The 128,101-nt window shown below is 32.7% G+C and overlaps 10 protein-coding genes, 1 long non-coding RNA gene and 1 pseudogene across 46 annotated transcripts; 11 read left to right on the top strand and 1 right to left on the bottom strand.

Moving 5' to 3' along the window:
- Positions 1-10,218: 10,218 nt before the first annotated feature.
- On the top strand, positions 10,219-24,933 carry LOC146943962 (uncharacterized). Of its 2 annotated transcripts, none has more exons than XR_015025790.1 (22): positions 10,219-11,073; positions 12,782-12,896; positions 13,925-14,025; positions 14,149-14,240; positions 14,766-14,901; positions 14,993-15,061; positions 15,874-15,975; positions 16,480-16,578; positions 17,289-17,399; positions 17,726-17,932; positions 18,361-18,468; positions 19,974-20,069; positions 20,160-20,216; positions 20,512-20,658; positions 20,756-20,815; positions 20,904-21,008; positions 22,092-22,253; positions 22,409-22,482; positions 23,258-23,373; positions 23,764-23,855; positions 23,978-24,098; positions 24,203-24,933. XR_015025790.1 is itself a non-coding variant. In XM_085742303.1 (22 exons), exons 1-22 carry the CDS (start codon positions 10,417-10,419, stop codon positions 24,353-24,355), a joined length of 2,988 nt encoding a protein of 995 aa, XP_085598429.1. In that variant the 5' UTR covers positions 10,219-10,416; the 3' UTR covers positions 24,356-24,933. The 2 variants fall into 2 exon arrangements, 1 of the variants encoding a protein (XP_085598429.1); XM_085742303.1 differs by having other exon boundaries at positions 23,250-23,373.
- A 2,150-nt stretch (positions 24,934-27,083) lies between these two features.
- On the top strand, positions 27,084-31,187 carry LOC146943961 (myosin heavy chain-like protein). Its single transcript, XM_085742302.1, has 9 exons — positions 27,084-27,281; positions 27,359-27,486; positions 27,861-27,908; positions 28,013-28,126; positions 28,984-29,052; positions 29,153-29,209; positions 29,299-29,439; positions 30,617-30,697; positions 30,812-31,187. Exons 1-9 carry the CDS (start codon positions 27,134-27,136, stop codon positions 30,866-30,868), a joined length of 843 nt encoding a protein of 280 aa, XP_085598428.1. The 5' UTR covers positions 27,084-27,133; the 3' UTR covers positions 30,869-31,187.
- Positions 31,188-32,127: 940 nt separating this feature from the next.
- Positions 32,128-32,755, top strand: LOC146943960 (uncharacterized). Its single transcript, XM_085748780.1, has one exon. The coding sequence runs from the start codon at positions 32,276-32,278 to the stop codon at positions 32,726-32,728; it is 453 nt and encodes a 150-aa protein (XP_085604906.1). The 5' UTR covers positions 32,128-32,275; the 3' UTR covers positions 32,729-32,755.
- Positions 32,756-33,603: 848 nt separating this feature from the next.
- On the top strand, positions 33,604-37,002 carry LOC146943959 (uncharacterized). 4 transcript variants are annotated; one of them, XM_085742299.1, is made up of 6 exons: positions 33,604-33,830; positions 34,916-34,933; positions 35,217-35,294; positions 35,387-35,466; positions 35,551-35,689; positions 35,897-37,002. In XM_085742299.1, the coding sequence occupies exons 3-6, from the start codon at positions 35,226-35,228 to the stop codon at positions 36,656-36,658; spliced, it is 1,050 nt and encodes a 349-aa protein (XP_085598425.1). In that variant the 5' UTR covers positions 33,604-33,830; positions 34,916-34,933; positions 35,217-35,225; the 3' UTR covers positions 36,659-37,002. The 4 variants fall into 4 exon arrangements, with proteins under 4 accessions (XP_085598425.1, XP_085598424.1, XP_085598427.1 ...); XM_085742298.1 differs by having other exon boundaries at positions 33,609-33,702; positions 34,883-34,933; XM_085742300.1 differs by having other exon boundaries at positions 33,736-33,830; positions 34,883-34,933.
- Positions 37,003-43,193: 6,191 nt separating this feature from the next.
- Positions 43,194-44,382, top strand: LOC146943958 (uncharacterized). Its single transcript, XM_085742287.1, has one exon. It carries the CDS (start codon positions 43,236-43,238, stop codon positions 44,028-44,030), a length of 795 nt encoding a protein of 264 aa, XP_085598413.1. The 5' UTR covers positions 43,194-43,235; the 3' UTR covers positions 44,031-44,382.
- A 3,444-nt stretch (positions 44,383-47,826) lies between these two features.
- Positions 47,827-50,025, top strand: LOC146943957 (nuclear transport factor 2-like; annotated as a pseudogene). Its single transcript, XR_015028121.1, has 5 exons — positions 47,827-47,900; positions 48,356-48,493; positions 48,922-49,198; positions 49,290-49,521; positions 49,743-50,025. The product of XR_015028121.1 is annotated as a nuclear transport factor 2-like (transcript).
- A 10,778-nt stretch (positions 50,026-60,803) lies between these two features.
- Positions 60,804-63,451, top strand: LOC146943956 (uncharacterized). Its single transcript, XM_085742297.1, has 3 exons — positions 60,804-60,951; positions 62,245-62,394; positions 63,015-63,451. The coding sequence occupies exons 1-3, from the start codon at positions 60,940-60,942 to the stop codon at positions 63,303-63,305; spliced, it is 453 nt and encodes a 150-aa protein (XP_085598423.1). The 5' UTR covers positions 60,804-60,939; the 3' UTR covers positions 63,306-63,451.
- Positions 63,452-64,558: 1,107 nt separating this feature from the next.
- Positions 64,559-67,708, top strand: LOC146943955 (protein NUCLEAR FUSION DEFECTIVE 6, mitochondrial-like). 11 transcript variants are annotated; one of them, XR_015025789.1, is made up of 5 exons: positions 64,559-64,748; positions 64,832-64,953; positions 66,545-66,600; positions 67,252-67,288; positions 67,478-67,708. XR_015025789.1 is itself a non-coding variant. In XM_085742295.1 (4 exons), the coding sequence occupies exons 1-3, from the start codon at positions 64,618-64,620 to the stop codon at positions 67,257-67,259; spliced, it is 261 nt and encodes an 86-aa protein (XP_085598421.1). In that variant the 5' UTR covers positions 64,559-64,617; the 3' UTR covers positions 67,260-67,288; positions 67,478-67,708. The 11 variants fall into 11 exon arrangements, 7 of the variants coding, with proteins under 7 accessions (XP_085598421.1, XP_085598419.1, XP_085598418.1 ...); XR_015025787.1 differs by having other exon boundaries at positions 66,545-66,616; XR_015025788.1 differs by lacking the exon at positions 67,252-67,288 and having other exon boundaries at positions 66,545-66,616.
- A 2,007-nt stretch (positions 67,709-69,715) lies between these two features.
- On the bottom strand, positions 69,716-71,629 carry LOC146943954 (Nucleic acid-binding, OB-fold-like protein). The gene is made up of 2 exons (XM_085742288.1): positions 71,243-71,629; positions 69,716-70,148 (listed from the first exon to the last, which is right to left on the bottom strand). The coding sequence occupies exons 1-2, from the start codon at positions 71,508-71,510 to the stop codon at positions 69,958-69,960; spliced, it is 459 nt and encodes a 152-aa protein (XP_085598414.1). The 5' UTR covers positions 71,511-71,629; the 3' UTR covers positions 69,716-69,957.
- Positions 71,630-85,125: 13,496 nt separating this feature from the next.
- On the top strand, positions 85,126-86,567 carry LOC146943953 (ethylene-responsive transcription factor 4-like). The gene has a single exon (XM_085742285.1). It carries the CDS (start codon positions 85,574-85,576, stop codon positions 86,189-86,191), a length of 618 nt encoding a protein of 205 aa, XP_085598411.1. The 5' UTR covers positions 85,126-85,573; the 3' UTR covers positions 86,192-86,567.
- Positions 86,568-100,450: 13,883 nt separating this feature from the next.
- Positions 100,451-106,049, top strand: LOC146943952 (uncharacterized). 19 transcript variants are annotated; one of them, XR_015025769.1, is made up of 16 exons: positions 100,456-100,608; positions 100,693-100,797; positions 101,099-101,139; positions 101,249-101,317; positions 101,431-101,518; positions 101,683-101,792; positions 102,074-102,177; positions 102,295-102,360; positions 102,462-102,535; positions 102,621-102,661; positions 102,748-102,802; positions 103,069-103,124; positions 103,268-103,369; positions 104,993-105,297; positions 105,391-105,450; positions 105,782-106,049. It is a non-coding gene; the product is annotated as an uncharacterized LOC146943952 (long non-coding RNA). The 19 variants fall into 19 exon arrangements; XR_015025779.1 differs by having other exon boundaries at positions 103,022-103,124; XR_015025775.1 differs by having other exon boundaries at positions 102,007-102,177; positions 103,026-103,124.
- Positions 106,050-113,132: 7,083 nt separating this feature from the next.
- LOC146943951 (dolichol-phosphate mannose synthase subunit 2-like) lies at positions 113,133-116,203 on the top strand. Of its 3 annotated transcripts, XM_085742283.1 has the most exons (4): positions 113,133-113,273; positions 115,469-115,568; positions 115,656-115,769; positions 115,855-116,203. In XM_085742283.1, the coding sequence occupies exons 3-4, from the start codon at positions 115,680-115,682 to the stop codon at positions 116,005-116,007; spliced, it is 243 nt and encodes an 80-aa protein (XP_085598409.1). In that variant the 5' UTR covers positions 113,133-113,273; positions 115,469-115,568; positions 115,656-115,679; the 3' UTR covers positions 116,008-116,203. The 3 variants fall into 3 exon arrangements, with proteins under 3 accessions (XP_085598409.1, XP_085598408.1, XP_085598410.1); XM_085742282.1 differs by lacking the exon at positions 115,469-115,568 and having other exon boundaries at positions 113,135-113,273; XM_085742284.1 differs by lacking the exon at positions 115,469-115,568 and having other exon boundaries at positions 113,145-113,277; positions 115,660-115,769.
- Positions 116,204-128,101: the final 11,898 nt, after the last annotated feature.

The raw sequence follows: 128,101 nt of genomic DNA, 5'->3' as shown, positions 1-128,101 counted from the left end.
TACTTTCAAAGCTTTTAAATCATCATTGCCCTTTTAGTTATACACCAACACATACAGGCCACGTAAGAAGTTCACAGAGTAACTACCAAGTTAGTGGGCCAGAAGTTACTTTAAAAAGTAACTCCTAACGTTTCCACTAATCCAACTATTCAGAAGCAACAAATCCAGCTTCTGGACTTCAGATGCTGATGTCATCATCAGAAGCGAGTTTCCTCAGAACCTCAATAAAGAGCTTCTGATGGACTACTGCTTCTGAACTAACTTCAGAACCTAAAATCCTATTCAGGAGCAAGCAAACATTTAATCAGACACGAAGTGCATGTTCAAATTTTTCTTAATAAAATCAAATCTTTCAACAGCTAAAGGCTTAGTAAATATATCAGCCCATTGATTTTCAGTATCAATGAATTGTATATCTAAAATTCCTTTTTGAACATAATCTCTGATAAAATGGTGTTTGATTTCAATGTGCTTAGCTCTTGAATGCAAAATTGGATTTTTAGACAAACAAATAGCAGCAGTATTATCACAATAAATGGGAATACTGTTAGCAGTTATCTGATAATCTTCCAACTGATGTTTCATCCAAAGTAGTTGTGTACAACAACTTGCAGCTGAAATGTATTCTGCTTCTGCTGTAGACATAGCAATAGTTGTTTGTCTTTTGCTAGCCCAGGATATAAGATTATCACCCAGAAATTGACAATTGCCACTGGTTGATTTTCTTTCAATCCTATCACCAGCATAATCAGCATCACAGAATCCAATTAGCTTATAATCTAAGGATTTCCTATAAAGGAGTCCAAGATTAGTTGTTCCCTTCAAATACCTGAAGATTCTCTTGACAGCAGTCATATGAGATTCTCTAGGATCTGATTGGAATCTTGCACACAAGCATACACTGAATAAAATATCTGGCCTAGATGCAGTGAGGTATAACAAAGAACCAATCATACCTCTATACAGCTTCTGATCTACTTTAGCTCCTTCATCTTCTTTGCTCAGGTTGCACGTAGGATGCATTGGAGTGTTCATCACTTTACAATCTTCAAGTTTGAACTTCTTCAGAAGCTCCTTTGTGTACTTTGATTGATGAACATAGACTCCATCTTTGCATTGATTGATTTGAATGCCAAGGAAGAACTTCAGCTCTCCCATCATGCTCATTTCAAATTCATCCTGCATTAACTCAGAAAATTCCTTGCAAAGAGATGCATTAGTAGAACCAAATATTATATCATCAACATATATTTGCACAACAAGAATATCTTTCCCAAGGGTCCTTCTGAAGAGTGTAGTGTCAACCTGTCCTCTCTTAAAATCATTTTTGATTAAGAAATTACTTAGTCTATCATACCAAGCTCTGGGAGCTTGTTTCAAGCCATATAGTGATTTCTTCAATTTAAAAACATGGTCAGGATATTTAATATCCTCAAATCCAGGAGGTTGCTTAACATACACTTCTTCTTCTATGACACCATTGAGAAATGCACTCTTGACATCCATCTGATATAATATTATGCCATGATTAACTGCATAGGAAAGAAGTAACCTGATTGCTTCCAATCTTGCAACTGGAGCAAACGTTTCAGTGTAATCAATGCCTTCTTGTTGACTATACCCTTGTGCAACAAGTCTGGCTTTGTTTCTTGTTACTTCACCTTGCTCATTCAGCTTGTTTCTGAATACCCATTTTGTTCCAATAATGTTCTTGTGCTGAGGTTTGGGTACCAGATCCCACACATCATTTCTTTGAAATTGATTCAACTCTTCTTGCATAGCTAGGATCCATCCATCATCTGAGAGTGCTTCATCAACTGTTGTAGGTTCAATCATTGAGATTAGTCCAATCATTGACTCTTCTTGTCTGAAATGTGATCTTGTTCTTCTTGGACTATCTTTGTTTCCAATGATTAGCTCCTCAGGATGTGAAGACTTGTGTTTGAATGTGTTTCTGGGAGGATCTTCTTGATGTGAGCCATCTTGTGCTTTATCAGAAGCAGTTTCATCTTGCGCTTCTGATGTGGGTTCAGCTTCTGGACTATCTTCAGACTCAGCTATCTGATCAGGTTCTGGAGTAGCTTCAGGAACCTGTATCTCTGCAAAACTTTCACCCTGCTTTGAAGTTTTATCTTCAAGCTCCTTGTCATCAAATTTAACGTGCATAGATTCTTCAACACAGAGTGTTTCTGAATTATACACTCTGTATGCCTTTGACCTTTCAGAGTAACCTAAAAAGATTCCTCTTTGGGCCTTGGCATCAAATTTCTTTAGGTAGAGCTTGTTGTTCAGAATGTAACAAGTACATCCAAATTGATGAAAGTAAGAGATATTGGGTTTTCTTCCTTTAAAGAGTTCATATGCTGTTTTCTCCAAAATAGGTCTAATATAGATCCTGTTTTGAACATAGCATGCTGTATTCACTGCTTCTGCCCAAAAATGTTTTGGTAAATGGTTTTCATGAATCATGGTTCTGGCCATTTCTTGTAAAGTTCTATTCTTTCTCTCTACAACTCCATTTTGTTGTGGTGTTCTAGGAGAAGAGAATTCATGGAAAATTCCATGTTTTTCACAAAAAGCTTCAAATGGCTCATTTTCAAATTCTCCACCATGATCACTTCTGACTTTCAAAATTTTTGATTCTTTTTCAGATTGAATTTGAGTGCAGAAGCTACTGAATACATCACACGCAACATATTTACTCTTTATGAATTTCACCCAAGTCCATCTGCTGTAATCATCAACAATGACTAATCCATATCTACTTCCATATAAGGATGCAGTACTTACTGGTCCAAATAAATCAATATGGAGTAATTCTAAAGGTCTTGAGGTTGAGACAATGTCTTTGGTTTTAAAAGATGATTTCACAATTTTCCCTCTCTGACATGCACCACAAAGTGCATCTGAATGATAGTCAATGTCTGGTAGCCCTTTCACAAGTTGTAACTTACTAAGCTTAGAGATTAACCTCCAGTTAGCATGTCCCAACCTTCTGTGCCACATCCATTTCTTATCATTCACTGATAGTAGGCAGATCACCTTCTGATCAGCCAGTTCAGAAAAATTGATTTTATAGACATTGTCAACTCTCTTTCCCTTGAACACAATGGATTTGTCTTTCTTGTTGATTACTGTACAGTTGGGTTTTTCAAAAAGCACATCATAACCATTATCACAAAATTGACTTATGCTCAAAAGGTTATGTTCAAGACCATCTACCAACCATACATTATTAATTGAGGTAGAGGAATTACCAATAGTTCCTGTACCTATGATCCTGCCTGACTGGTTGCCTCCAAATTTCACATTTCCTCCCTCTTTCATTGTTAGGCTGAGGAACATGGACTTGTCTCCTGTCATGTGTCTTGAGCAACCGCTGTCTAGGTACCATGATCTTTGCTTTGGCACTGCTCTTAGACATACCTGCATCATTGACATTTTTAGATTTAGGTACCCATTGTTCTATGGGTCCTGGAAGGTTAGTACTTAAGGCTTTACTCTTCACTTCTTGTACCTTGTGCTGTGAGTTGGGTTGCTTCTGATTAACCATCACCTTAGGTTTTGGTACTTCAGAAGCAGCAACTGTCTTCTTCTGAAACTTAGACTTCAGAACCCCAGATTTTGGTTTCACCAGACTCTGAGGAATAGGTTCTGATCTTTTCAGGATCCTAACCTTTGAAGTTTTGGAATCAGATTTGATCATAGCCTTTGACTTAGAGTTCTTTGGCTTTGAAGTAATCTTAGCCTTAAAACTGGAAGCTTCAGGTTCTGATTGAACAACAGTTTCCAACTCAGCCCCTTCTGGTACAAAGAATGTTTTCAGACCTTCCTTGATGCATTCACAACAAGACTTTAGATTGGTTTTCTCCAGTTTCACTTCTGGAAAACCAATTCCTCTGCCATTGTTCTTGTAAATGCTATAAATCATAGAAGCCACTCTGCTTCTGTCAATGCCAGATATAATGAAGTCTTCAAGAGCAATTTCATGATTACTTAAAGGTTTTTCATTACACTTTTCTTGTAGCTTCTGACATAAGAACCTGAGCTGGTCTTCATATGTTTTACACATGAAGTCAAAGCCCCTAAGTCCCTGTTCAGAAGCTTTCAGATCCAATAGAGTTGATTTTTGCTGTTGTACCAAATCAGCATATTTTTCTTTTAAATCCTTCAACTCATTGGTTCTTACTTCAAAATGTGTAAGAAGTTCTTTAAGTGACTCAACAAGTTCATCTCTGGGAATTTTGGAATATACCTCATTTTCATCTTCTGAGTCTGAATCTGATCCAGCTTCTGAAGTTGCTGTTGCTACCAACCCAACAGCTACCTTTGCATCTTCATCAGCTTCCTCTTTATCAGATCCAGATTCACTACCCAAATCATCCCAGGTTGCCATTAAACTCTGCTTAATCTGCTTCTTGAGTTTGCTTGGTTTGAAGGTAGACCTCTTTGACTTGTCCTTTGACTTTTCTCTTTGAAGATCAGGGCATTCAGCAATGAAGTGACCTGGCTTCTTACAGTTGAAGCATCCCTTCTGATCTTCTTTCCTTGAGCTTCTGGAGTTACCCCTTCTGGAGAGAAACTTTCTGTTCTTCTTGGCCAGATATTGAAGTCTGTTTGAGAGCATGGCCATTTCTGCAGCATCTGGTTCAGAATCTGAACTTGACTGTTCTTCCTCTTCAGATTCAACCACTTTGAGAGCTTTTGATGACTTGCCTTTGGATGGAAGAGCTATTGATTTACTCTTCTTAGTAGACTCATGTTCATTAAGACTTAACTCATGAACTTTGAGAGAACTAACAAGATCTTCGACACTTAAAGTGTTTAAATCTTTAGCTTCCTCAATGGCAGTCACTTTTGGTCTCCATCTGGCAGGTAAGCTTCTGAGTATCTTGCTTACATGATCAGAAGCAACATAGCTCCTCTTTAGAATCTGTAGACCAGAAACTAAGGTTTGAAACCTTGAGTACATCTCCTCAATAGTTTCATCATCCTTCATTTTGAATAACTCATACTGATGTACAAGCAGGAGAGCCTTTGCTTCTTTGACCTTCTTGCTCCCTTCATAATTTGAACAGAGAGAAGCAAACATAGCTTTAGCAGTGGATTTGTCACTCATCTTCATGTATTCTGCTTTGGGTATGGCAGTGACAAGAGCTCCTCTGATAATATGATGCTTCTTGTAAAGTTTCCTCAGTTCTGGAGTATGTTTCTTTCTATCCACAGCAGCTCCTTCTTCATCAAGGACTAAACTACCAACGCCGTCTTCCAGAATATCCCACAATTCTTCATCTAGGCTCATGATGTAACTGTAAAAATTGGTCTTCCACCAAGAGAACTCTTCAGCATCTCCATTGAACTTTGGAATTTTTCCAACACTGGTTTTCTTACTATCACTATAATCATGTGAGACATTTTTATAGCTAGTATCACCATCAGGAGGAGGAGTAGTCATGTTTTTCTCAGATCTTTGACTGTTGCACGGTTAAGTGATACACAACAGACCAAGGCTCTAGATACCAATTGAAGGTGAGAAAAAACACAAGAAGGGGGGTTGAATTGTGTTTTTGGAAAATTCTTCGTTTCTCCTAAAAACTGAACACACTGATCAGAAGCTAAGTGAGACAGCTTCTGAAGTGATAATCAGAATCTAAATGCAGCGGAATAAATCAGAGAGAGAGAAGAAGAACGACACAAAGCAATTATACTGGTTCCTTCCACAATCCGGAAGTAGTCCAGTCCCCCTTGCACTTCCAAGGAGATTTCACTATGAGTAATATCTGATTACAAATGCTCAAGCACACAAGCAAGAGACTTCCAATGCTCAAGCACACAAGCAAGAGACTTCCTTTGCTCAAGAACACAATCAAGAGACTTCCTGCTCAAGCACAACTGCAAGAGACTTCCTAACTAAACAAAATTACACAGAAAATTGTTTAAGGTTGAACACTTGATATACAATCAGAGGTGCTCACAATACAAATCAGATACAGACTCAATGGACTTAAGAATTTCTAAGATATGACTTTGAGACACAGAAATTCTAAGTGAATGCAGAACAATTTCAGCAGAGGTTTGGTACTTGTGAAAATCTTTTTGAGTCTTTCGTTCAGCGTTCTTGCATTACCAATTCTCTAGGTCTTCACTCCTTTATATAGAGGTGTGAAAGAGACGTTGTGAAATTGCCAGCACACCAAAGAGTCGTTGTTGAAGCTTGATCTTTCACCAATGATCTTTTGCCTGATTTGGTTGTTGTCCTATGAAGAACCAATTTGAAATCCATTCCTTATCCAAAGGAACATCTATGCAGGCGAGACCGTATTCTGGAGCTGTTTTCTTGTCTTGAAGTGCAGACACAAAACAGAGTAGTGGAGAACGTGGTTGTACAATTCGTACAAAGTACAATGTCAACGCTTTCGTCCAAATTGCAAACACATGCCTTCAAACACCTTTGAAATGACCGTTGCAAACTCCACTAATCCTTTGTTTGTGTTTTCGAATCCAATAGACAGCTTTTGCATTGATGATTCTTCAATTCTTGATTCTTTGCAAATCCAGTTGATATTCAGCTTCTGGTGAAATGGCTTCTGATGAGGCAGCTTCTGATGATGCAGCTTCTGATGAGATGACTTCTGCAGCTTCTGATGATGCAGCTTCTGATGATGTGACTTCTGGACCTCTTGTCTTCAGGAGCACTATTCTTCAGGAGCAGCTTACTTCAGGAGCGCTATTTCTTCAGGAGCAGCTTGACTTCAGGAGCGCTTTTTCTTTAGGAGCAAGTTGCCTTCAGGAGCGTCCAAGCTTCAAATTTTTGTTGTTTCCATAGCTCTTTATTTGCTCATTCAGAACCAATGATGATGTAACTTTATAATTATGGTCCTGTACACTTGAACAAATATTAGCTAATCCAATTTACAATTTTTAATACCTTGTTATCATCAAAACTCTTTAAGGTTTATTGTTAAACACATTTTGTTCCAACAGTTTTATGAAATTTTGATTAAAATTAATTTGATTTTGATTAAAATCATAGGTATGGATAATATCTATTTTGTTCTTTCATATTTTAACAAAATAAACTTATATTTTTCAACGATAGCAACAATATAACATATATAACATCTTTCAAAAATATATAACAAATATAATATAAATTCTTATCTTTTTGAATCACACCAACAAAATAAAATTCTTATGGTCTTCCTAAAAAAACATTCATATAGTCAAATTTGCTTAAGGAAAAAATTGGAAGGAGAAAAGCCCAAAATGATTTACTTTCTTTATATATAGTATAGATGAATTACTTATTATTTTTATATTTTTTTCATTTGATTCATAATAAATCTTATTAATATTTTACTATCCCTTAAAAAAATTATTAATTTTTTCTTTGATTATTAATTTATTATACCATATACTTATCAAGTATACATAATATATTCCCTCAAAAAAAAAGTATACATAATATATAAGATCAATATCTATATTTATATCTATTCATTTAGTTATATTATACCAAAGGTGAGGCCAAAACATTTAAACACTGAGGGCCAAAAACAAAATAAAATATTACCTAATTATAATAAAATAAATACATACAGTAAAATTATATGAAATAAGTTTCATATGAATTAAAACTAATAAAATACCAATTACATAGAACTGGTTAGTGATCAACACATTTTTTAATACTGCTATACGAATTTAGGATACATCGATGTTGTAAAATAAAATAAAGTGGAATGGAATAAACTAAGTTAGTTATTTTTTTTAGTATTAGTTAGTTATATTTCAAAAAAATTATTAGCGAAAGATTATATGTATTAGAGTAAAGACGGGCACATCTCCGTCTTTTCATTTTTATTGGAATAAAACGATAAAAAAAAACAAGTGAAGGGTAAAATTAGAAGAAAAAAATTACACCTGAACACAATTTATTTTTATACAAGATTTTTCGCATTGTTCAATATTATTCCTATAACTTTTGATTGTTCTTATTCTAATGAGATTTAACTATTTTTTTAAGGAATTTAACTATTATTTTTAATTGATAATTTAAATTAAAATGATTAAATTGTTTTAATGAAGGAGTAAGATTGGATATGAAAATTTTAGTCCAGGAAGTGTTATTCCCTTTGTATATTCGTATTATAAAAACACGAGGAGGCAGCGACACCTGCATGTCTCCCTTCCCTCCTCTTTGAGTTATATGTGGTATGATTTCTAAAATAATTGTATGGTTGGTGCACTTTGTGCGGTGCATGAGGTAGTGGAGAGTCTCCATCCTCTACAACCGTTTGTTACCTACAACCTATCTTAATCAAGAAAATGCACCTCCATCAGTTCTCCACGCACATCTACCGTCACTCTTCCCTCTCCTGCTCCTAACTATCACGTTACAGTTATGTCTCAACATGCATCCATGTCTCTGAACTCGAATAGAACTGATATCGTACCTCATCTTTCCACAATATCGCCTCAACATATACCAAACTTCTGTTCCCTTCTACACCTGCCTCAATTTCTATTTATTTCCCCCAACATTCACAACACCACACTGTGCAAATTATAATAAAAAATGAACAACTATGTATAGCCAAAATATGCAGATATGACAAGTTCTTCAAAGTCCTCATTGGTCGGCTGTAACACCTTAGTGATTCGTGCTTCTAGAGAAAAAAACAGTTGAATCGCTTCTCAAACAAATTTCATCTAAAACCCAAATTTCAATTGAACATCAACGATTAATATACGAAGGAAAACATAATCCACTAGAACATAGTCTCCGCGAATGTGGCATCGAAAACAAGCAAATCTTCAATTGGTTGGACGCTTGATGAGTATAGCGTGTCCTAAAGTGTGCAATTAGAATGCTTATGCTTAATCTGTCAATGATAATACATGTTAGTGCGTAATAATTTTATATATATCAATGAATTTTTTTTTATCTTTCAATACATTCACGATTGCTCGCTGCAAGACTTTCTAGAATGTGGGTTGATTCTGCATGCAATGATGTTGAAGCTGGACACTAGTAACAACAATCAACCGACTTAAATGCAACTTTACTCTTATTTTAAAAATCAAAATAAAATCTTAGACATCTATTTTGAAAACCGTTTTTTGGTCCTCAATTTTAGCTTAGTTGCTTTGGACAAATAACACTCATCTTTTAAAATTAGTAAACCAAATTTCAATTGCTTAAAAATAGCGGACTTAAAGTGCCTAATAAAATTTACTCAATCTATTCCTAAATAAATGTTACATTTTTATAATATAATAATCATATTTTTTTAACTAATATACAAATACAAATGTTAGCATGTAAGATCTTGTTTTATCAATTTCAATAAATATTTTAAAATATTAAAATTTATAGTTATCGACTCGAAATAGTTAAAGATTTTGTTTAGAGACTAAATAGTTAAGGATATTAATGGTCGATGAGTGATATTTGTACAACCAATTTTGTACAACTCTTGGGACAACTACTTTTTTCTTCATTTTATTGAACAAAAACAATGAAGAGAGAAAGAAGAAAAGAGAGAATAAAAACACATGTGAGTATGAGAGAGATGGTTGTTTCAAAAATTATCAAATACAAATATCATTTCTCTTAGGGTAGTGCTAACTTGTGCCCTTAAGACACATGTTAAGAAACACAAAAGAAGAAATATTCTCTAAAATTTTATGCATTTAATTAATTAAAAAGTTAAAGATTAAATATAACGCACACATTTTAATAAACTATTTCTATATTTGATTTATTAACTTGTGTTTTAAGAGCACAAGTTAACATTTTATTTTCTCTCTAACATTATTTTTGAGATGTGAAATATTTGGGAGACAAACTCTAGAAATAAAATTAATCTTCTTCAAGAAGAATAAAAATATTACTCCCTCCGTCCCGGAATAACTGACCCATTTTCTAAAAAAAAGTGTCCCAAAATAACTGACCCATTTCAATTTTCAATACAACTTTCATCATTTCCAATACAATATAACACTAAATAATACTCCACTTTCCCCTTTATTTCCAATACAATATATTCCATTTTCCCCTTTATTTATACATTTTTCTTAATATGTGTAAAAAACAAAATTGTGTCAATTAAATTGGGACGGAGGTAGTAATCAATATTTTATGTAAAAGAAAACTTCACTTAATATAAAATTATTTCTTTTTGTAAAAATGTCCCTTAATATTGAAAGAAAGCCACTCCCTAGGTTCACGTGACGAGGGTCGTCGTGTGAGGTGAATGCATGATCTCATTTATCGGAAAAGGTAAATCCCTTTTCAGAGTGAGTCCAGTTGCAATGTTAAGCTTCCCGCTTCAATCTTTCTCTTTTTGACTTCACTCTTTTTCTTCACAAATGCAACCCATTTCCTTTCAATTTTAATTCCCCACTCCAAAAATGCAAACCATTTCGTTTCCTCTTCTCACTAACACACTCTCATTTCCAAATCCACTCACTTCCTTCCCACCATTTTCCATCCACTTCCCTACCGCTCTACCAAACAACCGTTTACGAGCTTCTGCTTCAACCAACGAATCATCTCCTTCCACGTCATCAACCATCACCGTCGAAAATTCCTCCTCCGACAACTCCACCGCCTTCCTCATCCGCGCTCGCAACAAGATCGGTCTTCTCCAAATCATCACCAGAGTTTTCAAAATCCTCGGTCTCACCATTGACAAAGCCACAGTCGAATTCGAAGGCGATTACTTCACCAAAAAATTCTTCGTTACTGATTCCCATGGGAACAAGATCGAGGATGATGAGAATTTGGAGAGGATCAAACGAGCTTTAACGGAGGCAATCGGTGGAAATGGCGGCGGCGCCGGCGATGGGAAGGTTTCCGTGTCAACGGCGAACCGTGGGATTGTGGTTAGGAGAGCTGGATTGGTGGAAGGGTTTGGGGAACGTAAGGCGAAAGCTGAGAGAATGTTTAGCTTAATGGATGGGTTTTTGAAAAATGATCCGTTCAGTCTTCAGAAAGATATTCTTCATCATGTTGAGTATACTGTGGCGAGATCACGGTTTAGTTTTGATGATTACGAAGCTTATCAGGTATAGTTTATGTTATCAGCTTATAGCTTATACTAAAATAGACATGTTTTGGTAGTAATTTTTTGTCATCAGCTTATACCTTTTTTACTAGCTTATACTCCTGTTATCTTAATTGAAAAAATTAAATATTATTTAAACATATCTCTAGTTTTTTTAGGATTAAATGTCTTTAGTAAATCATGTTAGTTAGTAATTAATAAAGGATACATCTCATAGACTTATTGGTAAAATTCGGTATCTTCCGTGTGCAATTGCGGTGACTAATCCCTCGAGCCTTGTTGGACACAAATAGGCGAGACACTCTCCGTAAGAGTATTAGTGTTGTTGCATGGCCAAACTTGGATATATCTCAATAGTCCGGCATTTCCTTTTAAGTGTCATTTTAGAAAGAAAAATTTGTTCTATTTATGTCATTTTAGCTTTATAGTTTATGGGGAATTAAAATAAGTTTATGGTTTTTCACTTGCATAGAAGTCCATATAAGTCAGCTTTTAATAGGTTTGTATGGAGAGAGCTTTTGAAAAAATTGGCTTAAAATTAATCACTATTTTGTCTACTAAACCTTTATTTTTCATATAATTAATTACTCTCTCCGTTCTTTTTCAAGTGTCATATTAGAATGGTACACACAAATTAAGGAAGTGGATTTATGGAGTTTTTTTTTCTTCCTATTATACCCTCATTTTAATCCACCAATAAATTCATATTTTTTTGCACACACCCTCTCTTTCCAATAAATTTGTTGTGCAGTCTTTGTTAGGCATATACTATAAAATAGCAAGTAGTTGGTTAGTTAGAAGTTAGTTAAGAGCTCACTTGCTGCACAAGTAAGCTAGTTTCGTAGCTTCTATTCAAGCATTTGGGTATATATATGCCTTGTATCATTGTTGCTAAGAAAATCATTATGAAACTAGCGAATTGAATTTGTAGTGTTTGCTAAAATTAGCTGTTGAATTAGTTGATCAATATTTTTTTGGTTACAAGTTGATGAATATGAAATGACATAAAATAATACTTTTAATTAATTAATATTTAATTTTTTTAAATAAGATATCAAGGGTAAAATTGAGAAAAAAATGAAAAAAGCTATTTGAAGTAGCTTTAAAAAAAACGCTATAAGCTATTAAAATAAAACTATGAGCTCGTGAATCTTTTTTATTACCAAACAAGTCTATTTTTGTAGATATAAGATAAACAAAAAATCTTGCCAGACAAAGCCAATATAATAAAGAGATAAAATAAAAGCGTAGTAGGAAGTTAAATAATAATTTTAGTATAAACAAAGTTTTTAATTGTTTTTATAAATCTGCCTGTCATAACAAATCCAGCACATCGGCGGATTTGTTTGATTGATTTCAAGTTTATTGAAGGGAAGTTTGTGATGTCTGTAAATTCATTAAAATCCTCCCTGACAATTTTAATGGAAAATTACTAGAAGTTGACCCATTAAGTTCAATTTTGCTTTCATTAAAGAAAATTAAAATCCTCCCTGGCAATCCGACCCCACTTAGTGGACAAGGCTTGGTTGTTGTTGTAAAGAGACTGTACAGTAGACGAGTAGGCGGCAAAGTAACGTTTGGTATCCTGAGATTGCAATCTTGTAGGTTATCAAGGGTGTCAAATAACATATTAAAGTGTTTTGGTCTGCTGTTAGTCATATTTTTAATTGGTTAACATCCGAAAATTGATTGTGCAATTGTATTTATAGGCTTTGGCACATAGTGTGCGAGATCGGTTGATTGAACGCTGGCATGATACTCACATTTACTTCAAGAAGACAAAATCCAAGCGCCTGTACTTCCTCTCACTTGAGTTTCTCATGGGTACATAAAATGGTGCCCTAAACATGACAGGCGTGTTATAATAATCTCTAATCTTTTACAATGTAGCAACTCTAACAGTTGTGCTAAGGCTCCCAATTATGTTGTACTGAATGTTTTTTTTTTAATTATACATATTATGTTTTGATATGATACAAGTATCTGTAGTGTAGGCAACAGACTCATTAAAAATATGCTAAATATATCTGTACAGTTTTGGACCCTAGTGATTTAAATAATAGTGTTAAAAGTCCCACCTTGTACCCCTCGGATTAGTCGGTCTTTGGGCCGGATGAGTTTAAAAAAAAAAGTTGTGGGTAGTCCCCGCCTATAATATTGGTTAAGAGCCTATCAAGGATCCCTTGGGCCACCTGCTACCAGGTCACCGCTATTGGGCCACTCCAGATGTCTAATCCTGGGCATGAGGGTGTGTGTTAATAGTCCCACATTGAATGAGATATCACCTGAAAATGTGTTTATATAAGTGGTGGGTAGTATCCAGCCCAAATTCTAAGAGAAGGAAGTGTTAAGAGTCCCACATCGGGTAGGAGATGGCCTGACAGCGTGTTTATAAGTGGGGGCAATCCTCACCTCACAAGCCGGTTTTGTGGGGTTGTGTTAGGCCCAACCACGATTTCTAAGAGGAAGGAACTTAAACAGAGCAAAATTTCTTTTAAGATTCATGTAATGGCAAAGTCAAACCATGAAAGTGACACTGAACTGTTTCTTTCATTGGTGAACTGTTAATCAACAGTTTCTATTGTGAAAGTAAACATATGCTATTCTTGTGGCCAATGCTTAAAACACCTGTTTTTTGGATATCAGGCCGTTCTTTGTCAAATAGTGTCATCAATCTAAACAGAGCAAAATTTCTTTTAAGATTCATGTAATGGCAAAGTCAAACCATGAAAGTGACACTGAACTGTTTCTTTCATTGGTGAACTGTTAATCAACAGTTTCTATTGTGAAAGTAAACAACTTATGCTATTCTTGTGGCCAATGCTTAAAACACCTGTTTTTTTGGATATCAGGCCGTTCTTTGTCAAATAGTGTCATCAATCTTGGCATCCAAGACCAATATGCTGAGGCCCTTAACCAACTTGGATTTGAGTTTGAAGTTTTGGCTGAGCAGGTGTTATTCACGTTTAATCTAATCTTTTATATTCTCCAGTTTACCGTTGTTGAAATATCATCTTAGAGCAATGGAGATGGTTATTATATCCTTAACGTACATGTGTGCTAATTCCTTGACAAGGAAGGAGATGCGTCCCTAGGGAATGGTGGCCTTGCTCGTTTTTCAGCATGCCAAATGGATTCTTTAGCAACTTTGGACTATCCTGCATGGGGGTATGGTTTTATGTTGAGCTTTATGATAAAATTTGTCTAACATGTTTGAAAAATTAATAATTTCACCATACTGTTTCCAGTTCTCATTTTTTTTTTTTTGGTTTGAAACAAAGATATCGATAATGAACTGTGAAGGTAGCTTTATAAGCTTGAATATCTATCGCTTTGTTCTTGGCCACATTTAGTTGCTATGATGCCTCAAAGCTCGTCCAAGTCTCAAGTTTCAACTCAACAGTGTTTTTTATACATATCCAATAACAATGTGTCTAGATAGCATAATTTCTATATCATTGTGCATATTCTTAGCGCTTCATTATTCTGACACTACATGAGTTTGGGATTTCTATATCATTTTTCATTGTTTTTTATTACACTTATTGTAAGTATCACTTACAAAATGATTCTGGAGCTGTGCATGCAAACAGAAGTATGATTATATTTGTTCTGTGTTCGAAACAATATGTTTGTTATCTTAAGAACAGGTGCAGTCAGTTGAGTTTTATGGAATCAAACTTCATTTTGCAGTTATGGTTTGCGTTACGAGTATGGGTTGTTTCGTCAGATCATAGTGGATGGCTTTCAACACGAACAACCTGATTATTGGCTGAACTATGGAAACCCCTGGGAGATTGAGCGGATTCATGTAACATATGAAGTGAAGGTTTGTTAGGCTTCACTCTGTTATGCCCTGTGTTTCACTTGGCACCTTAAAATCGCAAACTGACTGCATCCGTGTTATTTTAAATTATTAGTTTTATGGGGCCGTTGAAGAGGTAGATATGAATGGAGAAAAACTTAAAGTTTGGATCCCTGGAGAGACGGTAAGATTAATGTTGATTATTGTTGAGATATTGAAAAGTTGTGAATATTTAGTTTTAACTTCACTATTTATTGTATTGATTTGATTGTATCGATTAATCTTCCTTATTAATTAGGGATTAGCTAGGAGACTCCTACCCATATAAATGTACATTCTCCCGCACATAATATGATATGATAAACATATTTTCAGTCTTAAGTATTATAGTTATGATGACTCTGTGACTATAATCAACACTCCCCCATGGTATTATGACTACATTTAACAATAAGTATACTGCTATCTGGTTTGAATGATATGTTTTTTTACAAGAACATTTTCTACAACAGTTTTAGTTTTATGCTTACTTCTACCTGTGTTACATCTGATTTATACTTTGGAACATTGATAATTTGGATAAATAAACTTGTTTCTCCTGGATAGGTGAACACTAATGCAGTGTTTGGTTCAGAGTAGAGGAGCGGAGGGGAAATAATGCTTTCTGTATTTGGTTCTCAAATGGAGAGGAGGGTTTTAAAATTAATTTACTTTTATACTCTTATAACCTTTCATGTTGGATTGTACGCAAGGTTATTTAATCTATGTATTTAAAATGGCTTTAAATCCATCTTCTCCACCCCCTCCCTCCCTAAAAAAAACACCCGCTCAATATTAGAATGAAGTCAAAATTGAGTAAGGGATTTTACTCCTCCCCATTCCCTTCCTCTCCCCACCGGATCAAACAACATTGATTTAAAATAATCCCTCCTCTTCCTTCATTTTTCCCAACTTGACACTGTGTAGGTAATACGTAACACATTCCTCTAATTGCAGGTTGAAGCTGTGGCTTATGACAACCCAATACCTGGTTATGGAACAAGAAACACCATCAACCTTCGGCTATGGGCTGCTAAACCTAGTAATCAATTTGATTTGGTAATTCTTCTCTTAAGAATAAATGTGTGAACTAAATTTGAGACTAGGGGCCCATTTGTTTGAACTATTAAAAAATGTTTTTATGTTTTTATGTAATTTTTTCAGAAGCTGCTCCTTTAGCTTCTAAGAAAAGCACCAAATCAACAATTTTTTAGGTTTGATTTAAAAAAATATTATAATAAATATTTTGAAATGTTTATTTAAAAACGCACTTTCTCTTTAAAAAACACAAACAAACAGGCATATATTATTGACACAATGACATCATAATATAGGTGTAAGTAAGTACAAAATGTCTTGAGTGTAATTTTACGGCTTTTACCATAAATTATTCAATTTAGGACAAGAGCTCTGTATGGTTACAGTCAGAGTGAACTTAGCTTAGAATCAGATAAAAACTTGTCCTGCTATTGTCCATTATTTTTAGTTTAATTTGGCATATCTCTTGCTCTATATGGTCTTAGGATGAACTATTGAGGCTTTTTTTCCTATTACTATTTGTAGGAGGCCTATAACACTGGAGACTACATTAATTCTATTGTCAACAGACAAAGGACGGAGACCATAAGTAATGTTTTGTACCCAGACGACCGATCTCATCAGGTTTCCTTTTTTCTATAAAATCAAATAGTAATATAAGTGTTACTCTTATCTGTTCAGAACTGGTAATGTTTATCTTCGGAGTTTTTCTTTGATCCTCTACGATGAAAGCTGATTTCCTTGGTTGCAAAAATCAGAGACTTCCACACTGCTTTCATTTAAGATAACTTTATTTTTCGTTTGTTTTTTCATTGTATTAGGTAATTAGTGTGCAAAGCCTTGCTATATAGTTTGCAGAATTTTTTTCAAATAATCAGATTTCGTTTGACCTTGTCTTGTAAAGTTGTATATAAATGACCTTATCTATTTAAACGCCTCTATAGAAATTGATTATCTACCAAATATTTAGGCGAAGGCTCGGTGACAGCACTTATTGCTAATTGTTAAACTAACAAAGGGCAGTTGTGTTCCTTTGCTTCTTTTATTCTCAACAGTTCCTCTTTAATGCATTACTATGTTATGTTTCTCAAGCTATCGATGTTATGATTCCACACATTCTATTTTAGTTTGTTTAGTCATCTCCCAGACATTATTGACTGTCTCCGTTGACATTTCAGTTTGTAGAAACAATACCACCTATGGTAGGAAATTTATATAGTCACATGAATCTTTCATGGTTAGGATAACTTCTTGGTGTATAATGCTTCTCTCCCTTTTAATGAGTGAACGATATTCAATCCCTCTTCTCATATTTTACTCTAATTTATCTCCAGGGAAAGGAGATGAGATTGAAACAGCAGTATTTCTTTGTCTCAGCATCTTTGCAAGATATTATCCGAAGGTTCAAAGAAGAACATAGTAATTTTGATGAATTGCCAGAACAGGTTCATTGTCAAATTTTTTGTTTTGACACATTTGATTTCCAGTTGGTATGGTGATTGATTAGACCATATAACCTCCAGGACCTGTATATTTTTTTATTGTTCCTCTGTTGTATGGTGCAGAAACTAGGTTTCTATTGACTATTAAAAGTTCCAGGTTATACTATTAGGTTCCATTTTTTTTTTTTTAAAAGTGATTTTTATCTGTTGACTCATTATGTTGATGAAAGTGGATGAATTGATTATTGTATGTATTATTTGATTGCTAGTGTTAGAATTATGTCTTCACTTCTGTGTTGCAACTTAAGTTATCACTTTCCTCGAATTAGGTTGCTCTCCATCTAAATGATACCCATCCATCTCTCTCAATTGCCGAGATTATGCGAATATTAATTGATGAAGAACATTTGGAGTGGAACAAAGCATGGAACATTGTATGCAAGGTTTTCTCTTTCACAACTCACACAGTGGTAGCTGAAGGGTTAGAGAAAATCCCTGTTGATCTTCTTGGCACCCTTCTCCCTCGCCATTTACAGGTATATTCCCTAAAGACATGCTTTCTGTATTTTATGCAGCATTGGTTTAATAAGTGTTTATAGCCTTCTCCCTTGCCATTTACATGTACATCCTGAAAGACATGCTTTTCTGTATTTTATGTAGCATTTTTCTAAAGTGTTAATGTAGCATTTTACCTTATATATGTGTGTGTGTGTGTGTTTCACTGCAATAAATTGAACAGAAGAAAACAGAAATGTGCTATTGTGCTGTCCTTTCTTCACCTTTTATGTTTGACCAAAGCATCAAATCATTTGTCTGCATAGTTTACTTGTTTTTTTTTTGGGTAGTTTTCCATGTTAACTTAAGTGATCCATGGTGAAAATATTGATGAATCTGTATTGTTTTTTGCTGATTTTTTTTATTATGATGCAACTATTTACTTGGTACTTCAAATTCCCTTTTTCAGATTTTATATGAAATAAATTCTAATTTTATGGAGGAGTTGAAGAAAAGGATTGGTTTAGATTACAACCGACTGTCCCGGATGTCTATTGTTGAAGAAGGTGCTGTGAAGGTATTTGAGAACATGTTTTTGTAGGCTGTATTGTCTTTTGCATGCGGTTGAAATTATGCTTACTATGAATGTTTTGAATTATGTAACATGACCATGTGATAATATCTAGTGTCAGGTATTTATGCTTACTAAATGTTTTGAATTATGTAAAATGACCATGGGATAATATATAGTATCAGGTATTCTTGAGATATTTATTGAATTGAGGCTCTAATATCACATGGAAAAAATATGCCCTGAACTATTTGGAATTAGACAATATTTACATCATAACAGATGCCTGTTTACCATGTACTTCCATGGATCAACGGATAGTTCAACAGGTTTAGCAATCCACGGCAGTTGCATTTGAAGCGTTGTCCTGTTTGGTACTTTTGCAAACAACTTGTAAATGTTGAGCAATATAATTTGAATAAATCCCATATTTGGATTGCATCTCCTATTTAGCAGCTTCTAAAGAAATGTGGTATAGTAAATTTTCTGAACTTTCTGTTTTGTGCAACTACTAGAATTGTACCTACCAGTCATTATACCCCTCTCACCTTTTCACCCTGCAAAGGTTTTTACTCTATCTAGTTTTGTTGCATCCTATGAAGTACTGACACAAACACAAACTCTAGACACAATACTGTTATCAAAACCAAAACACAGACACAGATAATTATTTGAGAAAATGGAAGTTATTGAATGTAATAAATGTGCCAGCGTCGGTGCTTTATAGATTGCATCATTTTAGTATCTTACTCGGAGAACTTGGTACCTTCCTTCACTTGAATTATTTCAGACCTTTCCCTTTAAGTAAACTTTTTGCCGTGATCAAATGAACTAGTCAACTTAGATACTGGAAATACCCCACTGACTTCATCCATTAAACTATACACTATAAATACTTAAATACCTTCACACTGAATGCACTCACCAATTCTTATAACTGTTTTCGACCTCATGTTAACGAGATCCTTTCGGTCCTTATTCTCATGTCACTCTGACTCTTGGTTTTCCTTTATATTCTTCCTTTTAGGTTATTTACATCAGTGACTAAGCCACTAACTCTCAAGTATTACTTGGAGTTGATTGTTACCTCCCTTTCCGTTCATCCTGGGTTTTGTTGATGTAGGACACATAACATAAATTTAGGACTAAATTCAATAACGAGTTAGGCATTAAGCTCAAACCCTCGACTGAGCATATGGCTCGCTGGCGAGGATTGCCTATAAATGAGTGGCATCTATAAGACTATAATGCATATGTGAATCAGTCTTTTTCACAATCATATAGTTTAGAACAGTCTTTTTCCCCTGTAAGTTATTGCATTAGATAAATTTTAGCTGAATAAAAGATGCATGCTTTTGAATTCTTATGCATTACGGCATAGTAATTCAAGTATATTGTGAAAAAATTCGCAAATTTGAAGATATTTTTCATTGTAATGCATGCTTTCTTGAATATCTTATTGGTGGAAGTATCTGTTTAATATATTGTATTTTTATGGATGGGATTTGCAGAGCATAAGAATGGCCAACTTGTCAATTGTTTGCTCTCATACTGTCAACGGCGTTTCAAAATTACACGCAAATACACTGAAAACAAAAACATTTAAGGTATCAATTTTTGTGCTAAATCATTTCATAGTCTTCACCAGGGCCAATTGTGAAATCATAAAATAATAAATTCATGCTTTAACTCTGCAGGACTTCTATGAGCTATGGCCCGAAAAATTTCAATACACGACAAATGGTGTAACACAGGTAGGAAATTTCTGTTACTATTATGGTATATATGTAACTGTTGTTTGACCTCCATGTATGTGTGTGTGTGTACATGGATCAAATTAGTGGTTGTAGACCATATAAGTTAACAATGTTTATTGTACAATTATCTTTGCGTATTTCTGATATATATATATATATATATATATATATTTTTTTTTTTTTTTTTTTTGTTAGACTCAATTGAAAACCTCAACACTGTTCTTTTGAACATTAAAAAAATGTGTGGTTGCTTGTGCCCCAACTAATAATAGAGTGAATTGATACTTTTCAGCGTCGCTGGATTGTGGTGAGCAATCCCAGTTTATGTGTTCTTTTATCAAAATGGCTAGGCACCGAAGCTTGGATCCGCAATGCTGACCTTCTGACAGGATTGAGAGATCATGTTGACAATACTGATTTCCGACAAGAATGGAAAATGGTAATGTTTCTTGGTTTTTTTCAATGATTTTTCTTTGGATCAGGAGAACTAGATATGATCTTCCTTGATACATCTTTCTGTCCTTTCGGTGTTGTAGGTTAAAAGGCTTAATAAAATGAGGCTTGCTGAGTACATCGAAACAATGAGTGGCGTGAAGGTTTATGTGAAATAGTTTTACCAAAATTTTATTTCCTCCATCATTACAATCATAGAAGTTAATTTTACCTGTATCTTTCTTATTGCAGGTCAGTTTGGATGCAATGTTTGATGTTCAGGTGAAGCGTATACATGAATACAAAAGACAGTTGCTTAATATCTTCGGAATTATCCACAGATATGACTGTCTCAAGGTAGATGCTTGTTCCTTGGTGCCAAAAGCGCTTGGTCATTTATAAATGCTAGTTCATGTTGTTAGCATCTACTCCCTCCGGTCACATATATAAGCAAAAAGTAACTTTTTAGGTTCATTGAATGATTAGTGTACATGGTCTATAAATGTGTCCAGATGCAATAATTATTCAATGAATCTAAAAAGTTACTTTTTGCTTATAAATGTGACCGGAGGGAGTATACTATTATATAAATACAGCTTCAAACTACCAGTTTACCACTTTTTGGTTGGACCTTTTCTTGGACAAAATTACCGTTAGAAACTAAATTCTTTTTCAAATTTAAATTTAAATATATACACCAAAATTATAGGAAAATTGAAAACAAACTATCTGTTAGTTTTTTACTTTATTTTTATTTTTTTTTTATCATTTTTCTACTACAAATCTGCCCTTAACAATCTATATTTTTCTTTTCAAATTTAAATTTAAAAACACATACATTAAAATTAAAGTAATTATTATATGATAAAATCTGATAAATTTATATACAACGTAAACAATAAAAAAATAAAAAAGGCGGAAAGACGCTAGTATAAAATAAAAGTGAATTATAATAGTAAGAGGAGTGAGTTAGTTAGGGGAATGATTGTATAAATAGGTGGATACAAGGATAGAGTGGAGACATTGAGTATTGTCAACATTTACTAATAGAACAGTGACTCTGTTGTGGAAGGGGAGGCTCTTGGAGGAGACCTCTCTCTCTCTCACTCTCTCACACTCTCTCTCACTCTCTCACACTCTCACTCTCTCTCTCTCTCTCTCTCTCTCTCTCTCTCTCTCTCTCTCTCGATTAGAATATAAGATATTTGTCTTTCCATTAGAATATAAAATTTTCTTTTACACGTTACACACTTTTTTTTGTGTCCGCTTGAGCAAGCATTTTTTCAAGTCTGTCAAATGTGCATAATTTTCTGTGCCTTTGTCCTCATCTAGTATCCCCCGCAGGCCGCAGCTGTAGTTCCACCTGCATTCATACTGATCATCTCAAGTTATACTGGTGCATCAACTAATCTTTTGTGTTTACCTTTTCTTTTCATTTAGAATATGGACAAGAATGATAGGAGGAAAGTTGTACCTCGAGTTTGCATAATTGGTGGGAAAGCGGCTCCTGGCTATGAAATTGCAAAGAAGATTATCAAACTTTGTCATGCTGCAGCAGAAAAAATAAATAATGATGCTGATATTGGAGATCTTCTGAAATTGGTAAGTTGCAAGTTTTGTTCTTTGAATTTTTTCCTTCAAAACATTACTGTTCTTTCTATTTGTTTACCTTTCTCAGACACGACGGACCTGTTCAGTGTATTTATTATGTTTGTTTTGGCATACCTCGTTTTATTGAGACTTGTGCTATTTTATAGGTTTTTATCCCTGACTATAATGTCTCTGTTGCCGAATTGGTGATACCAGGGGCTGACCTCTCTCAGCATTTAAGGTTTGTTATTTCAATGCTTATCTCTTATACTGCCCATTTTAGTGCTCATCAATGTTGCTGACTAGTATATTAGTCTTTTGCCTTTGTTCGTATAATGCTTGATATTTGTTATGTTCGTAATGATCAAAAAAGGGCAGAAAGTTTCTAATATCAGAGATGCGGAGAATGATATAGTACCATAGTTGTCAAACTTTTAAGTGAATTCAGAATTGTATGAGTTTATTGCTCTGTTAAAAATCAAGTTAACTCACTTGCAAACCTGTTTGTGTAACTCGGTTAGACTCGCATAATTAAATTGTGTTAGATTTTAAGATAGATGTTTTAAATATTAATTTTTGTAATAAGCGTTTGTTTGGATGTGAGTTTGAAACCACATCATGTTGCAATATCGTGTCCCAAAGCACTCGAACCGTGAAAATTGTGAAGCAGGAATTTGAAGCTTCTGTGTTGCCATGAATTTCTGCTGCACGTTTGATCAATTTGACACATATCTAAACATAAGTAAATTTTTATCACTTTGAGTGGAGTTTACCACTTAACTGTCCTCCGATTTTAAATATTAATTTTTGTATTAAGATAGATGTTTTCACGAGTTCAATTCAGCTTTCTTAGACTTTTTGTAATGTTGTATGTATTCACATAAATGACACGGTGGGCTGTGGGCTTGACAGCCTTATTCTTGCTCAGTGCTTTATAGATGCAAGACTTTTTTCAAAATTTAGTTTTCAGTAGTGTTATGCAGATTGACAGCAATAGTTATTCTATAGCACTGCAGGACATGAAGCATCTGGAACTGGAAGCATGAAATTTTTGATGAACGGATGCTTACTTTTAGCAACAGCGGATGGATCTACCGTTGAAATAATTGAGGAAATAGGACCGGATAATTTGGTGAGTGATAACTTACGATGTTTTGTGTGTTACTTTACACTATATGTGCGAAAAGTTCTCAAACATTGGAATTAAGTTACTTGGGCATATATCTTACGCTACTTTTATCTAGAAGACTTGCTCTATGTAAATCTGCTCGAGAGATGTGCTTTTGTAGAAGGGGTATAGTCATTTAGTTGCCTGGACTGAACTCAGTGTTGGCTTCATAATTTCCTATTTAATATCTAAAGCTGCTTCAGAGAGGAAATTTAATTTGAAGCTTTAGCATTACGAATAATTGTAATATCCTCATCATAATCGAGGCTTGCTGTGATCTTTCTTGGAAACTTGTATTCATGTTAACAGTATTGTCGTAACAACTTCAGTTCGAAATATCTGCCCTTGTTTCAGTTTCTTTTTGGTGCTAAAGTGCAAGAAGTAGCAGAACTGCGTGAGAAAGGAGGTACAGCGAAAGTTCCTCTACAGTTTGCCCGTGTGTTAAGGTATGAAAACATACTTTTCATCTTTAAAGAAAGAATAACCGGATTATCAACAACTGCAGATGATTTTTATTATCACTATTTAGTCGTTGAAGGACTAAAATTAAGTGTTAATCTGATATAAGGATGGTTCGAGATGGATATTTCGGGGATAAAGACTACTTTCAATCCTTATGTGATACGGTGGAAGTTGATAGTGATTTCTATCTTCTTGGTTCGGATTTTGGGAGTTACCTTGAGGCACAGGTACTATCTACTTCGTTCTTATTCTTTTGAGGACTCTCCAAATCATCCATATTGTTGCTCTTTTTAATTATATCAGAATTTAACATTTTTTAATGACAAAATAGGCTGCTGCCGATAAAGCATTTGTTGAACCAGAGAAGTGGACCAAGATGAGTATTCTCAGTGCTGCTGGGTCTGGTAGATTTAGTAGTGACAGGACCATTCGAGAGTACGCAGAGAGAACATGGAAAATTGATCCTTGCCAATGCCCTTTCTGATCTCTAATGATCCATTACACGAAGCTAAAGAATTAATAATCATCTGTTTATATTGATGAAAGTGTTGAGTAGAAAATTAGTTTTTATTTTGGAAAGTCTGAAGCAAAATTTGTAACTGTAGTTGAGCAGTTATGAAGAATCTTGTGTAGTGAGAATCACAAAATCTCGGCTATGCATGGCTCATGACATATAGGTTCTCTGGACGAATAAAAGTGCACCTTTGGTTCTTCGGTTTCTTCATGGACAAATTGCTGTTACATTCTTCATGGAGGAAATAATCATTTAGTTGCCTGGACTGAACTCCTGGAAAGTCTATTGCCGCATGTGTTAATGAAAATCAATACCTGTTGCAACCCAGGTGCTAGATATTTTCCGGTCACCTATGTGGAGGTGGATTGGACAGCAAGAGATATTAGGTCGCTCAATATCATGTTGTATAAAAATAATACTATGTAATGTTGTTTTTTAATGTTTTTAAACTTGATTAAATTTATTTTGAAAGAATTATTTATTGTTAAACAATAGTACTCTGTAAAAGAACAATAATAAAATTCAGAGAAAATTTTGTTTCCTATGAATTTATTTGACAAAAAAGATAGATTAGTCTTTTCGATCGTATGCGGTTGATATATTGATTTATACAAAAGAAAAGGAGAGAAATTAGGATTTGTTATGTTTTTTTACAAGAGTAAATGGGACATAGTATGTTTTTTTGAATTGTGTTTTTTCCTTTACCTTTCCGATCGGAAGATAAGGTAAGTCTAGCATTAAATTACTCCGGCCATAGATCGAACTCGAATACTTCTACTTATTTGACTGTCTGGTAGCCATTGTTGGTATTTTCTTGTCTTTGTAAGACTTAAACTTGCCGTGCTTATGACAGACTCCATAGCCAAAGCCAAAGACATCCTAACAACGTAAACATTGGCTTTGCTTGGAGTTGAAACTCATTTGTTGCTATAAACTGATCGAGAGGGTTATCAGACGAAGGAGAACACGTGTAATTGTTATGAGTTCGGGGCTACTGTGGTGGTGGCAGCACCAATGCAATTGTGGGTGATCAGCTATTTGCAAGGAATTTTAGGTGGAACCGCAATTGGTGTCATGGGAATATTGGGTTAAAAAATATATTAGAAAGGAAATTGGCATTGTTAAGGATTAAGAAAAATGGAAACAATTGATAATTTTTATGTAAAAAAAGTTATTTTTTTTATATTTCAATGTGTTAAATACACAAATTGTAAGTTTTTTTTTTACTTTAATTTTTTTTATTAAGTGTCCTAAGAACACTTGTTGGTATTTTTCAAAGAAATCAAGTGTCTGTTAATGTCATAGAAGATAAACAAAAGTGTCATTTAGAATATTGCATTTTTAAAGTTTTACGTTTAAGAACGAGTTTTCAAATACCGACATGTTTTGCATTTAGATTTTAAAATGTTTATTAGCAATTTATCTGGGAAAAAAATTTAACCGATAATATGGATATATTTTTTGTTTGTCAAAAATGTATATATTTTTTGAGGCTGGGAAAAAAATTTAACCGATAATATGTATTTATTTTTTGAGGCATAATATGTATTTGTAATATTTTCCTTAAAATAAAATGTATTTATAATCTTTATTTCTTTGATTTTTTAATTTTATTTTTTATTAGATATTATTTTTGGCTGAAAGAGTTTTCCCAAACGTGTTTCTCAAGGAATTATCTTTAAAAGAGTGAACTTAAAAAAACTAAAAAGAATAAATGTATTTATTTATTTATTTATTTGAATAAAAGAGGGCTTAAGTCATAAAAGAAATTACAAGGGGATTAACCGAGGAGTATATCTCATTTTCAGAAAGAATGTGATATTTTAGTCAAAAGTGTCGAAAGAATGTCTTCCATGGACTCCACTTTGGTGCCATAGCTTGTGTGCCATTGGTGCCATAGCTTGCATCTCCACCACACACACACACACATCACACACATATCCCCACACGCATCCACACACATCAATGGCCAGGATTTCCCCAATGACACCAATGTCACACAAGCTATGTCATGGAAGTATTCCCGTCTTCCATAGCTATAATGCGTTTTTAGTGACATGTGAGTGAATAGTTCTATGTTTGTCTTTAGTGTACCTCCTTGACTATAAAAGGAGAAGATTTGTAACATCTTTTTCACAACTAGAATCAAATAAAATCCTAGTGTTTTAATAAAAACATGTTTCTTCTAAATTTCTCTCTTCTTTCTGAAAATGAGTAATATATATGTATTTTTGTAAAACTTTTTAAACATATTTTCAATTATATCTCATTTTATAAATATATAAATATATGCGGAGACCTTTTAAAATATTAGCTTAACAAAATTGAATCGCATAATTTGATTAGGTGAATGTGTAAATTTAGGTAACAATATTTTTTGACTAAATAAATTTAGGTAACAATCAATCTTTCCCTTACAGTTTATTAAGTTTCACTTTAATCTTTTAAGTTTTCTTTGGTTCATAGACACTTTGATCACTTAAAGGTTAAAGTGATTATTTATGATTTAAGAGCTAAAATGAAACGAGAAAATCACTAAATTAATTAAATTAGTTATTGACTTTGTAGGACGTTTTCAAATATTTAATCATTTATTTATCATCAATTCAACCAACCAACCCTAAAATAAAAAATTGAGAGAATTGGAGACATTTGGAAATACTCATAACGAAAAAGTTAAACGTGTACTTGGTTTTGTAACAGCAGAGTGCAAAGCAGAGGCAGCAGAAGAGAAGCATCACATTCGCAATGGTTCCTTCCAATTCCATTACCATTACCATTACCTTATTCTTATTAGCTCTCTTTCTTGTTCAAACTTCGCTTCCAGTTTCAGCTGAATCAATAGATCACTTCAACTCTCAGATCAACCAAATCAACCTCAAAATCGCTCACTTAGGTATTCATTCAATCAAACACTTTACACTCCTTCGAATTTTATGTTGCATTTCGCTTAAACAAATTATTTGAATGCAGAGTCGGTTCTTGAAGAAACGAATCAAAAGCTAACCGAAAGGGATTTGTATCTAGAAGAGTGTGAAAAACGGATGGATCACATGTCTGCGAAAATTCTTCATCTGCACTCTACTCTCTCTTCAATCAAGGTCTGTTTATCTCTACTTCCTGACCTAATTTTACTCTTCTCAATAAATTTTTTTAAGTTTATTATTCAGTCACATAATTGATTCTGAACACCAAAATTGATTCTAATTGAAGCTAAAGTTTGAAGTTTTTGCCGCTATAATTAACTTTTAGCCAAGAATGTATTGTTCAATCCACTTTTACATAAATGTATTCAAACATAAAACACTCTACATTCAACTCACCTCACTTTTAGCTAGAATCAGGTCATTCAAAATCAAATTTTATCCCGGTAAAATCAAACACAGTGAAAATGAAAATGTGTTATTATGCTTGCGGAGGTTGATGTGACTCAAATTGTTTATATTTGAAAATAATGTATTGATCTTTCTTGTAGGTTGATTCATTGCGTGCTGAGACACACATTAAAGCTCTGGAGGAAGAGGTATTTTAATTCCTGTTAAACTTCTTGGTTGTTTGTATAAAATAGTGAATGATTTATGTTCTGGATTTTCAACTGATTTGAGGAATAGGTGTGGAAATACATAGGTACAACTTCTTTGGGCTGCCTTGAGAAAGAACAACTTTGATCTCCATATCTTAAAATCTAAAGCGGACGATAATGAAAAGAGTCTGGAAGAGGTTACTTCAAGAGTTGAAAAGGTTTGTGTCGATGCTATCATTTTCTTCATATATAAACTGATATTGTGTTCTGCACATTTTGGTCATAATGGTTACTAATACTATGTATGGTATTGGTATATAAATATAATGACGGGAATTAAAAATCCTTATGCATGTTACAGAAATAAATGATTTTTAAACAGTTTGTACCCGAAGCAATGAAATATATATTTTACTGTCTCTTTAATAGCTACTACTAAGCTCTCTATTTAATATAGTCATTGAATTTCGTGCATGACACAATAACTGTACAATGAGGATCGGTGCAAAGTGTTTTTAGATTGAGAGAGCAATTGCAAGTATTCTAGTCCAAAACAATTTCTCCGAAATACATGATCATTCTAAAATATTCTTGTTTAGGCTCCAAGACTAATTTGGTTTACAAATTTACATATTGTTTCACTTTTTCAGCGGGGGATTTATGTCACATATTGTTAGCACTTTGTTGTTTGAGTAGGAGTCATTGAGCTTAAAGAGTGTAAGATAAGGAAAATTAGTAGTGTATAAATTAATTATGATGTACTCGTGTAAAGAGAAATTTGTAACTTGACCTTTCTTAGCTAACCAACAACTAATCGGCACTGGTGGGCATGGCGTATCAAATTGAAGAACATTTATCTATATAGCAAGAATGTCTGTTTAGAAGTATATATAATCCGTTTTGATCTAGTGTATAATTGTAGCCCACAAAGATTTCAGCTGATATAAGTGTCCAAGATGAATTTGATTACTTTATATGCAAGTTAACATTTTTTTTCTACTCATTAATTGGAGATATGGTTGAGATAGTTCATAGATCCTTGCATTAGTTAATATTATTTTTCTTTTCCATTCAGATGAGTGGCATTGTGACTGAACAGTGGATTCAAGTTCAGCATCTTGAGCAGGCTCTTCACATTGCCAAAGTATCTAAAGCTTATTCTCTATTGTATAATTTTTTTGTAAAAGTTAACAAGTTTAAATTTGTGTTTTTGAGCATGTCATTTATTTTCTTATTGTGCAAAGATGAGGGCTCTAAAGGCTCAATGGCAAGTGAGCTTAAGAAGATGCACATTCTTGAAGGTAACTTAATTGTTCAGTGTAAGAACATTTATATATGTCATGAATCATGATTTCTCATGCCCCTTTTCATATATTTGCTTGCTCCGTAGTTTATCAACAACGTCTATCATGATCTTCGGGCAGTGGAATCGTTTGTATTTGGTGAAAGGCCTATAGTAGGGTCATTCATCTCAAAGGCTTTGGACTACTTCAAGAGATGCTGTTCAATGACCAAAAAGTATCACCATCAGGTCTGTGCATGAGAATATATTTGTTTTTGTTTAATATTTGATAAAAATATGTGAAAGAAAACGATCGTCTATACATGTATTAAAATAGGATTTGGATCCCCTCAATCCGTATTTTCTATCAATCTCCCTCAGTAGAATCCAACTATTAGATAAATCTAAAGGTTAAAAGATTACAGGTCTAAATTAGAGTACCAAAAACCAAAATACGGAGCACCCAAAATCAACTCACACTCGCATAAAATCCTCTATATCTTTTCCACCCAAAAAAAAAATTCTCTATCGGCTATTGCGAAGCTCCGCCAAACCAAATCTTGCTCCGACAGCATAATTAAACAATGCAGCGGAGACTACATCAGAATCAAGAGGGAACTCGCTAGTAAAAAAATAAATTAAATTGCATATTTTACCCGCACATTAAAAACCAATTTTATAGTGAAAATTAATTTTATGACTATGTTTAATCTGTCTCACATGTGGAAGTTGCAATATGTAGATGACAACATAAATGGTTAATGCTTAATCATCTTGAGCCCAATTGTTAGTCGGTGCCGATTCCTTTCCTGGTAGAGGTGTGCAAGGGTATGAATATTGTAGAAGAGAATTTATAAAATGAAAAATTGCACATATTTTAATCTCATTGGAAATTATCCGCAGCCAAAACCTATAATTCCCGCGCTCAATACCCAGCGGAAAGTTGTGCGACGGTGAAAATAGAAGAGAAACATCTTGCGAGAGAGAGAAAGAGAGAAGACAGAGGGAGTAGACTGTTAATTTATTGGATTGTGTTTTGTGCATTAGGTTTTATTTTAATAATTTAAACTTTTAATCATTTAGTCCGTTGGATTGATCTGAAAGTTGATTTTTATTGTTGAGAGAGATTGAGAGGATCCAATTCCATTAGAATATGATGAAACTCTTTAGGTGGAAATTTGATATTTTATTTGAAGATTCACAATATCACATGGTTTCTCACATCACTATTCCGGAATCATACATTCTGAATTTCTAATTTTTGCAGATGTGTAGTTTATTAATATACTTTAACATAACTTAAAAGATTTTTTGGGGATACATTGAGGATTCTTAGTTTTAATGTATTATCAGTGTTAGGCCTTCATCTTTAAGAAGTCCGACATCTATGCAGCAAAATTTTTTTAACTCCTAAATGTATGTGTAGCTTCAAGGTTCTGTAAAAGATCTGATGAAGAGAAATGAATTGACTGCATCTCTTGCAAATGATGAATTAGTTTTCTTCCTGGTAAGCTTAGAGCTTCAGTTTATGTACCAAATCTAAATGTTTTAGATTTGTAGGATTCAACTGTTCTTTATTATTTGGTTGTATTGTTCTTTGATCATAAACGGATGTTTTCAGGTATCTGCTTTAATGACCTTTCCATTTATGAGTGCCTGGATGTTGCTTTCATCATAAATCATAATTACTGGGCAGACAAGATTTTTTTTTTCCCGACAGGAAATTGTCTTCATACTGTTATATAGTGTCTGACATCTGCAACTCTCTTCCGACGCTGCTTGAAGAACATGTGATTGTTTTCTCACTTCTCAATGATGGTGGAGAAATGTAGTTTCCATCTTGTATGGTAGCAGTAACTGAGAATAGTTCTTAGTGTTATCATTTTGAAGAATGTTAATATCAATCATATTGTCATGGATTAAAACTTATGTCTGTGTATATCTCAACTTGAAAGGTCCTAAATAGCATGCTACTAGGCCTTGGCAGTTAGCACCAACCTGTGTTATAAAACCAAAACTAAAGAGATGGAAAGAAAGAAAATGGTATGATAGGGGGTACAACAAAGAAGAGTTTGAAGACTGCATTCATGTCAACCAAAAAATGAATTTTGTTCGCATATTCAATCCCAAGTACTTGATTAAAATCTGTAATTTTGAGTTTAATTGATATTTTCGTCAACCAAAAAAGTGTAACTGATAAATTCTTGATAATTAAATTCAATTTTGAGCTTAAATATTACTAAGTACTTGGTAATTGGCAAGTCAAATGCAATCTAAAAGAGGTTCGTTGAAAATTAGATTTTAATCATTAAAAAAAGATAGATTTTAAGAAAACAATGATAGTTCATATATTCCTAAAAAATGACAGTTGGTAAGAAGCCAAAATGAAATTTATTAAAATCAAAATGAATCCTAACCAGCACAAGGAATGCTAGACAAGGAGTCGTAAAGTATCGACATACAAAGGAAAATAAAAGTAATACCAAAACCCTCATCCAACATACATAAAAAACCCTCAACCAACGTCACAAGCTGCCACAAAAACAATTTCCAGCACCTACATTTCGCTGCTTGCACACAAGAAAACTATGACAGTTCGTATATTAATTTCGAAATGCACTAAGATTTAGAATTATTTGATATTAAACTAGGCAAAAGTAGCTACAAAAAATAAAGTTAATAACTTAATATTGATTTTTAAAACAAAGTATGTTACGAAAGAAGGTGGAAGAAAATTTTGATGGATTCAAGTATATATAGATTTTCACAAAAATTTTCAAATTTTAAAACAAAATAAGGTCGATTCTAGTTTTTTTTTGTATTGGTGGTCAGGGTTTGAACCCCAGACTTGCATATTTTATGCAAGGTCCATACCAACTGAGCTAAGCTCACAATGACCGATTCTAGCATATATAGATTTTTACAAGGGTTGAGTTTAAACACCAATTTCTAATTTCATAAACTCCTTGTGAACAAGAAAAGGTCATAGATGTAAATACGTTATACTCTTCGAATCTTTGTGTAAATCTTAGCCTCGTTTTATCTATTATGCGAATCTTAGCCTCATTTCTCTAGCTTTTGTCTGATGAGCATGGAAGATACAACATGGGAGCAGAAACTCCAAGCCCTAACACACATCCTTACAAACCCCACAACCACACCAACCCTCCACTCTCAATTCTTCATAGCCACACAAATCCCCTGCTACCTCAAATGGGACTACCCACCAATCCTCTGCTCCAATCCATCTCTTCTCAAAAAATGGGAATTATCATTCTTGCTCAAAAGGGTCTTCACAATGGGTATTCCTAAAACTTCTTGGAGGTCCAAGTGTCCATTCCAGCAACCTCCACCATTGATTCTTGCTGAAGGAGTGGAGGAAGCACGGTGGGGAGTTGAACAAAGGAAGAGTTATGTTAGGAAAAGGCTTGCAAGGAAACCCCTTGGCACAAATGTTAACCCTCTTATACCTATTTTATTACCTAATATTTTGTTGTTGTCACTTATGATATGGAATCCATTTAGTTATCTTGATTGATAATAAACTTGTATTATGAATTTTCAATTTCCCACTTCCTGTATAAGATTGATTTTTATTTTGGTATTAATTATTTTTTATTCATATATATGACAAAGGTGTCTATGAAGTATGAATAATTCGAAGTTAAGTTTCATAAAAAATTAAAAAATAAATCGAAGTTAAATAAAATATAGTTGATGATTGTTCTATACCATTTTTCAAAGGTCATGGTCCTGCACGTCTATACCATTTTTCAACGGCGAGGCGGTCAACCAAATGACCATTAAGGCTAAGATAACGTCCACATAAATAGGTATAAACACAAATATATCATTCTAGGATTTCAAGTGTCATACATATATACATATTCATCATTCCATGAATAGAAGAGAGTTCATAATTTGAGTAAGTGCTACAGTAAAGACGAAAATAACAAAAGCGAGAAACATACGATTTTTTTTTTTCTTCTTTTCTTTGGATAACCATTAATCATACATATATACATATTCATCATTCCATGAATAGAAGAGAGTTCCTAATTTGAGTGAGTGCTATAGTAAAGACGAAAATAACAAAAATGAGTTTCTTTGGATAACCATTAGGGGTGGGAAAATGTTAAGTCGTCCGATAGGGGACTACGACTTAGCTTATTTAAAGTTTAGTTTGGTTTAACTCGTTTAACAAAAACAACAAACTCAAACTTTTTATAAAGTCTATTTAATTAAATAAGTCAGGTTAAGACTTAAAAAAAGTATATTAAGACGGTCAAGCGGACCTATTATACAATTAAAGAATTAAAAAACTGTAAAAAAAATATAGAAAAGGAAAATTTTACCCTTAAGTTTGTTGAGAAGTTAAATGATAGATAAAGGGCAATTTAGAGAGAGAAATCTATGAGATGTTTGTCAGTGGGAGCGACTGAGACACCGCATAAGGAGAAGTTGGAGAGATTCAGTGTTAAGTAATTACTTATGTCGCTCGCTGCATCCAAGGTACTTGCTTCTTGATGGTTTAAAATCTAATATGTTAAGTAATTACTTATGTTTGCACCCCCTAATCCCCAATGAGAAATTGAGATACTGCAGCAGTTACAGTCTTCAACCTTAATGGCAACAGTAAGGTAATGCTCATAGTTTCAATTCTTAACATATGGATAGTTAGTTAGTGACTTAGTGTGGAATATTTATATCACTGTCTTGCTTCTTTTCTTAATCATCGTAATCGTGTTCATCACGTTGTGAAATGCGAAAGCCAAACTTCATCAGTAATTTTGTTTGAGTTATCAACCTTGTGTTGGAATGTAGATCATTATTATCAACAATTTCACTCCAAATGATGATACTTATTTCATTCAAGTAAATATCTATTGATGCTTCTGATGAAAGTGCTAGTGAGTTTCTCAAACTGTTGGTCTAGTAACTCAAGTTAGCTTCATTTCTTTCAATATAGCCCAAAACATGACAACATGACATGCTAGTTTCTATTGTATTGCTAATTACCGATATAATCACAGCAGTTTGGAATTGCATTTTGTAGTATTGCTTGTCTTGTTTTGATTTTGGAGGATTTTTAAGTCTAATTAGTAATAGTGTTTATGCATGAATCGAACTGTGCGTCTCTCTTAGGTGTGAAGCCTGTCTTGTTTTGATTTTGGCTTGCATCACTAGAATTGAACTGTGGTGTGCCTATTTTTCTAAATGCATGATTCATAGTTTTTTATGTTTGATTTATGAGCCTAATGGGCCCATTGAGCTACCAAGCGCACAAAAAAATGGCAATTCATTTTCCCTCTCTGACTTTAAGTAATCAAAGCCTTTTGTTGACTGGTTCTCTTTCATCCTGTGATGCTTAATTCAGTGATAAATCAATTCTCTGTGACTTTAAGTAATCAAAGCCTTAATAGGTTGGCTTGACAGTCTTAATATACATTTTTGTAAGCCTTAACCTGACTTATTTAATTAAATAGACTTTATAAAAAATGACGTTTTTATTAAACGAGTTAGACCAAGCTAAACTTTAAATAGGCTAGGTCATAGGCCCCCTATCGGACGGCTTAACATTTTCCCACCCCTTATGGTTATCCAAAGAAAAGAAAGAAAGAAAGAAAAAAATTGTATGTTTCCCGCTTTTGTTATTTTCGTCTTTACTGTAGCGCTCACTCACTCAAATTAGGACTTCTCTTCCATTCTTTCATACGGTTTGAAGATCAAAGCTTCCGAAACGGTAATTCTCAATTCTTGCTCTCAATCCATGTCTTTTATTTCAATTGATTCATTCATTATACACAATCTCCTGATTCTGATTCCCCTTCTTTTTTATGCGCTTATCATGTTTGTTGAAAGTCCTCACAGACTTTCTTCAATTTTCGATAATAGAACTTTTTCAATTCTCATCATATCATGTCTATTGGAAAAACCATTATCTCATTTGTTGCCATTTCTCTAAGTTTCTTACTCTTGTACTTTTTTGCTGAACTGACTCGGACATTGACGCGAACATCGACAAGAAAATCAGAATGGCTTCCAAAACCCCAATACGTTCCACCACCACACCCCTCTCCAACTCAATCTTCAAATCTAAACACGTATTTCCCATTCACTCTTCTCTCTTGTTTCTTTTTCTTCACGAAATTATTCACAGTTACATATTCATGAACCTACTTGCTTATTTTTGCAGATTTTCTTACATGAATGGTGGCTTGTGAAACCTCCAAACCAATGCAAGGGTTTAGCTCTTGCTGGCATTGCTTCAATGGAGTAATTTTTTTCATTTTCACTTTGTAGGTTTCTAATTGGTTATTTGTTTGGGTAATTACTTATTGTGACTATTGATGCATGCAGGAGAGAAAGAATGTTTTTTTCTTCACTGATTGTAGAGAGACATGAACCCAATGTTGTAGAGACTCAAGATGGCATCACTGTAATGTTCCACGGTTTGATTAACGCCTCACATACATCTCAAAATGGTTTTTCTTCTGAGGTGGGTTACCCTTTTTCTTTCTCATTTCTCTTGACCCATCCCTGGGCTCGTTTGATTGTACTAGCTTCTAACAGAGTTGATTTTGAATATAATTAGTGTGTTTGGTTATGCTGAGAGTCATGTGGCAAAAATGGATTTTAAATGAATTGATTTTTGATTAAAATTGAGTTGTATGTAAAACGTTGTGTGTTTTAATACATTCAACAGTTATGTCGCCGTTTCTCAGTTGGATTTCCACACAATTGGAAAAATTATTCAGCTCATAGTTCAGGAAATGAATGTGAACACGTGGATAAAGTTACTGGTTTTGACGACTCAAATACTTCTTCCCACAAAAAAACAGCTGATGAGACCTCACAGGAAGCTGAAGGTAACAACAATATTGCGAGTCTAAGGTTGTCTCAACCTCAAGTTGGCGTGATTTATAATGGTGAAAATGGATTCTCAAATGTTGACAACTCAAATGCTTCATCCCACAAAAAAGCAGCTGATGAAACTTTGCAGGAAGATATGGAACCTGAAGGTAATGACAACATTGCGGGTCTTAAGTTGTCTCAACAGGAAGATATGGAACCGGAAGGTAATGACAACATTGCGAGTCTTGATTTGTCTCAACCGCAGGTTGCCGTGATTTCTAATGGTGAAAATGGAGTCTCAAGTGTTGCTGCAGCTGAAAATAGTCAATCTTTGATGAGTGTATTTGAATTTGATCCTACCCATGAGCCAGGCAGTGTTAGGTCTCCACTTTACGTAAAGAAATTGGAGTTTGACCAATTATCAAGTGACCACAAGGATAAGAAATGTATCAAGAAGAAGAATGTAGATGATACCGGTAACTTGTGTAGTAGGGTGCTAACAAGAAGCATTGCCAAGAAAAGTCACATGATGCTTATAAAGGATGGGAAAGCTGAAGTAAAATGTTTCACTTCTGTTAGAAGATCTACCAGGGTACTAAATTATAAAAAATGAGCTGTTTACGATTATTCTGTTGGATTTTGATCCTAACAGAAAAATTAGTTGGCTTGCTTTTGAAGATATACAGATGTAGTCTTCATAGGATTTGGAGGCCTTTGGAATGTTCAAATTGGTGCCTCAAGAAGCATATTCCATAAGTTTTAGAGTTTGCTTCTTTTATTTACAGCCCCTTTTTTGGGTTGTTGAATTAAGAGTATATATGCACATCTGATATATTTTTTGATTTTGTTATCGTGGACGTTGTTACAACTATTGGGGATCCACAACTTCAATCTTGCATTACTAATTGGTGCACTAGTTGGTTACACATTTATACATATTTCTTAGTTGTGCTTCCATCTATTGGTGAATATGTATCCTATCCTATAGGTGCTGATTTATTTGTTAATGTGGTGTGGTTTCACTAAAAATCTCACGGTATTTAGATAAACAAAACTCTTTTTTTCTTTCAAATAAAGTATGGCGTGCATTCACGAAACCATTTGCTTTGGGTCAAAAATAAACATTTTGAATGAAAACAACATTTGACTTCTAAAAAATTGAATACATGATTTATTTAATGAGTTTAATTGTGGTGGGTCGACAGTTCAAAACTGTTTTGCACAAACAAACATGGCAATTCATAATGTTTTAATTGGTTGTTTGTGTAAAACAGTTTTGGACTGTCAACCCACCACAATTAAACTCTTATTTAATATGGTCTTGCTAACAAGTGATTCTAGAGACTCTTAAGATTTCCAATTTTAAAATTATTTTTTAAAAAGTTAAATGCTACAATTTTCACTGTATTGGATACACAAAAATAGAACAAAAATCCCAACCTACTTAATTATATACAAATAGATTTTTTATTAATTTTACAACTATTCAGATTTTTTAACTAAATATGAATAACTTCTAACTAATCAAACTAGTTTTCTTATTTTGAATAAAAAAAACTAGTTTTCTTATTTATTTTATGCTATGGATTTAACAGTCTAGCCATTTATCCTTTTCTTAATGCATTATACTTTACACTAAATCAGTGACACAACTTCACACTTTTGTTGTTTTGCTTTATATTAAAAAATAAAATCCATAATTATAGATGCATCTTCTTCTCCCACTTTCTTGTAGGATAGTAAACAAACTTAGAATAGCTTTTTTGACTTGAATTTCTGCTTTTTAGATTGTTCATCCCCCACTGCTTGTCCCTTGGCTACTCCTAGCTACTCCATCCTCTACATTATGTGTGTAATTTAGGATGTGGACACAATTTGACTTATTTTGACGTTGGGTTCGGATCTTTATCAATAAAATTTTAATTATAAAGAAAAAGGAAAATGTTAAAGAAAAAAGTCTCGCAGTTGACTCCATTTTTTAACCTAAAAATCATCTCATTGTATAAACTCTTTTGCATATTTTTTTTATATGTCACACAACTCTAATACTAGTAGAAAAATCAAGCAGTATGCTTAATTGTTTTTAAAATTTTAAAATACTACACATTGGAGTTACTATTAGGCAACCAATAAGACCATTTTTATTTATTGTATATGGCTATAATGCAATTGCAATCAATTTGGTTAGATGTTGATCCACGGCTAGCTTACCTGCTCCTTCCTTTAGTTACCTATATCAACAAAATTTAGTAGCACGACCACTCCCTATTTACTTTCCACATGGGTGCACAAAAGTAGGTTTCATATGTGACAAACAATTTTAATTGCACCTTAAAGATGTGATGTGTACCAAAACAAGTTGGTACTACTACTTAGTAACACAGTAAATTAACCTAACTACACACGGTAGTTCTAGATTAAAAAGTAATAAATCTACTCCACCAAAGTTAGTAAACACCTGACACAATCAAAATTTTGTTGATTTAGGATAAGTAAATGTACTAAAATCACATGTTAAGAGCATTAAGAGTGATGTACCAAAGTCAAAAGTTTAAATGACCGAAACTATGGCACTTAAGAAATGGAAGTCTAATTAGGGGGCATTACCATATGTATAATTTCATAAAGCATGATTTGAGTACCGTCACTCACTCTTGGTCATAAACTCAACGTATAATATAAGGCATGGAGGCCACATGTGTTGTGCACAAAATATTAATGTCGTTATTTTCGTGTCCCACCAACTACTCTCCTCAATCCACGCATAATTACTCGCTAGGTCTTTCCCCATCTTGCTCTCGTTTTCACTCTACTTTTCCACCTTATCTTCTTCCAACTCCGGAAACTAAAACATGCAGTGTTAGCATAAATCAACTCCCTATGAAGCACGGATACGGACATGGACACGACACGACACGGACACTGACACGTTGAAATAGCCAATAATTTAAAAAAAAAATCACATAATTCAATGTAATTACAAGTATCGGCGTCGGACACGACACATATCCGACACCGGGACAAGCCTAATCCAAGGAGTGTCCATGCTTCATAGTCAAATCCATAAAAATTTAGGATTTTGTTAGTAAGATATATATCTCAACTAAAAAATTTGATATTGTTAAGTTGAATATTTTTCATGTTACCAAGTTTGAACTTGGAAACTCTCGATGTGTGTAAGTGGATGTTTACTACTCCATTTACAGACGGAAAAAAAAAATCAGTATTTTATGATTGATTTTAAAATGTAGTTACAAAGTTGATTTATATGACAATACAATAAGTTCTTATTAGATGTCGTGCAAAACTAATTTCCAAAAAGAAAGTACATCCTCGTGTAACTCTTATACATGATTAGTGATTACTATGCTCCAAAAGACTAAAATGTGATCTATGATCTATCCTAAAATCAAAAGACTAAAATGTGAAAGCTGATTTTGGCATCTCTATTAATTTTTGTTGACATTGGCATCTCTATTATTAACCTTAGTCAATAGGCCAAGTGTACCATGCGCATCACATCCATCTATTTTATAACCATTTTTTTTGTTGGTAAAATCTAGTAGAATTTTAAGGGAAAAGCTTCTTTAACTTTGTAATTTTGTAACTTTCTAGGATGTACTTTACATTTGGACGACCCAAAATTACTACTATTTGCTAAAGAAAACTTTTGAAGTGAATAGAGTTGGGTACTCCTATCATTTTAGATATCCTTTATGACATTTGATAGCACAATTAATATACTTTAGTGAGATAATTTATGGGCCGCTGGATATGAATGTAGATTGGATAGAAAAGTTAACTTGTACTGGAATCCAACAACAGCAAAACTACAACCTATGAATGCAATGGCTGCATCATCATCTATGGTGCAACTACCAATCAACAATGTGGCTTTGCTTGCAACAAAGGAAAAATGAAATACTCTCATTAAATGCGTAGCTATCTTTGGATACGGCTGCAAGAAAGCTATGTATCAATCAAATAACTAAATATTTGTACAACAAGATTAGAAATTTAAAATGGTATGATATGGCTTTCCATGCAGATACAAAGCATAGAGTTCTCAATGAGATATACAACCATTGATATTCGAACATCAAAATACATAGATATCGTCTGTCATCATGATATGTGTTGATTTTTATCTACTTTATATTTTTTTATCTTCTATAATTTACGCGCATTTTAAAAACATACAAAAATTAAATGACGTTGTATTTGATATCAACAATTTTATGTTCAAAAACCATTTCTTTATATAAAATACAATAAGGTTTTTTCTACATTACCCTCTCTTGTTTAGGGGGTATTTACCCCTTCAAGATATCAACCAATCAAAATGTAATATACAAATGTAACATTAATGTCAAATAAATGAGTCAATTTTTTCTATAAAAAAAAAATGAATTTTAATAAGGTAACTTTTAATTTTTATTTAATTATATTTAGGTATACAATCTTAATTAATTTACACTATAGGGCTTATAACAATTAAAATTTCACATCAAATTCAACCCATCGTGGCTGTGTTAGGTAACACGAATAAGCTAGCTTATAGCTTGTTGGACTAGCTTATAAGTTTGTTTTGATATAATAAGATGTGTTGGGTAACAAGCTTTTTCCACTAGCTTATGGCGTTTTTTGAGAAGCTATTTCAAGTAGCTTTTGAGCTTATAGCTGGTAGTTTTTTATATTTTCTTCCAATTTTAACCCTATTAATTTAATTTAATTATTTTTTAATAAAACAACATGTTCATGGCATAAAAAATAACGGCCAAGTTCATAGCTTATTTTTTAATAAAACAACTGTCATGTTTTCTCCTTTGAAAAAAAACTGCTATGCTTTATTTTATTTTTTAACTAGTAATAGACCCGTGCGGTTACGCACAGGTCACGTAACATTGTGATAATCATATAAAAAATAATTATTTTGTTAGTACTATCAAATGTTTTTTTTTCTTCATATATTATATATAAAAAAATGTTAAATATTTGAATCGCTTATGTTGTGGATTTTATTTGCTTATGTACACGAAAACAAATTTTTATATACACATATAAGAAAGTCAATAAAATAAATTTTTTAAAACTCATGATTATTTTCAAAATATCAACATCAATGTAGTGTTTCTATTAAATAACTTTTTATTTTATATGCAAAACACCGTTCAATGTTTTCACTGTACCCGTTGTAGATTTTATGCGATTTATCTGCAGAAATAATTTTTTATGTTAATATATGAGAAAGTTGATATGATAAAATTGTAGAAACTCATTAATATAGTGTTTCTATTGAATAACTTTTTATTTTATATGCAAAACACCGTTCAATATTTGCACCGCTCCCGTTGCAGATTTTATGTGTTTATATATGCATAAATAAATTTTTATGTGCATATATGAGAAAATCGATATGATAAAATTTTGAAAACTCGTAACTATTTTCAAAATATCAACATTGATGTAATGTTTCTATTAAATAACTTTTTATTTTATATTTAAAACACCGATAAATATTTGCACTACACTCATTGAAGATTTTATATATTTATATATGCAGAAGAATTTTTTTTTTTTTTAACAATGTGTAATAGTCAATATGATAAAATTTAGAAAACTCGTGACTATTTTTAAAAATATCAACATCACTGTATTATTTCTCCAAAATACCGTTAAATATTTACACCGCACTCATTGTAGACTTTATGTGCTTATATCACCAAAATCAAATTTTATGTATACCGATATGAGAAAGTTGATATGCTTAAATTTTGAAAACTAATGATTATTTTAAAAAAATTAACATTATTGTATCGTTTCTATTAATTTTTTAAATATGCAAATTATTAAGATTAAGAGATTAAAAGAGATGAGAACAAAGTGACGATATAGAGAATTAGTTAGGCTTGGAAGTGATAAATCTGAAAAATGAAGATACATAGAGAATTAGTTAGGCTAGAAAGATAAGCAAAAATATATATAATAATTCTTTCAAAATGAATAAATTTGTATTTTATTTTGTAAAATGACGATTACACCCATAAAATTAAGAAGATTGTGAGGATAATTATTAAATTTTACTCGAGTAAGACTTTCTAATTTTCTTATTATAGTATTAGTAGTAGTAGATTAGTAGTAAAAGTAGATATTTAAATTTGTTGTGTGGAATTGAAAAAATAGTTGTCCGCAATTATCATGATAATATATTGGCTTTTAAGAAGGACAATTATGAAATTTTGTTGGATTTTGATTTTGATATATATTTTTTTAATAAATATATTGTTTCTTTAATAATTTTTTTATATATTGTTAGTAGATTTAAAAATCAAATAATATTTAAAATTTTAAAGTATTCCAAAGACTTATTAATTTTGCAACAAAAATACAAATATTGATGGAAATTTGTTATATCAACTTATCCGTGGAAGTACAAATTAGGAACTTTTTTTTTAGAGAAAAAATTGGCTACACCTTTTTGTTTTTAATTAAAAAACAAATAATGTTTTAGAAGTATTCCAAAAACTTATTAATTTTGCATCCTAAAAAATAAATATTTATGGGTTGAATTTGATGTGAAATTTTAATTGTTACAAACCCTATAGTGTAAATTAATTAAGATTGTATACCTAAATATAATTAAATAAAAATTACAAGTTACCTTATTAAAATTGATTTTTTTTTATAAAAAAATTTGACTCATTTATTAGACATTTAATATACCATTTGTATATTACATTTTGATTGATTGATATCTTGAAAGGGTAAATACCCTCTAAACAAGAGAGGGTAATCTAGGCCTCACCATACAATTAACAAAAAAAGAGTTGGATCTTTTTTATGAATTCAGGGTTCACGATTCTAGATACATCCCGATACGATGACCAAAATTAAATTTATGGTCATATCTTTAGAGTCTTAATTATCTGTTAATCATAACTTATTATGTTTAATTAGTATGGAGAAATATTCATTTAAATAAGCAAAAGCTTCTCTTGTAGAGGGACCACAATCATCTAACTTGACTCCATTGGTACAATTTCACACCTAATTTGTGGAAAAAATTTAAAAGGAGAGAGGAAAAGAAAGTAAATGTTTAAGAAAATGCTCCTATAAAAGACACTTGAGACAAGCACACCTTTGCATCACTATACCGACTCCAAAACCAAATCCCTCTTCCCTCTTTCACAATGGCCACATTCCCAACCTACATTTCTTTCATCCTCTTAACAACTCTTTTGTTGCCTCTACAAACTATAGCCAGAGAGAGTGAATTCTTCAGCAAAGTCACACATTTCAACAAAGAAACAAAAGTTCCCAACAAAGAAGAATCCCCAGTTACAAACAAACCAGAGGAGCAACCACCTTTCATTCCTCAGACACAAAATAGCTATGGCTTATATGGCCATGACTCTGATCACATTCCTTCCACCGCCGCCACGGCATCCACCACCAATTCTAACTTTGAAGACACAAACAATTACCCCAACAACAACAAATACTACAACAATGATGCATATAACACAAAGTATTACAACAAAGACACTTTTGGAAATAACCAAAATGAGTTGAGGGACACAAAGTACAATGAAGAAGGTTACAACTCCATGATGGAAAAACAAAACAACAACCAAGAGTACTACTTCAACAACAACAACAATGCTGCAAATGAAAGATCATTCCACAACAATAATTATAATAATTATAATGCTCAGAATAACAGGTACAATGGTGAGAAACAAGGGATGAGTGACACAAGATTTTTGGAAGGTGGAAAATATTTCTATGATATTAACTATGAGAAATACAATCCAACAATGTATGGTGATTCATCTAGAGGAGTGAACAACAATAATAACTGGTACAACAATAATAATAACTATGGTAACAACAATGAGTACCAGAATAACCATGGCAACTACAATGGTTACAAAAACCAAGAGGAGTTGGAAAATGAACAACATGAGTTTGATGTTTTACCATAAGAATTTGGTTTTATATCATTAGCAAAGTGAAGAATTCGCTTTCCTTTTGAAGTGTTCTCTGTGTGAGTGTGTTCTATGTTTCAATGTGCTTTGGATTTAAAAAACATAAAGGTAATTAAAAGATACATAAGCTAATTAATTATATATTAAGGTATTTGTTTTTTTGTTTTACTTTAGTTGTAATTCTATACGGTCTTGTTTCTGGTATTGCAATTTGCAATGTCTCTGTTATGATTTAGATATAAGGCATGAAGTGCAAGAGCATGAGTGGTTTTTTGCTTATTACTTATAAATAAGTTGTATTGTTTGTGTTTTTGCTTATGGTTTTATATTATTTTCCCTTTTTTAGTAAGTTTGTACAATTTTTCTTTCTATTTTTTTCTTACAAAGAAAATTAAGCAGCGCAATTTGAGGAGAGACTAGAAAAGAGTTCAACTTCAAGACAATTTTAAAATCCTACCTACCCACAACATTGGAGATACCATTTTTAAACATTGTGAGGGAACATATATTACTATATTCTTTAGGTCATGTATAATTATAACCTTAAACCCTTTTGCATCATACATGTTATTTGATAAATTGTGTTGTGAGGGAACATACATTAATTATTATTTTCTGTCGTCCCATTAAAAACTATAATATCCCCTTTCACTTAAAAATGTCACTGGAGTTCTAACTAATTATGTGTGTTTTTTTTTTCTTCTTCATATAAACCATCATTTGGAGTTTTACTGATAGAGGATATTAAAAGTATTAATGTAGTTTGATTAAGAAGGAATAAATCATTCATTTAGTTATCAAACTATCGCTTTTTCTCTAATTTAGTTCCTAAACGATACAAACTACATCTCTCCAAAAAAAGTGTAAAAAAATAATAATTAGTCATCCTTACGTATTTTCATGAATTAAATATGAGTGACGGTAGTAGTATAGAGGTTAAATTGATGGAGGTTTAATTCAAATTAAATTATTTAGATTTAAAGAGTGTGAGAAGTTGAAATTTAAAAGTGTTAGGTTTCATATGAATGAATTGGTAACCTAACACCTCCGGCAATTAAAAGACATCTCATTGTCAACAAATGGTTTGGAATAGTCATAGTTGCTTGACAATTATACCCACGGTTGTTTAATAGGCATCTCAAATTGTTCAATTAGTCGGGTCTCGTAAGTTTCAATCGATTTTTCGTGCGTAAGTTTTCAATCGAGTTCGGAATTTTATATAAAAAAAATGTGAACAATTTTAAGAGGTATATTGAGCCATCGTCGTTGTATACACTTCTAACAAGGCTGAAACACAACAGAAAAAGACATAAATGTCCATCGACAGTTAATTGCCGCTGGTTAAAATTCATCAGCAGTTACTGCCGATACCGATAAGGTTATATTGGTAAATTAATAGTGTTTCCTAGCATTGAGTGAAGTGTGAACAACATTATTCTCATCGTTGTACCTAGGGTATATTTATGGATATGGAGGCCCATGTCATGAACTACCATTATTTTCGTAACTCCTTTGGTACTCATTATATGTTCAACAAGGATGTACCTCTGAATCGAACCGATTTAATTACATATTTTAGATGATTCCAAATGTTGATGATGAAAATCCTACTATGTGTTATAAGTGTCGATTTTACCTATATTGGCCCGATTGTTAAGATACAATCACTTTTGAGAATCAGATAAATGAGAAATATCATGCTCATAAAACACCATTGCTCATGTGTGTGAATCCTCTGTTTTTTTTAACAAGATAAAAAGATACTTCTATACACTTGATTATCATAAGACATACTATGTGATACTACTTTACACCCATAATAGTCAATTTACTTGACATCAGTTTAAATCACCTATCAACTATCTATCTTGTTTTATGGTTTGGTTCAATTACTATATATCATGACAAAGAGGTCATACATTGTTTACCTAGAAGACAAGTTGATATGTATGCTCTTAAGTTGTAAGAGAATCGTATCGCTTGTAGAGTGTGTCGTATGGATAGGTTCAGGGTGAACATTGGGCAAACTCAGACAATTTCAAACTAAAAAAGTCAGACTCACAATTAACCGATCGACGTAAGATAGAGCTCATTCATCTGTATATGTCAACGATTAGAGTTGGTGGTGAATTTGTCGGTTGACAGATTCTTGGATTAGGTTCACACGATTTTAGTCTTTACAAACAAAAGTTCTCTATTTAAATTTCTAGAATCAAATGAATAACAACTTGAAATCTCATTAAGAATCGCAAGAATCAAAATCTCATTTAGAATTAAAGAAGTGGTTTGCTAAATCAAGAGGAACTAAAAAAAGGAAGAGGAAGTGTGATAAGAGAGAAAATTACAAGACAAAAGTGAGAGAAAAGGGAAAAAGGTAATAACTTTCATCAAATGGAGAAATAAGCCCTTAGCAATAAACCACTCTTTTGACTTCTATAATGCTCAACAAAAAATAACTTGTCGCTCAAATTCTATCAAAAACTTTTATCGATAGCAAAGAGCTTGTATTTTGAAGAACCAGTATGAAGTTATTAAGATTTTGTAACGAAAAATACAAATAAATTTTTGTTTTGAAAATTATTATGAGTACACTAATTCTATATTCATCAAGGAGACTCAAAATATCAAGACCGTCCCTGTTGGATAAAATGATAAATAAATGATAATTGATAAATGCTTAATCATATGTAATCTTGATTAAATAAAGTTTGGTACTCAAAATTATATGGTATCTGAATTGCTAGAGGGGCTCCTTCCATCATCCACTTAATTTTTTTTTTTTTTGCATATGATAGTCTCTCTTTTTTTGGTAGGGATTCTGCTCAGAATGCACATACAGTTAACAAAACTCTTGAACTCTATCAAACTGCTTCTGGTTTTTTTTTTGAAGAAGCAAAAATGAATTATATATACAAACAGTAACTGGTTAACATTGTCAGCACAAGGTGTGCCAACAAAATGCAACCATAGTTTTACAAACAATTCACTGAAACAACAAAGCTAACTAGCGCCCAAACAATCCAGCTGGCATGCAAGCCAATTATGAACTCCTAAAACATAAACAGCATTAGCAGCCTTCATCCACCAATAGGAATGAATTTTAATTTTATCAACTAGCTGCTGCATATTAGACACTTTATTTTGGAACAACATGTTGTCACGTTCTGACCATATAACCCAAACACATAAAAGCCATACAAGCTGCTTCCGGTTAACTCCTTAGTTTGGACAAATCAAAAATTTCATTCAGCCAAAATGATAATGAAGAGATCAAATTATTGCTCCAAGGATGGATATAGGTTACGACTGTTGAATGTCAATCTAAATACTTAGGTTTATCGGCTTTTGTAGGAAAGGCAAAAGTTATGGTGCATAAGCCATAACTTATGCACCATACATAAGTTAATCACAACCATCAGATAATTGGACACTTGTAATGATCCTATGGTTCTCAACTCAGACCCCACAATCTGATTGCAGAAACCCAATTCTTTCTCCGATTTCGCGTCTCCAATTCTTGCTCCGATTTTCCGGCTAGGTCACGGCGTGATTGTGTCGATTTCACCGACGAACCTTGCTTCACCTTTGCTCGTCGCTCCTCTCCCTCACTCACCAGCAATCAGGCCGCGACCGGAGACCTTGTTTGTTGATGAATTTGATTTTTCATAACTGTAAGTGTAGGATCTCTGATTCTTCATTTGTTTAGTAACGATATTGCTTCAATCTCCTTTTGTTTGTTGATGAATTTTACGCTTTAACCTAAATAATTGATAATGAGAAGTTGGTGGTTTGTTTTTGCAGTTGATTGAATTTCAAACGATTGCAATGGCAATTTCACAGCAGCAAGTTCCACCGCCACCTGATGTTGTATGTATATCTATGTATGTTTTTATTTTGTTTCATGCAATGTTGTACATCACGGATCACGGACGATAGAAAAGAGCGGTTTGTTCAAATTCCGCTATGATGCAGTGCTATAGCGCTGCTAGAGCCGGTATTTGACAAAACTTTGTACAAAATAGCTTGTAGCGGAGCAATAGTGGTTTGTTCAGATTCTGCTATGATACGTTGCTATAGTGCCGCTATAGTCGGTATTTGACAAAATTTTGTACAAAATAGCATATGACAGATCAATACCGATTTGTTCAAATTCCACTATGTTGCAGTGCTATAATGCCACAATGGCCAGCATTTGACAAAACTTTGCACAAAATAATTTTTAGCGGAACAATGGTGGTTTAGTGCCGCTATAACCGCTAATTGACAACATTGGTCTGGTACATGGTTTCTGGTGATGACAACACAGTTGACTGCTTTTTTAGGTTGGTCGTGCCTTTGTTGAACAGTACTACTATATGTTGCATGAAAGCCCTGAGCTTGTGTATATGTTTTACCAAGAAGTCAATAAGATTGATCGTCCTGAACCAGATGGTATCATCAGTATCACAACCACATTGGCCGTGAGTTCTCTCTCCCGTTCTTTCTATCTTTGTTGTCCTCTCATGCGTCGTGTGTACCCCTTGTTTCTTATGTGCATTTTCCTATATACATGTATTCAATATTCATATCTCCGGTTGGTTTGTACAATATCTTGTTTGGCATTGATGTAACCATGTTTTAGGTGTAATTTCTTGTTTACTTCAGACCTTCAACATTGCTCTGGACATGTATTAAAAAGATGTTGTAAAACCAGGCCCCACCTAATTACTTGCTGATGCCTTTTTAATTTATTTCCATTGTATGATCCTCTAATATGTCCATTTGTTAACTCAGATTCTAATAAACATGGATTCGGTATTAGAAGTGGTTGAATTTGAAAACAATGAGCTTATTATTAATATCTCTAAATTTTATATTTTAATGTATCTTATTTCATTTCACCAAGCAGGGAATTGACAAGAAGATACAGTCATCGGATTATAGTGGACTTAGTGCAGAGATCATATCTATGGATGCACAAGAGTCTTTTGGTGGGGGAGTCACTGTCTTCATCACCGGATTTATGATAGGAAAGGATGGCATTAAGCAGAAATTTACTCAATCTTTCTTCCTTGCTCCTCAAAAGAAGGGCTACTTTGTTTTGAATGATGTTTTTAGATATGTTGATGAAATTGAAATCAAAGAACCCGATCATGATATCGGAAATCCTGTCTCTCTTGACAATGGTAATATGATGCATAAGGTGTGATTTTATTAACGGTTTTTGTTTCCTTTATCTGTTAACTTAAGTTGCCTATTTCCTCAACCTTCTTTCAGTGTCAGATCCTCCTGTACTGGAGACACGAGTTCCAGAGCAAATATTTGTGACTGTTGAGGATGGCGATTGGGAAAAACTAGACGTCTACAATCCAGAAAATGAGCAGTGTCTGTTGAAGAAGAGGAAGCTCGTGTTGTTGTGGTTCTTGATGAAATTCCTGATGATTCACAGAAGGTAGCTGGATTGGCTTCCCAAATCGAAGAAGTGCCGAAGAAGTCATATGCCTCTATTGTAAGTCTATGTTCTAAAATCCCCTCTTCCTTTCTTACTCTTTTGAGACACTCACTGCTTTACCATCGTAAATGTCACTTGTTATATTCTTAACTATCGCACTAGTTGAAATGATGAAATTCGAACTGAATGATACTTTAATTGTCATTTTATCTAGAAGAGTAATAACTGCTTCTGCTACTAATTATTGAGATTGCTTCTGTTATATTCTTGCATGTCAGGCTAAATGGCTAAGCACGCTGGTGCAAAAGATGAATTTAAAGATTTGAAGATGAGATTTGCTGGTGGACAGTACGTCAACAATTGATCCTCCTGGAAAGCATTCAGTTGGTCGTGGTAGAAGAAAGCATATAGAGACACGATTCCGTTTTCAAAGTTAGCTAGTATGTTAGTTAGATAACTTCCTCTAAAAAAATGTTAGTTAGATAACTTGGTTGATAAGAAACAAGTTAGTAAGTGAGATTACTTGTGTTACAGATAATGAGTTAGTTTAGAGTTTGTTGCTTACTCACTGATAGACGTTTGGCAAGTGCACCAAATACTATCGAAGTAGTAAAAATATCGATCCCTCGAGGACTGTTTTTAACTTCAATAATTCAATCGCGTTATAAAAATAGGATGTATAAAAGTTTATTTTGTTTTGCCACTAGGCAGTAGATTTGGTTTGATTTTATGAAATCAAATAAAAGAAAATAGATTTGATTAAGAAAATATAGAGAGAGATGAGATCAGATCCTTCGAATCCTCTAAGTTCCCCTAATTGGTATACCGCACCTATTTGTTATGAATCTTCTTCTAAATTACGATGATTAACAAAATAGCTCTAATCAATCCCTTGAATTAGAACCCTCTTCTCAAACTACAGCCCCCAATCCCTTGGGTGGTCTAATAATTCTTGAAGGTTTTACCGAACGTTAACCTATTATCACTAAGAAACGATTATCTATTCCTAGACTAACCCTGTTTATTAGAACAATTCAATTAGGTCTAAGTCGAAAGCTATGGTCAGTGGTCATTCGTTCTCACTAAATCAAGTTATATGTGATCAAGATATAAAAAGCATTAAGAACAATTGAATTGAATAAACTAGAATTGAATTCATAAACAAAATAGAGTTTCACAGCAACATGTGTCAATTAGGGTTACAAAGATTCATCTCGGATCTAATCTCTAAGAGATTTAGCTACTCATAATCGAGTTTACAAATAGCATAATCAATGATTGAAATAAAACATACATGAATTGGTAAAAGGTTGAAGAAATCGCCCTTCTAGCCGTCTCCGATGTCTCAAAATCGCACTTTGCTCTCCAAAATCGTAACCCTTGTTCTTCAGTTTGAGTGCAGTATTTATAGAAGTTTTAGGTCTGACCCATCAAAATCGCGCCGCGCCTTGTATATTGGCGTGCCGCGATTTCCATCAAACAGGGATGTTGTAAATTCGCTTCCAAAATCGCAGCACGGCTTGAAATTGGCGTGGCGCGATTTGCTTCAAACAGACTTCAATATTTCAGCTTTTTGCACTCCAGAACAGTATAAGTTGCATGAGAACTCTATCAAAATGTCACAATAAGTCCTAAAAATTACGTAATGACAGGATGTCATCACTCACTTTGTATAAATGACATGGTAACAACTAATTCATCACCAATTAAGAATATTTTTATTCTTCATCAAACACCTCACTCTCTCAATCTGTGTAATAATATCTAATCCCAAAATCTATCATATTGTTCTATGAATGATTTCATCAAAACCCTTTTCTTTCAGCTCGTCCATTCTCTCAATAAAAGTCTTTCATTGTTTTTTAATTCTTCAAGCTGTTAAAAAATTATCCAACCAATTCTATTTTTTAGACAATTAGTTTGGTTTCGTGTAGAACACTATCAAAACCATTAAACCACACTTATGGTTTCAGTAATAGTTTTTATTTAAAACCATTTGTCAATAATAATTTTTACTATTCTTTTATTTTATTTAGCATTTGACAATTATTTTTCTTTCACATACAAGTCTATTAAAACCATTAAAGCGCAATTATATTTAGACAAAGTCAGAAATTCGTTTTACAACGTAAGAAATAAAAGAGAGATGACGAGGCTTTACAAAAAAAGTGGTTACTTATTGATTAATTCACATTAGGTTATAAGTGTGTACTATTAAGTGGTTACTTAATAATGATTTAAATGTTTATCACAATTTTTTTATTACAAAACCATTAGACAATTATTTTGGTTTCACATTGAAAACTATCAAAACCATTAAACCATACGTATGGTTTCAGTAATAATTTCAGTGCATAACATCTTAATCATTATTTAAAACCATGTACCAATACTAATTTCATTCAAAACCATTACACAATTATATTGGTTTCACATAGTCCACTATCAAAACCATTAAACCATACTTGTGGTTTTAGTATTCAATACCCCTAAGTTTAATAAAATTAAATTAAATTGAACATTCTTGGGCCAAAAATAAAATAAAATGAACATTATACTATGAAACATATAAAAAGACACAACCAACTATCAAACCATTAAACCATACTTATGGTTTCAGTATTTCATACCCCTAAGTTTGTTTCAATTAATCAAAATTCATAAACATCTTTATAAAGAAATTCACCATAAACTTGATACAAATCCAGAAATTCATAAACTTGATACAAACATTAACAAGAAACTTAACACTAATCCAGACATCCAGAAATTCAATAAAAAAAAACATTAACACTAATCCAGTCCGTTATCGGAGGTTATATATCATGTTGGACGTGCTAGCTTTTGAATCAATTCTTCATAGTATGAAGTTGTTGCCTTCTCCACGTAGTTTCTTTTGCAATTGCTTGAGTTGCTTAATATTGTTGAACAAATTCCAATTCTCAAATCCATAGTTTTTGCAGCCTTGTCATTCTTCCCATGGTTTCTCATTTTACAACTTAGATTCTAAACCAAACAAAGAAATTTGTTAAAAACAGTTCCAAAGCAAATCAACGCTCTGAAACCATTTCCACAGCAAAATGGTTTTCAGAGTAAAATGGTTTTCTATATGATTTTTAAACAAAACATACTATAATAAGAAACAAATCAATAGTATGAAACAATTTCCTGAGACAATTAAGATTAAGTCTATTTCACATACAAGTCAAACCATTAGACAATTAGTTTGGTTTCCCAATTAAACTGATTCATGTCAAGTCTTATCATCTGATGGATTACATGTAAACCATTTCAAATTCAGAGCAAAATAACACATTTTACAACTTAGATTCTAAACCAAACAAAGAAATTGTTAAAAACAGTTCCAAAGCAAATCAACGCTCTGAAACCATTTCCACGGCAAAATGGTTTCAGAGTAAAACTAGCAACAATTATTGATATTATAAACAAAAATAATAATATTAAACTCCTAAAATGAAAAATACCACAAGAACAAAATTTCAGCAATGGAACAACATCTTAAAATGAATTAATACAATAAAAAAATGCAATTTTGGGGAAAAAAAAAGAACCTAACATTGATCATCATCATCAAGAGAAGCTTCATCATCATCAAGATTGGGATCTGCAACTTCAAAACCTGCAATTATCATTCTCCAAAGCATCCAACCGTGCAAGAGCAACCTGGGTGTGGTTGTCGGAGCTAGCAAGTGCGGCGACCATTTTGGAAGCAACTTTTCGTGTTCGGCCTGACGTGCGGCGGTTTGAATTCGAACCATCTTCCTCCATTTCTACTTTCTAGGGTTTCACGAACGCAGAAGCAGAAATGGTGACGATAATTGAAGGTAACTTCAACAACCTCTTATATTCATAGCACAATAACGATAATTGACGGTGGTGGAGATTGATGAACGACGGTGGTGGAAATTGAGTGACGGTGGTGGAGATTGAGTTTCGACGGTGGTGGAGATTGGAGTTTCCCGTTTTGTGCAGTGTGAGTTAACGCGTTTGTGCTTCTGCTTTTTGGCCAGTTTTCTTTTGTTTTCGGGTTTGGGGGGTGTAGGAAGCAATTCTGTTGGGCTACAGGTTAATGGGCTGGACTTATGCATGGTGCATAAGGATTTTCCTTATGCATCATAACCACACCCTGTAGGAAAGTCAAAACAACAAGTATTGAACTTTGCCCAAGATATGGTATGGAAGAAACTAAAAGGATGGAAATGAAACTTTGTATCTTTTGCAGCGAGGGAGGTCCTTATAAAAGTGGTTGTTCAAGTTGTTCCTACTTATGTCATAAATTGTTTAAAGCTTCTAGATAGCTTTTGCGACCACATCGAAAGCATGATTTGTAAATTTTGGTGGTGATGCAAACAAAATGAATAAAAAGTGCATTAAATTGCTTGGAATAATTTATGTGAGGATAAGAATAATGGAAAAATGGTTTTTTGAACTCTAAGAGAGTTCAATCTTGCAATGCTAGTTAAGCAAGGTTGGCGAATTTTGCAGAATGAATAAATCTTATTGAACACATGTTTAAAAGGAAGGTATTTTTCAAGAAATAATTTTCTACGAACATCAATATTATATAACCTAAGATTTACTTGGAGAAGCATCCTACAAGCAAGACACAAAGTTATTGATCATGCCATAATGTGGTAGTTCGATGACCAAAATATTAGAATTTGGAACGATAATTGGCTCACATACCAACATGGTCATAAAGTGTCGTCTATAAAACCATCCAATGGTGAGGTGGAATTCATGGCAGATTTATTGAACGATATTTTCCTCTCATTTGAAGCCCAACTGATAGATAGCTCAAATCCCCATTCATTATAATCGGAGTGATAAATTTGTGTGGTGGGCAAATAAAATTGACAAATTTTCTATGAAATCAGTGTATCATTTTCTGAAGCAAAGGAAACCGTGCATCAATCCAATCAATCTGTTATGCCGCAACACAACGAAGTTTGGTCTAAGCTATGGAAATTACAGACTATATTGAGACATGTTCATTTGATGTGGCGTTTTCGACACCTTATCGGATTATGGTTAGATTGGCTCTTTTTAATAGAGGAATTCAGTGCAGTCCTCTTTGGTGTTTTGGTGACGAGCATAATGAGACTATGGATCATTTTATTTATGGACTGTGAGCAGTTCACAGGTAAGATCTATGTGGTTTGCATCTCATTTAGGCATTAATTTTAGTTGCAATAACAACTCTAATATAAGATTTGAAATTGTTTTACAAAACGTTAGTTTCAAGTAATACTTTTTTTTAAAAAAATAAAAAAAATAAACTAGAACCCTCAAATTGTCAATGGATAGAACTAAACTTGAGACCTAAGCCAACATCATCAGACCAACTCAAGTGAGGAGAAAAAGCAATTGTTATGGAAATGTGAAAAACTGAAATTCATTTCTCTTAAATGTAATTACAGAGTACACGAAGTATTTATAGAAGTACAAAGCTTCTATGTACATGCTAGAGTAACTTGCTTATCAAGTTATTATCAACTTCACTATTATTACTTGCAATGCAATCTATGTCTCTAGCTATATTATTATCATCTTCCTTATTCTCTAACAGTCCCCCACAAGCTGGGACATGGTATATGTCAAGCATTCCCAGCTTGGAAAGTAATGTATGAAATGGTTGAGGAAGTAGAGGCTTTGTGAAGAAATCTGCAAGTTGTTCCTTAGAAGATACGGGCAGAAGCTTCATGATCCCAGCTTGCATCTTCTCTCTAACCAAATGACAGTCAATCTCTAAATGTTTTGTCCTCTCATGGAAGACAGGGTTGGCAGCTATATGAATGGCACTTTGATTGTCACAATAGAGGACAGGAGGCTTGATAAGAGTCACATGCAAATCTTTGAGCAAGAAAAGGATCCATTGAAGCTCACAAGTAGCAGCTCCCAATGCTCTGTACTCTGCTTCAGAAGAAGACCTGGAAACAGTCAATTGTTTCTTGGTTCTCCATGAAATAAGAGATTTTCCAAGATAAAAGCATTGGCCAGAGATTGACCTCCTAGAATCCAGGCACCCTGCCCAATCAGCATCTGAGAAGCCTGAAAGCATCAGAGAAGAATCTCTAGGAAAGAAGAGACCTTGACCAGGACATTTCTTCAAGTATCTCAACACTCTAGTAGCTGCTTGAAAGTGCTTCTCAGTTGGTGAAGAGAGAAACTGGCTGAACTGCTGAGTGGCAAAAGTAATATCTGGCCTGGTATTGGTGAGATAGATCAATCTCCCTATTAATCTTCTGTATGAAGGAACATCATGATAGGGAGAACTAGAATCCTGATGAACTTTGCATGATGGGTCAGAAGGAGTTGAAACAGGTTTGGATCCCAAATAACCAGTATTAGATAGAAGGTCCAAACAATATTTCCTTTGACATAAGGAGATCCCTTGAGTGAATGAGCAACTTCTAAACCAAGAAAATACTTAAGCTGGCCTAAATCTTTGATTTTGAATGCTGCATGTAAAATATTCTTGATGGATTGAAATTCATGCAGAGAAGTACCAGCTATAATCACATCATCCACATACACTAAGAGCACAGTAAAGGAACTGGCATTTTGTTTGATAAACAATGAATGATCAGAGTTTGACTGAGTGTATTGATGTTGAACAAGAAGAGAGGTAAGTTTTTCATACCACTTTCTGCTTGCCTGTTTAAGTCCATAAAGTGACTTCATGAGCTTGCACACCTGGTTTGGTTTAGAAGTTGTGACACCTGGAGGTACAATCATGTAAACATCTTCCTGTAAATCACCATGAAGGAAAGCATTGTTTACATCTAATTGGTGAATGTGCCAATTATTAATGGATGCTAGGGCAATAACAGTTCTCACTGTGGTAAGCTTCGCAACTGGAGAATATGTGTCAAAGTAGTCAAGTCCTTCAATCTGGTTATATCCCTTAGCAACCAATCTTGCTTTGTACCTTTCAATAGTGCCATCTGCATGATGCTTAATTTTGTATATCCACCTGCACCCTATAGGTTTAACATCAGGTGGTAAATCCACCAGTTTCCAAGTACCAGTATTTTCAAGAGCTTTCAGTTCAGCTTGCATGGCCTGCTGCCAACAAATGTGCTTGCTTGCTTCATCATATGTAGTGGGTTCAGATTGAGAATCAATTGACAAAGTGAAGACACATTGAGATGGAGACAAACTGTGGTAAGAAACTGACTCAGAAATGGGATACTTGACAGACAAATCAGAAGAGACATTACTGCAGACATAGTCTTGTAAATGAGATGGAGGATTTGATATTCTAGAGGAGTGTCTGAGAATGGGAGGTGGTGTAGGAGATGATAGTTCATCATGGGAAGGTTCAGGGTCAATGAAAGTGGCAGGAAGGGAAGGTGGAGTATGAACAGGTGGGTTACTTGTGGTGCAAGAATCTGATGCAAAATAGTCCCAAGAGGTGGTAATGGAAGAGGGATTTGAAGGATATGGTAAAATGTGGTCATGATATACAACATTTCTGGAAACATAAATTTCTCTAGAGTTGAGATCCAAAAGGGTTGAGCCTTTGAATCCAACAGAGTAACCTAAAAATATGGATTTTCTGGCTCTTGGAGACAGTTTAGTTCTATGTGCTTGAAGAGTAGTAGAGTAACAAAGAGATCCAAAAACTTTGAAGGAGTCAAGATCAGGTAACTTGTTATGAAGTAATTGGTATGATGATTTATTGTGTAGGTTAGGAGAAGGAACTCTATTAATGATGAAGGTGGCATGTAGGAGAGCATAAGACCAGTAACATGAAGGAAGTTTGGATTGATAAAGGAGAGCTCTACCTACATTAAGAATGTGTTGGTGTTTCCTCTCAACCCTACCATTTTGTTGTGGTTTTCAACACATGACCTATGATGAACAATTCCTTTGGAAGCATAAAAGGAAGAGAGCAAAAATTCAGGTCCATTGTCAGTTCTGATGGTTTTAGGAGTGATTTGAAACTGGTTTTCAATGAGACAAATGAAATTTTTGACATGTTGAGAGACTTCAGACTTGGATTTTAAAAGGACAATCCAAACAAATCTACTATAATCATCTAAAATGGTGAGAAAGTATCTATGATTATTGACAGAAGTGATGGACAAAGGTCCCCAAATATCAAAGTGTAATAGTTGAAATTTACTAGTTGCAGCAGATAAACTTGAGGAAAAGGGCAATTTTCTTTGTTTGGCAAATTGACATATATCACAAGTTGCATGAGAATCAAAAGTAAGACCAGGGTAAATATGAGACATAGATGAAAGCCTCTTATTTGAAACATGACCTAATTTGAAGTGCCGTAAGGCAGAAGCAGGAATGGTATGATTGACATCAACATTATTTATATTGACTTTATTGATTAAAAGAGACTCATAAAATCCTAAGTCTAATCTATAGAGACCTTCAAATTGATTACCCAAACCAATCATCCTCTGGGATTGAAGATCCTGTAAGAAACATTTCTTGTCATGAAATTTGGCATAACAATTCAGGGACTCACAAACTTTAGAGATGGAAATCAAGTTCAAATTGAACAAAGGAGAAAACAAGACATTATCAAGATAAAATTGAGGTGAAAAATGAATGGTACCAGCATGTTCAACTAACACAGAAGTGCCATTAGGTAAATTCACAGGTTTAGGCAAGATTTTGTGATATGAAGTGAACCAGTGTGTGGAAGAGACAATGTGTTCATTGGCTCCTGAATCTAAGAGCCATATATCAGATTTTGAAGTTATGGAACATGAGAATATAGAGGATATACCTGACACAGAGGTGGAAATGACATTATTAGCACTAGAAGGAGAAGCAGATGATGAAGGAAGCAAGTTCACTTGTTGAAGCAGGCTAAGAAGCTGATCATATTTCTCTTGAGAAATACTAGCATTGGATGAAGTAGTATCAGTACTACTTCCTGGTGGTGCTTCAACATTTTCATTGCTACATGAAGCATTAACAGAAGGAGCTGGCTTCTGAAAATTGGGAGGATATCCATGCTTGGCATAGCAGTAATCAACTGTGTGATTACTTCTTCCACAGAAACTGCAATGTCTGGGAGGTTTTGAACTATTAGAGATACCTTTACCCCTCCCTTGAGACTTGTTGCGTGAATCAAAAGCATTAACCAAGGAGAGTGATTCAGTTGCAGAAGAAGCTATAGAGTGATTGTTGCTTTCTTCCTGAACCACCAAAGAATATACCTTGTTAATTGATGGAAGAGGATCCATCATCAAGACTTGAGTCTTAACAACTGCAAACTGATCATTAAGTCCAGTAAGAAACTGAATGACTTGATCTTCAAGTCTGAAATTACGAGCTTCTCTCATGGCAGCACAACGACAAGGATGTGGACAAGTGCAATGTAGCATAGGTCTGTGAGAATTCAATTCTTCCCACAAAGCACGCATTTCAGTGAAATACTCCAATACAGACTTAGATCCTTGCTTCAAGTTGTTGATTGTTGTGCGAAGAGTAGCTATGCGTATTCTATCAGCTTTAGAGAAACGTTCTTTAAGGTCAAGCCAAGCATCAATGGCGGTTTCATGAAAAACCAAGGTTTGCGCAATTTGAGGCGAAACAGAGTTGATAATCCATGATTGAATAAGGTGATTGCATCGTTCCCAGGCATTACGATTCAAATCATCCTCATCAGGAACTTCCATAGAACCATCAACAAACTTCAATTTGTTCTTCGCGCCAAAGGCTCGAATCATGGAACGGCTCCATGCGAGGTAGTTGGATCCATCCAAGAGCGGTGTAACGATAACGGAATTCGGTATCGGTTTGATTATTGTTGCGAGGCATGGTGAAGAACAGAGCAACAAGACGAGACGAGAATTCAAGAAGAAACGAGTTGATTCAAGTATGAATCAGCAAGAATTCAAGAAGAAAAACGAAGAATCTGAAGAAAATCAAGGAAGATTCATGAAGAATCCATGGCGGATCGAAGAAGATGATGAAGAAAGTTGTTGTAACTAACTTTGTAACAAACTTTCTTCATGAAGATGAGAGAGAATGAAAGGCTCTAGATACCATGTTATGGAAATGTGAAAAACTGAAATTCATTTCTCTTAAATGTAATTACAGAGTACACGAAGTATTTATAGAAGTACAAAGCTTCTATGTACATGCTAGAGTAACTTGCTTATCAAGTTATTATCAACTTCACTATTATTACTTGCAATGCAATCTATGTCTCTAGCTATATTATTATCATCTTCCTTATTCTCTAACAGCAATCGTAGTATCCAAAAGAATGTTAGGATTATCCAATTAAATATTGAAGGTTAAAAAAATGTTAAAAGAAACATGTTCATAGCACACATCACAATCCCAGAACATGATTTTCAGTTGCATGTTGCAAAAGGCATACAAACCACCAACAACAACAGTGAAGTAACGTATCAGTCGTTTTCCAATCTTCGCCAATCAATGGAGGTAGAAACTACTTCAAAAATCAAACGCATTAAGCATTTTCCCAACGCTAAATTATGTAACAAGTGCCATAAGTTATTTTTGTTTTAGGGAAGGTAGAAACTACTTCAAAAATCAAACACGATAAGCATTTAAATACAATCTTGAGAATGCATAGCTGCACACAGATGATACTCGTTCACTGAAAAAAATTGATTAACAATTAAGTCCTTAATTTTTTTCTTCCTACGTATACCTTGTATATGAATTGAAGCAAGAGGGATTGGGTATAGTCAACGTAGTTAAGTGTCGCACTAATGTAAATATTTTTGTAAGTGAAATTTTAGCCAAAAGTCTTTATTGTCTTGGAGGCGTGTACACATTTAATTCTCAAGTACCTCAAAAAAAAAAAAATTTAAAATATTATTTTTCTAAAGAAAGATGCACTCTAATGTCCATGAATGAATTAACCAACATCATATTGATCCAAGTGTTAAGAGATTTGACTCTTTAAACAAGTGGTCATGAATTTGATCTTTGACTCTGGAGTCTTAACTATAAAAAGAAGAAGAAAAAAAGGAAGAACCCACAGTTTGTGTCCAACAAACTCCGTTATAGATATTAATCATTGTTAAATTAAAGTGGAAATTTCTTACCTATATAACTTTATAACATGGTACCAAAAATCTCTCAAAAAAAAAAAAGCATGGTACCAAAAAAAAAAAGTTACATTACAACACTTCTCTTGTGTCGCTCACCAATAATAAAACATCAAACTCATATATATTCCATCTAATTCTAAGTTACCTTTAAATTTACTTATCAAAATTTGGATTATATAGGCAAAAACAAAAGCTTAGCTGATCTAATCTAATTTTTGAGCTACTAATATTTTGCAGTTCAAGTGGGACCATACTCTTAAATGTATAATGTAGAAAGAAGGAAACAAGTTAGGAGACACGTAAATAAATTCACCATCGGTTTCTCCAAAACATTTGTTTCAGTTCTGTGATCATCATTTTCACATCAGTTTCTCAGGGAGGCAGAGACACCATGGTTACAGAGGTAATAATTCCATGCTTGACTTGTTTTTTTTCACACAAATAAGAACAAAAATATTCTCACACTATTATGCTTTCTTTCTCCATTTTCTTTTGCCATTCAGCATCTCTTGTCCATACTATTTTGAGCTGGTTTATCAGATGTTTCACTGTTTTGTCAGTGAAAGATCATGACATTTTTTTGGGTCTGTTTAATACTATTCATTCATAAATGTCAATGTTTTTAGACTATATTAATAGTTTAAAGTTGAAAGGAAATTGAACTTTTCTTGTGCCTCTTGCTTTTCTCTATGTGAATGCTTAATTCCTTATGTTATATATGTTAGTAAAACTTATAAGAGGTGAGTGATGAAGTCTTTCATCTCCAATCTATTTCATGAAGATGAATTAATCAGTTTGTAAGGTACAGATTATATGTTTTTCTATCATGTTAGACTGTCGGTAGGCACTCTTGCATGTCAGTTTTTATGAAATAAATTCATCCTAGAATGTGTGTTTTTTATTGATTTTTTAGATAGAAAAATATTATTTTAATTGTTACATTAACATCAGCTAAATTTGTATTTTTCAAATGGATTGATATAAAGAAGAAGAAAAAAAACTGTTTAATAATGTGTACTATTTTTGTATTTTTTTCATTTGGACTATAACATAAAAAAGAAAAGACCCCATTAATGTTCTTTGCTAGGATCATAATAATAGTACTGGTTGCTAATTCAGTAGTCACATGAATTAACATTTCATTAAAATCCATCAGAGTTTTGGTGTGCTGAGCTGAGTTGTTTCTAAGATGTAATGTAACTTGAACTATCATATCAATCCTAATAATATCGACATGTCCTATATTTTTTTATGTAGTACAGAAAATATTGGGGTGAAAAAAATGCTGGTCCTTTATCTAGATGATCATTATTTGACAGTTTTGGTACCTAAGAGTTACATAGCCAGGATAGATTGTTCATTTTGAGCATAAGTAGGAGGGTCCCTCAATCATATAGTAAATTTTTATCTTACCATTGTCTATATTTATATAAATACATTGATAGGTCTAAGTGAGCTTCACTTTATGTGGGCCAAATCCAAAGTAGGAGGGAACTAAATAACAAATTATTTTAGATGTACAGCAGGAGTGATCTGAAAAATATCTAGTTGAATGATTGGATTTTTCAAACTTGTATTAAACACTAATCATTTTCTAATTGTTAAGGGCTGATTCTTTATCCACATACATGCATATTTATTGAAATTGTTAATGTATTTTGTATTGCTTAAAACAATTGCTGTCATGTCTTCTCAGAATGATGAAATGGTTATTGGATGGCCACTTGGTCTTAGCTTCTTGAATATGAGACTTAGAGTTGTGGAAGCTTCTTCAGTGAAACCATATCAATTGCACATGCCATCCACTAGTTTCTCTTCATTTTCAACCTCTAACCTTGATACTGAGGTGTTGTGTTCTTATTCCTTTCTCAACTTTGGTTTGACATAATGCTATAAAATGAATACCACTTAGTAACATAAACACTATATGTTGATAACATTAATGATTTAATTTCACCTCCAACTGTCCAAGGAAATGTACTTCTTGTAAAGTGACTATTAACAACTTATAGGCGGGTTCTACCATGGACCACAATGGACCGGTACTTAAAAATCACTTGAAGCTATAACGAGTCATCGATGACGCTCTCGAGAAGTAGATGTTCACGATCCTCCTTTTTCTTACGGCTGAGTCAATGACCTGATAAATGTCAATTCAACAAAAACAAGGAAAAACAAATATGAATTCGTTTTCCATTGTTTTTGTCGAACCAACACCAATCAAGCTATTATCTCATCCATGAAGAGATAAAGATGATCGTCCTTCTACTTTCAGAAGGCAACATTTGTCGTCGTTAGAGTTTCAAAAGATTTTCAAATACCCGTCTACGGTGGAGACTTCAAAAAATATGTTATTTTCACTTTTATGTGCAAGTCTATGAACATTTTATGTTTTATTTATATGCTTGTATAAGCTTGTCTCTAGCTTACAATTTATTCTACTTCTTCTTCTGTTGTTACAACCAGTCTACAGCATCTTTCTTCAAAGACAACAGTGTATCCCTTGCACAGCTGATTGGATTTAGATCAGGTGACAGAGAACGCATGTACTTCCCCAACTCATTAAGGTTTGAAGAAAAAAACAAGAAATTACAGAAGGGTTCTTGTTCTCATGACTCCAAAGTACAAGGGAGGGACATGTCTAGAGTCATATGCATACCCGTACTTCTTGATACACTGCTAAAGTTTAGGAACAGTAAGAAGAGTTCAAGGAACAAGGATGATATGATTAATACGTTTGAGACTAGAAATTCATAATTCAGATGTTGCTCCTAGGCAAAATTCACTGCAGATTTCTGGTCATTTCAGCTTGATTTTGTCACATATTTATCCGTTGTAACTCTCTCAGGTTCCTTGCAACTTGGATTTAGTTCATATATATGGTAATGGCCTTATGGAGTATATATATGGCTCTTATTTTTCCTTTTTGACCTATTTTTCTTAGAATTTAATTGGTATTACATGATACATTGTTATTAACTTATCTTAAAAGTTTGGTAAATTGACAATTAATCATGATCGTCATATTATTAAAAATGTGTAACATTATCATAATTACTTTACAAGTTAAACATAAGATGATTTATAATTTGTTGACAGCAAATTGTAAATCAAAATCAAACTATTTTACTCGAGTATACTGTCCTATAGTCTCTATTTTGTGCTCTTTGTTGTTCCATCAAAGTAGAATAAATTGAAGGTCTTGTTAACAAGTGTCTTAAGAGCATTTGGTTAAATAATCAAGTTTAAGCTTGACTTGAACGATATTTGACCAGACTTACTTACTTTTAGTCAAACTTTGAATTTTCATTACACGTTTTCTATTTCGGAGGGTGAAGACAAAAAAAAATTACTCAATAAGCATTTATCATGTATACACACACAAACATTCTTTCAAAAAAAAAAAAAAATGTATACACACACAAACATGAAAAGAGAAGAAAGGTATTACATGCGTCTCCACATATTAAATATCCATGACATCTTTTATCATCTAATTTGCACTTACGAGATCATATAAACTTCATTCATAAAATTGAAGTAATGATACTAGTAAACTTATTAGTATTAACTCTTTCAAACATTTAAATAGTTAAATAGGTATTATGTCATGAGTTAAATCAAAATTCATAAAATTCATAAAATAGAGTAGAGCATTCAAGATGTTAAACAAATTTGACAATTTCTATCATACAAATGATCTTATTATGGTCATTGTTGATTCCATTTCAGTTTTTATTTGAAAACACATGAAAAATACACATTTAATCTCAACGGTAGCTAACGAGCATTCAGGAGGAAAGAAAGTAAATGAAGTCGATCGGTAGTTTTTTGAAGAGGCAAGTCGATCGGTAGTTAACTACCGTTAGAGCTAAATGTGTAATTTTCATATGTTTTCAAGTAAAAACTGAAGTGGAAACAGCAATTTTCTCTTATTATTGGGCTCATATGAGCCCAATAAAATAATCCAAGCCCATAACCTATTGTCTCCTCCTTCCCAAAACCCTATAGGAATCAAAAAAGAAGAAACAAAAAAACCCACCATAACCTCCGGTGTTCGTCCCTAACGATGTCAGCCGCCAGATGCTTCCTTCGCTCCGCCGCTTCTCGCGCCAACCTGGCTGCCGGAGCCAAACCTAGACCTGCATGCTCAATGTTTCGGATCCCAAAACAAACCTCAATTTCCAATCGCATTTCAAGGTAACAACGTTCAATTTCAACATCAAATCCTAATAATAGTTTACTCGAATTTGATAAAAAAAAAAAAAAAAATTGTTGTGTAGATTGCCAGTGGAGATGAGTTCCGGCGTCGAATCTTTGCTTCCATATCACACTGCAACAGCTTCTGCATTGCTCACTTCAATGCTTTCAGTTTCTCGCCACTCTTACGGCTGGACTCCGGAAGGTATATGATTTCCTTGCCTCAATTATTGTTTAACTATCATCGCCGATTTTGCGCTTGTTTGGTTGCTTATAATTGCTTTTTTCAAGTGGGAGTCAGAAATCGAAAAACGTGTTCTTCTCATGATAAAATTTATCAAATGCTGAAATTGGACTGTGACTGTTCAATTAAGCTTGGAATAAAGTTTGGATAGACTTTACATGGTGACTCTAGGGCTTGTTTGGATTGACTTATTTAAGCTTATATACTAATGTAAGCACGTGTGACACTATTTAGGGGCCGTTTGGAATAGCTTATTTTCCAGCTTATGCAAATAAATAAGTTGTTGTGTTAATTCATAAGTTCTCGGTAACGAAAATTGTATCTCCATAAGCTGTTTTTTCATCAACTACCTTGACAAGATTATGAATAATACATAAAAGCTTATTTATTTGCACAAGCTCAAACATAAGCCAATTCAAACGGGCTCTTAAACTTATGAGAACAGCTTATGCTATATTCATAAGCTGTTTTCAACATATTTCCATAAGCTCTCGAGGATAGCTTATGAAAACAACTTATAGATTATACCGAAACAATTTGACTTTATTTTATCTTGTGTTATGGAAATAGCTTATTCATAAGCCCTTATGCTTTAAGCTGCAAAATAAGTTGTTTATCCAAACGGGGTCCTAATTGTCTGTGTGTTTTCCCCCCTTCATTTGGTAGAAGATTTAGTGTCTAGAATATGGGGGGTAAAATATTTTTGTTTGTCCTCTTTATTACTTAATAATGAAATTAATCAGACATGTAGAAGTTTCCGTAAAAATGAATTTTTGATACACTATTAAAGTCAGTCAAGTGCTTTCATAATGACACAATGAAATATTGCTGTAATAGCTTACGTTTTTTATCCTCTTATTGGCTTAGGCCTTTTTTCGTATTGATATAAATATTAACCTTGTTGGCTCCATCTTTGTTTGTTTTACTTTTTCAATTGTACCTTTTTTGGATGGGGAGGGAAAGTCTGTGTCATTGAGAAAATGTAGGGTTTGGGTGCATATGACCAACTATTTTTATTGTTCAAACATTATCAACTTTTTTTCCTTTGAATTAGGGTCTTTCTCTTGCTCTCACAATGAAAGGATGTTATTTTTTCCCCTTTGTAGGGCAAGAGAAGACTAGATGAAGAGCGAGCATCAAAGATGGTGTGACATGGATTTATTTCAAATTTTAGGTTTTGAAGCATTGAGAACTTGTCATCCGTAGATTAGCGAGAGAATGAAATTTCCAAATTGAATGTAAAATTGGATTTTGAACACCATATCTCGTAAAAACTGATGTGTGGCTATGGTGGAATTTAATGGTATTTCTTAGTAACTTCCCAATCACAATAATTTGTCAGTAACTACTTATTTTACAAAGTGCTGTCATTTTGAGCTATTGAGCAATTCACCTCTCCCTCTGTCTCCTTCCTTCTCCCTTATAAGATCCATTATGGATTGTGTTATTTAGTGCTTTCCATATTTCAAAATGCCTAGACCTCTTTATATAAATGAACATTCGCTTAGAGATAATCATCTGAAGACCATACTGATTGATTGTATTCACTCAGATTGCAATGATGATGTATGATGAATGACAAGAGGGTTCGGGCAAAGTTTTATGTAGGTGCGCTCTGAATAAGGTGTTCAAATATTTTTTTCTTTTGGGATTTTGAATTGTTCATATAAGCTGTGATGTCAATGAGCATTTGCTGAGAATATACGAAAGACACTAAATTAGCAACAATCAATGTCGACTGTATCATTTGTAGACTGATTTCCAGATACAATTTGTATGATCACTGCATTTTGGTTTTGTATTCAAGCTTGACGGATTTATTGTATGTTGTGTATTGCAATGGGAGTGCAGATGCATACAGTATAAGAATATTGATCTTAACACACTTAATGTTAATGGTCCATCGAATTTGTGACTAACCTCAATGCAAAGTGATTGCTATGTCCTTCCGAAAAATTTTATTTGATGCAGTGAAAAAACATTAATATGATGTTGCAATGTTAAACTTGTAATTGCCTGTTTAATATTCATCTGAGTTTTAATTCTTGTTGACTAAGATACTGATAATATAACCTTAAGCAAGATTCCGGATGCTATAGTTTTTTGCCTTATTTTGAACTTTTCAAATTGTTCTCTGTAAAAGGAACAATGTGTTCAAATCAAATCCTTCTATTTTTATGCTGCCACCCCAAAGCATTTTATATATTTGCTCATTCTTTGTGCAACACCCTATTTTGACATGGCTGTTTTCTTGTTTAGGCTCGTGATCACATTTTGGGGCTTGGGGACTACCCATGTAATGTTTCTGTCATTTCAACTTGATTTGCATCGATAGATTAAGTTTTGTATCTATAAACGATTTGCAATTTATAAAATTACAATTGTACGTTACTATGATCTTGTAATTATGTTGGTCATTTGATTCTGATTATGTGTGGTAGTGTATGGTTTAAGTTTCTTAAATTGTTTCCTTTTTGCATTCTAGATGGATGATTGCTGTTATTCGGTGCGGTTCATTGCGCGTACTTTCTGTGGATTTCAGTTTACTTGTTGGGCCTTCTTAGAGGATTTTCTCATAGGTTGAATGTAAAATCTCAAGAATTAAATTGTACAAGCATCCAAAGCTGGTGGCATGCTTAGGTACGATTGTTATTTTATTAAATCTCCACTGCAAACATTTCTCCCCTGCAAATTACAACGATTTATTTCACCCTGACGATTGAAAAGAGTTTATTGCTTGATTTTTGGACTTGATGCGCTGGTTTTAGATGAGGTACAAGTACACTTTAGACTAGTAGCTTATCCAGATGAAGTATATGTTTGTTTTGACGGTACCTTAAGTGTGAACACGCGATGAGTTAAGCTATAAATTGTATTACTTCTATGGTGTCGATGAGTCAAACTCACTCCCAAACATGCGCTATTACAAGCAGTGAATTTTCCCTATAAAAGTTTGTTGGCGTATACTCAAGAACGAAGTAAAACACACCAGACCGTCTAGAAAAAACATAAAGCACATCAGGTGTGCTAAGCAAATGCTAGTCTACCACGTCGCACCAATCTTCTCCTTCCTGTCGTTTTACAATTTTTACGAAACTAGCATTGAACTATAAGCCTTACTTAGCATCAAATGTGTGACCAATATGGTTCCTAGCATATCATGCAATTTAAATGAAACAAAGTAACAAACTCGTTAATAAACAATACCTTCATTTGTGAACAAAATTCTTACATTTGCGAAAACATTGTCACGATCTCATTGTAATGTGTATTTTTTTTTTGAAAGGCTCGTTGTAATGTGTATTGATTATTAAACAATGCGGGTCGCTTATGCTAGTTTATATGTAAAAAAGAGGGTTGTCTATTTAACCTATCACTTGTGTTTACTTTTAGAGCTTAAACAAGAGGAGTGATTGCGGTTATTAAATTGAAAAGCAGTCAATAAGACACTTAGACTTTTTCTCAAGTCACACCTATATTCAATTTCCACATAGAATAACTGGATTTTTTTTAAGAAGGTCAATTAGCCCGCCTAAATTGAAGAATAACCGGATCTTATTTCACGCTTTTAATCATTTTCACTGAATAATCGCCATACAATTTGTAATTTATTCCATTTTAAGATATTTCAATTGTTTTATGATTTATTATTTTTCTTGTAATGCAACTCCAAATTTATTTATTTTTAAAGAGTAAAATTTAAAATATAAACCACATTGGGTTAAAACATTGAACCATAATGGTAAGAAAATCAAACCCGATGAAAAAATTCTTTGAAAAAAGAAAATTCACCTAAATCGGCCAATTCTTTTGCAAACACTATCATTATTTTCCATTTACTTTTATACATTTAAGATTTTTTGCATTTAGGATCATTTTAAGTTTTAAAGTGGTCAACGAGTTTGTTGAGCTTGGTTGAGAATGATGCAGGATGACTCTCTTGAAGGAGTTGAAGGTGATGGTCACTGCTCAGTCAGGAAGGGGAATGGAGCAATAAAAAAGAAACGGAATCAAATGTTGTTCAAGGTTTGCACGATGTCATGAACTGCTGAATGCAGTGTGGAAGGGACGACTAATGCTATTAAAAAAAAATTGAAATAAAAACACAATTTGAAAGATCGATTACAAATGGTTGAATTTTAGACCAGGTGCATGTTAGAGGCACCATGTATTTTTAGCTAAAATGGAGTATTAAACCCTTGAAATTTTAAAGTTGATGTCAATCAGTTTACTTAATACTGCTGGCAGTGAGCAAATATGCATTTCTATCATGCCAAGTGAGAGAAAAAGGCAACAATATGCCTTTCAAATTAGCCAAATAAGACAAAATCCAAGGCATGGATGAGTAGAAATTATTAAAGATGTGAAGGTATAAGCAAAAAAGACAGGACAACTTAAACAAGCTTTTGCTGTTGCAGCTGTAGTCAGAGACTCACTAATGGATTCCTACAAATCTAACAGTCCCTACAACTGCAGCACCATACTACAATTGTGGAAGATCCAATTTTCTGTGTACTCGTGTTAAGGTGGCTGGTTGGGATCCCTTGATAGTTAAGGGATTAAAAAGGACGACGATAACATAAACATAAGCCAATATAGACATTTTTATGTCAATATTATTTCTGGTAAACCAATTTGAACATTCTCAATTCTTGTGATTAGGAGGATTCCAATCCAACTCTCTGTGTATATGCTTATAATTGCAAGACAATGGACTATAAAATTTGGAGAAACATATTGATGACAATCATTTCAGCACTATCATATTTTCTCAAGTGGATACACTTATAGATAGCAAATATTGATCGCTTAACATTGTTCAAGTAACATAAACTTAATCCTAAAATGAAGTCAAGCATGTTAAAAGGAAAATCCAGTCTAATTAAAGTGAAAATGTATACACCAGTTAAGTTTTGCCATATCAGCACAAACAAAAGATAGGTCGTTGCCCTCTTTAACTATGAATTACTCTTCAACTGCGTTCACCAATTCATATTCAATGAGAGATAGGTTGTTATCCTCTTTAACAACGAACTCTGCAGGGTCAGTGACCTCAATGCGCCCCCATTTGTCAACGGCCAGCCTCATTGATCCCTTAAACATGTCAATCTTTGCATTGCGAATGATTACTGTATTTCCAGCCTTCATAAGCTCAACTGCAATGAAACAAAATCACGCATTCTAATCACATAAGTTTGTTCCTTATACTGATTAGTCCTAATATCCAATCAATAAAAACATATCTTAGACGACTTCCACTAAAAGAAACTATTGATGTTGCAGGGCGTCGCAGTCGATTGCAAATTGTGGTTAGTGAGACCACTTATATGCAAATGCTTGTGCATAAGGAGTGTAATCCCCACGAAGAAAATAAACTACAAGCCTACTTGGATAAACAACTTATTCTACAGCTTATAGTATAACCATGTAAGTGGCGCGCTTAAGAATAAGCTATTTCTACAACATGGTAATATAAAGGCGAACTGTTTTTGTATGATCTGAAGTTGTTTTCATAAGCTATCCTATAGATGTTATGGAAATAAGCAGAAAGCAGCTTGTGAACATGTCATGAACTATGTTCATAAATTCTCCCAAATAGTGTCACAAGTGTTTATGTAAGTAGATAAACTCAATTAAGCCAATCCAAACAACCCTACTTACTCAAGGATTTGCTCCCTGAAGGAATGATTGAGAATGAAAATAATCCTACTCCCATTTTCCTTCCTCTCTAAACTCATGAGACATGGTATCTCCATTTTTATCCCCTAAAGCCCAACCAATGAATCATAAGTTTCATAAAACGCTTATTTGTGAAAAAATTCCTTCCTCTCTAAACTCTTAATAAAATCAACATAGAAAGAAATAGTCAGGTCTTCATTACCAGTACATAAAGAGCTAAAAATTAGTCAAAATAATCAACAAAATTTTTGTTGCATAAAAATGCTGATAAAAAGGGGATCTAAAAATAAACATTGGATCGATACTATGAATGACAAAAGCATGTTAGATCCGAGTAACAACACCAAAATGGGTGTAACAATCACCAACTAAGAACCTTATGAACACTAATTTAGATTTTGGATATAAAATAAGAAACCTAATCTCAAAAAATGTAGATCGAAATGAAAAAGCCCCAAATGAAGAAGAAAAAAAAAATCAAAATTTAGACAAATAAAACACGACCCACGAGAACAGTTATCATTTTTAAGAATGGGTAATCAAAGTAACATAGAAAGAAGTGAAAAAGAACCTTGTTCATTGCGAGCGGTGAAAATGATGGTACCAGTTTCATCACCGATGAGACACTCAGAGATAAGAGTAGGACGAACAATACCACGAGAAGATGAAGAAGGTCTTGTTCCTCCACCTTTTTGCAGAACAGTTTCGGAGGTTAAAACCTTAGCAATCAAAGTGTGTCCGTTTGTTCCTGGTTTCATCTGATCCACTTTTGTGAAAGTGGGTTTTCTCTTTGCGGGTTTGGTTCCATCTTCATGTGAAACAACATTCGATGATGCCATTGTTTTGTTTTTCAGTTTTTTCTTTGTCTTTGTCTTTGATTTGATAACAAACAAACGCAAGAAAGTTTCTGTATTTAAATGAATTTTCACAATAACAACTACTGATACTGTCTTCTCAGTTCTCACAGATTGATGCGTTTTTCTTTTGGTAAGTTTTATTTATTACAAAATTAATGAAATCTATATCTATTGGACCTCTCAAGCGACATCGTTTAGTTTACTAACCAATTATCACATGCCACGTAGCATTTCTTAAACGAGTGTTTCAACTTTAATTATCTATATAGTTAACATGGTATCAGAGTCGAGTTAAAGGTTGTAATGTGAAAACTGGACCAGGCTCGCGCTGGGCGTGAGGGTGTTTGTTGAAGTTGTTTGTAGTTTGTGTTTTAATCACACATTGCTCAGATTCCTGGATTGTTGAGTGTGTAAATATGTTAAATTACCCTCGTCCTTTGAACTAACTTCTAAGATGAGATCCAAGCCTATTTAACATGGTATCGAGAACATGGTTTGATCCTCCTTGAATTGTTTGTTGCTTTCGCTATTGAGTTTCCAAAAGTTTGAAATGTTGTGTGATTGAATTGGTTTAAATTTTAATAATGGTCTTTTGGAATTTTTGTTGGTCATTTTTTATAGTGATGGTTCTTGGAGCTCTCTATGACGATAACTCACGTCAGTTGTTGCTCTCCACTCGTTCTGCTACCAGCTAACTTGTTTTATTTTATAGGTTAATTTGTAACAATCTTTATAACTTAGTAAGCTTTAACTTGAAGGGTAGTGTTAGAAGTTTATATTATTTAGTATGTTTTTCGTATTTGGTCTGACAAACTCACAATGATTCTTGTTGATGCATCATAAGTTTAAAGGTACGTGTTAGATAATAAAGCATTGTATTTAAGTTATTGACCATTTATATTACTGAGTTAGTCGTCCATTATGTTATATATATATATATATATATATATATATATATATATATATATATATATATATATATATATATGGGATTTGCTGGAACACACCCACTAGTTTTTATGTGGGAGTGTTTTAGCAAAGCTACACCTTAGGGTGTATTTAACCACTTTTTAGTTATTTACTTGCTAAAATACTCCTTCTAATAAATAAGTGGGTGTATCCTAGCAAATGCCTGTAGGATTTGCTAGAACACACCCACTTGTTTTTGTTAGGAGCAATGATATTCTAACAACCAAAAATCAACAACTTTTGTGACAACCACCAATTTTCAAAGGAAAAGTAGATAGTGACACGGAAACCAAAGCAATAGAGAGAGAGAAAGTAAAAAGATAATGTGAGTATGAGAGATAAAGTTGTCACATAGGCTGTCACAAAATGGTTGTTAGAATATCATTTCTCTTTTGTTAGAAGGTGTGTTATAGCAGCATACACCTTAAGGTGTATTTATTAACTTTTTAGTTATAACTTTCTAAAACACTCCCACATAAAAACTAGTGGGTGTGTTCTAGCAAACCCCATATATATATATATATGAGTTAGGATCTGTTGACACCAGGCGTCAACGAAATCGTTGACACCAAATCTCATCCATTAAATTGATTTAATCTAAAAGCTATTAATTATTCACTTAAAAGTGCACGGTGATATCAAATTTATTATCCACACCTTAGTAACTTTTTTCTTTTCCTCATTCTTTCTCTCGCCATATACAATTAAAACAATTTCTTCTCCTGGATCTCAAATTCTACACGGCCATCTCCTTAATTGGCTACTTCCTCAATTTAAATCAAAGGGTTTTCTATATCTATCATAAGTCATGGGTTCAGTCTTTCATATATCCATTTGTTTTGAATGATACACACCTATAATAATTTCATTTTTATTTGCGATCAATTTCATAAATTTTATAGAAATTTGGTTTTTACAAAAGGGGATATGTCTGCATAAAGTTTGTGATTCATATGGGAGAATTAACCATTGCAGAATCAAGGTGAAGAAAGCATACCGATGATTGGGATTCGATTGAAAAAAAAAGTATGGAATGGAACAGGATTTGCTAAATAATACTCACATGAGTTAATTTTAAAAACTATTATTAGCCATTGATTAGAAAAGATAGATGGTTGAGATTTGGTGTCAACGATTTCGTTGACACCTGGTGTCAACGGATCCTAACTCTATATATATATATATATATATATATATATAGGGAGCCCCTAATATGGACCCCTTATTTTAAGGTCTACCCATGGTCCTTAGAGGATGACCTACAATAGTGGGTAAATGTACGCTTCTTTCTTTTACTTTTCTTCCCTAACACACTTAACAACATGCGCAGCTTTTTGTGCTATTTTGGTGGTCTTGTTTTATGAACGTGAAGCCTTCTAGATTTTTTTTTTTTAGGCAAATCATTAGTTCAATATTTTTTATAACAACAACATTGTGGAAGTTCATCCCTCGAAAATAGTCTTTCCAATTTCAAACAGCTTGTGGGTAAAGAACAAGATTCATAGATTGTGAGGATACTACATTTTCTCGCCTTATTCAGATTTATTGCACTATCATCCAATGTTTCAGAAATTAACAATAAAAAAGGAAGAAAGTTAGCTAAAGATGAGAAAGAAAAGGATAGGGATGAAAGACGACGGACCAGGTCTGAGTGAGGGAATGAGACAAATCCAGAACATCGGTTGTATAAACATTAATAATAACTAGTTCTTACTAGTAATTAAATTAAACAACGGTGGGGGATGTTTGAAATTGGTGGGGTTTGAGACAGTGATGAATAGTGTCGGCATAATCTCTAGTTGTATAAACTATAAACATCACTAATAATTACTCGTTCTTTGCTGGTTTTTATTTTTTAGCATTCAACACAATTTTCAGCTTGGTAAAAGAATTTGCAGAAACATTGGAGTTATTATTTTTGCTTGACAGAATCTTTGTAATTATAAGAATTTTTTTTTAATATTTTTCTTATTAATTCTTGAGTCATTATCCAACTGCTGGAATTTGTGAAATAGTAGTAGAGAAGTTGGAATGAACCAAACAAAATATTAATAAAAATTTGGGTCAGTTTTGTCATTTAACCAATATGCTCAGTATATATAAAGGAAAAGAAGCGGTAGCTACCCACTGTTACCGGTCATTTAAGAAGGAGCGTAGATGGACCTTAAAAAAGGGGTCCATATTAGGGGCTCCCATATATATATATATATATATATATATATATATATATATATATATATATATATATATATATATATATATATATATATATATATATATATATATATATATATATATATATATATATATATATAGATATAGATATATATATATATATATGTATATATGTATATATATGTATATATATATTGGTTTGTAATCTATGTTATTACAAAGTCATTGTAGTACAATATTGAAACCCTGGGTGTTGATGTTCTTCTCTTTGATTATCTATATGGTTAACTATTGATCTAGGGGAAGCGATATGATCTACCAAATTCATATCCATCTAATTCATCCACTACAAAATCCATAAAATCCATCCACCAAACCAAACAAAAAAAAGTTAATAGATTGGATTGAATCTATCTATTTAATTTTTTTTTTGAGGAAATTTATTTAAAATTATGGATGGATCCAATCCATTCACCTTATATTAAATATCTAATGGATCACTTCAAATAGCAATAATAATCCAGTGGGTGAAAAAATGTATTTTAAACATGATTTAAATTAATTTTGTTAATAAATAAAAACAAACAATTTCTTAGATTAATTTATAATTAAATGCTTGTAAAATGATTGGACCAACATTTAATTATTTTTTTCCACAAATTACATTGGTCCTTAAGATTCAGCCTACTCCCCTACAAAAATCCAGCTCATTCTCTTAAAGAAACAACAAACAGTCACCCATGGCAACCGAAGCCCAACCACTACCGTTGAAGATCCACCACCCACTACTGGAGCTCCGTCGTGAGTCATCGGAAAATCGCCAACTCTTACTGGAGCGTCTCCGTGCTCCTCTGCAAAGGTCACCGGAGCTCCGTTGGCCAACGGTGGAGGTCGCTGGTACCACCTTTTGATATTTTTTTAGTGTGTGTATATATATATTTAATTATTAAAAAATGTTATGGGTTTGATAAAAAAAATTTGTATTGGGCCTCGACAAAAAAAACACTAGGCTTAATAAGAAAATTTGTTTTGGGACTAGACATATTAGGTTGAATATTTTTACTTTTTGCACCAATTTATTTTGCACCAATATTAAGTTGAAAGAGAAGGTTATGCTTTTCTGGTTAATGTTTATTATGAAAATTTGCCACCTTTTTGTTCGCGCTGTAGTAACATTGGTCACATTTTTTCGTCTTGCAAACTTGTAAAAGTGGATCAAGAGAAATTGGACACAAATGAGAAACATAAGCGTTTGGGAAATAAATTTATTCCTATTCAGAAGAAAGATTTGGTAAAGGAATCGGTTGAATGTGTAACAAATGTAACTGGAACATGTGTTGATAACAATCCTCTTTTAGGATTTGTGGATAGTACTAAACTGAAAGCCACCGTTGATGGAGAAGTACCTTGCATCCAGATGACATGGGTGCCAACGGTAATGAGAAGTTGAGTGTTTCTACTGAAGAGCGTTGTGAAAAGACTATTTATGATACCTTTGGATCCAACTCGTCTGTTTCAACTAACAATGAACAACAAAGGGAGCATTATCCTGATACGCGCTTGGTTGGTTCATGGAGTGATGAGGTGACAAATTTGAGTGATCCATTGACAAAATTGAATGAAATTGTCACTGATGACAATTTAAATTCCAGCGTTGCTCGCGACTTGGAGATTTTGAGGCAATATGTTTGGAAGGGAAACGAAGCTACATACACTGGGTCGCAGGTGTATACCGATGAGGAAGAGAGAGCGGCTGCTATCAATTATCTGAGGAATTCGTGCTGCTACTACAGAAGAGCTCTTCACTGAAGTGGTTTCAAAGGCTAGGAAAAAGAATTTGAAGAAGGGTTTTCAGGTTCAAAATACCCGCTCTAGGGTTAGGTTACCTGATTGACTTGTTTTTTCTTGCTCTTTTCAGTTTCCTTTTATTTTTCTTGTTTTATTTTAGCTTTTTTTTTCCGCTTGAGAGGGTTTTGGTCTTGGTCCTCATTCTCCTTTTATACTCGTTTCATTTTTATATATGTATCTAGGTTTTGCAGTGGTTCTCCATCTGCATCCGCTTTGCTTAAAAAGAACATAATAATTATGTAAAACAAATTTTAAAAAAACACATTTTAATAGATGGTTTGGATGAACATTATACTTAATAGATGGATTCGATGGTTTTTTCAACAAAAAATAAATAGTGGATTTGTAATGGCTAATAAATTTCTTTATCCATCGATTAAAATGCAAATCCATATATCTAATCCATCCATTTTGATCTGCAATCTGCATCCAATAAAAGAGGGTATATGTAATTAACAATCAGGATAATTGTGAACTAATCGTGATGTCAAATTATGTTTGAGTAGCTCCACATGTCAAAGCATCAACAACAATAACCAAATGTTTCATCTACAATGATTTATAACATCATGAATCAAGATAGACAAAAATAAAGCCACATTTGTGGTTGATATCCCTAAAGAGCAACGCTATATATCAAGAAAGATTTTATCAAGAAAGATTCAAGAATGACATGACAGAATAATCACCCTTAAATTTTATCAAGAAATTGTCCTGAAATTAATGTTAGCCAATAAAAACTGAGTTTGGCGGAAATCATGGGGTTGTGGGTGTTATGTATTTTTTATTTTATTAAAGGTTAATAAATAAGATTGAAATCTAAGGATGATTATTCTGCCATGTCATTCTTGAATCTTTCTTGATAAAATCATTCTTGATATCTAGCATTCTCCATCCCTAAAATAAAAAATTGTGGTTAATATGTTCAAAGAAACGTTAACACTTGAGACCTTGGTCCAGAAGTGAATATAGCCACCCGAAAAATTTATCACCAATTGTAAGACCATAGACCATTAGAATTTTGAACTTTACAATAAGATAGTTTAGGAGCATTCTAATTGTTTTATTTTTCACCGTTGTTTAAGGGTAATCGATATCTATTGAAGAATATGTGAGATATATAAAATATATTTTCTCCTCCTAACTGAATTTCCTCAATTCATAAGAGTCGATCGGTCAAGCATCGGAACTCCGGACCACTTAAGAGGGCTCAAATTTTATTTCTTACTATTGACAATTTTTGTGACAATTTTCTTTCTCATACTCACACTATATTTTTACTTTATTTCTCTATTGTTTTGATTTTGGTGTCAATACCTCATCTTCTTTGTAAAATTTTTGTTGTCTCAAGTTGTCATATAAATAGATATTAACATAACTTAAAGTTTATATGCGTGTTGTTCACACGTGGGAGACAACTATTATTTTTAAAGACGTTGGAGACAACTTGATGGATGATGGTTGCTGTTTAATTAGTGTCCATTGTCCAGTAATAAAAATGGTACGGGGATAAGGACGAGCCTACAAGGAGAAGAGAAGTGATATATGTACATCTATTTGAAGACAATTTTTATGACAACCTTGCTTTTCTCTCTTCTTATTGGTCAAAAACAATGGAGAGAGAAAAAGGAAGATAGAAGAAAAGAACATCATGTAAGTATGAGAAAGAAAGTTGTCCAAAAATTGTCACAAAATGGTTGTACAAATATCATTTGCTTGGACTCAACAAAACATCAATGATGCCACGTTAATTTCTTGAAAAGTTTTTGAAATATCTACATTTTTTTCTATAGAATATCTCTCTAGTACTTCATCATAAGTAAGAAAAATAATATAGTTCCCGTGAACATAACTCAGTTGGCAGGAACAACGCATTATTATATGCAAGGGTCGGGGTTCGAACCCCGGACACCCCACTTATTCACTTTAAAAAGGGAATTCTAACCACTAAGCTATCTGACCTAATTCTAACCACTAAGCTATCTGACAAAAAAAAAATATTTATATATTTATAGTAGTACATCTAATCCAACCCTCCTAGGATTTAAATTTAAATAGATGAAAACACTTTGAAATGAAAACACTTTGAATTTTTTTACTTTATAATTTGGAAAAATGATAACATGTACCCTAAATATACCAAAAATATAAATTATATATTGGAAATGTGCCAATTTATATTTCAAAAAGTTGAAAACTAATATTTCTCAATAAATATTTGATATTTGTGGATCATGCTCTCTCAAGACACATGCCAGCATGACCTTTTAATTTAAAAGCATGTATTAGACAATTTTCTATATTTGTGTTTAAAAAATATTTACCATATTATTAATTATAACAAACTCTGGAATTTTAAAATGTTATTTCATTGAAACTAATTTTTGATAAATAATATTAAATGATATTCAATTATTAATTTTTTATTAATATTCAATTATTTTTATTAAATAATAACCCATTTAATTATTGATTCAAAGTCTAAAAGTACTTAAATATGTTTACATCGATTGCACTATAAATGTAAAAGGATACTATGTGTGAACATTGTCATCTTCATTGCCACTAATTAATAGTACATGGATCCTGTCTGTTTCTTACTCGGATGCTTTGACTTTTGATTAGCCTACACAGGAAAATTGGTGTCTTTTGGTACCAACCAAAATTTGACTATAGTACATGAGAAATGATATTTTAACAACCACTTTTTGATAACTTTTGGACAACTTTCTCTCTCATACTCACATGATGTTGTTATCTTCTCTCTTCCTTTTTCTCTCTCCATTGTTTTTGACTATTAAAAAGTGAGAAAAACAAGGTTGTCAACAAAGTTGTCATATCAGATGGATGTCAAAATATCATTACTCATAGTACATTGCATTCTTACTTCGTTTGTAGTTAGTTACTAATTGACATGTGTTGTTTGTTCTTTTTCCTCTCTGCACTACTGTGACTCACAGTCACATTGTGTAAGGGCTGGTAAACCTGTATAACTGTATTAATTCAAGTACATTATGATCATGTTATAATGGTCTTTGAATGGTCTATGAAGAGATTCGAACCGAAAACTTTAAGATTACATGGCTAAACTAATGCTTTAAGTATTTACATAGCTATATAATTAGGCAAACACTATTTGTTGTTAGTTGATGGTAGTTTCTTTAAGCCCTTTATTAACAAAGACGGTGTTGATAAAATGAGTCATTCTCAAGCATTTAGGTAAAACGCAAAGAACAAACTTAAAATAAACTACAAATAACAAAACAAAACACAAGCAATGAGAAAGATAACAAGAAAATATAAAACACCAACACGATTACCATTAGATCTCAAATCAAGCAGTGAAAGGGTGACCAAAGTACAAAGTTGTCATGGTGGTTTTCTATGGGGTGCTTGGAGGTACTTAATACAATTGAAGTTGCAATTACAGAGGTAAGATTTAGGATATGTTTGGATAAATAACTTATTTGAAGCTTATAAGACAAGTGTTTATCATGATAAGTGTTGATGTATAAGCTTATAAGTTTTTTATATTGCAAAAGATAAATATGAATTAAATTATTAATAAGCTATATTTTGGAGAACTTATGAAAATAAAAAGCTTGTTTTTATATGTTCTCTTAAACGGTCTGACAAAATCTACATCGATAGATAAACTCAAATAAATCTTTAGACGTGATGGATGAAGTGAAGACGATCAACCGAATAGGGTCTTTAACGATACCAAGTCACTTGGATACAACAACGACTAGATGTAATTTGGTCTTCCTCTTCTCCATTGTCATCTCTATCAATAACACAAGTAGGGGTGTTCGCGGTGCGGTTTGGTTCGGTTTTGAGGCTTAAAGTCATCCGAACCACAAGATAAAAAAGTATGCGGTTTGGTTTGGTTCGGTTAAGTTTTAAAATAAAATCTGAATCAAACCAAAGCAAACCAATGCGGTTTAGATAGGATCGGTTGGTGCGGTTTTTTTTAGACAATAATTTTTTGTTTGATTCCAACATTAAAATCAAATTAAAAAGTTAAAACACAACATATTTTCAGTAATGTTTTAAATTTCATCCAACATTACAATTATATTTTCATCCAACATTGTTCTCAACTACGTAGACTAAATTAAAACGTGGACAAAAAGTAATTCAACTTTGTAAAAAATATAAAAGACTAAATTTTTTTATCATTCTCTAAGAGTTAAAGTAGCAAATAAATACATTTTTGAAAGAAAAAACAAAGAAAAAACTTAACAAGAGAAAAAATATGTTATTTTATTAAAGTTTTCATTGAGTTTTTATGAGTATTGATCTAGGTGATATATATTTGATTAGTGTTTTTCTTACATTGCGGTTTGGTTTGGTTTGGTTCGGTTGGTAAAATCAAAACCGCAAACCGAACCAAATCATGCGGTTGAGTAAAAAATTGATCCGAATACATCCAAACCAAATGCGAGTTTTTGCGGTTTCGGTTTGGATTGGTTCGGTTTGCGGTTTTTTTATTAGATTGGTTTGGTTTTGAACACCCCTAAACACGAGTGAGAATGAAGAGGCATGAACAAACAAAACAGAACAAAAAACGCTCATCAGAGACAATAAACACCAACAAGGACGTTAGGGTCTATGTTAAAAAAAGTACTTCATCCGGTCTCAAATGTAAGAAATAAAAAAATAAAATTGATTGTCTCAAATATAAGAAAAAATATAGTAAAATGAACCTATTAAATGTCACTATTCCAAGTTTACCCTCATTAAAACCACTTTACTACTCCAAGACAAGGGTAAAATTAGAAAAATAATACTTTTTATAATGAGTTAAATGTGGTCAATCCACTTTCTTAATATGTGTGCATTTTTTTTCTCTTACATTTGAGATCGGAGGGAGTACACATTGGTGAAAATAAATTCATCAAACCTAACCTCATCACCCTATCAATTATTTAGGATCCGGATCCTCTCCTGTTTGTTGTCTCATGCCATCTCTCCTGCACCCTTTCCCATCGTTGGATCAATCCAACATTAAATGAGACAAATTAAAAAATAAAAAAAAAATTACAAAATGAAATCAATAATATGTAAGTATTCGTGAACGCTTGGAAGTTGGAACTAGTCCTCCCTACAATCTTCCCATCTTCAGAACCAAAATTACTACTCTTAGACCTCAAAGATTGATCAGCAATATCATCACACAACGGATCAATCAAAATTGCTTCATCAGCATCAACTTCTCCAAGAAAAAATGCTTCTCCTTTGTTATCAAGATACATTTGAAAATCAACTTCAACATCATTAACATTCATTTGAAGGATTTTTTCTTTGGATTTTAAAACACCTTGGAATTTACTGAACCCAACATATCATGGTGATGATTTGAATGAACTGTCTTGTTGTTCAACAACGAACGATATCGACGGCGCCACCGAAGGGATGAAAGGGACCAGAAACGGTGTATACGCCTGAACTAATGTAGCTCCCTAATCTCCCCACCGTTAGGAAGAAAGAAATGACTTTCATCGCCGGTGACGAGTTGGTCTTCATTTTGCGCCACGTTTACATGGTGGTTGAGGGTAAGTTTTTACGGCGACAACGGCGTGTCCTTTGTTGGGCAAAATCCTTGTCCAGAGAAATAGATACCGATGTGCAGCGAAAAACATCTTGCTCGTGAAAATGGTGGGCAGTTGGCGTTGCAGAAGAGTAAACGCACAAGCTCTTTAACGCAGAGTTGTAATGGTGGTTTGCTTTATCTCATTGAAAATGTTGAAAACTTCCATTAACAGACTATAATATAATTATAAAGAATAGTTTTATAACTCATTGATGACAAATTCTTGAAAATGGAGAGCAGAGTCGTAATGGTTGTTTGCTGAACACGTAGATGATGCTTTCTCTCTCTATAAAACTATTCTTTTTTATTTTTTTATTTACTTTAATTTTCAGCCGTTGGATTATGGCAGGACGATGGCAGTACAAATAAGGTGCAGGAGGTGATCCAATTCCAATTATTTAAGGTCCTTTTAGCGTTGAAGAGTCAAGACGCGTTATTATGCGCGTGTCCATATCTTTCTTTCTTTCTTTTTTAAGAATGAATAAACAATAACGCCGCCGCATATTGATTTTCATTGGTCCACCATTTCCATTAATATTCAAGCGTTTCTTTATTATGCCCCCACAAACAAATACGTACTACTAGCAGCCACCCACTAACCTTCTTATGTTTTTCCTTTCAATTCAATTCAACCAACACTCATCGCTCCTAATAATTCATTCTTATAGGACTATTAAATTAATCTATGTGATGTTTTTTTTCTCTTCCATTAGATTATAGATCCAACTATCAAGTCATGCGGCGAGGTAGTAGAAGATTCCGCCGACAACTTTTATACGTACTCCATCCACTATCCAATTCTATACCCTTTCTTTATGTTGATTTTCTATTTTAATCAAAAAACCTAATAGTATGCTTTTCTTTAGTTATGTTATGGCATCATATCATTAAAGGCATACAATTTCTTCACCAACGTGCTGTTGATTGCTAGTATTCCATTGCGGAGCCATCAAGTAAAAAGCTTCCCATATTCCGACAAATGGCCACCTAATTCCGTGCGCAATAAAACGACCCGTCAAGTTCCGCTTTATCTCGGCAAATAAACACGCTAACAAAATACCACACACAATAAAGTTTTATGCCAAATAAATTACTACTATTTCAAGGGATATTCAAAATATATGCCACTCTAGCCCATTATATATGAATTAAAAAATGTTTCTTTTTTACCAAAAAAACTAGTTAATTTTATGTGGACGGGATTTGTAACTAACTTTTTAAAAATAATCTTCAGTAATGATATGAGAAAAAAATTAAAATGATTGAAAAAAGAGAGGTAATAAATAATAAAGTCCTTTCTCAAAATAATAATAATAATAAAGTCCTCTCAAAAAAATAATAAGAGTAATAAAAAGTGTAATAAAAAACATTAATTTTTTATTGGTATACAATATATTGTAAAGCAATACATAAAAGGAGATCAATAATTTGTTGCTAGAATAACATATGTTGTGAGATAGAAGGATGTCATTTTAGCTAAAAACATTTGTTTCAATTTACTAAAATCGCATCACATATATATTTAAAACGGGAGGAGTGATCAATATTCTCATTATCCTTTTTTAGTGGACTTTGTTATCCTAGTTTTCAAGGAGTGTATGAAGAAAAAAGTTAAACATATCCGGGTTTTGCATATTTATGATTGTTGTTCATGTAGCTTAATAAGTCGTAGAAATATGATACGTGGAGGAGCGGAGGTTAGAACCATAGTCTCAAGGTTTTATCCAACAATTTCGACACACAGGTTCTAACTCAACTAGTTAAAATACGGAAATTGTTCTGTCAAATGTCGTGAATAGAGATCAAATCTCATCACGTATGATTTTGTTAGTGTTAACCCCCTGCGTTCTAAAGGATAGAGTGCCTAATAATCCACAGATTGGCTGGGATGCAAATAAAGTTGACCAAAAATAGTTTCACAGAAAAATCAGATATCATGTTCTTCTGGATAGTTCGTCATTTGGTGAAGTTCACTAACCACATAAGAACAATTGACTGAATAACAAATGTCTCCATCCACTAGATGGTTCCATGCTTTGCGATGTGTGTGATATTTCTATAACTATTATCACTCAATCTATCTTAACTTATATAAAAAGGGAAAAACTTAAAATTTTGCCAATTGAGTTAGAAATTGTTCACAACTTTATCTTCTTCTTTTTTACAATAGAACAATACTACAAATTTTATTAAAACTAGAAAAAATCCATGATTGAAACTAGGTGGCATTTCACATGGGAAAGATTAATCCTTTCCCACCATGGGACAGTTAATTTTTATGGTGAGATTAAAGAGGAACACTGATCTTACTATAGTCTAACCACACTATATTATTTTACTTGTCTTCAACCTCTCATCCATGATAACAACCCAAAGAATTCTTCCAACTTCACCAATCAAAATTCTTCAAAGTCATTGAACTTTTGGTGCAACCCTGAAAAAAAAAAATCTCAATATGAGGAATTTGGGTGCAAACTAATTCGAAACATCATGAGAAGGTGAAGGGAGTTTTGGTTTCTCTGTGTAATGGTGCTGAAATTTTATTTTTTATGGGTTATTTTCATGGTATTTTGTTGCTAGAAATCACTAAGCTTGAAGAAGAATTGCATGTCGAAGGTTCTATCTTTGTCTTTGCAACTTTAGTTAGTTGCAAAATTAAAACCCAATAGATTCCATCATTATAATCTCGCATAAAATTCAAATGGGTTTCTTGTTTTCGTTGATGAAATTGAAAAAGAAGGAATTTTAAAAAAAAGTGATGGGGTGAAAGAATTAAAATACCTAGGAGGATAGTTGCAGGACGTGAAAGAATTTTGATTGGTGAGGTTGGAAGAATTCTTTAGGTTGTTATCATGGATGAGAGGTTGAAGACAAGCAAAATAATATAGTGTGGTTAGCTTATAGTAAGATCAGTGTTCCTCTTTAATCTCACCATAAAAATTAATTGTCCCATGGTGGGAAAGGATTAACCTTTCCCATGTGAAATGCCACCTTGAAACTAAGGAAGCATATCATTTTATTACCAACTGTAATTCACTTTCAATTTTTCCATTTTAATTCCATCTCAATCCAAACAAAGCATAATATGATGTTGATGAGACGAAACAAACTCGATTGTCTCCAAAATGGACAACCCACAGTCCACGTAATTAAATGACTAAAATAGTAATTTACCCCCAAGGTCCATTATGTATCCCACCCAACACAACATTATACAGTCAAATTCATTGTTGACTATGCCTCCAACCTTTCTCTTTCCTTCAACATATTCATCATCATCATGCATGGCCCATACATACATACCCATATACTTCCCCTTCTATAAAATAGCCACATTCTCCTCACCACAAATCCCATATACTTTCTCCTTCTCCTCTTTACCACATTCTTCAAATACAAAAAAACGAAAAACATAATAAAAGTTAGTTACGTTAGTATTATTATTATTATTATTAGCATGGCGCCGAAAGTTGTTAAGAACGGTGGCGTTAACGTGAACAATAACGGCAGCGTTAAGGAGGCGCATTTTAGAGGAGTAAGAAAGAGACCATGGGGAAGATACGCCGCGGAGATAAGAGATCCAGGAAAGAAAAGCCGCGTTTGGCTCGGAACTTTTGATACGGCGGAGGAAGCAGCGAGAGCTTACGACTCCGCCGCACGTCAATTCCGAGGTCCAAAGGCGAAAACAAACTTCCCTTTCCCTATAGAAAATGTTAAGATCCATAGCCCTAGCCAAAGCAGCACCGTTGAATGTTCAAGCCGTGACCGTGACGCCGCCGCTGATTCTTCTCCGCTTGATCTCAACTTAGCTCCTGCTTTCCAGCACCGGTTCACTCCGATGCCGGCGGTTAACCAGACGTTTTGTTTTGATGCTATGTTACGTGCCGGCATGGTGAAATCACGTCCTAGTTACGGTTATGGATTTGAATATAATCCTTCTATGGAGGCGAGTGGATTCCACGCGACGGTTGGTGCACAGAGTGATTCCGATTCTTCGTCTGTGATTGATCTGAACCACCATGGAAGAAGCTTCGATTTCGATCTTAACTACCCTCCTCTGGAAGATATGCTATGAATGATGAATTAGAATCTCAAACTTGGATTTTAATTTTTGTTTTTATTTTTTGCGGATTATGAATTTCTCTTTAGTTTTTATGAGTAGAGAAAGAAAAAGAACAGTTTCCGATGAAGAAGAAGAAGAAGAAGAAAGATATATGTGAATACTACATAGGCGATTTTGTGTCTATTTTTTGCGACAGAGAAATCAAGAGGTTTCTATCTGTTGTTCCGAAATTATTACTACTATGAAACTGTTCTCAAGTTTTTTGTTTTTAGCTTAGTAATTGTAAAGTTTTTGGCTTGCAGCCAAAGTATAATTGAAATTAAATTAACATAGAAATTGTAATATTTGACTTCTTTTTTATTAACAATATTTGATTGTTTAGTAGGCATATTATTTTATATTCAGTATATCTACATAGTTTCTTGAGGCAAGAAATATGTACATAGTCGATAGTATAAGTTTGGTTCAAGAATGTATAAATATGATTTTTGGAAAAATAATACTGGTAAAAACTTCAAAAGTTATCATCAAATTTAAGACTTATTAAAAAAATATACATTTAACTGAAAATATTAAAAAAATTAAGTTTGGAAATTATTAATTTCACTCGACTTAAGAAATAAACTTTAAGAAATTAATATACTAAAGTGACATGAAAATGAGTGAATAAATTAATAAAAATGAAAAATATAATTGGCAGGGTTGGTCCGTTAGGCCTCATCATCCTTAATGGATGGGTCGCGCTTTATAATATCCATCTCAATAACATTTGACCATGTACAATGGTAAAACGCTTTCAACAACCTTCAACACAAACTTTTTCAATTCCCAACACTCCACGTCATTTTCTCACTTAATTCAACACCCATATTCAATTTTTACCTCTTCAATGGTTTTCATTCAACACCCTACCCCACCACTTTTTATTTCTTATTCTTATTTAATTTTTGTTTTTATAATTACATAATTCGATTATAATTAAATTTAAATAATACAATTAACAATTTATTTTTTAGTTTTTTTTGAAAAACAAAATTTTGGATGTTGAATTGATTATTATTGGGATCCATTTCACTAAGTAAAGACTAAAACTTCAAAAGAAAAACTGATAATAAGATTAAGAGAGTGAAAAATTTGGTTTTTTTTTTCTGTGTCCAAATGAAATGATCCAAGTCTCTATCTGTAGAGAAAAAAAAATCACTAATTTTGGTAAAAAAAAATAAAAATAAAAAAATAATTATTTGCAATGAAATAATTGATCCCAAAACATTAAGAAAATGAAAAATCTAAGCAACCAATCATGTTGCAACACGTGGCCCTCCATTATCCAAAAAAGTTTCTCTTTCTGCTAAAACTATCGCCGCACGCGCCCCTGTCTGCGCGTGTATTGCACGCGCTAGTTTGAGCCAACCAGAAACCGACGCGTGGCATGCGGGACAGACATTCAACATGTTGAATGTATTCATCTACTCTCTCCTCCATGTCATTTTCAATAGGCTTGCTTCCAATGGTTCAACAAGTCTCAATATGCATTCAATAAGACCATTGGAGATGGTCTTAGAGCAGACCAAATTAACCCAATCCATTTGACAATGAAGATTATTCATGAAAATTTCAATACTTACACTAAATTCTACGTTTTTTTAAGGGTACATTTTAAAATTTTAATACTTGATTTAAATTGGAAACATTTTGAAATCAACTATAAAAGTCTTTAATATATTAACAAAAATCACATTTTTTACTAGGTGGGTTCATGAGTTCAATGATTTGAAATTATGTTTCCTAAATTAAACCACTCCGGTTTTGAGCGGATTGGTTGCGATTAAACCTAAACTTAAACATGTTTGAGTAAAGTACAAATTGGGTTGGTTGAATGGAATTTTTTTTTTTTTGTGACAGTCGGGGTTTCAAACCACGAACCTTAAATATATTATGCATGGTTGAATGGATTACCCAAACATGTAAACACCCATACCTTCAATAGAAAATGAACATTATAACTTCTCTGCCTCAAAAAACTATGTACAGTTAAAACTCTATAAATTAATAATGTCAGGACCGGAGAAATTTATTAATTTAGAGAGTTATTAATTTATCGATAAATTAATAATTATTAATTTAAAGAGTTTTTAAGTAATTATACTGTACATACCAAACAAAAAGGCAAATTAGTCTATGCCTTTTAAAATTACGTTGCAGCGAACCTTGTGACTCAACGTAAATTAGTAACTACTGTGTTCATATGCATTGGAAATCAATAATGACTTTTGAACTTAAAGGAAAATAGACAACTATTGAATCATATTTCAATAGAGTGTAATATATTTTTTTTTCAGTTTCTATGAATTATTAATTTATGATTTTCTTGGGACCGAAAATTATAAAGGGATCTCCCGAACAATTATTATCTTATTATTTTATCGAGTTTTTCAATTTTTTACATTGGCCCAAGTCGGGACCGGACAAATTTATTATTTTAGAGAGTTTATTAATTTACCGAGTATTAATTTAAAGCGTTTCTACTGTAGATGCTTCTTTGCTCAAAATCATAAATAGTTTAAAATTAAAAGCACACACCAAAATCTGAAATTGTACATTTTTTTTATAAGAGCTATACCTTTCTAAACAAGTGTACAAAATATTTAGTTAACAACATCAATCATCAAATATTATCCTTAGTACCTGGCTTAAGTAAGGGATTAGTGGGGCACACTATGCCGGCGCCATCGCTTCCTCAAGATTGAAATATTTTATTTTATTTTATTTTATAAAGTTTAATTTATAAAGAATGTCAAATTGACACACATGATTAATGCTTTACCGTGTCGATTGAGAAATGAGGGTTCTCATTTGTTTTTGGTTAAGTAAAATATTATCAATACGGCTCTTCAAGAAATTCACTTACGACCTTTCCACTGAATTAGGCAATCAATAAGTAGTCATATTTACACGACATTCATCAAAAAATATTTATATAACATGGACCAGCTTTTCAATATGAAATATTTCGTTCCAAATCAGCACACCTATTTTAATCTTTAAATAAGAAAAGGTTCTTATGATATTCATTGGAGTGAATTTTCTTAAAAAAAAAAAAATATTCATTGGAGTGAATTAGAAATAGCAACTAAACTTTTTTTTTTTTTTTAATAAATGAAAGGAGTTTTTGTTTTTTACTAATAAAAAGGTGCTTATGATTTCTATTGGATGAATTCCAAGTAGCAACCAATAAAACAGAGTTAATGTAAACTTTTCTGGACAGTCTAGTCCCATAGACAATTCAGTATAATTACACATCAAATCTTCAACCAGCAAAGTTGATGAGTCATGCGCATATTTATAGAGAATTAAACAAAATTACACGTTAATTGTTCAAAATGGGAGATACCTATTTGAGGTTGGCTTAAATGTAATGCAGCAGATACGAGTGAAAGCAAATTTGTGCTAGCCCAAACAAGTTTGAAATTCGCAAAAATGACAACGTTTGGAGGGGAAGCAAATGCGCTATAACTTAAAGCAATTCAGTTGACCGTCAATAAGGGATGAGGGTGGTATTTGAAACTGATTCTCGAGTTTTAGTAGACTCGATTTATACTCATTCATTAGGTGTTTTCCGAGTTTATATTTTAACTTTGAGGTAAAGTTTGTAAGACAGCAAACAAGTATGGTTATTCAAACTCTTGCGACGATGGTCGTTTATTAGACTGATCTCCGTAACATTGAAATTATTCCTCCTTTGTATTGAACTCTTTTTAATTAATGATATTAGTCAAGTTTGTTTTGGTAAAAAAAAAAGATTGTTTTGAAGCTTATTTGAGAATATCATAGAGCAGACAAGACGAATAGAGTTGTTACGGCATCACCTCGTGAAATTGTTCAAATTGGTTGGATGCCTCCTTTAGATGATGGGTTAAGTTGAATACGGATGGCTCTTGTAGAGATAATGGGTTAGCTGGTTATGGTGGTGTTATCCGTGGAAGTGACGAAGAATGGTTGGGGGGCTTTGCTAAAGGTGTTGGTATGTGTAGCACCTATATGGCAGAGCCTTGGAGAGTATTTGAAGGTTTGAAGTATGCGAAAAGGTTAGGACTCAAAGCAGTTAAATTGAATGTGGATTCTATAGAGGTTTCTGATGTCCTTTCTAATAATGAGAATAGAAGCCCGATTGATAGATTTTTAGATGTGAAGATTCGTCATTGCTTGACTGGGACACAGAGGTAGTGGTGCATCACTCTTATCGTGAAGCCAATTAGTATGTTGATGTCTTGAATGACGATTATTTTTTACGAGACTTGTCCGATTCAATTCTCGCTTTTTGTTGATGCTGATATTAGGGGAATTACTGCCCCACATTAAGTTCCTTTATAGTCTATCCTTTTTTTTGGCTTCGGCCCTCTATGCAATAAAAAAAATTTGTTTTGGGTAAAAAAATTGATATTAGGTATATTTTTCTCAATTCTCACTTTTTAATGAATACATCTATACATAAAAGGTAATTTAGCAATAGTCATGAAAAAAAATCTTAATATGTGTGAAATTTACAATGTGTGTTTAAAAAAACGACGGAGGGAGTACAATATGTTTCTCTCGTTCTAATTATTATTTTATAAAATTAACAAAAAAAAAATTGAGGTAACAAAATATTTTATGTTATTATACCATAATCATTACTAATATTTTTATCAATATTTTTCTCAATTTAATATGGATCCCGTAAGCAAAACTTAGATGATAGAAGGTTGCATTGGCATTAATGGGATATAATGTAGATTCGAATCTAAAATTTCTTTCTTTTTTGCACTTTGAGTTTGAGTTTCGCCGTTGAACTATTTGAAAAAATATATATATGAGAGGTAGTAAACAACATAGAATAAAAAATTATTAACTGTATTTTTACATAGATTAAGAAATATTACAAAGTAAATTAAGGCACGTTGCAATTTCACCACACGTACTAAAAAAGTACTATTTTTATCTAGTATAGGGAGGGTCGTAGTCCAAAAGAGAAGAAAACTACACTAAAATCAAATGAGGGATCAAATTCTCTATAACATCAACTGAAAGCTAATAACTACTCCCTCCGGTCACTATTATAAGCAAAAGTTCACTTTTTAGATTCATTCAATAAATAATGTATGTAGTTTATATATAGACCGCATACATCATTTATTAAATGAACCTAAAAAGTCAATTTTTGCTTATAATAATGACCGGAGGGAGTAAATTGTACTTATTAGACAAGACTCGTAATAAACAATATTTTCATTCAAAGAGCTTTCAAAGTTTGCTAAAACATCAACGCATTGGTTGAATTTTCTATAGAAGTACTTCACCACTACCAATGACCTGCTGACCGGACTCCCATTCTCATTCTTGTTGATACAATTGGCAACAACTAAGAAACCTACATTCACCTCAACCGTTCGAAATTCCGTCCTTATAGCATATTTGAGACCTTCGACACTCCAAGAAGCCCAGCCATGTACACTCGATACTTCCCAATACAAAATGACACTTATTTTAGAATTATTCTTATATACTAAAATCACAATTATTTTGAATCACAATGAGTCATTAAGTATGCCACAATCTTAACTATTGAGTATTGACTACTTTTAGTGTGTATTGAGTATCCTAATCCTTTGAACCGAGTAAAGCTATAATAAGTGATAAAACTCTCTCAAAATAATTAACATCGATGATTTCTCAATATGAATATGAACTCAGAACCATTAGTTAAGCTAAAAAGATTTCTTACGATCTCATCAAATTGTTATTAGGTTAAATTAACAAACAATACTGCTATTGCCTACTATTGTATATTCTAGCTTCCCTTCTTTATTAGTAATGTTAAATAAGCTGTTATGTTATCAAACAAAATTGTTATATTCTCAAGCATTCTTATTTTGACACCATTCTTCTATCCGTTTTCTATCACATTTTCACCTTTCCCTGTTAATTGCAGGCTTCTTATCTGGCGAATATATAACTATTTTTTCGGTGGTGTTGGTGTGGAGCTCTGGCGGCTGCAGGTGTGGCAGCGATTGGTGGGTGGTTCCGTTTGGAATGTAGTTTGGTGACGTGGTGCTCCGTGCAGGTGTCTGACATGTGGTGTGGATGAGGTGGTGTGTGACGCAAATCTGTGTGGCGGCGGCAAGTTAGGCGGCTTCTTTTTCATCTACGATTAATCCTCCTTCAACGAACTCCCGGATCGTTTGTCGTCGTAAGGATCGTGGTGGGTGTGGTGCTTCGCGCTTGTGGCCATTTAGCTTCAATTTTTTCTTGATTTGGTGGCAGACCCCCTCCGAGGTCACTGTTGGTCTGTTTTAATGTTGTTGGATGGGTGGTCGTGGATTTTTGGGACTCGGTTTTGGTGTCAGAACGGCTTTGCGGACGAGAGCTTTTTAAGGGGGTGGCGGTACTGTTTAGGTGTGAAGGAGAGTGTTTGTTGGGGTGATTTTCATTGGAGGCAGCCTCCGATACACGGGTCCACGTTCGTCATCACTAGCTCTTGTTGGTGTTTTTTTGTTATTTAAGGTGTTTAGGGAGTTTTGGAGGGTGCGTGCCCGTTGAGATGATCCTCTTTTGATGTGTTCGTCGTTTGCACCACCGCTTATCATGTCGTTTGTCTTGCTTATTGTGTGTTGGTTTCCGGTGGGCCGATTACTTTTGCTTCGAGACCGGGAGTCGGTGACTAGCTGCAATCCAGTTTGACTTGATATGGTGTTCTCAGATGTACCGGGGGCTAGGGGTGCTTGCTGATTTGGTTCTAAAGTCTGGTGGGCCGATCACGTTTGATTCGAGATCGGGAGTCAGCTCTTTGGCTCAAGTTGGTTTTTGGGCTTTTGTTTTTGTGCTCTTTCGGTGGATCGGAGGTCGAAAGGTTGTGGAAGCTGCATGTTCATTCGGTTAGGAGCTTTTCGATAGTGGCTCAGCTTGGGTGTTGAAGTCTGGCTGTTTTATTTTGAGGGGTGTTCTTTGGGGGTGAGTAGTGACGATGGGTGGTGGATGTTGTGTTTACAGTGTTTGTTTCTGTTAAGGTGTCCGTCTTAGGTGGTGATGTGTTTTGGTGGGTTATCTTCATGGGCTTGTATGGGGATTATGGTGTACCGTCTATATGCGGCACCATTTGTATCTTGTTTTGTCCATACCTCGCGTCTTGCGGGGATGACGTTTAATAATATTTGCTGATTAAAAAAAACTATTGATCCTTAAGAGGAGAGAATAATTTTATCCGGCTTGTACACAGTTCCTGGCATTTTGTTACTGCAGCAAATAAATTCTAAAATGGAATATGTGAGCTTTACCTTGTTTGTATAAAGGCTACAATACAAATTAAGGATTTTAATTAATCACCAAAGTTTGTCTCTCTTTTTTATTGATGACACCAAATAAATTGGTAATTCATTATTGCATAGTTAAGGAATGTCTGTTGAGCAGCTACAGCTACATGAGACAAAATTGAATTACAAGGATTTATCTACATACGTCCCATTTATACACAACTTTTGAAATCAATGAGCTGTGCTTGTTGGGTTATGGAAACAATGGTCCCCTCTCCTACTTTTCATTTCAAGACAAAATAACAATAATGTATATTGTACAATGCAATGGTTGATCACGTGTATCATGATATCAAAGCATTATTATGGTGAGGGTTGAAATTATAGATCCGTCCATTACCATCATAAAGAAATTGCAACTAAATTTCATGTCATTCGATGATTAAAATAAAGAATGTCTTCTTTTTTGTTAAATTAAAGAATGTTGGGGAGTCTGCTTAACGAGTGTAGATTGGCCAACCATTTTTGAGCAGTCCGTTTATTTATAGTATTAACATAAAGTTAACTTATGTGTTGGATTGGATCCATGTTTGATTTCTCCTAAATCACGGTAAAAAAAAAAAAACCACTAATTACACTTCTTTTTCCAACTTGTTGTCTATAAAAAGTTAAAAACTATGTATATAAACCAAGAAAGGGATGGATATAAAAAGAAACGGCTACTTTATGCAAGAAGGTAGCATGACTCTTTTAAATTGATATTACCTCCATTCCTCGTTGAAGATTTTTTTTCTCATTCTTTATAAAATCTCTTTGAAAATACTCTTACTTGGTTTCATATTTTCTTATTTTTCTCATTCTTTATAAAATCTCTTTGAAAATACTCTTACTTGGTTTCATATTTTCTTATAACTATCAATACTATGACGAAAAGATAAATCAATTATCACTCTTAATGAAAAACTTGAAAAAAGATTCTAAGAATTTTAATACTAACACAATTTTTTAAACTTTATGTGATTTACTTAACAAAATTCTATATTTAATGACGGGAATAATGTTAACTATGCATTTTTTTCTTAGTTCTCCAAATTTATTTTAAAAATGCCAATGATAATCTAGAGTTTTGTTAAGTCATGAGAGATGTTTGGAAGATCATTCCCGTTAAGTTATGAACAATCACATAAATAAATGAGACACCATATGCTTGTTTAAAACCTTAAAATATTAGATATACGGATACTTTTACTTATATATTGTTAAAATGTTCACTATTTCTTTCAATGAGACTCTCTTGTTTACATAGGTAAAGATGGATAAAAAAAAAATTGTTTCAGTTGCAAGTCAAACGTGTAATTTTTTTTTTTAAGCCAAAAAGAAAATAAATTAAAAATATCACAGGAAGTACAAGACTAGGGGGACATGTACCTGACCCAGTAAACCACAAAAACACAACCCGTAACGGGTAATACAACGATTCAGTACATAAGTGGTATAAAAAGAAGAAACCATAAACAATCACTACCACGGACAATCCAACGAACCTACGTATGGGCGCGAAACTGAATTGCAAAATAAAAATGTAGAGTGAGCATTTAGGGTATTGCGTAGGCGTATGAATCGTCTGCCAAAGTTAACTCAAGCTCCTTAACTACTCCAACTTGATTATAACCATTAGTTATTAAATTATTCACCTTGGCTAACAAAATACTCCAAACTTCTTTAAATATAGTACTTGTCTAACAATGACAATCGTACTTGTCCACCAATTTGACTTGCTCGTTTACAATTTTAGATAAACTCAAATGAAGCAGTTCCAAGTTCCAACACTATTATAAATAGTTATATGGTTGCAATAATTATGTAATTGACTGGGACGTTTACACATAACTATCGTGTAAAAGTCTAAGAAAATGGCTCATCAGTGTGTGCAGAATCCAGGCAATATCTTGTTTAAATTTAAGTACTGTATGGAAGAAGTTAAGGATGCTTCTGGAGGCAAGTGTTTACTTTATTGATACTCCCTCCGTCCCGCAATAGATGACCTATTTGAAAATGTGCAATTTTGATCTAACTTACTTTGACTGTATTTTTCTACTAATATACAAAGATGAGAAATTCTTGTGTAGGAACGAACCTAACATATCATTCTTACAAACAACAAATTAAAACATGACACTCCATTTTTTTCTTTTAAAATAATTATGAAAAATTAACCAGTGCTTTCTCCCTCTCTTCATACCACCACTAGTTCATGATCTTCCATCACCACCACCACCACCATTCATGGTGGAACTTTCTTTGTTTACTCTTGCTAAAGTATATCTTCCACCACCATTCATGGTTGAAAAACAACAATGGCCACTTCCAAGATGATGTTATCTTTTTTTTTTTTTAAAAATGAAAGATTATGTTATTTTTTAAAAATGAAAGATTATGTTATCTAAGTAAAACACGGTGATTACTTTGTCTGTTTCCTTATATCCCTTTCTTCCCATTTCATGTTTTCTTCGCAAAATTTAAGGAAAATATGAATTATTTAAACTCTTCACTGGACATATGAATTATTCAACATATGAATTTCAAAAGGAAAATCGTTTATACACGAGCAAGCAAGCCAAGGAAAGATTCATCATGATTGATGGTGGTGAATACTAACTGCAAATAATGGTTGAGAGAGAGAAGGAGCAGTTGTTTTCCATTTCTTAAATTATTTTCAAATTATTTTAAAATAAAACAATGATGTGTCATGAATTAATTTGTTGTTTGTAAGAATGATATGTTAGGTTCGTTCCTACACAAGAATTTCTCTACAAAGATAAATAATATCATATAAGATGTTGTTAGATTTGTAACGCCCTAACTCTATTAAAGCAATAAAACATGCGAATATAGCAAATATTCAAGAATTAGACGCTACGTCTAAACAAAATAACAACAGTCATGCATATATATATATATAATATCTCATCAGTCACAGCGGATATAATCATACATCTCCAAAATCAAAACAATACATATGCCATGGTCAAACATCGACATCAACATAAAATCCTTCAAAGTCTCAACAATGAGTACACCTCAACATAGATAAAATCCAACAAAAGAAAGGGACACCGACTCGACCTAATCAGAGCCCTAAACTAAACTCCAAAATGATAGCGGAGGCTAACTCCAGCTATCCAAGCACTCACCGCAAGCGGACTACTCCTGCACAACGTCTAGCCATCCATACAGACAGGTAGGCGGTCAAAACCAATGGAGGTTAGCATTACATTAATCATAATCAATAAATAATAATTGAAATGGATAAGACAGTTCTATTTTCGAATAGCTTGCATAAATAAGTAACCTCCAAATATTCATTCATTCATCCAATCCAAATATTACAAGCAAGCATTTACTTATCACCAACAAACAACATTCACCTATCACATCAAGATTCCATTTCAATATGCAATGCGCCTATTCTCGACACATACATGCATGCGGTACCGAAACAACAGTCATTAGATGCCAACTGCACATCTATGTAAGAGTACACCTCCTCTTACATGTAAGAGTACACCTCCTCTTACAACAACTATGTAAAAGTACACCTCCTTTTACATTTCAACATATGACTCAATATGATATGATGCATGGACATACAACAACGACCCGATAATGCACAACTTTAACATCACAACGATAATGTAAAAGTACACCTCCCATTACATTGACTATCTCAACAACATTGCATTATCAAGTATACATGTCCACACACTCAACAATCATAATTCACATAAGAGTCATCATCACACACATCCTTATTAACTACACAATATCTCGCAACAATCCCACATACTTCTCATAAACCAAACAAAGTGAGATAATACAACATTTATGATACACATCATATTCATCCTTCAACAACCATTCATATATCCTCAATTAATCATATAACGTCATTCATGAAAGATTTATAAGGTAATTGGTTTAAAAGAACCATTTTCAACCAAGTTCGTCTATCGATATCTCATTCAAAATAATTGAAGTATTGAACCAAAACCAAGTAAACAAGATTCAATGCCTCAACTAAGTATACCTCTAGGCCACGTGTGGGTGCAGTAGAGGATACTTTGGCGTTTCACCGGCCAAATGCAACGAAATCATGAAAAACCCAAAGTTCGTCTCTCTTATCATTTTTCAAGAATTCCCCATTTCTTAAGCAAAACAAGTTAGACCAAACACATCACAGTTTGAAAACCACAATTGAACTTATAGAACCCAAGTTTGAAAGTAGGAAACAATCCATAAGGTTTGGGTTGGCTTAAAAGTGGTTATGCGGAGTTTTCGTAAAATTCCTCTAAGACATCCTTAGAGCATCTTCCTCATAACTTAAAATCCAAGAATCATTTTCAAGTCAAACCAACGCCATTGGAAAGATAACAAAATTATCTAGGACCTTCATGTTTACACCAAAAACCAAATCAAAACAGAGACGAGGGAAAAAGACGCAAGAACGCGAAACAGGGGGTACTGCCCTGTGCAACTCGCCACTGCGAGTAAGCTCCAGGGAGCCCCTGCTGCTCGCATCCAACTCGCCTCGCGAGCGCGGTGGCGAGTTATGACGGTTCAGTCTCGGAAAAACCTCCATTTTCACCCCAAAACCCCAATTTTGACTTCTCAATGCCCAAATTTGATCCCAAGGTTTGTCCAAACATTTCTAAACATGAAAAGACACTCAAAATCATGAAAAACTTGCATCAAAACATTCTTACAACAAAAATCATCATTTGACCTATTTTTATGAAAACTTCATGAACAACACAAATTCATAGCCAACTCAATGATTATGATTGCCCAAGGTTTCTAACATCAACAACAACACCTCACAACATCAACAACAACAACCAATCATGAATTCATCACAATTCATCAACAACAACATCTCATATCATCAATTTTTGGGTAAAACATAAAGCATACATTTGTACATGATTTAAGCTTGCAATTTCATCAACAACCACTCAATTAACATCCAATTTACATACCCAAACATTGCATCACAACATAAGCACGAATTTCACAATTAATTTCACAAATAATCAATTATTCAAATAAGCCCTTATGGAGGAAATTAGGGTAGAAGCTACAACTAAGTGATTATGAGTAAAGACTAACCCTCTTACCTTAATTCTTCACAAACTCAAGCTAAGGCTTCACTTTAGCTCCCAAAGCTTGGACTTCTAGCTCTCTCTAGCTCTCCTCCTTCAAACTCTTTCTCTTTTCTTGTCTCTATCTCTTCCCAAATGACAAATGTTGGTAAAAACCCTATTTCTCTACTAACACTAGTGTTTAAATAGGCTTTACTTAATTGGGCTCAACTCACAATGCCTTAGTGGGCCTAACACATTTCTATTCTAACCCAAAGTGTTACTACTCACTTAACGGTAAAATGTATTACTAACGGTCACTTACCGATAATAAAATAATTACTACACTCTCTCTAGTAACTTAGTAAAATAACCACTCTCACTAAGTACTAAAAAATAGTCCTCGTCAAATTACAAAATTACCCTTATTTGTAAAATGACTGAAATACCCTCAAGTCCAAAATGACTAAAATACCCTCTAACGCGAATTCTACAATTCCCAACCAAGAATACACACAGAGGCAAATAATCACATACGAGCACGCATAAATAAATAATAAAATAAATCTATCGAAAAATCAGGCTGTTACAAGATTCGTCTCGATGAGTATTTTCAAAATATCAAATTTTCATAATTTTTTTCTAATATATTATTCAAGATATTTAAGCTCAAAGTTATACATTGACATGCGTAATAAGGTCAACTGTGTCATGTATTACTGTGGGACGGATGAAAAGTACTTACAAATTAAATAAACCTAATTTTCACGTTGCTAATTACTTAACAAATCGGAAATCGTGTAGGAAGTGGTGTAAGGGAACTATAGGCCCACGGAATCTGCTGGTAGGATTGCCTTCTTTCAACGTGTTTGTCAAGCAACCCACTATGCGCAGCCGGTAGGGACGTCCAACTTCAAATATACTGCTATTTAATATTAGAGTTAATTAAGATAGTCCCTTTGTAAAAAAAAGTTAAGAATATAATCCCTATAATTCTTTAAAAAATAGATAATTTTTATAAATATTTAGAATTTTGTTTTTAAAAAATAATATATTTTTTTACATAATATTTTGTAAAATTCTAATAAGTTTCTAAGACTACATATTTTTTTTTACAAAGTTTCTAAGAGTACTTGTCAAGTAATCAAAGTACTTGTTAAATAGTCAGAGTATAAAAGTATTTTGAAATTTGTGGATTTAACATTTTAAAAGTTCAACTTAAATACACATTTCAATACAATTTTTTTTTTTTTCCTTCACAAGTGTTCTTATGAGATTTGTTAGCATGACCCTATAATTTTATCTTATTTTGTTTCTCTTATTTTAATCACCAAACTGATTTTCATAATAATAAGAGTCTCTTGCATTCACGATAAACTTTCCCAACCGTTTATATCTTGTAAGTTCACAGGATTAAAAATACTCGTTTTGCAACTCTCATTTTCTTATGAGTTAATATTTACTAATTAATAGCGTCTTTTTAATAGTTTATATCTTAAAAAAATACAAATATAATCAAAAATAAACAATATTTGTACAACCATTTTATACCCATTTTTAAACAACTTTATTTCATACTTACATTATGTTGTTACTCTTTTTCTTTATCACTTTGTTGTTTTGATCGATAAAAAGTTAGGAAATAAAGGTTGTCACTTATTAATTATACAAATATCATTATTACTATGTGATAAACGAGCCGATCCCCCATCAACTAGTGTTTTTCTACTAAACTAAATATGAAAATACATGTCCGTGGAAATTACCATTTTACCCTTATTTAGGGTATTATGGTAAATTGGTAATTGGAAGTGCCTTCTATTATATATGGGTGTTGTGTTGATAGAGAAAAGAAAGAAGAAAGAAAAACAGAACGAGAGAAGGGAGGGAGAAAAGAAAAAAGAGAGAAAAACAGAACGAGAGAATGGAGGGAGAGGAGAAGAAGGAAAAGAAGCCGATGGAGGAAGAAGGGAAATTGGAGAAGAAGGCAAGCTTCAATTTTAAGGTCAGTTTCCCTTTCTATCAGCCCAATTTCAATTTCATCCAAACCCTAACCCTTTTCAGCCCCAATTTCAATTTCTTAATGAAGGGTTAATTAAAGTTGCTGCATGTGTTACTCCTTATTCAAAGAAAGCTTAATTGAAAGTATGGGGGTTGGGTTTGCAATTGGAGGAAGAAACAAGAAGAATTGGAGGTAAATTTTTGTACAAGTGATTGTAAATCATTTCTGTTTGATGGTGTCTGTGAAAGATTTAAGAAAAGTGTCTGTTTAAGAAGATACATAGGGACATGGTTGAATGTGATCTGAATGGTGCTGAATGGTAGTCTCTGTTACAGTCTAATATCAACCATTTTCCTTTGTATCTGATCTGGTAAAATTATGCCAGTATTGTCAAATAGCTTTTTTTCTTTAGCTACAATTTTTTTAATTTTCAGTTAATTAGTTTTATTTTTAAGTTGTTTACTGATTTTTGTTTTTTTTTCTTTTTTTCAAGACACTTCTAGATTTTAATCTATGATAATTTCATCCCATAAGGTATGTTTTATGTAAATTTATATTTAAATTGAATATAAAAATTGTAGGGTTAAAATATTGATGTTGTAATTGTTTTATGATGAATGGTCTGAAAATCAATTTGTTTCAGGTCTGTCCTTTAATGTTGAGAATATTTTTTCGTGGGTTATCAGTACTCTTTGGTTCATGCAGCTGCTCGGTGAGTCATCATTAATTTATTTCATATAAAATTTCATTCATTCTTTTATTTATGGTTAAAAATACATACATATATTTAGTATATAATAAATTTTTGGTGTTTTTTCTACTCAGTGCATATGATAGAGCTGCAATTAAGTTCAGAGGAGTAGAGGCAGATATAAATTTCAACATTGAAGATTATGAAGAGGATTTGAAGCAGGTGAGTTATGGGGAAGAATATGTTAAAAAAATGTTTATACTTTATATCATATCCTATAGTTTTCAATCAATTATTACCTTTTTTTTTGTATCTTGAATTGTTGTGATTTAAATGAGTTTGGAGGAATTAATTTCAGGTAGTTCGTCTATGTTTCTTAATCTCAGGTATCAACTCTTTCAAGTTTTTCATGGCATACAAAGGATTTTTTATGGTCAACGATGAGCTTCTTCTGCAAGTATTTAAGAAGCGCAAGTCTCTTGGTGCCTTAGCGATGGTAAGTTTTTTTTAGTTAAGCTTTTCATTTGAAACTGAATGATTGTTTGAGTTGATTTGTATAGTTCGTAGTTCTGATTATTGTGATCTGGACTGTGTTGAAAGATATTTTAATTTGTTGATTAAGATGATGTGAGTTGTGTAGCTAAATCTGATGCATTATGATCATATTTTTTAGAAAAATCAATCAATTTTAACTTCAATGTGAATGGCAGTGTAATTATGAAGAGAAAAAAATAGTGTATGCATGTCAAATTTTGTGATGTTCAACTCAAGTTTCAGTATTTTCGCATGGAGTATAAGAAAATTGGATATATAGCAATAGCAATTTTCGCAGGAAGCTAATGAGGAATCAAATGCTGTTACAAAAGCATTTGCCATGAAAGGTATTGTTACAAGGCAATGTCTGTAATTCTTTTGGTTGATACTTCAAATTGTTTAATGCTCATAAGATTTTACTGGTACTGGTTACTGAATCATAACAATTGTCTTGGATGGAAAAGGATATTGATGAGGTTGGAAAGATTGCACATGTGGTCAAAGCAAAAATTGAAGCTATCAACAGAAAAGTAATGTGATGCTAGCTGAATACTGTTTTAGCATATTTCAGTTTGTTATATAGATTTCAAATATGGATAAAAAATAGTTAACAGGGATATGTTTTATGCAGAATCTAAACAATAGACAAAAGCCTGGCTGTGAGAAGGGAACCGGTATTGACGGAGCAAGAACGAATATGACAAAGTAAATATATAGTGTATGTGTTTATTAGCATACTTGATAAAAACAATTTAAGAAGCTAAATATCTACTTTTCCTTGAAATTGCAGTTCCTTGACTAAAAAGTTCGGGGATCTTGACAGAGTTCCAGGTATGTTGTTTTGAAACATCTAAAACTAGAAGTTGTTTTTCCAAGTTTATGTCTATCTTCTCATCAATGTGTATGTTATGTTGCAGAGACAAAGAATACAAGATGAATATCGTGAGCTTGTGGAGAGAAGAGTTATTACAGGTATGAGCATTTTAGCCCCTTGATAAAGTTAACTGTGTTGCACTACGGTAGTACTTTAGAAATTTGTTGGCTTTCTCATGTGATGTCACCAAAATTCATGATATACAAAGTTTTTTGATCATACGAAATTTCATTATATATAAAATTCATGATATGCACAAGGTATAGAAATTGCTAATTGATTGCCATTTGCCTGTATTTTGAAATGTAAACTTTGAGAAAGGAGAAGGAAAGTTGAGATCCTTTTGGTCACACTTATTCTGCAGCAAGTTCATCTACTTTGATATGACTCATGGAATGAGATAGCTTTTTGGCCACAAAGGTTTGAACATGTAATTTTGGTCTTAGATTTATTTCTTTACATTGATTGATTTTATTGGGACATTTACAATCCCTTTTGTTGTATCTTACATTGATTGATTTTATTGGGACATTTACAATCCCTTTTGTTGTTACTAAGTGCAGGTGAAGAACAAAGATTTGAAATTGAAAGTTAAATTCAAAATTTGAGTAGAAGTTCGATAAATGATAATGGTTCAAAGTATATTGATGATGAGTGGTGAAGAGGTAAATTCTAAACACCCAAACAAATAGGATCCCTTCTCTATGTATTAAATTCTAAACACACAATGTATATAATTTTTGTCTAAACTCATTGTGTGCTTTTCTTTGCTCATATGAATAGTTTGTTTCAGTTACTTGCATAATAGGTTATTTAATGTTGTGCATGTTTGTTTGCTTTTTTCTTTTCCAAGCTGAGATCAAGGGAATAATATCAGCTTCTGTTTAATAATTTCAAGGGATGTGGATGTTGTGACTTGCTAGGAATAATAGAGTGTTTAATAGCCACAACCCGGATCTCGACTAAATTGTGGATGATATCAACGTTTTGTCGTGGCGATGGTCTTTGGATATAATCTTTATGCCTCTGCGTCTGTTTTACTAATGGTGTTGGTGCCCTAGGGAATGTCTTTTGCTGTTGGTTTAACTGTTTGGAGGTTGTCTGGCATAAGGGAGAGGGGGGCTGCTTTTGGTTTCCAATTAGCAGCAGCTGTTTTTCTCTGCTGCTGTGACCGTGGACCTGTTGTGTTGTTGTGTCTGTATAGCTGCTGAGGGGCAGCATCTGTGTCTGCTGTTTCTTTTTCATTTTCTGTTATGGACTCTGGGTGTATTTGAGGGTGGTTTATGGAGGTCTTAGGGTTTTTCGGTTGTTTGGGTTAGTTTGTGATTAGTTTGAGCTATGGTTGTGTATTTTGGTACTCATTTGACTGAATTACATGCACATAACTTGCTTCTGTCGGATTTTGGGGGTTTGGAGGTTTAGCTTTTGCTTCTGTTATGGGTTGGGTGTACCGTCTATATGCGGCACCTATTGTACTTTTCTTTCGTCCATTCCTTGCGTCTTGCGAGGGTGGCGTTAATAATATTTCTCCCTTTAAAAAAAATGCAAATGGGGTATGTGCTTATGCATCAATTTCTTCTTCCGTTTTCTAGCTTATCAATGGTGATTTCACTACTTTCTCATGAATTCAATAGCATGCATGTTATAATTTAGTTGTTTTCCGTTTTTTGAGTCTTTTGTTTCTCTGTTTCTGCGATTTTGGCGATAGATTTCATGTTAGGGGATTTGTTTTTCTGAATAATTGTTTTTGATCGGTGTTGATATTGGTTGCATGTTTTTTCTGATTATTTTAAAGGTTTGATTTTCCTTTTTGGTTTGTTTTTTTGCTGATTCTGGTCTGTTATTTGGTTTGATATGAACAAAATAGTGTTGAGACCACCAACCTAACTTGAGTCCTTTGAATGTAAATCTATGTTTATTACTAATTTTTGTTACTTCTATTAATTGATTTTAGTTCTGTTAATCATTCATGATTTTTGTAGTGGACAAAGGTTTCTGCTTATACTTATTGTTTTCAAAGATAATTTGAATCATACCTTGGTTTCATGATTTGATTTAGTTATGGTGAATTGTAACACTGCCAATAAAAGTGGTTGGTTATTCAAAGTTGAAAAAAAATGTAATCAGCTATTTAGGTAGTAATTCATTATAATGAATCGTGAATCATGATGAGATTGTGTCCGAATAGATACACATTAGAGATTCATGTCGATTGGGTTCAATTTAGTATCGAATTTAGATATGACTAGCATGTATCGTAAAATACTAATAAACTTGATATATTGCAGATGCATGGCTGCAGACCAAGATGAGAACAACTCAACTGGGACTCAACATCTCATGTTGGACTCTCCAAAGGCCATTGATGGACTTGAGATATGGGTTTCCATCAAATCATGGGTCAATGACTTAAAAGATGTTTAGGCCAGAGTATAATATGTGAAATATATAAACCAGAGTATCAGACACATTAAATTCTGCAATTTGTATATTCCATGTTTGTTTGTTTTTGCGCAATTTTTGGTTTATGATGTTGACTTGGGACAGGACAGTGGATTAATACTTAAAAGAGTTCATCCTATGTTGTTGTCATGTACTATTTAGCTTCTTAGTTTTGAGTTTAGTTTTATTGGAATCTAAAAAGTCTATTACTTTTAAGTTTTAATTGATCCATTTTCTTTAATAGGTTTACACTTTTGGTTCTCTTTTATCTTGCCATGGCCGGGGTTGAAACTGCTCAGTTCAGGTTCTATATTTCTGACAGATTCTTTTTATTCTGTTCAACCATTTTAACCGATATTAAATTTTTTATTGGATATTTATTTCGAAACTTATTTTGTTAATCTGAATTATATATGAAAACATTATGGTAGTATAACAATCTGTTATTTGGCATTGTAATATGGAAAGACAATAATACTTCCTTTAAGGGAAAGGAACTGAAAAAACTCTGTGATTTGCAGATTTTTTTTAAACTCCTTATAGCAACAATAGACAGTTCTTTTCAGCTTAGTATTGTTCTACCAGAGATATGGTCATGGTCATATTAATCTTGAATGTCTTGCTTTACACTTCAGGTAGCTATTGAAGCCATACCAATCAGCGGCTGCTAACAGATAAGGATGGAGTACACGAAGAATATTTTCAAGTTTATATCTATTCATTTGTAGAAAACTTAATTAAGATCCTTTGCATAGCATAAAACTGCATTGGCTCGGCGATATTTATAACTATTTTCATGTTTACTGTACAAAGTGCCAATGTTTGGATTGTTGCTTATTGTGCGTTGAATGTTCGAAATTTTGTTCCTTACGAAATTGAGGGTTTCTAAGTTGAGGGTTTCTATTATAATTTGTCATGTAACTTTCTGTCATTCAATGGCTAATATGGTGGGTTGCATTTTGTACATGAGCCTTTCATAATGAGATGTGTTGATAAACTAAAATAAATCCAAAGCAATTTATGAATTATATTGGAGCCTGTGACTGTTAATTCTGGTGTAATTCTCTATAGAAAAATGCTAAATGTCCCGACACATTATTTCGGGAAAAAACGCGAATAAGGTTACAAAGGGCAAAAGCCAGAAAACTTGCATTTCGAAAGGTGCCGAGTCTCCGAGTTTGACTCGGTTCAAGGATGAGATGAAGTTTACTTCCTCAGTTCCTCTTAATTTGCATTGCTTCAAAGATCAAACTTGAAAGCTACATCATATAAATCAATTCTTCAATTTTGACAGAGATGTTTTATCATTTTCAACTTAACTTTGGATTTCATGTTGTTTTGAATTGGAGCTCGACCTGGAGTTGTACTGGATAAGGATGAATTAGAGATGTTGCTTCAATTTGCATGTTGATTGTTTTGGTAGGTGCAAGCAAAATAGAAGGATAAGGATGAATGGATGGAAATCTTTTGTACTGATGAAGCGGCAAATGGCAAAAGTCAGAGAGAAAATATAAGAAAGCTTTTTAGATGGGACCCATTCATGAATTTTTGCCAACCGCTTCTTTTATTGTGCCAGGGAAGATCTAATGGTGCAGATTTTTCGGGAAGGATTCGTGAAATTTGATGTCGGGGTGTATAGCATTGCAGTTCTCTATAGGTTTGATAAATTTAATAAATGTCGCTTCGTATTTATTGCATATGCGTCTATGAGGCAATGGAATATGTGATAAATAATGAAGTATTATGCCTAATATTGTATACAATGAGAAGTCTCTCTTCTTTGTTTAGTTTGGCTTTCTACTACTACTGCAAACGCAACATATTTTTTTTTCTCTAGATATGACGAGGTTGGCATCAACTAGATGGCAGTGTACCTATGAGTGTGTCTGATATTAAGTATGGTAAGTTACTACAACCACATTCTTATAATTAGCACATATTTAGATTGATCCTTATTTTATTTGAAGTATACTAATGATGAATGAATATTTTTCTACAGCTATGCACTCCAATTTGTGAATGATTCGGCATGCATTAATCCTGTAAGTTCACACACCGTAGACAATCCTGTAAGTTCACACACCGTGGACATTCATATCATGTTAATTTGAAAGTCTCATCATAGTTTTGGCCCCTTGAAGAGCATGTTGCTGCGTGAAGCTGCTTCATCAAATTTCCCTCATTCTACATTGCTAACTAATGTTCTCTTAATTTACTTCATATTTCGAATATTATTTTTATATTTTTACTGAAATTTTGTGCTCTACCACCCATAATTATACTCTTTACTTTTGCCAAAAATTATAAACTGATTTCCAACTCTCAATCTCAATTATCAACAGAAGATTTTTATTCGTAGAAAGTGTAAGATGAACGAAACTTGCGGTGCATTGCAAAATATGAGGCTAATTTTAAAATAGTGGTGAGAAAGTGTATATTTGGTATTTGGTATTTTATACGACCTTCGTTCTCAAATTTACGAAGAATGGCAATGTTCCATAATTTGAACATCTCTCCTTTAGAGTAATTTTTTTAAAAAAATACATATAATTTTGTTGTACTATTGTATTATGGAATCATATTTAGAAGGGAAAATTATTTATTATATTTCAAGACGCAGTTAGTAGTACTAATTATCCAACAAGTGCATGAAAATATTGAGTTATGGTTTATAATTATCTGTCATTTTGCAATCTATCTGTCAGATATAATATTTTGTCAAAAAAGTAGCTAACCCCCGTGCGAAGCACGGGTTTGTAACTAGTTATCCGTAAAAAACTCATCTTTTATAAAGTAACTTTCTTTAGACATTTTATAAAGTATAGCATGTAGTAAAATAAAAAGGACGCAATTGATAGGGTACAAAACCTTGTTTGCACCTTCGTTTGTGGCCTAGTCAACAACCAAATACGACAGTGATTAAATAATTCAACTGATGTTCATCATGACATGACAAGGACGCGATATTAACATGATGCATAAAGTTGAAAATTGAAGTGTACTATACCAGGAGGTACATCGTGCATTCTTCAATCTTGATCATGGTAGGGAATACCAACGACTATTGGCGCTTACGTTTAACCACATTGATAATACTTCATTTCTACAGGAGAAATAAAAAAAAAAAATTAAATGTATTAATTCATTTCATATAAAAGGAATTGAAAGAACACGCTTTCTAACGCACAACAACTAGGCATGGCAATGGGGCGGGGTGGTGACGAGTTTTACATTCCCCATACCCGATTCTTATATACTTACCCGTTACCCTACCCATACCCAACGGGGATGGGAAATTGAACCCCATCCCCGTCCCCAACGGGTTTGGGTATCCCCGCCCCATCCCCGTCCCCGTATTGAATAAATTTTTTTAATAAAAAAAGAAGATTTTTTGCAACCCCTAGAGAAATATTGTAATGCATTATCCAACAATATGTTCACTTTAACATTTGTTAGACCGATTGATTTAGTTGCTCCTTTAAATATCAATGGTAGTTTTTATAACACGACAATTATCAAATAAAATAACATGACATATCAACATAAAATAGTTTTATGCATTCAGGACGGGTTTGGGTATGGGTTCAGGGTGGGTACCTATATACCCGTTACCCGTCCCATACCCGTGTTTTGAAATCGGGGAAAACCCAAACCCATACCCAAACCCAGTCAAAACGGGGAAAACCCGTCAAATTAGGTTTGGTTCGGGTGGCTAACCATGGGTATAGGTTTTATTGTCATGCCTAATAACAACACTTCTTTCAGAAAAAAGAAAAAAAAACACACACACACAACAACACAAACTTACACTATTAAAAAAGGAGAACGTTAACGAGTGCTCCCGGGTAGGGCTGAGCATGTAGTCCGAACCCGCCTGGAAACCTAACTATCCGTGTAAACCGCGGTTAATACGGGTCGGGGAGAAACGGGCTTCGAGTAAAGAAATTGGAAAAATTGGGTCCGTGTGAGTTCATACGGTCGGGACCGGTTTTTGCAAATCCAAAACCGATATACCCATATCCGACCGAAACAACCAGCATCAATAACAATTCAAAGATCTGAGATCCACTTCTCTCAGCAGTAACAAACCAGTAGCTGTAACAACCTCAATCTCTCTCTCATCGTTCCACTTCTCTCAGCATCTCAAACATAGATCTGAGATCTCTCACTGCCGTCATCGTCGAACTGACTCAAACCTCTCTTCAGTTCACTATCCTCTTGTAAAAAAAAAGCAGAGACACAAGATTGCAACCATAAACTCAAGTTTTCTCTCTCCTCTTCCACTCATACCTCTTCTGGTGGAGGTTGAAACTCAGGCATGCGGCGGAGCAAGAGGGAGAGAGTGAAAGACTACAAGAGAGATCTTTCAAACTGTAAAAGTTGCAATCCGTCGAAACCCGACCGCCGGAACCGTTGACCGCGAAAACCGTCACCCGCAGAACCCGTTGCTCAATACGGACGGAATTGGGTGATTATTTGTGAGCATCGGTTTGCATTCGGTGGTTGATTTTCGGGCCGAACCCGCCCGAAGCCGACCGTTGCTCAGCCCTACTCCCGGGACATTGGTTAAACACCAAATGAAATAAGTTTTTATTAAAAAGTAATGTAATTACTACTCCCTCCGTTTCAAAATGAGTGTGGCTTTAGCAAAAAAAAAAATTGTTTCAAAATGAATGTCACTTTCAATTTCCAATGCAATAATAATTTTTTCTTTTCAATTGTACCCTCCAATTAATACTTAGCACACTACTTCCAAAGTATTACTTTTAAAACTAACCAATAGTTAATAAGGATAATTTGTTAAAATAACAATTCTTTTTCTTTTAATCATTGCATTTCTTAATATGTGTGTAAACACCTAAAACGACACTCATTTTGAAACGGAGAGAGTATTACTTAATAAAAAGTGACAGTTTATATTTCCAAGACAGAAAATTCTATTTATAGATTACTTAACCAGTGCCCCTGGGGGCACCGGTTAACAAGACCCTTAAAAAAACATTAATTTGTCATCGTGAGCTTAGCTCAGTTGGTATAGACAATGCATAAAAAATGCAAAGGTCCAAGGTTCAAACCCTGACCACCACAGAAAAAAAAAACATTAATTTTCCCAAAAAAATATAACTTTAACACACATTTTTATTACACTGACACACAACAACACAAGCTTATATAAAAAAAACACATTAGCATATTTTTTTTACATATTTTCTTTTATAACTTTAACACACATTTTTATTACACTGACACACAACAACACAAGCTTATATAAAAAAAACACATTAGCATATTTTTTTTACATATTTTCTTTTATTGTTCAAAAATTATATGGGTCTCATTAAATTATGTCATCTTAAATAAACTTACTCACGGTTTCAAAATATTAGAGGTTTATATGGATTTTAACCTAAAAAAAAGTGAGTCGAACAGTATTTGTCAAAAATTTGTTGTTAACATTATTCTTTCGCATGATACCAAATATGTGAATAAGTTTCTTTTATATGTTGAACATTATTAATTTTCAGTTAGTTTTAATTATTTTGAGAAGTATTAGAATAATTGTCTATATGTGTCCTCGTGAGCTTAACTCAGTTAGTAGGGACAACGCATGGTAATATGCAAGGTCCAGAGTTCAAACCCCAACCACCACCAAAAGAATATTTGTTTATATGTAGCATCACAAATGTCTTGAAAACTATAGACAATTATTCTAATACTTCTCTATTTTGGATTAAATCTAACTAAAAATAACTGAAAAACATGTTAAAAATAAAACATGACGACATGTCATCAATCGTCTTAATCTAACTAAAAATAACTGAAAAACATGTTAAAAATAAAACATGACGACATGTCATCAATCGTCTTTGAACTTCCTTTCCAAAAGACCATGATATCATTTGCAAAGATGACGCATTTAGGTACTTTCAAACCTATAGGACTAGTCAAATGATCAATTTTATTATTATTAAGGTTAAACTAGACTCTAACCCGTGCGATGCACGGGTTTTGTATATAAATATTATATTGATTGTACATTCAATACTATCCTATGAAACGACTGCAAAAAACAACAACAAAAAATGTAAAGATTACACTAATTTAAATTATTAAATTTATTTTCTTACCAAATAATATTACCAGGTTGTGTTCTTGAATTTCTTTTTTCTCAATCTTCAATTTGATTACATTCATGTTAAAAGAACAACTAAAATAAACAAATTGAAAATAGTAAACATTTTTGAAAAGTCAGAGGGAGAAATCAAAGTAATGTTATAATCTAGTGTAGTGATTTTTGCAAATAAAAAGTCAGAATAAATAACTTCAAGTAATAATATATGAGAAACAAAGAGGCTGACAAAATTATCATCGGAATCAGTCAAATTATCAACAATTTTAAAAATACAACTTTAATATCGTAACACGTAGTAAGCATACACCAAGAAACTGATCCTAACCGCAAGGGCCATTAATACTATAAAAATGAAAAGGAAAATGAACTTTTATGTGGTAACTGAAATAAGCAGAAATATGAAAAGGAACTTTTATGTGGTAAACGACAGAAAATAATAACAACAACAAAAATAATAATAATAATAATAATAATAATAAAATACTGCCATCAATAAAGGAACCATTAAAAATGAAAAGAAATTGTTATGAGAAAAGGAACCGTTAGGGCGTTTGCGTCTTTAAAAAAATGTTTTAGTACTGTGGTATATCAATTTTGGAAGCAATAATATTTCAATCAAAAAGGAAGTGACTTAGTGGGGAGAGTTGTAAAGTGTAGCCAAGAGGTACCCGGTTCGAATCTTTGAAAAACCTTTTTTTTCATAAAAAATATTCAGATCCGCCAAAAAGGGCGGGATTAGGGTTAGGTCAGACTGTCTAACATTTATATACAGTAGAAACTCTTTAATTTAATACTCGGTAAATTAATAAACTCTCTAAAATAATAAATTTGTCCGGTCCCAACTTGGGCCAATGTAAAAAATTGAAAAACTCGATAAAATAATAAGATAATAATTTTTTGGGAGATCCCTTTATAATTTTCGGTCCCAAGAAAATCATAAATTAATAATTCATAGAAACTGAAAAAAAAAAATATATTAAGAATACATTGAACACATTTGTTCCTCTTATTTACATTTACTGTACTTCAAAAGTCATTATTGATTTCCAATGCATATGAACACAGTAGTTACTAATTTACGTTGAGTCCGAAGGTTCGCTGCAACGTAATTCTAAGAGGCATAAACTAATTTGCCTTTTTGTTTGATATGTACAGTATAATTATTTAAAAACTCTTTAAATTAATAATTATTAATTTATCGATAAATTAATAACTCTCTAAATTAATAAATTTCTCCGGTCCTAACATTATTAATTTATAGAGTTTTAACTGTATATATATTAAGATTAAGATTACATCATGGTCCTTTAACCTTGAGGTTTGCAACAAATTGATTCTTTACGTTATTTTGGTCACACATAAGTCCTTTAAGTTTGAGGTTTGTAATAGATAGATCTTTTAAGTTATTTTCGTCACACATAAGTCATTTAAGTTTATAAACGTTTTCAATTTAGTCATTATGTTAACCAAACATTACAAAAACGATGATGCGACATATGAAATAAATCGAAAATGTTTACAAACATAAAAAAGTTACGTGTGACCAAGTAACTTAAATGACTAATTTATTACAAACCTCAAACTTAAACGACCATCGCTGTAATTTAGCCTATTATTAATCATTTTTTTTTTTTGACAAACTATTATTGATCAAATTTGTAACCGCAAAAATGGGGAAATACTTGCTTATACATATAGACTGATCCCATATTATATTATAATAATAACTTAAACCATGTTTTTTTGGGTTCGAATTATATAAACGTGATAAAATTAAAAAGAAATTCTAGAAAAATTAAACTCATCTTCCTTAAAAAAAAAAAATAAGAAAAATTAAACTCAAATAGCGAAACTACTAATTTACCCTTGATTGATCGGGATTCAGAAACATAAGTTTGATTGTAGACAACTAACAGTGACCTTCTCAACCGATCGTATAAAGCAAAAGTTCGCCGGAAAAAGCCGCCGGAGTTCATCGTCTTCCTTCGTGAACGGTAAGTAACATGTGCACATTTTCCTTTCCTATTATTTCCTCGATTAGTTTGTATTGAAATACGTCCATCGAATCTCATTTTACAGTTGAATTATGTTTTTTTTTTTTCGTCCAAACCCTTTTACCCAAATTCACCTTTCAATCAAATTGAGTAATAAGATATTTGCATGTAGAATTCGATAGATGTTGGGTTGTTATAAGCTGGACTTGTTAGGGTGCAAAGAAGCTTTGAAGAAGACAGAGATTACTAGATATTGTGATTAGTATGATAAAATTAGATATTAACGGGAATTCTTATGTTAAATTAGTTTAATTCATGAATTGGCTGAGCATGAGTTGATAATTATTACTTAAGTTATTAGTTTCGCCCCCTTAATTTTAATAAATGGGCTGACATTGTTGTTTAGGAAATAATGTTGAGATAATACCCTTATATATGTTAGCTTAACTCATGAATTAGATAAACAATGTTGGAGTCATTCGCTTCTTAGCCTTGAATCTTTTATATTTCTCTGGTTCCCGACCTTGCTCATGATGTTTCTCCATCTTGAAACTGTTGCGTTTTCCTACTGCTGATGTTTCTTTATAATAGAGATCAATTGGAATGATCATCTACTTTATCATTTTTCATCTCTATGTTACTCACGTTTGTAATCAAATTGGTCCATCCTTGGTTCCTCAATCCTCATTTTAGTAATGTTCACCACTTGCTTCACTATGAGTTCATGTGATAAATGATAATCAATCATCTATGATTCTAGTTCCTTATCTTTCACTCTATTAACATTTCAAGTATTTTGACTTTGGTTCCCACCTCATTACAAAATTGGTACAAGCTTTTTCTTTGTATCACACATAAGACCAAATAGCTAATATTTCCATAAAAGCCTTACATGCTGAAGCTTCTACCAATGGGGATGATTCTTTTCTCCTTAATTGGGTTCAGTTTCATGCGTACTACTTATGTTCTGTTTAGTATATGGGGAAAACAAGTGGTTTTAAGGATGAATTATATTACCGGAAATCATTGTTGAAATTGGAATATGTTGTTGACTTGTAAATTCAAATCAATATATTGGTCATGGCAGGTACAATGGTTTTTTAACCGACGGTTAAATGCCCAGTTTCTTAAGTATGTTTATTCAGTCAGATATCATTGAGAATAATGATATATTTAAGTTTGATGGTTTAAGTACCTATCTTATTAAAGTGTACTTAAACCGTTGACTACGGTTAATAATAAATTGCGAGGCAGTTCCCGTAAAGTATTGTTTATTATATCTAACGCTTTACCGGCAGGTGGATACTGTTGAGTACCCTCACGATCAATAGTATTCACATCACAGCTAAAAATAACTAAGACTAAATTATGCTATCCACCTTTACTGTCATTTAAGAACTTATTTGTCACATATCGTACTTTATGTTTAATAGTGATTATTATTTGACTAATCAATGGCAATATGATTAGTAAAGTAAAGGGGATAGTATTGAGTATAGTACCAATTATTCAGGAAAATGATATACAGTTGGTGACTGACTTCATGGTTTTAGTAGGAAACTCACTGAGACAAGTAGGTCTCACCCCCATTCTTTTGATTTTTAGACAGCTAAAAGCTGTTGCGCATTTAAAGTTTGGCATCTTGAAGAGTAGACTTGAAGACTACTTTTATTTATTCAATTTTGTAAACTGAAGAACTATTATTAATGTGAACCTTGCAATTATGCTTAAGGCAGTTAATTTCCCATGTAATTCGACTCTTTTGTTTTAATTATCCAGTATCAAGTTGTAATATTCTATATAATATTCTAGAAAATTATACGGGGCGTTATAGTACCAAAACTGGTTAAGTTTGGTTCGACTGAACTGGTTTCTTGTTAGTCCGGTTTAGTTTTCTTTGTTAAATTAAACCATTTAAACACTGTCAATTTGGTGTCTCTCTCTCTCTCTCTCTCTTCTGTCAAAACCTATTTTATGGTTTTTATTCAAGCTGCATTTCTGATAAAACTTCTGAAGATTTACTTCACATTTGCATTCATCAATTTGATGTAATTTTTTATAAGGAAGGTTATATTTTAATTTCCTTTTTTGAATAATAAATATGAAGTATATATATTATTTAATTGCTAATTGTTTTAAATTTTGTAACATTCCCTTTTCTTGCTATAATCAAGTGTTTTTCATGTCCTTATCAGTAAAGTTTTGCATCGCTCGAACATTTTTTACATCCAACAACTCGTGAGATTTTGAATTCCTTTCAGCTCACTGCAGACTTTAAAAATATACTGGTGCCAAGTATGCTACCAATATTTTGTTGAATTTGTTTCTACTTTCTAATATTGTGAATGCTAACAGTCATCTGTGTATTTTTGTTGTCAACAGGAAGCAAAAACAATAGGAATCAAAATGGAATTAGCAGACAGAGCAGTTGGATTTCTATTGTCCTTTATAAGCTTATCGATATTCACTTATTATACGTTTTGGGTTATCATCCTGGTTAGTAACATGCCAAGCATTTTAAATGTATTATGGCTACCTTATTTGAACTTCCTAATAAGTTTATTGTACTGTGCTCTTTCAGCCCTTTGTAGATGATGATCATTTCGTACACAAGTATTTCTTGCCCCAAGAATATGCCATATTAATCCCTGTTTCTGCTGGTGTTGCTCTTATTTGCCTCTTATGCATATTTATTGGGTTCGTGATGCTGAAATCCAAGAAGAAGAAGGCATAATGTATGTTGTATTTTTTGTTGCACAATTTATTTTGATGTTTTGAAACAACAATGTGTTTTCTCTAGCATTTTATACATGAATATGACCCTAGTGTCATGAATTGGCTACCACATTACCTCGTTTTTGTAGCTGGCGGGGAGATTTTTTGTCCTTAATGTAGCATCTACAGCACACAACAGGGATTTGGTTCCTCTCCGTTTCCTCTCATTTTCTCATTCTTGTTATAAGAGAGATAGAGACACAAATAGAGACACAAAGAATTGTTTACTAAATTTTGTTTGTGTGTAAGGTTCATCAAAATTGTTTGTGTCGCCTTGGCTCCTTACATGAGGGTGAAAAGGAGAGGATCTAAATCTCACATATAACAGTACCAAACATTTTGCTTATTGAATTCTCCTTGGTATCACCTTTTAAAGTGAAATCAAAATACTGTGTTTTTTTCATTCCCTGTTTTACTTGGAACGTAGTATTATTCCATATGTTTTGAAAAGAGTGTCTTCATATTTCTTGAGAAGATCTTTCGTCCGATACAACATTTTGTTGAATCTTTATTTGATGGTAAATATGTTGTCAAAACATAGTTGTTAAAGGTGATAAACTCATGAGTGGGATATTTGTTTGGCCTTTTCTATGGATATTCTAAACCAAGTAGGAGTATTCCTCGTGCATATATCATGCAACTTGAAAATGAAAAGGCCTCCCTTCTCTTGACGAGACTGAGTTGCTGCAATTGAGAAGTAGAGGGTTGTGGTTTGAATGTCTAATTTCTTTGCACCAAGTGCTACCCCTTGCATAAGAATGTTTATACTCCATTAGAGCTCAGTGTATGCAAGCTAATAAAACTTGGTTTCAGCCCACATGTTATTAATTATTTACCCTAGCTAACAAAATACTCCAACTTCTTTAAGTATATTGTTAATTGGATTAAATGAACGGGCATATATTTGTTTAATACTTGTTTAAAAATAGCAGTCGTACTTGTCCACGATTTTGACTTACTCGATTACAATTTTAGATAAACGTAAATGAATAAGTTCCACCACTACTATTGGTTGCAATACTTATGTAACTGACTGTGACGTTTACACATAATTATCGTCTAAAAGTCTAAGAAAATGGCTCGTCAGTGTGTGCAGACTCCGGGCAATAATTCTTGTTTATTACATGTATGGAAGAAGTTAGGATACTTCTGGAGGCAAGTGTTTACTTAGGGCCTGTTTGGTTTGGCTTCTGAGAAGCAATTCTAGCCCAAAATCAATTCTCTACAATGCCAAAAGCAATTCTAGCCAAAAACAACGTGTTTGGTTCAGCTTTTCAGAATTGCTTTTGTCCTCCAAAAGCAATTCTCCATGAAGCTACAAATTCTAGCTTCTAGCTTTTCTAGAATCAATTCTCCTTGAACGTGTATAGGTTTGTATATTTTATTATTACAACACGTTATTTTACTTTATTGCCCTTTATCAATTCTCATTCTTTATCAATTCTCCTTTAGCTATGTCTATTTTAGTAATTATACATTCAAAAGCAATTCTACATAATTGCATCCAAACATAAATCATTTTGTTTAATCAATTCTACATAATTGTATCCAAACATAAATCAATTCTCTCAGAATCAATTCTCTCAGAATCAATTATATTCAAAGCTGAACCAAACGGACGCTTAACTGATATACTACAAATTAAATAACCTACTTTTCACGTTGCTAATTAATTAAGTAATCTAAAATCCTGTAGGAATTGGTGTAAGGGGGCTATAGGCCCACATAATCTGCTGGTAGGATTGCCTTCTTTCAACGTGTTTGTCAAGCAACGCTCTATACGCAGCCGGCAGGGGCGTCCAACTTCAAATTATCAAATACTAATTAATTATTATTTTTTTGTATAATATTAGAGTTACTCCCTCCGGTCCTATTTATTAGAAAAAATTGATTTTTTAGATTCATTGAGTAATTAATGTATTTTGTATAAAATATAGACTAAAATACATCATTAATACAATGAACGAAAAAAGTCAAATGTTTCTTATAAATAGTACCGGAGGGAATAATTAAGAATAGGAAAATGCTACTCCCTCCGTCCCGGAATAACTGACCCATTTTCTAAAAAAAATTGTCCCAAAATAACTGACCCATTTCAATTTTCAATACAACTTTCATCATTCCCAATACAATATAACACTAAATAATACTACTTTTATCATTACCAATACAATATATTCCACTTTCCCCTTTATTTATACACTTTTCTTAATCTGTGTGAAAAACTAAAGTAGGTCAATTATACCGGGACGGAGGTAGTAACTTGTATCCTTAAGACACAAGTTGAAGTTTCAAAGATAGAAATTATACATCGTAAATTGTGTTAATTTATTTTTCACTAGATTGAAATTTAATGTTTCTTAATAAATATTTGTTCTTTATAAAAATCTTAACATGTGTTTTTAGGGCACAAGTTGACATAACCCTTAAGAATATAGTTCCTTTGTCAAAACAAAAATAAGAATATGAATATAGTCCCTATAATTCTTTAAAAAAAATATATATAATTTCTATAAATTTTTAGAATTTTGCTTTTGGTCCTTAAAATAAAATCTCACTTTTTAATAATTGTAAAAAAAAAAATTATTGGTATTGTTAGTCTTTTGAAATTTTTTTCTCAACATTTTTTGTCACAAGACTAAAAAGTGAATTATTTTATAGGAACTAAACGAATTTCAAGATATTTTTATGAACCTTTACTTAACTGAGTTTTTTTTTAAGGATCTTAATTGAGCTTATTCTTAATATTATAAGTCTCTCATAATATAATATATTTGTTTCATAATATTTTATAAAAATCTAATAAGTTTCTAAAAGTACTTGTTAAGTAATCAAAGTATAAAAATATTTTAAAATTTGTGGATTTAACCTTTTAAGAGTTTAAAAATACACTTTTCAATTCAAAATCTACTTTTTTTTTATTCCTTAATAAGTGTTCTTATGAGATTTGTTAACATGAACTTATAGTTTTATCTTATTTTGTTGCTCTTATTTTAACCACCAAAATGATTTTCATAATAATAAGAGTTTCTCTGTCACCGTGAGTTTAGCTCAGTTTTTAAGGATAATGCATAATATATGCAAAGTTTAAGGTTCGAATCCTGAACACCACCCAAAAAATAAATAATAAGAGTCTCTCTTGCATTTACAATAAACTTCTTATACATGACTGTTTTTTTTTTGAAGAGATATACATGACTGTTTATATCTTATAATTTCATATGGTTAAAACTACTCGTTTTGAAATAAAGCAAATTTTTGTACCAAAAAATAAAAGAAATAAAGCAAATTAATAAGAACACAATATTAATGTAAAATTGTTGTTTTAAAGTTGTCATAAAATACTATTCGAATATCAATAATCATTTGTAATTTAGTTATAAAAATATCTTTCTAAATATGCATGTGTTATGACTTGATTGGAATAGATTTTTCAAGAAAAACGGCATCATTCACACATGCTCCCCCAACCGAAGGAAAAATGTATGCCGCCGCAGTCAATGGTATAATCATGAACATGAAACAGCGCCACCTCATTCACGACAAAACAACAACAACAACAAAGACATGGACAACGACAAACAACAACATCGACAACGACGAGAGGTAGACGGAGAACAACTAAAGAAAGAAAGACCAACACTATTCTTTTCTTTTCCCACTACTTTTTCATTTTAATTTATCTTTTTTTAATAGTATTTTGATTTTTCACGTTAAAAAAACAAGGGTTAAATATGTTTTTGGTCCCTATAAATATACCAGTTTTTCGTTTTAGTCTCTCTAAAATTTTCCTTCAACTTTTGGTCCCTTAAAATTTTTCCTTTTTTACTTTTGGTCCCTCTTTTAAAGTAAAATCATACTTAGAATTCATATTTTTGAAAACAATTTGCATAAAAATTCATAATATTATAAGAATATCTCCTAAAAAAATTAGAATTTTTTAACATAACATGAATTTAATATGAATTTTTACATTTTTTACGGTTAAAAATTTATATTTAATTCATCTTTAGTTAAAAAATTCTAATTTTTTATGGGAATTTTTTTACAATACTCTACACATTTCTGCATAATTTCATTAAAAAATAAAAACCAAAAGTAGTGATTGAAAATTTTATAAGGACTAAAAGTTGAAAGAAAATTTTAGAAGGATCAAAACGAAAAGTTGATATATTCATGGGGACCAAGTTGATATATTTATTGGAAACAAAAACATATTTAACCAAAAAAACAAAAACCAAAGTATTGTTGATGTTTGCGTGTGGGTAATAATGTAAGAAAGAACAGCGTGACGTCTCTGCTGCCGACAGATTCTTTTGTGATGGGGCTACTCACCAGAAACACGCCACGTTACGCCTCTACCCTAAGTGGGACCCACAAAATTGGACTATAACTAAGGTACCGCCCCCAATTAAATAATATAAAATTGCGTGAAAACTGAGAATGAGAGGGACCACATGGAAGAAGGGTCAAATCAGTGAGTGATGGCAGAGCAGAAGTGTGAAATGACGGCCGGCAGGTGGAGCAGCAGCAGCTGCACTCTATTGTCTGTGCTGTGGCAGATTAGTAATGTGATGAAAGATGATGCTCATGTGGTGGTGCTGCTCACTGTGGAATACTACTGCTGGCTGAGTGGGCGTTACATTTTTATGTGAGCACTATTGTAATTTTAAGATTCCAACATGTGAATAACCACTTCCCAACATTTAAAAAAAAGTGTATAAATAAAAGAGAGAACAATAATTTTGAGTGTTTTTTTCTAAGATAATTTTAAGTGTTTTGTTAAGTATTGGTGCATCCTTCTTTATCGTAAATGTAAAATAGAATATATTAAATTGAGAGTGATAAAATAGTATTAATTAAAATTATAATTTAAAAAAATAATTAATATTATATTGAAAAGTGAAATGCGTCAATATTTTTGAGACAATATTTTTTTTTTTACAAATAACTCAATTATTATGGGAAGGAGGGAGTATTTTTTTTTGTGGTTTATCGAAAAATAATTTTACTAGTTCGTAACTTAAATTGAATCAAATATATTTCCATTGAATTTTTTTAGATATTGTCTCCTTGTTTCCCATTGTTTTACCTTTCATCTTTTCTAAAATATGTATTTGTGTAGTATTTTATAAATATCACTGTGTATTTGTGGATTTTCATATAAGTATTTGATAGAATATATTATAAAAATTAAAATAATTAATTTCAATCATTCATTGGTACGAATCCGCGAATATCTGAAAAATATCGGTATCCTATACAAATATATCTCCGAGTTTGGAGTTTTTGGGCTTCACAAGTTTTGAATATCCCTTCTAGAGGGTTCTGGGTCCACGAGGACTACGACATTGACCTCCAAGACCGCACTGAAATAATGGGTAGCACTAGGATGCCTTTAGGTGCCTTTGTCTCTATCTCTCTCCTAACAAATAATTCTCTCCCATCAAAATAATTTCTTTTAATTTCTTCAAAAAAAATAATTTCTTTTAATCATTCAATCATCACTCTCTTTCATATAAAATACACTAAAGTCACCAAAGTCACCCAACACAAAGTCACTGAAGTGCCACCCGAAATAATGATGCTTCAAGGCAATGTGGACCGTCTCATTCCGATGTCATCTCCTTCCAATCTATTTAGTATTTACATATGTCCCTTGAGGACTACATTTGTCAATCGAGGACAGCGGTTAAAGCAAAAGTTTAAACATCAAAACTCTAAACTTACACTATAAATAATAATTTATAGACAAAACAAATATAATATTACAAGCTTTTGTTGTAATTCCTCTAAAATTCTTGTTCAACTTTTAGTCCCCTAAAAAATTTTCATTTTCACTTTTGGTCCATACTTTTAAGTTAACTAATGTTTTAACTTCATATTTTTTTATTGAAAATTTCCATAAATAATTAGAATATTCTAAAAATTTCTTCCCAAAAAAATTGAAATTTTTAACAAATCATAAATTAAATATGTATTTTTTATATTTTTTGGGCTTCAAAATACATATTTAATTCATGCTTTGGTAAAAATGTCTATTTTTTTTTTTAAAGATTCTTATAATATTCTTAACATTCTTGAAAATTTACATTAAAAAATATGAAGGCTAGAATTGAAGTTGGAAATTTTTTGGAGGAATAAAGTTGAAGAAATATTTTAGAGACACTATAATTAAAATTCAATATATTTACAGGGATCAAAATATATTTAACTCTTTTTATTGTTATCATAGTTAATAAGTTTTTTTTTCATCCCTTCAAATATTTTCATTCATATAAAATTAAGTGGAACCTTTTGCTCCTCCAAAATATGTTGATCTATGAAAATAGTCATTGGTGTATATTTACTTTTTAGATGTCATGTCTCAAGCCGAGAACCACAAGGTTGAAAAGTGATACTACGATCTATTGACCTCTTAGAAAACTCACAAAAGGTCTGTAACACCCATACCAGACGTATCTAGAAAGTCTAGCAGGAGCGTTAATTTAGTATTGGATACATTAAAAATTTACAACAATAATACTTCGAATGAATACATTATACAACTAAATGTGTTCGTACATAAAAATATAGCTCAACTTGTCCAAAACATGAAAGATGCAACCTTGAACGTCATGCGGGTCCCTTACGGCTTGAATCGTTCTCATATTGAGAACCCCTTGTATCCCCCTGATGTGGATAGCAAGAGACATGCCACCTACACTTATTAACTCATAGTCTTGTCGTGCATATAAGTTAAACACATAAATTTGCACACGGATCATTGGTGTTGATGTTTCCTTATTATATATAAAATATTAAATTTTGGGGTCCCGGTTGTTACCACAAAGTTCATGGAACGAGTTGATAACACAAACTGCCATCAAATCTTGTTCCAAGTGTTTTAAATTATTTTACATAAATCGTAACCAACCGGTACTTACAGAATTCCATCTAAAAAAATTATGAACACCAATTCCAATCACCCCTATGCGTATATCTGACAGACGGGATATTACAAGGTCTTTGATACAGGTAAACGTTGGTTAAACTTTTAAATTTTTGAATGATTTTTTGCGTTGATGTATAAAGTATCATAGAAATTTCTGCCACAATTTTTTTTTTAATATAAGTTAAATTAAATTTGAATTTTTAAATAGGGAAAGCCAAAGATAATATTGAAAATTTGAACCTAAAATTAGATTTTGAACTCATTTTTTGTGGAGAAGATTGTTCAAAAACATATTTTGGCTTAACGGCATGAAAAAATGCTACTCTTTTTTTCCTTTTGATGTTTTAGTGCTTCAACCATATTTCAAAATATTTTATGTTTTACCTTCTTCGTCTCTCAATAGATGACTTATTTGACAATATAAATTATTGACTTAACATATTTTGACCATATTTTTCTACTAATTCATAAAGATAAATAATAACATGTAATATGTTGTTGGATTCGTCTCGATAAATATTTTTAAAGTATTAAATTTTCATAATTTTTTTTAGTAAAAAATTGAATATAACATTTATAAAACACATGCATTGGGACGTGTGTCGGAGTCAACTAGGTCATCTAATATGAGAAGGAGGGAGTATTACATTTAATATTTTTTCTTGAGTTTATTACCCTTATTGAAAAACACACCATAAAATTATTAAAGGAGTTGTGACATTTGACTTATCAGATGTGAATTTAATCATAAATAATACTCCCTCCGTCCCTTAGTAGATGACCTGTTTGACAATTTACATTTTTGACCTGACATACTTTGACTATGTTTTTCTACTAATATACAAAGATAAATAGTACTCCCTCCGTCCCTTAATACATGACACAGTTGACCCTATTACGCATACCAATGCATAATTTTGAGCTTAAATAACTTGAATAATATATTAGAAAAAATTATGAAAATTTGATATTTTGAAAATACTAATCGAGACGAATCTAACGACATCTTATATGAGATTATTTATCTTTGTATATTAGTAGGAAAATATGGTCAAAGTAAGTTAGATCAAAATTGTACATTTTCAAATAGGTCATCTATTGCGGGATGGAGGGAGTATCATATAAGATGTTTGATTCGTCTCGATTAATATTTTTAACATATTAAATTTTCATTATTTTATCAAATAGATAATTAAATATACTCCCTCCGTTTCAAAATGAGTGCCGCTTTAGCCAAAAAAATTGTTTCAAAATGAATGTCAATTCAATTTCCAATGCAATAATAACTTTTTCTTTTCAATTGTACCCTCCAATTAATACTATGCACACTACTTCCAAAGTATTACTTTTAAAACTAACCAATAGTTAATAAGGATAATTTGGTAAAATAACCATTCTCTTTCTTTTAATCATTGCATTTCTTAATATGTGCGTAAACACCTAAAACGACACTCATTTTGAAACGGAGGGAGTATTAAAGATCAAAAATATACATTGATATGTGTGTCTGAGTCAACTAGGTCATCTAACATGGGACGGGGGAGTAACATTTTAGTCCAAAAGTAACATTTTAGTAACATTTAAATGCTAAGACCATCCTCAATGGTGGTATCTTTACCAATTAAGACACCGTACCTAATAGGTATCCCCATTGGGGAATTTTTTTTTGGGGGTCTCTTAAGACCCGGGGTCTTATTTAAGACCCCAACTTTAAACGGGACCCGCACGCTTTTAATATTAAAAAATTGAAATGTAGTGATATAAAGTTATTGATAGTTGATTAGTGGGTCCCATTTAAGAACTTTGTGTGAGATCTGTGTTGGAGGGATTTAGTGCTTATTAGGTACTACTATTAAAAAATGATAAAAGAGTGATGTGTACGTGTGAGACCCATTTAAATACCCAAAAATGGATGTCTCTGTTGTGGATGCTCTAAGAGTTAAAACATCAAAAGATAAAATTGGTGGGGGTATTTTTTATGGGGACAAAAAACTAAATTTAGAAATTTAAAAACACAAAAAAGTAAATTGCTAGATATTAGTATTTATGTGTTCATGACTTGTGTGCTCAAGCAGCTAAACAAAAGGAGTAATGATATTTTGACAACCATTTAATTACAACTTTTATGACAATCTTACTTTCCTTTCTTCTCATTTGTCAAAAACAATAGAGACAGAAAAAGAAAGAGAGAGGATAAGTATATCATGTTAGTATGAGAAAAAAATTGTACAAAAATTATTATAAAATAGTTGTACAAATATCATTTCTCAAACAAAAGTGATATAGAATCTAGATGGGGTGGGGTGGGGTGGGGTGGGGGTTGTAGTTGTTTGCGTGTGGGTGGAATGGGATGTGGTGAGTGGTTTAAACTTTTGCAGTCTTGCGTCCTTTTGTCACTCAACTGTGTGCTCATAATAGTTTTCTGACAATTTGGTTTGAATTCGTCATCTTCTTCCCATGATAATACTCCATATTCCACCAGACACCAATCTTATCTTAGTATGACTACTTCAAAAAAAAATAACTTTAAGCTCAAATATCTTAAATAATATATTATGAAAAATTATGAAAATTTGATATTTTAAAAATACTCATCGAGACGAATCTAACGATATCTTATATGATATTATTTATTTTTGTATATTAGTATAAAAATACGGTCAAAGTAAGTTAGATCAAAATTACACATTTTTAAATGGGTCATCTATTACGGGACGGAATGAGTGCTATTAAATGCACGTTTTTTATTTCAATTTTCTTTCTTAAAAGCTTTAAAAAGAATTTATTATAACACATATTTAAGGCAGTATTTTCCCGTAAATGAACTTATAACTAGAGTTGACCCGATAATATTAACAAGGTTTAAAACAACTTTTAATATTTATGTACAAAAAGATTAAACTACCCCTATACAACGTTATAATCAAGTATCAGTTTACTTTATACATCTTCTTTAAATTTGATTGTTCAATTGTAAGTTTATATCCTATAGATTATTGATGTAAAATTTTACAAAAATCTAAAATTATTTGATGTGTTTTTAAGATTCATCAATATTGTCGATGTTCAATAAAAACACATAATTTGTAATCTTTGTGAATCTCAATACATATCAATCAAATGATTTTAAATTTGTGTAAAATTTAGCTTGATGATTTATATGATATAAACTTATAATTCAACAATCAAATTTAAAAATATGTATCGATAAAATGATATTTAGCGATGTAATATTACATCGATATATTTTTTGAATGCATATGAGACACTTTTTTTTCTACATAAAACTTTTTTGCTTATAAATTGTAAAATCATTTGTGTTTTGGGATAACTTGGGATGTAACCTTATAAACTAAAAGTAATACGAGCTTAATCAATATTTCCTCTGTCTCATAATAACTGAGTCAATTGCAAAAAAAAAAAGTGTTCCAAAATAAATGAGTCATTTCACTTTTCAATACAATATTAATTAATTTTTTCCTTTTATAACTCTAATTAATACTCCCTTTGTCCTTTATTAGATGAACTAGTTGACTCTGACACACATATCAATGCATATTTTTATCTTTAATATCTTTAATTATCTATCTAAAAAAATTATGAAGATTTAATATTTTAAAAATATTCATCGAGACGAATTCAACATCTTATATGATATACATGATATTATTTATCTTTGTATATTAGTATAAAAATACGGTCAAAGTATGTCAGGTCAAAAGTGTACATTGTCAAACAAGTCATCTAATAAGGGACGGAGGGAGTATTACTTTCATCACTCCTAATTCAATACTCACTCCATTTCACAATATTTTTCCATTTTGAAGAAATTACACATACCAATGAATCAAATAAATGTTGTCATTTTTGATGAAATTCTGTGTTTTTCCTATAATACCCTTACTCATTTATTATTTCATTATATTATTTCTCTCTCTACAATAAATAAGTAAGGGTATTATTGATAAACCAATAGTTAATATTGCATTAAAACTTGAAAGTGACAAGTAAAGTGAAATAAAAATATTCTTCAAAATGGACAAATATTGTGAAATGGAGGAAGTATATTCTATTTTGCATTTATGATAGTGAAGAATGCACAAATACTAACAATGACATTTAAAACCATTTTTCTCTCTTCTTCGTTTATACATTTTTCTTAATCTTTATATAATACAAAAGCATACATCTAAAAGCAATAGTACACATGGCATCTTCATACTCCTCATTTCATTTAATGTTTTTCCATCAACCAATCAAAATGTATCTTGACTCATTCATTTTCTATTAGCCAATCAAAATTGATCATGACTCACTTATTTTTCACCAACCAATCAAAATTGATCATGATATGATTTTTTTTCCCTATATATAGACAATTTGATTTTTTATTATTTTCATCTACATCTTCCTCCCATAAAAAATCACTGCTTTCAACCTCATTCTCTTTTCTTTTATTTGTTTATTTTTTATTGTTTCATTGTTTATTTAACATTTCTTATTGTTATGTTCCTTTTTATGTGATTTCTTAGGTTGATGTTTATTATTCATATTCTCTTTTCAATTTTCTTTTGGTGTTTATATGTTCTTTGTTTTTGTTCGGATCTTTATTTTGGACATGGAAGCCAATCAAGAGAAAAGAAGAAATGCATCACATATAAATTAGAATATATATCAAGGATTTCTATTACCACGTTCAAATATAATCACTTTTATCCCCCTTTTGTTTTATTTTAATCCCTCAATACACACAACTTTTTCTATCTATCTATTCTTTTTTGTTTAATTTTTCTTATGTTTCTTATGTTGTTATTTTACTTTTAATATCTTGCTCTTTTATATTTTATTTTGGTTTTTAATTTTTTTTTTTTTGCTACTTTATGCTTGAGATGGAAACCAGTCGATAGACAAGAAGAACTGCATCCTATTTTCAAAAAATTGATTGAATTGATAACTTTGGAGTGAAAAAGATAAGAAATACATAATAGAAAATCGATTTTATGGCACCTTTGGTTTTTGTTTTTTGAGTCAAAAAGTTCCTTTTTCTTTAACTAAAAGGGAGCATGGTGCTACACTAAAATTTTAAGTGCATTTTCCAAAAAATAGTAAACCTTACAAT

Source organism: Medicago sativa, chromosome 2, assembly GCF_051527215.1.
Source record: "Medicago sativa cultivar Bolivia chromosome 2, Bolivia_mono, whole genome shotgun sequence".
In the NCBI taxonomy this organism is placed as follows: domain Eukaryota; kingdom Viridiplantae; phylum Streptophyta; class Magnoliopsida; order Fabales; family Fabaceae; genus Medicago; species Medicago sativa.
The sequence above is the reverse complement of the archived record's forward strand: the minus strand, read 5'-3'. Positions and strand labels throughout refer to the sequence as shown.

Coding starts and splice junctions, on each gene's coding strand:
- LOC146943960 (XM_085748780.1), top strand. CDS start 32,276: ATGAGCATGGAAGATACAACATGGGAGCAGAAACTCCAAGCCCTAACA.
- LOC146943954 (XM_085742288.1), bottom strand. CDS start 71,510: ATGGCATCATCGAATGTTGTTTCACATGAAGATGGAACCAAACCCGCA. Junction 70,149..71,242: donor CACCGCTCGCAATGAACAAG/GTTCTTTTTCAC, acceptor GTTTCATTGCAG/TTGAGCTTATGAAGGCTGGA.
- LOC146943962 (XM_085742303.1), top strand. CDS start 10,417: ATGCAAACCATTTCGTTTCCTCTTCTCACTAACACACTCTCATTTCCA. Junction 15,976..16,479: donor CTAGTAATCAATTTGATTTG/GTAATTCTTCTC, acceptor TACTATTTGTAG/GAGGCCTATAACACTGGAGA. Junction 18,469..19,973: donor TTGAAGAAGGTGCTGTGAAG/GTATTTGAGAAC, acceptor TGGGATTTGCAG/AGCATAAGAATGGCCAACTT.
- LOC146943958 (XM_085742287.1), top strand. CDS start 43,236: ATGGCCACATTCCCAACCTACATTTCTTTCATCCTCTTAACAACTCTT.
- LOC146943959 (XM_085742298.1), top strand. CDS start 33,682: ATGTCGCTCGCTGCATCCAAG. Junction 33,703..34,882: donor TGTCGCTCGCTGCATCCAAG/GTACTTGCTTCT, acceptor CACTCAAATTAG/GACTTCTCTTCCATTCTTTC. Junction 35,467..35,550: donor GCTGGCATTGCTTCAATGGA/GTAATTTTTTTC, acceptor TGATGCATGCAG/GAGAGAAAGAATGTTTTTTT.
- LOC146943953 (XM_085742285.1), top strand. CDS start 85,574: ATGGCGCCGAAAGTTGTTAAGAACGGTGGCGTTAACGTGAACAATAAC.
- LOC146943956 (XM_085742297.1), top strand. Junction 62,395..63,014: donor CCTCTAACCTTGATACTGAG/GTGTTGTGTTCT, acceptor TGTTACAACCAG/TCTACAGCATCTTTCTTCAA.
- LOC146943955 (XM_085742293.1), top strand. CDS start 64,618: ATGTCAGCCGCCAGATGCTTCCTTCGCTCCGCCGCTTCTCGCGCCAAC. Junction 64,749..64,831: donor ATTTCCAATCGCATTTCAAG/GTAACAACGTTC, acceptor ATTGTTGTGTAG/ATTGCCAGTGGAGATGAGTT. Junction 64,954..66,544: donor TTACGGCTGGACTCCGGAAG/GTATATGATTTC, acceptor GTATTCACTCAG/ATTGCAATGATGATGTATGA.
- LOC146943951 (XM_085742283.1), top strand. CDS start 115,680: ATGGAATTAGCAGACAGAGCAGTTGGATTTCTATTGTCCTTTATAAGC. Junction 115,770..115,854: donor CGTTTTGGGTTATCATCCTG/GTTAGTAACATG, acceptor GTGCTCTTTCAG/CCCTTTGTAGATGATGATCA.
- LOC146943961 (XM_085742302.1), top strand. CDS start 27,134: ATGGTTCCTTCCAATTCCATTACCATTACCATTACCTTATTCTTATTA. Junction 27,282..27,358: donor CCTCAAAATCGCTCACTTAG/GTATTCATTCAA, acceptor ATTTGAATGCAG/AGTCGGTTCTTGAAGAAACG. Junction 28,127..28,983: donor TTACTTCAAGAGTTGAAAAG/GTTTGTGTCGAT, acceptor TTTTCCATTCAG/ATGAGTGGCATTGTGACTGA.